This window comes from Leptopilina heterotoma, unplaced genomic scaffold (genome assembly GCF_015476425.1).
Source record: "Leptopilina heterotoma isolate Lh14 unplaced genomic scaffold, ASM1547642v1 Lhet_58, whole genome shotgun sequence".
NCBI classification, from domain to species: Eukaryota; Metazoa; Arthropoda; class Insecta; order Hymenoptera; family Figitidae; genus Leptopilina; species Leptopilina heterotoma.
The window spans coordinates 3,787,944-3,932,122 of record NW_025111131.1 but is presented as its reverse complement, the minus strand read 5'-3'; the positions used below and the strand labels follow the sequence as shown (position 1 = coordinate 3,932,122).

The window sequence follows — 144,179 nt, the reverse complement described above, 5'->3', positions numbered from 1 at the left end:
TAGGAAACGCAAAAAAAACACATAAAAATACCGGCGTATGGAGAACCTTTGTAATTAGCGATGAAGCGGAAAATCCCAGCTTACACAAGTTTATTGTAAAATACTTGGGGATTTGGTTAGATGATAAGCTAAATTATTGTAAACATACAAAAATTCAAATTGAAAAAGCCAAGAAAGCATTTTATAGTATGAAAAGACTGTTTTATTCAAGATTGTTGAATCCTCGTGTTAAATTGTTGTGTTACATGTTGTTGATTAGGCCAATAATTACATATGCGTGTATGATATGGTATGGGATCGCCCCACATGTGATGGAGGAACTGCGTGTGTTTGAGAGAGTGTGTTTAAGGGCATGCCTCGGCATGCATCGTGACCCAGCGACCGATTTTGAAAAAATGATCTCAAATCAAAAAATTTATGATAATGCACAAATCCCAAGAATCGACAATTTTATAATTAAACTGACAAGAAATCACATTAGGAAAACAACTAAAAATCACGATAATGAATTTATTAAAGAACCATTTAGAAATGCAACGGAAGATTTAGAGAAAAGCTGCTCGCTGGGTTACCTGCCTGTCGAGGCATTTACTTTTCTTGATAGAGGAGAATATATTCAGGATTTGAACAATGTCCCTATTATATATCATGTAAAGAGGCACGCCTGGAACAAAACAATAAAATATAATAGAGACGATATTGCCAGAAATCCAGAAATTAAATTAATACTATCACAGGCTATACCAAAGATAGATAAACTTGACAAAAGCACTAGAAACAAAAACAGATATCAATGGTTAAATGTTCAATAAATAGTTTATTTTAATAATAGTTGTTGTTATTCATCGTATTTAATATTATTAATCTCAAATTAAACTGAATGCGATAATGTATTTCTTATATAAAATTGTGAATATAATTGCGCCCTCAAAGGATCAACTGTGTTGTCCTTTTTTGTGTGTGGTTTTTGTTATATTGTATAAAACGATATGAAATGAGAAGAACACTACCTAACGTGAAAATTGACAATTTGCGAAATTTTTTTTGGCTGCAAACCTTAAAAAGAATCATTGAATAATAATTTAAATATAAACATTGTAAAAATTATATTCTGCGAGTATAGACTTTAGTCTATCGACAGACATTGTTTACTTAAATCACGACACAACGTCGTACACTTAGTTGTTATTGTTATCTTACGTTGTTATATCATTTTATAATTTGTTGAATAAAAAGAAACATTTAAAAAAAAACATAGTGGTAAGAGTGTTGTCTGGTAGTCTGTAGGTCGTAGGCTCAATTCCCGCGTGCGTCAGATTTTTTTTTGTCACGATTTAATTAAAAAAAGTAAAAATTGTTAAATAAGAATGTTATTTATCAATAATTGGACTAATTTGTTATTAATAAATAATTAATTTATTAATTTAATTGAAAATAAAGTTGAGGGCATTTTATGAAATCCACGAGGGCACGGCGTGAAAAATCCATATGGAATCCATGAGGATTTTCCTCGCGGGCACCCATGCGAGGGAAAGCATGTCACGCCTTCGAGGGCTCCACGTGGATTGCCCCTACGGGTTCCACATGGCAAGAGGGCAATCCACGAGGGCCCTCACCATTTTTCTGCACGGGTTGCGAAGAAATTTATAAAAAAATTTGTAAATAATGAATTTCCTGTAAAATTTTTATTATTTTTTTAAAATAATTAAAAGTTTGTGTAGAATTTTATTAAGTTTTTTTAAATAATTGAATTCTTTTGGAAAATTTTACTAGAATAGTATAAAAATCATTGAATTGAGGAAAAATTTTGAAAATAATTGAAATTTTTTCAAGAATTTTATTAAAATTTTTGAAAATAATTGATATTTTGGAGAAGAATTTAATTACTTCTAAAGATAATTGAAATTTTGACGAGAATTTAAAAAAATTTTTGAATATAATTGGTTTTTTGCAAAGAATTTTATTACTTTTGAAAATAATTGAATTCCTTCAATCATTTGTAATTTTTCTAAAATTATCCAAATTAGGGGAGAGTGGGGCAAAATGGGGTACCTTTTTGAAATTGGCTGTTTACAGAGAACCAAACGAATAAATCGATTCAGCTAAACTTCAGAATTCTTCTTTGTACACTTAGGCTGAAGTCCCATGGCAGCGTTTTGCGTTGCGTTTTGTAACTAGGCAATGAGTGTGAGAGAGATGAAGATATATGTTTGCTATATTTGCACTCATGGCCTAGTTACAAAACGCAACGCAAAACGGTGCTATGGGACTCCAGCCTTAGGGTGGAGTCCCATGGCAGCGTTTTGCGTTGCGTTTTGTAACTAGGCAATGAGTGTGAGAGAGATGGAGATATATGTTTGCTATATTTGCACTCATGGGCTAGTTACAAAACGCAACGCAAAACGCTGCCATGGGACTTCACCCTTAGCTTTGAGGAAATTATGATAATAGCGGAGAAAAAAATTTTTGAAAGAACTTATATCGTATTTTCTGAGAAAGTGCTAAAATCCCATTTTGCCCCACCCGTGGGGCAAAATGGGGTGTCATCAAATAACTATACAAAACATGGAATATTTTTTCAAAATTTATTAAATTTTTGTTGTATGAGATTATAAATACAAACAAAAAGTAAGATTCTTTATTACTATGAAAAAACAAGTAATATTTATTGGAATTTAATAAATAAACATCCATATTGCAAAATATCGATAATGAAACATCGATGATATAAATTTCCAAACAAAAATATTGATTCTTCTGCAGGAAACCTTTAAATATACATAATATAATGTTTTTAAATAGTTTTAATGAAGCGGCGTAGCTTCCGGCATGCCCCACACTTAGGTACCCCATTCTGCCCCACACTGCATATTAAAACAAAATGCAATGTTTACAAATTATTGTAAACAATTAAACAATCTATTCTATTGGAAATTACTCTAGAATAAGTACTGAAAAAGATCCCACACTTGCCAAATTAAATGCATTATCCCAAAAAGTTTGGAGAGCACTTTAATTTTGAAAAAAATTCATATTTTTTTTGCTTAAAACTTAAAAGTTGTATAACTTTCAAAAAAAAATTTTCTTTGGAGTGTCTTCATAATTAATAACAGTTTCTTATCAACATTAATGATATATGTCGAGGAAAAAAAAATTAAAAGTACCTATCATGGAAAAACAGAGGTACCCCATTTGACCCGCCTACCCCATTTTGCCCCACTCTCCCCTATATCGTATAATTTACGTACTTTACGGACTTTTTTCAATCAAATTACGGACTTTTACGGGATTTACAGACCTAGTTCGAGCCCTGTTTTCACCCATATTGGAAAGCTGTTCAAGTAATCGAACAATATATTTCTAAATTATAAAAATTGCTACTATTTTGACAAAGTTTTTTTATAACTTTCAAATCCATTTGTTTAAAAATTAAATTTTATGAAATTTCGATTATTTGGAAATTTTCCAATTAAATGTACCCTTACGAAAAAATATGACATATGTAATGTACGACATGAATAAGTGTAGTAATTTGCGTGACGTTATTTCGCGACACCATAAACAAAACATTATCATGTACAAACTTCAAGGCACAAAAAATTTTAACAGAACTATGTATATAGTTTAACTGATGTTTGCTGTCAAATCTTTAATAATTATCTATCACAACTAAGAAGTTTGCGATGACAGCGGCCGACCACTTCGTTCTGTCAACCAACATAAGTATTTTGAGTGAGTTCGCTGTGATATAGCGAACCTTTTTGATATGACAGCAAACTTGTTAGCTATGTTCCTATTTCAACTATAACCAATCTTTCTATGCGTGTAAGGTTATTTTAAAATTCGAAATACTATGCAAATCTTTTCTTAAGAGTCGGATTAAGGAGTTAAAGGACAAAATAAAAACTATAATATCATACTGTCCCATCGAAAAAAAATATTTTATTTTTACTTCTAATTAGAAATTTTAATTGATAATTTGATAAAGGTGAAACAAGTTAACAATCTCTCCGAATCAAATTTGATAATTTGGTTAGGTTACCTGAAAAGTTGAAAACAATTTGACATTCTCGATCTGGTGTTTTTTTCGTGGTGTCGCGAAAAAACGCCACGTAAATTACAACACTTATTCGTGTTGTAAATTAGAAGTCATACTTTTTCGTAAGGGTAGGTAAATTAGAAAATAAAGACTTCAAACGATTCCAATACAATTTAAATTTATTTAAAACATTCCTGACATGAAAACAAATCGATTGATGTATATAAAGTATACTTTTTATCAAAATTGATACAATTAATCAATAATTCTAATTTTCATAAAAATTAAATTTGAAAATTTTTGAAAATAATTCAAAACATTTTAATTATTTATATTGAGGAAGCTAAAGAACCATGAAATGAATAATTTGTTTTTCTTGATCTTAAAGAATATTTTGATTCACTCTAGAAAAAATTATACAATAATAAACAAAAAAAATGTTCTATTACATTTATTTATGAATTTCTTTGATTAAAAAATCATTCAAAAAGGCCAATAACTTGATTTTTAAATAAACATTTAATTATTATTTTTTCATAGAAAATGAGAAATTCAAAACTTTTTCAAATTCAAACCTTTTTAAAATTTAACAATTTATAAAAGTATTGCTATAAAACATGAATAATAAATAATAATTTATTGAATGATTAAATGTTTCTAAACATTTAATTCTTATAAAGAATTTTATCATCAAATTTTTCAATATGTAATTGAATTCTTTTACGAATTTTAATAGAATTATTTTTTAGAATAATTACATTTCTTCACAGAAAATTTAAATTTTAAATTTCTTTTTTTTTATTTATTTATTTTATTGAGTACTCATTTTATTTATTTATTTATTTATTTTATTTATTTTATTTATTTTATTTATTTTATTTATTTTATTTATTTTATTTATTTTATTTATTTTATTTATTTTATTTATTTTATTTATTTTATTTATTTTATTTATTTTATTTATTTTATTTATTTTATTTCTTCCCAATAATTCAATTATTTGCATAAAAAATAATTAAAATTTTTTTTTAAAGTCTTATTAATATAAATTAATGATTTTATCACTCGGTCATCATTAATTATTATAAAACATGAAGGAAAAATAATAATTAGATATTTATTTTTAAAAAAAGTTATTGATGTTTTCAAAAAATTTGTAAATAAATGTAACAGAACATTTTTTTGACTCAAACTTTTTCCTTTAAATTTAAAAAAAAAATTTAATTTCATTCGCATTTTACTAAAAAAAAGTCAAAAAAGTCGATTAGTCGCATTTTTTCACAAAAAAGTCGAAAAAGTCGCATTTTCTTAGAAAAGTCGAAAAAAGTCGAAAAAGTCGCACAATCCGAGCCCTGATATTTACTAAAAAAAATTTAACTCAATACTCAATTTAATTACATTTAGCAGAATTTCTGTTTAATTAAACTTTTATTCAACTACATATTTTTATTTTAAAGAATTCTTTTTCACATAATAAGTTTTTAAAAATAAATGTTTTATAAATTACAAATTATTTACAAAGAGGGTTGCCACAGGTCAGAGAATTGGGGGAAAAGTAAGGGATTTTCATTAAAGGTAACAATTCAATTATTTTTATAAACAGCAAAATTTTTCTACAATAATTCACTTATTTTTATAAATAACTTTTAATTCATTGCAAAAAATCAATTATTTTGAAAAAGTTTTAAGTAATTTTGCAAAAAAATTCAATTATCTTGATAAACAACAAAATTTTTCCTATAAAATCAATTAGTTTAAAGAATTTTAATAAAATTCTTTTGTAAAATTCAATTATTTTGATAAATATCAAAATTCATCACAAGAATTTATATAATAAATGAATATTCGTAAAATTTTTTTTAATCAAAATTGGTTTATGAATTTCGGTTAAAATTTAAGATATTAATTTAATATTAAAAGCATTATTGCGTTTATTTTTAGAAATAACTGAATTTAAATGATGAAAATAATTTTGAAGAAGTTAAAATAAATCCTAATTTCTATGGAAAAATAATAATGATGACTGACAAAGTAAAAAATTGTTTCTATTACTTTTATTTTATTTTTTAAATAAATAGATTATTAAATATGTTATACTCACTCTCTTCCGCTTGGGATGTTTGTGTTTGCAAACAATACCTGCAAAGGTATAAGCAATAAACACAAACACCCTAAGTTGAAGAGTGAAAACATTTAGAGAGTGTTCAAACACTATGTTTCTACTATGTTCTACTATGTTTCTACTATGTTTCTACTATACACTATGTGTTCCTATTGTCCCGAATGGCGACAACGCTGTAGGGAAAACCAAAATGCGTCTGGGCCCGTTGAGGAAAAACCCGTGATGTTAGTCACGGGCGTCGGCCAGTCCCTGCGTTGCCTGCACGACCAGCGCGAGGCGTTCAATATAATTTTCTCCTAATATTTTATTTTTATCTTCGATTTCTTTTTAGTTTTTCGACTATTTTGTTAACTGTATTATTCTTAATATTGTTGTTTTAATATCCTTAATAGTATTAATTTTTGGTGTTGTTAATTAATGAAGTGATTTCTACTATTCATAATATTACAAGTAATATTACTATTGATATTTGATCTTTGTATTGTTATTGCTCCTATTGGAAATAATAATATTATTATCAACTAATATTAGTATTATTTTTAATGTTACTATTCATATTGTAATACTGTTTATTAACCCCTTCGTTGGCATTGACGCATTTATGCGTCAAATTTTTCTGTGCCCAGCGTGGCACTGACGCATTTATGCGTCAACCATTTATATCATGTTTAATTAGCTTCAAATTGCAATTAAATCATTCGGAAATCGCTACTCGGGGGTTTTTGGGGTCGCTGATTTCGAATCTGATGTCTGTTTTTAAAAATTCGAAATGGCGTATCCAATATGGCGGACGTAAAAATTAAAAATCGACCAAATCGGCTAAAATTCGTTACTCGGGGGTTTTTGGGGTCGCTGATTTCGAATCTGATAATTGTTTTCGAACATTCAAAATAGCGGATCCAATATGGCGGACATAAAAAATTAAAAATTGACCAAATCGGCTAAAATTCGCTACTCAGGGGTTTTTGGGGTCGCTGATTACGAATCTGACGTCTGTTTTTAAAAATTCGAAATGGCGGATCCAATATGGCGGACATAAAAAAATTAAAAATCGACTAGATTGGCTAAACTTTGTTACTCGGGAGTTTTTGGGGTCGCTGATTACGACTCTTTTTTTTGTTTTCAAAAATTCAAAATGGCTGATCCATATGGTGGACGCAAAAAGTAAAAATCGACCAAATCGGCTAAAATTCGTTACTCGGTAGTTCTTGAGGTCGCTGATCGCAAATCTGATATCTGTTTTTAAAAATTGAAAATGTCAGATCCAATATGGCGATTGAATTTTTTGAAAATTGATGGTTTTCTAGAGATATTCTTGAAAACTGGTGTATTCTCATTAAACTTGATACTTGGAAGTTTTCCAGGTTGCTGATGTCAAATCCAAAGTCAAATTTGAAAAATTCAGAATGGTGGACCCAATATGGCGAACGAAAATTTGAAAAATCATTTAGATTTTTGTGAAATTTGGCATATGACGGAATTTTCGGTTTAAAAATTACGAATAAGACTAATTTAAAAAAATTGAAATTTAGAAAATTAAAAATGATGAATTCAGAAAGGTGGAAAAACATGCAAAAAAGGTTTTCATTTGATTTAGTTTTCGTACTCATTCAGGATGCTTATTATAATTCGATTGAAATTTGTTATTCAGTTTGGAATTGACTTGAAGAAATACAAAATATTGCATGATAAGACTAACGGAGATATACAAAATTACTTCATTTTTACTTTTGGGGACCCACTGCATTAGCTAGTCAGATTCGTAATCATCGACCCTAAAAATTCCCGATTAGCGAGTTTCAATCAATTTGATCGATTATTAATTTTTACGTCTGCCATATTATCCGTCATTTTGAATTTTGAAAAACAGACCCCAGATTCGTAATCAGCGACCTCAAAAACCCCCAAGTAACGAATTTTAACCGATCAGGTCGATTTTAAATTTTTTATGTCTGCCATATTGGATCCGCCATTAAGAATTTTCGAAAACAAACATCAGATTCGTAATCAGCGACCCCCAGAATAACCGAGTAACGAATTTGAATCGATTTGGTTGATTTTTAATTTTTACGTCCGCCATATTGGATTCGCTATATTGAATTTTTGAAAACAAACATCAGATTCGTAATCAGCGACCCCAAAAACCCCCGAGGAACAAATTTTAGCTGATTTGGTCGATTTTTGATTTTTTTATGTCCGCCATATTGGATCCGCCATTTTGAATTTTTTAATTTTTACCTCAGATTCGTAATCAGCGACCCCAATAACCCCTAGGTACAAATTAAAAAAAAAAATTTCTGTACATTTTGGGCACTTTTGGTAGAATTGCCTCTGCCAACGAAGGGGTTAATATTAGTCTTATGATTATTTTCTATCAAATTAGATATGTATCGGACATGGTGCAGAAGTTGTTCCCATGGTATGGCAAAACATAGAGAGAGGGAAATTAGGCACGTCTTCTACATTCCGCTGCTACCGCCGGACTAACTCTCGTTCCACCATACTGCGCATGCGCGCGTCAGAGTGGGAGCGTCTCGTACGCTGATTGGCTCCTGCACTGGGGGAAAGGGAAATCGCGGATGCGACTCGGCAGAGACGCATAAATATGCCGCATTTTCCCTGACTCAAGACACATCATCATATGATGATGATATCATTACACATTATCGATCGAACCATCATCGATTGATGACTTGATTCACTCTCGCTCTCCAAAACTCACAAAATCCAAATTCTAAAAACAGTCCTTCTCAGGATTAACAAATCATCACAAATCCTCTCAAATCTAGTGACAGTGAGTATAAGTCCACTTTACGTTCGTCGAACGGCGTCCTGTCCCACAGGGTGGGGCAAAGTTCTGTTCACTACTTCCTCATCATGACTCTTCCACCCTCCACCACTGCTGTTAACGATGGCAAAACCCCACCTTCTCAGCATCCCAGCAGACCCTACTCTTCTTACCAAATCCGAAATCACAGCTGCCATAAATGACATTAGAAAAATTCTAAAAATTTACGAATCCGCCCTTGACACCACCTTTATGGACACTCTAACCCAAAACATCACTGACAGTAAAACAAAAACCGATGCAGATCAATTTCATAAAGTTAAACCTAAAAGCAAACGTAGACGCACAGAAACACCAAGAGACTCATCTGATGATGAACTTTCCCTCTCTAGCTCCTCTGAAGAAGACGAACCCAAGGAACATAGTCCTCCTCCCATCCGCATCCTCAAAAAGGAACTCTGGCCAAAAATTCATTCCGCTCTTCTGAAAGCAGACATCGCCATCCGCTTCTCAAAAAACACCACCGACGCTATCCTCGTTTATCCCGAAACTGTAGATGGTTTTCGTACCATCACCTCAATGCTTGACAAGTACACCATTAACTACACGATAAATCAACTTCACCAGGACAAAGATCTCATTGTCGTCATTCGTGGCGTTAGTGAGTTCATCCCTGACGAAACTCTCCTCACAGAACTGAAGACGAAAAACTCAGCTGTAAAAAGCATACACCGCATGAAAAAAGGAGACAAAATCTGGCCACTCATTGTAGTCCATTTGGATCCCACCTCTTCCACTGCAAACTCCATTTTCAACCTCAAATCTCTTGCTGGCCTTGACGTTAAAGTCGAGCACAAGAGAAAGTCCTCTCTCATTCCTCAATGTCTCCGCTGCCTTAAATTTTCACACACATCTTTCACAGAAAAGTCTCAAACACGGTTTCCAACTTCACCAGCCTCGGCAACAACTTCCCTCCCACCTCTTCCAAGGAAATCCTTAACACAATTCGCCTCTGCAAAACCCGTAAAGCTCCAGGCAGCGATGCCATCAGCAACAAAGTACTCAAAATCCTTCCTCGCAAACATCTAGTCGCCCTCAGCAACATAATACCTGGAAATCCGCTATCGTTATATTCCTACCAAAACCAGGAAAATCCCTCAGTGACCCTTCTAACCATCGTCCAATCAGCCTACTATGCACCCTAAGCAAAGTAGCGGAATCCATTATTCTTTCTCGCCTCGACAAATTCATCGCACAAAACAATGTCCTTCCTGACTTCCAACATGGCTTTCGCAAAGGTCATGGCTCGGCCCACCAACTCTTACGCGTCTCCGAATTTATCACTGACAACCTCAACAAAAGTAAGCATACCTCCATGCTCCTCCTTGACTGCAAACAAGCATTCGACAGAGTTTGGCACGACGGACTCATCTTTAAACTCATCAAACTCAACTTTCCTCACTACCTCATCGGACTAGTAAAATCCTACCTTACCGACAGAACTATCAGCGCCCGCGTAGGCAAATCTCTCTCAGCCCCTCACACAATCACATCTGGAGTTCCTTAAGGCTCCAAACTCTCTCCTACCCTCTTCAACTTGTACTGCTACGACATCCCTACAAATGAAAAGATCCTTACTGTCCAATATGCCGATGATATCGGCTTCCTAGAAACATCCAAAGTCATCCAACACTGCACTTCCAACCTAAACAAATTTATCCCAACCGTTTTGAACTGGTATTGGAGATGGCGATTCGACATCAACAAAACCAAATCCGAAGCAGTCTTCTTTTCACGCCGAATGCGCACCCCTCCCAGACCCATAGTAAACTCCCACCATATCAACTAGAGCACATAACCTCAGTTCGCGGTAAAGCCAACGGCGCCTTCATTTCTCTCAAACCGTTCTTTAGCAACCCTCAGGTCTCTCAATCCACCAAAATCCGTGCCTTTAACGCTATCATCCGCAGCATTTGCACTTACGCCATCCCCATCTGGGGCTCTGCTACCCTACCACAGTTAACACGACTTAACAAGACATACATGCGACTACTCCGTTCTGCCTTGAATTTTCCCTGGTACATCCGAAATCTCCAAATCCTCAAGGAAACAAACCTCCCTTCCATTTTTACTGCCGCTCAAACCTACTCAAAAAACATTCGTCTTTCTATCGAAAACCACCCGAACCCAACTATCAACTCGCTCATTCAGTACAAGAGCAAAAACACAGATCGTGGTAGAAGGCCTTGCCTTCTCGTCTCTCCATCTTCTTCTTAAACCTCTCTATTTTTCGTGCTTCGCTATATGCGTCACCACCCATGTAACTATTTACATCGGGCATTCTTCTTCTTTATTGGTTCATAACCTTTGGTTGATAACCACTGTGATGAGTTTTTAGTCGGTAGGCTCCTTTAGGTGAATCCGACACTACCCAAATTCCTCGGGTGTCTTTAGAAGATTTTCTCATCGAAGACCACATACAAAAAAAAACTGACTCAAGACAGAACTCGCCGAAACTTGAAGGAGACAGATCGAAGACACCGATCGGCTCTGGCCACTGTCGCCGCTTATGCCGGCTAGAATCACGTGCGTCAAACGACGCCGCCCCGGTAAGGCCGCTCGAGTGCGGGCCCAACGACGTGCCGCCCAGGAACATAACGACGCCCTACGGACCTTCTTGGTCTACGACCCGGACCACCCTGAGCCACCGACGTCGGACTCCCGTTTCTTCGTGGAATTAATTCAGGGGCACCCTCTCACCAAGGATCCACGCCGACGATTGGGACAGCAGCCCCGCTCGGTTATCACACTCCCGGTACCGGTATATACCGCAGTGTCACGACAGCCCCCTGGAAACCGCATCGTGCATCCGAATAGCGCCCCGCCACCATCTACACGCGAGCTGCCCCTACGTGCCCCTCGGTAAGCATCCAATATCGTCGTTTCGGTACCGCCCGCGAACCCTCGCCGAGAAAGGCAGCTCCAAGAATTGTTCGGCCCGAGCCCTAACAAAACAAGGACGTTGCCGGTAACGCCTCCTCGAGTCGCCTTCCCGGCTCCGTCTCAGTACTCACCCGACACGCTCTTCATCCCCGTTGGCGTCTCCCCCGAGGCCTTCTCACCAGGTACGCGTTCTCCTGCTATAAAGTCTGCATCTTCCTCGCGCAGACGTCTACGTTTCGAGCCCTATTAGCTCCTAACTGCTCTCAATCGGCCTTTTTCAGGGCCACCAAAGATTTTTTTCGTAAGAATAATTTTATTTTTACTCTCTCAGCGAACTACTTCGCCTCGCCTTTGAGCTCGTCACTACCCTCGACACAGTGACCGGTATCAAATATAACCAATTATATTCAAAAATTATTTATAGAGAGCAGCACTTTACGGATACACTATCTCCTTCATGTTAAATCACATTTGGAAAATACCATAAGCGACATCTGCATCTACTTTACCGATTGCTCGTAAACTTATATTTATATATCACGGTTGGGAAACTCTGTCAATTATAAAACTTTATATCTAAAATAAATTCAACTATAAAGACATTCGGTCATTTGGTATTTTTAAAGCGCGTTAATTTGATTAAAAAATAATTCGTTATAATTTCAATTCTGTCAAATAACAATTAAGCAAATTAAACATTCTTTGGAAGTAATTTTCGATAAAAAAATGTTTTCGTTAAATTAAGTTGCTGCGACTTTATACTTTATGTCACAATTGATTGTCCAATGGTAAAATTATAATAAATATTATTTGAAGTATTTGTATTTTATGACGCATACAGAATATAAAACATTACATTTAGGTTATGCATCATGTCGATTAATTTTACATTGGAATACTTGTAATTTCTTTATAAGTAGTCTTTCGTTAAAAATCAATATAGAAAATTTGAAATTAGGTTAAACTGAATTGAACTGAAATTAAAATTGTAATTTATAACAAATTGGAAATTTATAAATATTGTCAGTTATTTAATATATAGAACAATATGTATGTCCATTTATAATTTCCAGACTAAAAAATTCATTTATATTATCATTTGAGCTTTTAAAAAAGAAATTTCTTTTCAATTTACCTCTATATATAAATTAACCAAAATATTGAATCTTTAAAATTAATTTTATGTTAAATTGCATTTTGCTTGAATCTTCAAGATAAAGATTTAAATTTCTAACTACTAAAAATTAGCTTCTACAATAAAACTGACAAATATAAATTATAGTAATTTATATTTATATCTTTATATAAAACAACATTTTCATTAAATTGTTATTTATTTCCATATACTTTAAGGTGCATATTACTTCTAAAAAATCAAATTTCGGTCCATTTACAATTCGTTTCAACATAAATAACTGCAACTTTTACTTTGACACTTGTGGATTCGACTTAATATTCATTATGCTTTTCCATTTTGTGATGAAAGGCTGCAACCCGTTAAAAGCTCCAAGTTACGCGTAACATCGCAACCCTGCCTCTAAAGGAGAGTCCAGAATAGAGTCGAAGTCGGTATGAACGCGCTGATATTAACGCGCTCGTCCATATGGAATACATAGGACGAGCGCGTTGTATCAGCGCGTTCATACCGACTTCGACTCTATTCTGGACTCTCCTTGACTGACTGCGGCCATATTGGATTAAAGGGCGATGTGGAGTAAACGACAGCGACTAATAAGTTGGCGCTTTGCATTACCGGCGGCGGATATCTTACCTCGCGCGGATAAAAGTAGAGACTAAAGTTAAAAAAATAGTACTCCGGGGACTCACCCTTAAACTAAAAAGAAGCGCATGTGTAACGACGCTCTCGTAGCCAGACACACGGCCATTTTTATTTATTCTCGTTTTGATAGTACTCAAAGGCGCATCACGCTCGTAATAAAAATTTCAAAAACCAAATTAAAGTTGAAAGTGGTGCCATGTCTGGACGAGGCGCTATGCGGGGTCGTAAACGAATCGACGCGACGGTGAGTCCCAGTAATCTCAAATTGTCATTTTCTCGACAGATTGGCAATAATTAAAGTATTTCAAAAATTGTGAAAAGTGATGCTTGTCACCGCCTTTGTCATGCGGTATATTAATTTGAAAATTTGGCCTCTTGCCGAATATAATCATTGTTAAACTAAATTAATCTTTTGGATATTTTCAAGTAAAATATCCTGGTGTAATCTAAAGATGCAGAATCATGTACGGATCAATTAGCGAAATGGCCTATACCATGTATATCAAAAAATGTTATACCTATGAAAATGTCTGAAATTAATTGGGGAAAGAAGATTAAGGCACTCGATGATATGCAATTTGGTCAAATTCCTCCTCTAGAAAAGCAATCACTAAATGATTTTTTATCAAAATTAAATGAAGTGAACCCTTCGGCAGCATTATTATCAGTTACACAACCGTTCGCATTAAATAGAATGCCAAAGCGTATCAATAATCTTCCAACGATATTAAAAGAATTATATTCTTTTGAATTTGAACCATTATCTTTAGAAGATTTAAAGAACGTCTTTGTTGATGTTAGTATCACAAAATAAGAACAATGTGCTGTGGAACAAATTACTTTGAAACGAAATAAAAGTGCTTTCTGGTATAAGCTTCACGCTGGAAGAATCGCTGGATCAGTTTTTAGAAACGTTTGTCACACTTCATATACAAAGCCATTACTAGCTTTAATTAAAGGTATTTGTTATCCTCAAGCAATTTTATTCAAAAGTAAGTCAACAGCATATGGTCTTCAACACGAAGGTATTGCTAAAGCAGAATATAAAAATTTTATGAAAGAAACCCATCAAAATTTCAGTGTAAAATGTAGCCTACTGTATATAGGCGAAAATTTAATTTAAATTTTCAGGAAAATTTTAAGTTACATTTTCGCTTATAAGAGAAAAGTCGACAATTTAATTTAAATCTTCAGGAAAGTTTTAAGTTAAATTTGTAGGAAAATTTGACTATAAACATTTATTTAAGTGGGACATTTGAATCTTTACACAATTTCCACTGAACTTTGCAAGTAAATCTTAAATAAATTTTCAGGAAAGTTTTGGTGCTGTGTGGGAATAGAGTTATGGTGCACTTGCCAAGAACCTGATGGTGGCCGACAAATGATCCGCTTTTCCAATGAAGACTGCTCAATAAAATTGTTTCATTTGGAATGTGTTCAAATAGAAATAATTCCTAATGCCTACTGGTTTTGTAGTACCTGCAGTCAAATCTTTTACTCTTAATCTACATTTACAACCAGTTTAAATAATAATTGACACTCTATATTGTAATATATCAATTCTTAAGGCTTGGTTTTGAATTCTATTTAGATTTTTAAGATTAGTTTGGGATGTGTCAGAAAAAAATTGTGCTCCCCATTCAAGATGTGCTCTGGTGAAAAACTGTGATTAATGAAGAAGGATTGGCACCCCATGAAACTTTAGACATTCATTTTATTATGTTAATAGATCTAAGGGCACTTCTGTCCAGCACAATACCCATATAGGTCATATCATTTTGATTTTAGATAATAGTGTTGCCAATCGTTAAAGAGCAATCCGAAAAGTCCTTATCAGATCTATAGAGAAGACAGTAAGCTGAGATTTCCCAGGAGAGAAGGAAAGGCCGACCGCTTTGAGCCAGGAAGTCATTAAATTCTGAACTGTCTTCCCAAGCATTCGAAGAGAATCTTGGAGATGTCTAGAATTAATATAAATAAGCAGGTCGTCAGTAAACATAAGCCACCTGATCTGATTCGGAATAACGTCTATGCTATCCATATGTTTTTTGGTTGCTTTGATGATTTTGATGGATGACACAATCAGGCCACGTTTAACCAAAATCATGACTCCCCCACCCAGGCGATTGTCAGGGTGGTCCTGACGATACGTAAGGTATTTGCCAAACAGGGTTTTTTGGGGTAAGACAAGTCTCCGTTATAATTAAAATATCTTAATTATAAATGTGCAACATTGATTTTATTTCTGGTCTCCTATTTATCAAACTGCGTGCATTTCAATTTCCATACCTCAGCCCCTCTCTAGGAGAAGAATTGTTGTTCATTTTTCCCAAAAAGAAATAAAAAAGCTTAATAGGGTAAGTATTGCACTGCCTACAAAAGATATGAAGTAATAAAATTGGACTTAAGTGGGAGAATTATCAATCTTATACTACCTCTAACAGGGATTCATTTTTCTTTTTCCCTTTACACTTATTTGATAATTTGATTTAATCTATTTTATTTTCCTTTAATTTAACAAACGAACAAAACAACAAGTAAAAACACGTAACAACAAGACTAATTTCTAACATAGTTGTACAAATTGCTGATAGCTGTATCCTTAATTCAACTGGGATCAGTAACAGCAACAACAAAGATATTCTAAGGCTGGAGTCCCATGACAGCGTTTTGCGTTGCGTTTTGTAACTAGGCCATGAGTGTGAGAAAGATACAGATATAGGTTTGCTCTATTTGCACTCATTGCCTAGTTACAAAACGCAACGCAAAACGCTACCATGGGACTCCAGCCTAAGCAATCTATCAAAAGAAGTATTCTTAAATTTGTAATTGTAACAATAAAAGAAAATTTAAATTCGCAAATAACAAGAACGGAGGCGGCACTAAAAGACCAATTAGAGTCACATTCGGAATTCCCAACGAATGATCAGACAATAGCACAAGACAGAGATAAGAGACGTCCTTCTTCTGGACCTCCTCTTTCACATTCAATTCTTCGAGGTATATTGCTGCCACAGCAGTGGATGGACCTATTAAAAGGAATTCCCCCCGAGAGAAGGCTAATCATTCTGGGTGATTTGAATGCACACACCCCATATTTTGCTCCATTTGGGAGTAATGCTTCAGGAGACGCATGCTTATTCCCGAAATCTTTTTTGACCAAATAGTTATTTAATATAAAACTACATAACTTAAAATTCACATAATATGCACATTATTTGACATAAATTTCATTGCACACAAAAACCATTTAACATAAATATCATTTGTCATAAAATTCATTAAACAGAAATATTATGTTACATAAAACTCAGATAACTTAATTCCCATTTGACATAAAAATTATGTAACATAAATTTCTATTGACATCAAAATCATTTAACATAAATTTCTTTTGACATAAAATTCATTTAACGTCAATTTTATTTGTTATAAAATTCATTTGACATCAATTTCATTTGGCATAAATGTCATTTAACGTAATTCTCATTTGACATAAATATCATTAGACATAAAATTAGCTTGACATAAATTTCATTTGACGTGAATATCATTTAACATAATTATTATTTAACGTAAAATTAAATTTATATAAATTTCATTTAGCATAAATTCCATTTAACATAATTCTCATATTTGGCATAAAATTTACTTGACATAAATTTCATTTGGTATAAATCCCATTTAACATAATTTTTATTTGACATAAAGTTCATTTGACATAAAAGACATTTAACACAATTCTCATTTGTCATAAAAGTCATTCAACAAAATTCTTATTTGACATAAAAATTATTTTACACAAATTACATTTTACATAACAATATCGGCGCGAATTTTAAAAGTAACCAATTAGATATTATCAACAACATTGTGATTCGCCAATTTTGAAATTCGTGCCTATATTTCCATGTCAAATGATCTTTACGTAAAATAAAATCTATGACAACTGAATTTTATGTCAAATTAGAATTATGTGTAATGAGTTATCCGTCAAATGTAACATAATATTTCTGTTTAATGAATTTTATGACAAATGATATTTATGTTAAATGGTTTTTGTGTACAATGAAAGTTATGTCAAATAATGTGCATATTATGTGAATTTTAAGTTAAGTAGTTTTATATCAAATCACTATTTGGTCAAAAAAGATTTCGGGAATAAGCATGTGTCTCATGCTTCAGCAAGAGCGCTACAAGAAATCCTTGAGGTTAGAAATCACTGAATGTTGAATGTCGTCAGATCCATACGGTAGTGATCATTTCCCGGTTCTTATTAATATTTATATCAAGATTACAGATGCATGTGAGATTTCTAACAGGCTAAGATTAGGCAAAGTTGATTAGTTCAATTTTGTGACCTGACTAAAAAAACACTCTCGGATACGCAACAAGACTGTAGATATATCATCGCCACTGAGAAGATATGATACATTTGCTGATGCGTTGATTGCTAATCTGAAGACCTCAGGAGCATACCTACCGAGAGATAATAATAGAAAAAGCGACCTTGAAACCGATCTGGTGGAACGAGAACTACGAGGAAATTCAAACAAGGCACTGCAAACAGTAAAGCAAAACGGTTATCCAAAGCAAAACACAATTCAATAATTAACAAATTTTAAATTAGTCAAGTTTTATTTCTTAAATTTAATATAATCTCAATTATTCAAAAAGGTAGATAAATATGGACTACAAATCTGATAGCAACAAGATTCAACCACAAAAGGAAGACAGCATGATGGAAGAACAGCAGGCAACAGAGCCAAATGAATCTCACATCTACAAAAAGGGGGGAAGAGGAAGAGGGTTCAGCAGACCCTCTTCTCAGCTATCTCAGGCATCAGGACAAATCTCACCTAGACCGGGCTCGAACATGTCATGCTCAACGTCCACCTCTATGTCGCCGTCAGATAATCTACGATTGGTAACTGAAAAATTGTCATTCAGATTAAGAGATACGGAAAACAGGCAAATTCGAACTGGGCAGGAGGAGGATCAACACCAACCGAATAAAAGAAACCTTTCAGGAACCTCTTTGAGTCCGGGAAAATCTCCAAATACGCAAAGAGGAAACAAAAAGAAATTAAAAAATAGCAAGGATTCTCACGACAGAAATAATAACAATAATAACAATAACAAAAACATTCAACAGGATTTTCATCGAAATCAAGTAGCTCCCATACTAGAACAAAACACACAGACAAACTCCGCAGATGCTAATCAAACGGAGCCATCTCCCTTCAGGTCTGCGTTCACACAGAGGCCCAACCCAGCTAATCCAGGAGATAAACCAGAATTGGAAACGAATCTGGAATTACAGAAATATGCTGCGGACGCAAGGAGGGGAGGAAGCGCTCAAACCAGGTGTGTTCCCAGTTTGGAATGGACAGCCCTGGATTATTTACAACCCATACTTGTCCAATTGGGAACGGTGGTCTAGTAACAATCTAGTGACTGAGCGGGAGGTTTGACGTCGAGGTATAATGATGTGCACCTTCGATTATTGTCCGTTACACACCATTAGAACTCGACTGTCGATAAACCGGTTGTACTCAGGAGAGGTTTTCTACAGTTTCCCTCTCCACTGGCAAGAAAACCCATTAGACGGGTGGTCCAGCAAATGCGAGTAAGTACTCCTAATTTTTAAGTCGCTCTGTAGGCGCAAAAATTTAGTATTAAGTAATTTAAGAAATGTTTGTAAGGAAAAATATTCTACGGTTGTAAAAACACTTGTATAGCCAAGATTGTAGGCTTAAGACGGGTGTATAAACAAATAAATAAAAAAAAATTCATTTCAGTTCAGTGTAACTATGCTTGCACTTAATATACTGTCGAACCTGGATAAGTGGAACCTGAAGGTACCGAAATTTTTGTCCCACTTACAGAGGTATTCCATTTATCCAGTTTTCCACTTATCCAGGTCGTTTTAGGCCAAGTTCCATTTAAAGAGGTATATAATTTGTAACGAATTTACTATATTGAATTATGAATTATTAAACAAAATGCAAAGAAATAGATAAAATTAAATATGGAGAATTTAATGAAGATTCAATTTATATTACCGGTCAATTTAGTTTAAATAGACAAAATAAATAACAAAACAAATGCACAAAAATCATGTAAAATATACCCTTTTAATTAAATCTTGAAATATTTATAACAAATAAAATAGAGGAATAATTTTAACCGAAAATTATCCTTATCGAAACAATTCGCGCCGTACGACACTCGTTCTTACTCACATACACACACACAATTCAAGAACATAAAAACAAAATACAAATAAAAAGCGTAGTTCGAAATTAGACAAATTATCATGAATTAAGAGCGATTGATATTTTAAGGGGAATCTTAAATGGATAAGGATAAATGTTTGGAGGTATCAATAAAAGGATTAAAATTTGAAAAGAATGAGATCAAATATGTATATAATGAGATGGATATAAATGAAAATTTGAAAGATAAAAATAAAACAATATTTAAAAACTTATCGTCGGCGATTTGTCTCCTGATGAAGCGAGAAAGCGTCGGTTGAGAAACCTTAGTCACGGGTGAAACTTGAATGTCCCGATTATAATCCTTACGGCATTCAATTTGTTGAACCAAAGGATAGAATTAATTATATAGTCAAACGGAAAAAAGTACAAGTTATGTATTAAATCTCCTTCGTCAATGGCCTAAGTTTCAGGAGAAAATGATGGTATACTTGTGTAACGATATTTAGTTTCCGGCTCCCGCACGCAGTCCCTCACTCATCATCAGCCACAAAAATTGATTACAATCACAAAAAAATCGCCACTCTAAATTAAGATTTAAAATAATAATTAAAATTTGATAGATGTTAACTGAATTGAAAATAAGATTAAACAAAATAAATTTACAATTATATTTTTTACCTTTGGGCTGTCGGCGACACGCAAAGAGGTGGCGAGACAAGATACTTGTTCTGCCGAATATTTGCATGCGGGAACGATTTCACTACTTTTCCGCGGCAAAAAACCCCACTCAGCGATTTTCCCCACGCCCTGATCTTTCCTTTGGCGCCTATTTTCCAAGATTTTTATAAATTTATCGATAGAGTCAAATCAAAATTTCCTACCAACGCTTTTCCGCTTAATTTCAAACATTATAAGGTAATCCTTACCCTTTCAAATTTCTTGAATATTTTTTAAGTAATTCGGGTAAGTAATTCGGCCTAAAGAAAATAATTCACTTATAATTTATACTTATAGTCCAGGTAATAAATTAATTTAAATAAAATAAAGACCTAAGTCACTAGAAAACTTTTTTGAAAATACACAGATAAATAAACTAAATTCATGCACTTTTGTGTGCTAAATTTGCTAAACCTAAGTAAATCTAGCATATGTACTGGGATAAAAATTCCTCTTCTCGTTAAGAATTTTCCTATTTCATTAATTATTTCTAAATTGGGAAAAAAGACCAGGCAGTTGAGATTTTCCAATAAGTATGCTGATCTGCCCAGAATCTTTCGAAGAAAGTTGAGAAATTCCATTCTTCCCTCGTTAAACAGCTCACATTCCTGTAAGTAGTGTTTTAAAGAGCTCATCTCATGGCCACATTTGCATTGTGGTGGAATATTCCAGCCCACTTTCCCGAAAAGAGATCCTGTGCAAATGTGCCCTGTCCTTAGACGAATAATTAAGTTAATATAATTTCTTGGTGCGTCGTAGCCACAGAACCATGGTCTTTCTGTCTTAAATTCCACATATTCAAAATATTTTTGAGAAGTGCGAGAGGTGTTGAAGTATGGCCATTCTTGATTTAAGCTGGCACGATAATCTTGAATGAGGAGCTTTCTGATATCCTCTTGTAGAGGTTGAATAGTCAGGCCAATATTCAGACTGGCAGAAGTCTTCGCGATTTTGTCCGCTTTAATATTCCCTTTTATGTTTGAGTGCGCTGGTATCCATAAGAGTGTGATGTTGGTGCCTTGCTGTTTGTTTATGTTATTTTTATAACAACCGTGGAGTGGTCGCTCTTTCCTCGATCCAATATACATAGTTGCGACTTAGGGTACAGTCCCATGTTAAGCAGAAAACACAATGCAAAGCAGAATTTCGTGAGAGTGGAAAGGATATTGATATCTGACTATTTCTCTTGCACTCACGAAATTCTGCTTTGCATTCTGTTTTCTGCTCAGCATGGGACTGCACCCTTAGTTGGGGCGATTTTAAGGCCGAGTGTTAGTATCCAAGGTGTGATTTTGGCTAATGCCTCTTCCAGTGAAGCCACTGCTTCCTTAACATCTGTGAAGCTATTGTATAGAACGATATCATCTGCATATTGCAGTATTTTAACATTCACTGGGAGACACTGTCTAATTCTTCTCAATGCTAAATTGAATAATATTGGAGAGAGCACTCCTCCTTGGGGAACCCCTGTTCTGCATAGAGTAGGTTTACTGTTAACATCTCCGAAGATTAGCTGTCAGTCATTGATCATGTGTAAAATAAAAGTATAAAGTTTAGCTGGAATTCCACAGCTTCGCAGCTCTTCAAGGATTTTAGATGGTAGAAGAGCGTTAAAGGCGCCCTTCAGATCTACTGCTAGAACCGCTGTTCCTTTATTATTCTCCGAGAAGTGTTCAATTCTGCGTTGCACCATCCTCTCCAATAACTTTCCCATGTTGGAGGTCAGTGAAATCAGTCGATAGCCTTTTCCCCCCGGTTTGGGTATAAATTTTATTAAAGAGTTTCTCCAGGCGTTAGGAAATCTTCAAGTTAAGAAACATTTGTTCAGTATCATTCTGAGCTGATCGAGACCCTCCTTTGAAAGTTTATTGATAGCTTCGTAAGAGATCTGGTCAATGCCCGGCGCTGATTCTTTGTTACAAGAGTCCAAAGCTGTTCGGAATTCCTCCTCAGAGAATGGGGCGTTGTATGGATCCAATTCTTCCTGTTTATTGATCGGGAGCGCCTTGTTGTGTATAATTTGGGTATTTTTACCTATAAGTTCTTCTTTTAGACTACGGAATTCTTCAGCGTTTGGATCATTTGAGGCATTAGTTGTGGATGCAAATTTTCCTTGAAACGCCTTGACAAGTCCCCAAATTCTTTTTGAGCCCATAGCAGGGTTGATTGAATTACGTAACTCCTTGAATGAATTTCTTTTACTCTCCTGAAAGATTTTGTTTGTTTCAGCTTCAATATTCATGTAAGTGTTTAAGTTCTGAGCTGATGGGTCCTTCAAATATTTTCGTCTTGCCTGTGATTTCCTTTCATAAGTTTCCTCACATTTAGTAGTCCACCAGAAAGGTTTGACTTTTGTTTTTGCCGTCCTTTTAGGGGTGAATGCTCCCGACTTTTTCAGATTATCAATAAAATCTTACGTAAGTTTGTTGTAATTGTCCACTGGGATAGGCAGGCTGGTGTGTTGAAATTGGTCAATGGATTGGCTCGTGAGTTGTCTAAACTTACTCCAGTCGACCTTATTAATTCTCAGTCTGTTGGAGCTTTCGCAGACATCTGAGCGTTTAAGGCAACTGCTATTTGGTCGCGGATTATTACAGGAGATCGTTGTATGTTTATTTGCGCAATATTCGCAGCTAGGATAGGTTGCTTTGCATTGTTGTGTAATATGCCCGAAATGTTGACAGAAGAAGCACCTCTTTGGGATTGGAATGGAGTTACAAATATTCTGACGCTCCAAATAAAAATGAAACGGGGAACAAGTAACGTATTGAAGGTAAAGTCAATGATTTCAGAGGCCAGATCGTTTCTGCCAATCCTTCTTCTGGCTCAAACGACCATTTCTCTTTGATCTTCGTCCATGTTCTCGATGATTTTCGTGACTGAATACTCCGGACGGCATCTTATAAATCCTTTTTTACATAGAAGCGATTCTGAAATAAATGTTATATAGCCCTTCTCCTTTAGGAGTTCTGAATTTAAAAGAGCATTCGCGTCTTCTTTGTTATGGCACCATACTTTCACTTGATTCCTCCCGCTTGTGATGATTCTCCTATCTCCTGTAGCAATTTGTGCAATTAGTTTACAAAGCGCAATCGGAACGGCTAAACTGCAATACGCCATCTGGTGAGAGACCGATCTCTCCCTCCATTTTCTTTCTTTATTTCTCTTTAATTAACAGGTTAGAAAGAGTAGAAAAAACAAAATGGAGGGAGAGATCGGTCTAAAGTCACTAGATTGTTACTAGACTACCGTTCCCAATTGGACAAGTATGGGTTGTAAATAATCCAGGGCTGTCCATTCCAAACTGGGAACACACCTGGTTTGAGCGCTTCCTCCCCTCCTTGCGTCCGCAGCATATTTCTGTAATTCCAGATTCGTTTCCAATTCTGGTTTATCTCCTGGATTAGCTGGGTTGGGCCTCTGTGTGAACGCAGACCTGAAGGGAGATGGCTCCGTTTGATTAGCATCTGCGGAGTTTGTCTGTGTGTTTTGTTTTAGTATGGGAGCTACTTGATTTCGATGAAAGTCCTGTTGAATGTTTTTGTTATTATTGTTATTATTTCTGTCGTGAGAATCCTTGTTATTTTTTAATTTCTTTTTGTTTCCTCTTTGCGTATTTGGAGATTTTCCCGGACTCAAAGAGGTTCCTGAAAGGTTTCTTTTATTCGGTTGGTGTTGATCCTCCTCCTGCCCAGTTCGAATTTGCCTGTTTTCCGTATCTCTTAATCTGAATGACAATTTTTCAGTTACAAATCGTAGATTATCTGACGGCGACATAGAGGTGGACGTTGAGCATGACATGTTCGAGCCCGGTCTAGGTGAGATTTGTCCTGATGCCTGAGATAGCTGAGAAGAGGGTCTGCTGAACCCTCTTCCTCTTCCCCCCTTTTTGTAGATGTGAGATTCATTTGGCTCTGTTGCCTGCTGTTCTTCCATCATGCTGTCTTCCTTTTGTGGTTGAATCTTGTTGCTATCAGATTTGTAGTCCATATTTATCCACCTTTTTGAATAATTGAGATTATATTAAATTTAAGAAATAAAACTTGACTAATTTAAAATTTGTTAATTATTGAATTGTGTTTTGCTTTGAATAACCGTTTTGCTTTACTGTTTGCAGTGCCTTGTTTGAATTTCCTCGTAGTTCTCGTTCCACCAGATCGGTTTCAAGGTCGCTTTTTCTATTATTATCTCTCGGTAGGTATGCTCCTGAGGTCTTCAGATTAGCAATCATCGCATCAGCAAATGTATCATATCTTCTCAGTGGCGATGATATATCTACAGTCTTGTTGCGTATCCGAGAGTGTTTTTTTAGTCAGGTCACAAAATTGAACCCAATCAACTTTGCCTAATCTTAGCCTGTTAGAAATCTCACATGCATCTGTAATCTTGATATGTGTCCTGACGCGGTGAAAGGGACCTTACGCCCAAAAAAATTATTTTTAAGATATTAATACTAATCTATAGATTTTGAGTTGCTCTTTCGTATACAAAAAACAAAATTTTATTTTACTTACACATTTTTTTGTTATTAATGATTAAACACGGTCAATGTGAAGTGTTTTATACGCTAGAAGAAGGCAATTCACAAAACCAGCCCCTCTACTTTCTTATACTACCTACATGCCATACACATACGACTATTTTGCTTCGGGTAACATGGACAAATATCAATGTGTGACGAGTAGTGGGGCAGAACTTTAACTCAGGTTCTCCACCAATCAGAAAGACTCAACTTCTAATACGGTTTCTGTACAATTCACTGTTTGGACGTAAGGTCCCTTTCTCCGCGTCAGGACACATATAAATATTAATAAGAACCGGAAAATGATCACTACCGTATGGATCTGACGACATTCAACATTCAGTGATTTCTAACCTCAAGGATTTCTTGTAGCGCTCTTGCTGAAGCATGAGACGCATGCTTCTTCCCGAAATCTTTTTTGACCAAATAGTTATTTGATATAAAACTACTTAACTTAAAATTCACATAATATGCACATTATTTGACATAACTTTCATTGTACACAAAAACCATTTAACATAAATATCATTTGTCATAAAATTCATTAAACAGAAATATTATGTTACATTTGACGGATAACTCATTACACATAATTCTAATTTGACATAAAATTCAGTTGTCATAGATTTTATTTTACGTAAAGATCATTTGACATGGAAATATAGGCACGAATTTCAAAATTGGCGAATCACAATGTTGTTGATAATATCTAATTGGTTACTTTTAAAATTCGCGCCGATATTGTTATGTAAAATGTAATTTGTGTAAAATAATTTTTATGTCAAATAAGAATTTTGTTGAATGACTTTTATGACGAATGAGAATTGTGTTAAATGTCTTTTAAGTCAAATGAACTTTATGTCAAATGAAAATTATGTTAAATGGGATTTATACCAAATGAAATTTATGTCAAGTAAATTTTATGCCAAATATGAGAATTATGTTAAATGGAATTTATGCTAAATGAAATTTATATAAATTTAATTTTACGTTAAATAATAATTATGTTAAATGATATTCACGTCAAATGAAATTTATGTCAAGCTAATTTTATGTCTAATGATATTTATGTCAAATAAGAATTACGTTAAATGACATTTATGCCAAATGAAATTGATGTCAAATGAATTTTATAACAAATAAAATTGACGTTAAATGAATTTTATGTCAAAAGAAATTTATGTTAAATGATTTTGATGTCAATAGAAATTTATGTTACATAATTTTTATGTCAAATGGGAATTAAGTTATCTGAGTTTTATGTAACATAATATTTCTGTTTAATGAATTTTATGACAAATGATATTTATGTTAAATGGTTTTTGTGTGCAATGAAATTTATGTCAAATAATGTGCATATTATGTGAATTTTAAGTTAAGTAGTTTTATATTAAATAACTATTTGGTCAAAAAAGATTTCGGGAATAAGCATGCGTCTCCTGAAGCATTACTCCCAAATGGAGCAAAATATGGTGTGTGTGCATTCAAATCACCCAGAATGATTAGCCTTCTCTCGGGGGGAATTCCTTTTAATAGGTCCATCCACTGCTGTGGCGGCAATATACCTCGAAGAATTGAATGCTCAGATATATTATTTAAATATCTCTCCTTCATCACTTCGAATTCAAATTTGTAGACCGGGTAGTCTCTCGATGAGGCCTTTTTGTCTCTTGAGCAGTTAAGACATTTATTGGATGATCGCGGGTAGTTATAATCTACCGTGGGATGCTTGCCTGCGCAGTGTTCACAATTGGGTGCAGATGCTCTGCATTGTTTGTTTACATGTCCAAAATGTTGGCACATAAATCTTTTTGCTTCTTCCTGTATCTACCCAGATTTTTTTCTGGTTGCGTCCACTTGTGAAACTTCTCCTGCTTTCCTGAATAACCTGGGCAATCAGCTTCCCCAAAGCAATAGAATCATATCTTCCATTCTTCATATTGTACAATCACCTTTTCTAATTCTTGTTCTGCAACCCATTCGGTTGCAGAAATTCTTATACCTTTAGGGAAAACTGTGAATGTTCGGCGCTGAATGAGCATGTGAAAGAGGAGGTCCAGAAGAAGAAGGTCTCTTATCTCTGTCTTGTGCTATTGTCTGATCATTCGTTGGGAATTCCGAATGTGACTCTAATTGGTCTTTTAGTGCCGCCTCCGTTCTTGTTATTTGCGAATTTAAATTTTCTTTTATTGTTACAATTACAAATTTAAGAATACTTCTTTTGATAGATTGCTTAGGCTGGAGTCCCATGGTAGCGTTTTGCGTTGCGTTTTGTAACTAGGCAATGAGTGCAAATAGAGCAAACCTATATCTGTATCTTTCTCACACTCATGGCCTAGTTACAAAACGCAACGCAAAACGTTGTCATGGGACTCCAGCCTTAGAATATCTTTGTTGTTGCTGTTACTGATCCCAGTTGAATTAAGGATACAGCTATCAGCAATTTGTACAACTATGTTAGAAATTAGTCTTGTTGTTACGTGTTTTTACTTGTTATTTTGTTCGTTTGTTAAATTAAAGGAAAATAAAATAGATTAAATCAAATTATCAAATAAGTGTAAAGGGAAAAAGAAAAATGAATCCCTGTTAGAGGTAGTATTAAATTGATAATTCTCCTACTTAAGTCCAATTTTATTACTTCATATCTTTTGTAGGCAGTGCAATACTTACCCTATTAAGCTTTTTTATTTCTTTTTGGGAAAAATGAACAACAATTCTTCTCCTAGAGAGGGGCTGAGGTATGGAAATTGGAATGCACGCAGTTTGATAAATAGGAGACCAGAAATAAAATCAATGTTGCACATTTATAATTAAGATATTTTAATTATAACGGAGACTTGTCTTACCCCAAAAAACCCTGTTTGGCAAATACCTTACGTATCGTCAGGACCACCCTGACAATCGCCTGGGTGGGGGAGTCATGATTTTGGTTAAACGTGGCCTGATTGTGTCATCCATCAAAATCATCAAAGCAACCAAAAAACATATGGATAGCATAGACGTTATTCCGAATCAGATCAGGTGGCTTATGTTTACTGACGACCTGCTTATTTATATTAATTCTAGACATCTCCAAGATTCTCTTCGAATGCTTGGGAAGACAGTTCAGAATTTAATAACTTCCTGGCTCAAAGCGGTCGGCCTTTCCTTCTCTCCTGGGAAATCTCAGCTTACTGTCTTCTCTATAGATCTGATAAGGACTTTTCGGATTGTTCTTTAACGATTGGCAACACTATTATCTCAAATCAAAATGATATGATCTATATGGGTATTGTGCTGGACAGAAGTGCCCTTAGATCTATTAACATAATAAAATGAATGTCTAAAGTTTCATGGGGTGCCAATCCTTCCTCATTAATCACAGTTTTTCACCAGAGCACATCTTGAATGGGGAGCACAATTTTTTTTCTGACACATCCCAAACTAATCTTAAAAATCTACACTGAAAAACTGTTGGAAAGACAGTTCCGCTATTGACTGTTGTGCAGCGCTACTTAACTTTAAACTCACAGCTGTATCAAAATTAGGCGAGTTGCTCTCCTAAACTTGACTACCAATAGCGTTGGTGAGCAGCTGCATGACAAATAGTTCAGCAGCTCTATCAAAAAGGAGAGTTGCTCGCCCAAAAAGGAGAGTAACTCGCCCAAAAATAAAGTGAGCTGTGCGTTTCTTTTTAACGCAACAGTTCACCGCATTGGGCGAACAGCTCTACCAACAGTTTTTCAGTGTAAATAGAATTCAAAACCAAGCCTTGAGAATCATACTTGGCTGCATGAGGTCAACTCCAATTGGAATTCTCATGTCAGAAACTGATTCCCTACCGTTGTCATTACGGAGATCGTTGATTAATAGGAGACACATGATACGCAGTTTTGATGCCGAAACTGGCATATCTTCGGAAAAAATGTAGTATTCAAAACCGTAGAAATGAAAAAGTTCCTAAAATACGTCTAACGCTATTAGATTCATTTATTGACATTTCTCAGATGCTATGGGTAAATGTGGTAGGACTAAAAATCTACACTGCACTTCGACATGAGCTGGAATGAACTCTCTAGGGATATTGAGGTAGATCTAGTCTCGGGACTAGAAATCAAGGCTAACTCTCATTCTCCTATTGCTTTTATAGAGTTACTGAATACAAACTACTATGACTATATCGATATTTATACGGATGGTTCATTTGATCCGTCAATTGGTTCTTCTGGTGCTAGCTTTGTCAACTCTACGCAATTTTCACAGCCCTTAAGGAAGCGATACGCCTTAATTTGGACAATGTTCTGATTGTGTCAGATTCACAATTTGCTCTTAAAGAGATCAAAAACCGAATGTCGAACCCCCAACCTCAACCTTTAATATGAAAAATTATAAGTTCATTATTTCTCTACTAGATAAAAATGGTGAAGTGATCTTTTTGTGGGTTCCATCGCACTCTGGGATTCGCGGCAATGAACTTAAGGATGGATGAGCGAGGAATGTTCTGGCGCTTCCCTTTGGCAATTTACAGGGTGGACCCTGAGGGATCTCCTTCAATTAGTAAATAAGGATTGTGAACATTTTAAGAATCTTACTTGGTTCTATAATTTCAATACTCATTTAACAAACAAATATTATAATTACATTAATGTCAAATCAAAAAGACCATGGTTTGCGGACATTATGACCTCAATAAGAAGTATTAATATAGTAACTAGATTGTGTTCCTCGCATGTCAGGCTGAAGTCCCATGGCACCGTTTTGCGTTGCGTTTTGTAACTAGGCCATAAGTGCAAATATAGCGAACGTATATCTCCATCTCTCTTAACTCATGGCCTAGTTACAAAACGCAACGCAAAACGCTGCCATGGGACTTCAGCCTCAGGGTGGAGTCCTATGACAGCGTTTTGCGTTGCGTCGTAATGGGAGAGAAAAAGACGCAAATATACGTTTGCTGCATTCTCTCTTATTACAACGCAACGCAAAACGCTGCCATGGGACTGCGGCCTCACTCTCAAGGCGAGAACACAATCCATGGGTACGCGAGCGACGTGAACGTAAACGTATGACGTCACCCATTTAGTTAACATTGTGACGTCAGCACGTTACACGTTCACGTAGGCTATTCTGTTCTCGCCTTCAAGGCGAGAACATAATGCCTATGAAAACGTGTACGTTAACGTGAACGTGGTCACGTGAACGTGGTCACGTGAACGTGGTCACGTGACCCATTTGAATAACATTGTGACGTCAGCACGTTACACGTTCACGTAGGCTATTCTGTTCTCGCCTTCAGATAGGTTTCAAAATGTCACTATAACTTGAAATTAAAAATAGGTGGCAGGTCTTACTTGCAAAAAAATTAGCTTATCAAAATTCCTTTCGTTTTCTTCCTTCGTTTGTAAAACTGCCCATAAAAGGAAAAAAATTGTGGATTAATATAAGTAAAATATTTTTATTCAATATTAATAACTTACAGTAGTTCATTTACAAAAAGTAATCAAATATTTAAAAATATTTGAACACGTGTTGAATTTCTTGTCATTTTCTTTTTTATTATACTTGAAATTTATAATTCCAAAATTCGAATTCGATTTGTATTAGATAAGAATTCAAAAATGTTAGTTATAAATAATACTTTGTTTTTAACAATATTTACAACAATAAACGTGGTTAAATTGAATACAAGTCAAGAAGAAAACAAAAATTTCAAATTTTGTATATCATTTACATATATGAACGTTGAAAGTTTAACAATTTACCATCTAGTTTCGAACTTTGTTACAGTACCTTTACTAACAATAAGATTATATGTAATCATGTTTATTATTATATTAACATACAAAAAGATTTCAGTAAGAAATTTATTTAAAAACATGTAAATATAATTAATGGTACCAAAGTATTACCATCATGTATAAAAATATGATTATAAGTTGAAAAAAATTGTAAGAAAGTTCGAAACTAAATGGTAAATATATCAAATATGAAAGCAAAGTCTTTCTTTACAAAATAATTTAAAAATTTAACAATAAAAAATTGTTAATAGCAATAGTAGTTCTGCATTAATAAGCGTCATATTAATTTGTAATTATAATATATTTTAATAAATTTATCTAATTTGCTATAGTTTTACAATGATAATTATTATAATTATCTACATAAGTTTCGTAAGATATTTCGTACACATGTGAAATACAATTTATTGTGCGCAATTCAGCATATGCGTTAATACATTTGCTATTATGATATATAGATCACAAAAGACAAATTGTCCTGCTTCTCATTTAATAAATCAATAAGTAAACGACAATTGAGGGGACAAATAAAAAAGCGACGCTTCGCTGTGTCTTATGAATTGCCAAGCCTCAGTTCTTCAATCTGTCCCCGCGATTTGTGACATGTGACGCGCTTCCAAGAAAGATACCATGAAGTAGTATAAGGAGATCTTTCAGGCTACTCTAGTGGAAAATGTTCCCACAGGTAGCTGAAAGGGCAAAAAAGGTAACCTACGATGCCTCTTCAAGTGCTTGGTATCAGGTGATTTTCTTAGCATCCCCTGAGTCAAGAATAACTTGACTGAAAATCGTAGCTATTCATTTGCGGGAGAATTGTCCTTTTAAGAAGTCCATCAATTTCTAAAAAAATTCTTACACCCTTAAAAGTTTGACATATTTTCTTATCTTAGGAAAAAATTATTCTGACGTGATGAAGCAAAGTGGACTTCAGATTCGGTTACTGAAAATATCATTTAAAATTCCAGAACATATTCAGGATATATTCTTCATTTTTCATGACATTAAAATGAATTGTTGTTTTAAAATTACGATTAGCATAATTTAAATTAACATACTTAAACAAAAATATTCATTTTATCATATCAAGAATTAAAAATCTATATTGTAGATACTGTCACGTCATCGCGACGTATTTGTTTTGATATTTGTTAAGTTAGAATCTGAATCCTCCCTTTTTCTTGTAACCCAAGCAAATTGATCCATTTGTCAGACACCTGAACAGACTTTACCATATATGGTCATCTACGATTATCCCCCTTCTATAAGGTTACTCACCTGTCTGATACAGGGAACAAACACGCGCGCCTAAATTAATCAATAGAATAAAACTGACCCAAAGGTAATAAAAGTGGGTGGCATTATCATTTCTTTCCATTTGAAGACACTGTATAAAAGGTTCCACCCTCGCCAAATTCGCCAGTCCAGGAATCGCCACCAAGTTAAGTAGTCGTGCACTGTCCCCAAGTGTCTTCTTCGTGTCAGTCTAAAAATCACCCTCTAATCAGATACTTGCGTTCTTCGTGTTAGTCCAGCAACCGTGACCATGTTAACTAGTTGTGTACTATCATCGAGTTTCTTCTTCAACTCCAGTCCAGAAAATCTCTTCAAGTATCAAGTGCCTTCTTCGAGTCTCGTCCTAGTCAAATTCATTCAAGGAGAGAATTTCTTCTACGAGGCACTTTTTTATTTTTCTAAGTCATTATCTGTCATTTTCTATTGTCATTATCTCGACATCGACTTTATATGAATAATTCGGTCACTCCTAAGCTGAGAGGTGTTCATCTAATAAATAAATCGCCTGTTGGGTCTACGACTCTAATAAGAATAATTTTAAAGGGAAGGAACTAATACTTTTAAATTTTGTCCCCATTTAAATTCTCGATTGATTCTACAAAGTGTCCCCAAGACATAGGCAGAGAAATAAATCGGGATATCATTTGTCCGATTTGGGGGCCATGTCTAACCCTACGGTAATCTCCTTATATACTAATTCATGAAACACAACATAACCCATAATTCGTTTGCTTCTTAGGTAGGTTCTTCTTCACCTTTCTTGTGAACGCGTCAAAATTATATAACAATAGTTAACTTATTTAAGACGAAACGAAAACCATTTTCTTTATTAAATTATTATTACATTTACAAGACAAAAATTATTTAAGTAACTTCATTTTTCTGTTTTAAAGGATTTTTGAAAATATATCAACATATTAAAGTGTTTCTTTTTAGCTGTGTGCAAAATAAATGTTATTATAAATTTTCGATATCATGTTGCATCAAAAATTAGACGAATTCGACTAAGCTGCTGTTTCTAAGCACGGTGTTTAAAACGAGGTTAAATCGTACTTTTAAGCACAGGTTGCTCGTTAGTAACTCTCAATGTTTATGAAACACGAAAGTTGTGTGATATTATGTGACCAACAACCAGTCTCACTTTTATTCTGATTATCTGAGATGGTTTTTTTACAATCGGGGACTTCGCTTCCTGAAGTACCACTCTCCTTGTGGGTCACACTAAAATTTTTCCAACATTACTAATTAGATAAATTGTTTACCTTTTGATGCTTATTAATTACCCAGTAATAAGGGGTGAATTAAAGTGGATTGGTACTTTTATGCCCTTAAAATCCAAACCAATTCCGTTTTTGTCCGTAATCTTAATGAATTCCTTTTCTATTGTTAAGTTGATCATTTCTATCCAATTCAATTCTCTATAACCACGTGACCAGAGTCTGAAATCACTTTAATGCCGTTTAAGGGAATCATTTGTTGTGGAGTTAATGCCTTTTAATTAACATTGAATTCTTTAAAGGGCATTAAAGGGGTTTCAAGTTCTGGTCACGTGGTTACAGAGAATTGAATTGGATAGAAATTATCAATTTAACAATAGAAAAGGAGTTCATTAAGATTGCGGACAAAAACGGAATTGGTTTGGAATTTAAGAGCATAAAAGTGCCAATCCACTCTAATTCCCCCCTTATTACTGGGTACTTAACTTTTCAATTGGTTTTTTATGTGCATTTGTAACGACAATACATATTGTATTGGAAAAATGAAGTTTGCCCACACAGCACATGATATTTTCTAAATATTTCCTGAATATTTCACTGAAAGATTGAAATATTTCAGTGCAAGGTTCTTGAAATATTGCTGCAAATTGAAAATGTCCGCCTATATGAAATATTGACGCGAAAGTTTAGAAAATATTTCATTGAAATATTTTGGAAATTTTCAACTTAAATTATGCGCACTGGTCGAACTTAGTTTCTATGGCCTGTAGAGCTGCGCAGTAGTTTTTAGCTTTCTAGAATCCTATGGGTTTTAAAATATTTCAAAAAATTCCTATTGGTTTCAGGTGTTTAACAAATTTTTTAATTTTGTGAAATATTTTCAGAATATTGCAGAATAGTCATGTGTAATATTGCAGGAATATTTCAATGAAATATTTTCTAAACTTTCGCATCAATATTTCACATAGGCGGACATTTTCAATTTGCAGCAATATTTCAAGAACCTTGCACTGAAATATTTCAATCTTTCAGTGAAATATTCAGGAAATATTTAGGAAATATTATGTGCTGTGTGGGTGGTTTTTTGTCAATCATTATTTTTTATATTTTCTTATTTAAATTTATATAGAAAAATAGACTTGTCAGGTTTTCAATTATACTACATATTTTTCAATTTTGAATAAATGTAAAATTGATTCCTCATAGAGGAATGATTGTATTGGAAAAATTTTCGATTGTGATTTTAGACATTTTTCGATATAGGTAATTTGACCTACATTTAATCATTTTTAACCGTTCATAAAAAGTAATTCTTATATTTCAATTATTATTATCTCTATGAGGAAGCAAAGTGTTCATGAAATGAACATAAAGAGAATTACAGAAACATACAACTTGACAGTGCTTGACAGCGGTTTTTTATCGTTATTTTCAATTTTACATTTCTTTACAATTTTTTTGTTGCGTGTAAAATATATAAGTGTTAAAATTTTTTATTCATTTCTATAAAATTACAAAACACTGCAATGAATAAAATAGTTATACAATATATATCCAATTTGCAGTAAAAACAGTTTATATTATCAAACAGCATAGACATAGATATAAAATATTAATTTTATTTTAAATTTTTCGTGTTTAACTAATAATAAAATAGAATTCAGACGAAAATATTGTTTATAAACGATTATTATGATATTTTGAACATAATTATGCTCATAATAATATAGGTACTATGAATTTATTAGTCATTGATAATATCAGTAGAAAAAGTATAATAAAATTATAATACCTAATAATTATAATAATAATATTTATTAAAAGACACTTATGTGTTTATCAAATTCATTTGAAATTTCTCTCAACTTCATTAAGAAATTAATGATCAATTTAAAACCATTATTAAATTTAATTTTGATTGTTTTCAGTAAAAAAAATTCATATAAAAAGTAATTGACTTTAAAAAATGCGTCTGGTTTGAATTATAAATTTTTAGTTGCCTATTTTTATTTTGTTTCCTAGCCTTTGTTAAATTTCACTTTAAGTTTCTTTCAGTTTACAATATACAAAACTTTCTGCTCCATGTAAGTTAATTTTTTTTTAAAGAAAACCTCACGTAATGCAGGATTCAACAGTCTTTTTTACAGCATCGCGTGCGTATGGAATATACGACAAAGAATACCATGTTAATGATAAAGACTGCAAAATTATAAAGAGAAGTGCAAGTCCTGGTTTATGTAACTGTAAACAAATAAATTTTGGTATTAATTTTTAAAAACCACTTAAGTCGACTTGGGTTTTTGACGAAAAAATTGATTTAAAGCTTCAAAAACGAATTACTAATATATTTTACATATTAATTATGACAGAAAAATAAATTTCCATTAAATCGATCATCAATGTTATAGAATTTTTATACGTAAGAATAGTAATGAGATAGAAATTCAATGTGATCGAATTTTAATAATTTCGAAACGTTGTTTTGTAGAATTTAAATTTTAAGAAATAGTAATTAAAAAGAATATTAATTTATCAGAAAGGAAACTAGAAAGAATTCTTATTTAGTGAACATTTATTTGCCCGAATTATAATTTGACAGAAATATTTTGGCGTTAATTTTAAAATTGAATAAAAAATTATAAAAACAATTGTGATCTGTTCATTTTAAAATTTGGGCCGAAATATTTCTGTCAAATTGAATTTCTAACAAATTAATATTCGTACATGTGTACAATCTCAAAAAGTAAATTTCTATCAAAACATTTTTCTACAATATTGAGATTTTATAAAATGACTATTCTACTAAATTAAAGTTCTGTGAAAAAACATCTCGCTTAAATTGATATTCGATCAAATTAAATTTCTGACAAATTTAAATTCGATCAAATTGACAATTACAATTCGGACAAATAAATATTTTACTAAATAAGAATTCTTTCAAGTAAAAATGACTTAATTCGCCAAAATGGCATTTTGTAAAAAATGTGAATTCGATGAAGTGACACTTCAAAATAATGACAATTCGTGAAAGTGTCAGTTCGTGACATATCTAATGGAATTTCACTATATGACGGGTTCCACGTCAAGTGACCCAGGTCAAAAATTTACATGGAATATTTGAAAAATTTGTAGTTTCTTTAAAACAAAACGAAAATACGTTTTCTATTTTGGGTTTTTCTGCTGTTTTTCAACACTTTCTAATGGTGTAAACAAATGTAGAGAAAAAAATTTTTTGACCTTGAAAAATTAAATTAAAAAATAAAATTTCATTTTTTTATCAAATGGACAGTTTTTATTTTTTAAAAAAAAATTTTATCATAAAGGTGAGGTTTTTTCCTAAAAAAATGTATAGGTCAAAACGTGGGACAAGAACTTTTAACTGGTCAAAATAAACATTTACTTCTGCAGTGCACCGACCCACAGTGGAATTTTTTTTACAATTTACTATTAAAAAATGTCTACAGCTTACAATTTTTAACCGATTTGAGTGTTCTTTGTCTTAAATTAAAGGGGAATAAATTCTTAAGACATCCTTCGAGGACAATTTTGGGGATTTTAATTATTTATAATTTTTTTTTAATCAAAGTTAAAAAATTAATACACTTTTTTAAAAAAGGACGTTTATTTTCTTATTCCGTTGCTGCACATGATCTAAATCAATTCAAATTCTTCCAATATGACAACCAGATAATTACTAACGCATAAAATAATTTATTTCAATTGTTATAAACAATATACAGCCCAACAACGCGCAGGGGCGGTGGATTGCAGAAGTAAATGTTTATTTTTACCAGTTAAAAGTTCTTGTCCCACGTTTTGACCTATACATTTTTTTAGGAAAAAACCTCACCTTTATGATAAAATTTTTTTTTTAAAATAAAAACTGTCCATTTGATAAAAAAATGAAATTTTATTTTTTAATTTAATTTTTCAAGGTCAAAAAATTTTTTTTATCTACATTTGTTTACACCATTAGAAATTGTTGAAAACAGCAGAAAAATCCAAAATAGAAAACGTATTTTCGTTTTGTTTTAAAGAAACTACAAATTTTTCAAATATTCCATGTAAGACCAAAAATTTAAACTTTGACCCCCTCCAGTTTTTATATTTGTTTAAATAAATTAATAATATTTGATATTTTTTATTGTATCTAATAGGACTACTGTTTGTGCAAACTTTTTACCTGATCCCAAACATTTCAAATTTGGATCTGGGTCACTTGACGTGGAACCCGTCATATATATGTACTATTTGATTAATTGACATTTCGTAAAACTAACAATTGAGTCAAATGCAGTTCTGTAAAACGGCAGTTTGGTCAAATGTCATTTATGCGCTTCAAAAATTTTATTACTCAATAAATTCTTGAATAGGGCTAAACACTGAGAAAACTGGAGAGTCAAATTCAGAGGTTCAAAAAGTGTATGTTTCCTTTGCTTATGAAGAGAGTTAAATAGTCCTTCTAAAATAAATTTTGAATTGATAATGGAAATCTACTTGTATATTCTCTCCCATTATATCTGAGGGTTAAAAGTTGCGCAGAAAATGTGTACGATCTGATGCGCGCGAAATTATTTTTCTGACATTTTATGTATTTAATTTTGGGGGTTAGGTTGCCATATTTATTCATTTCGCGCCGGATAAGGAAGGGATTTCTCAAGATGGTTAATTTGTCCCTCTGTTATAAACTCATTTTCCCTCCAAGAGAAATGGCACGAATATCTGTCAATGGTGTATTTGAACATTTAGATTGTTATCCAATAGCTAACTCTCAAATATGAACGATTTGTCCCTCCAGATGCTCCAGATGTCCAATACTCCAGTTTTCTCAGTGAAGAGAGGCGCATGATTATTCCCTAAATGTCATTTTACCGAACTGTCATTTTAACGAATTGCATTTATTCGAACTGTTATTTTAACGAAATGTCACTTTTGCGAATCGACATTTTTACGAATTGACACATTTGCGAAAAGTCATTTTTGCGAAATATCATTTTTACGAATTGTCATTTTTATGAAATGTCACTTTTGTGAATCGACATTTTCACGAATTGTCACTTATTTGCGAAATATTGCGAAAATTGCTATAGTAAATCTATATATGCATACAAGTTTACTATAGCAATTTTCGCAAAAATGACAATTCGCAAAAATGAAAATTCGAAAAAATGACTTTTGCAAAAGTGACAATTCGTAAAAATGTCAATTCACAAAAGTAACATTTCGTAAAAATGACAATTCGAAAAAATGACATTTCGGAACAATAACGATTTGTAAGAATGACAATTAGTAAAAATTATATTTCGCAAAAATGATTTTTCGCAAAAGTGTCAATTCGTAAAAATGGCGTTTCGCAAAAGTGACATTTCGTTAAAATAACAGTTCGGATAGATGAAATTCGGTAAAATGACAGTTCGGTCAAATGACATTTGAGAAATAATCATGCGCCTCGGCTAAAGATATATAATAATAATATTATTTAATAATTTTAATTCTTTGTTGCTACTTACTCCAATTGCTGCAACAAGAGTCATTACTAAGCACACGAACACAAGTATTGTAGCAATTATTCTTGTGGATGCAAACATTTTTTTCAGTTGATTTACTGGTCCCATGAGGAAACATGTACTGTAAAAGAATTAATTCTAAATTAATATAGATATAGATAGAAATTAGAATAAATATATAGACTATTCAGGACAAAAAACAAAAATCTCATTCAGCTTCAAGAGTCCGATCAGTAGACGAAATCAGTCCAGAAACCAAAAAACTCACTGATTATTCAGTATATGTCATAGAAAAATTGTACACAATTAAAAAACACTGTTACAAAAAAAATTGAAATAACTTCTTATTGGACCTATTGCATAGCAGGTTACATCATCTGCTTCCAAACTTTAATAATTTTAAAAAATATAGAATATTATGTATATGCAATTCGTATAATATCTTTTAAAGTCTCCAGGAATTTTTTTTTTTTGAAAAAATTCTGGAGAAGATAAGGAATATATAAATATCATAGTTACAAAAAAATTAAAGGGGTGCTTACAGTACCGTCCGAAATTGTCAGCCCACCCATTTTCAAAGGAATGACAAAAATTTTTTAACATAAAATTCATGAAAAGTAAAATTTTTTTGGTTTATATTTTGAAAGACGATAAAATTTTGAAAAGAATAAGACCTTACAGAAGTCATTTGGCCAAAATTTGTAGAAGATATTCTTAAAAATCGTCATTTTCAATGTTTTACAAAAATTTGAATAACTTCTAAAATAATGAACGCTTTTTAATAATCTTAGGCTTATTTTAAAGACCATTTTCTACAGAATAAGAATTACTTATAGGCATTAACCTGTAATTTTTAACTTGGAATAAGCATGACGTCAAAGTTGGACAAAAAAATTCAAAAAATTTGAAATAATATTATTAAAAGAAAAATAATTTTTGAAATTCAAACATATATTTTTATTAAATTTTCTTGAAAAATCTACACCATATCATGTTTTATATATGTTTTAGAATAGTTTTTAGTACAAAAAATTGATTTCAAATTTTTCCAATTTTTTTGTCTAATTTTGACGTCATGCTTATTCCAAGTTAAAAATGACAGGTTAATGCCGATAAGTAATTCTTATTCCGTAGAAAATGGTCTTTAAAATAAGCCTAAGATTATTAAAAAGCGTTCATTATTTTAGAAGTTATTTAAATTTTTGTAAAACATTGAAAATGACGATTTTTAGGAATATCTTCTACAAATTTTGGCTAAATGACTTCTGTAAGGTCTTATTCTTTTCAAAATTTTATCGTCTTTCAAAATATAAACCAAAAAAAATTTTAGTTTTCATGAATTTTATGTTAAAAAATGTTTGTCATTCCTTTAAAAATGGGTGGACTGACAATTGCGGACGGTACTGTATACCCGAAATTTTTTTGATTTTTTTCTTTTTTAATATTGCACTTTTAATTATTAGAAAATCAATTATTATCCAAAATATAAACAAAATGGATAAAAGTTGTTAATTTTAAAAAAAGTGTACTTTAATGTTTGATGCCTGGTAAAATCCACAATTTTGAAAATCTTTTTTTTTCTAAAATCTTCTGTCATAAAACACTACATTTATACCAAGTTTCACAAAAATTGAAAGACCCATGACCAACTTTGAATTTTTGTGGGAAAATTTGAGGGTTTATTATTATCAGAGAAAAGAGCTATGTCTGAGCCTTTAATGAGTTATGATATATCGACTTCGGATTTGTCAGGATAATTAGATGAGAGCGAACTGATTGAAAATCTTCTCCATATTTACAAGTAATTTTAGAAATAAGTATTGAAAAACAAAGTTATAAAAGTTGAATTTTTGACGTGGGGCATTATTTCTCAAATGTCACAGCCAAAAATTAAAAGTCTTGGGATTGGTTTGATACCTTGGGAAATTGTTGTCCTATATGAAAGTAATAAATTTTTAAAATATTAGCTCTTTTAAAAAAAGAAAGTAGAGAAAGAAAGTAGAGGGGGTTAAAGTATTGATATTTTAAGTATCACATGTCATATTAAAAACCATATAACTTTTATAAAACTTTATCGTTTTTAATTCTTCTTTCATAAATTTAAAGCATTTTTCATGTACTTTCTAAAATTTTTTTTAAAAAAACCCCGTTTTTTAAAAATAAGATTTATTTTTTAATTTTCACCCAAATGGGTATTTAAAAAAAAAATTTTTATTTGTATTGGAAAGCTGGCATTTTTCCCAAAAAAAACATAAGTTTTATAGTAAGCTGGCCATAAGTTTAGAAGAAAATTAAAAACAAACTAAGCGGTGCGTCGTTGAACGACACAAATATCACTGTTTTATCTTCATCTGCTTCAGTAAAAGTAAAAGTTATGTGTGACCTACAGTTATCGCCCAATAAAAACGGCACTTATCGGCTTAAATGACATGAAATTGATAAACAATCATTTTCGAGCTGTCATCATGGAAATGTGTTTTTCCGTTGGATTCATTACAATATGTGGACCTCCGCATGAAAAGGGACCACTTTGTTGGTTCTAGATTCCGATATAATAGCAATTTACTGATTTTGAAAAAAAATATCGAAACTTTTTTTATTATTTTTTCATCTGCTGGGTCTCACACGAGACATTAATGCATTTTTCATTAATTTATTGATACTTTAAGTATTTTATTTCGTTGTTAGACAAAAAAATGAAAAGGGACCACTTTGCCCTTAAAAATTTTTGTTGTCTATACTTTCTCTTTTTTTTGCTTCAAATAACTCAATAAAATAACATCCATCCATTAACTTTGCAAAAAATCAGGTTTATTAATTAAAAAACGCAATTTTAGAAAAGGAACCACTTTGTCGGATGTTCGTTAATTTTTTATTGTTTCAAAATGGGGGGGGGGGGATTCGAAACCTATTAATTTTTCATCTTAAAGGTTTACTAGACTTAAAACAATTTTTATCTGAATATCTTCCTATAAGAACCAAAGATATTCGCATTACAATCTTTGATTTCGATTTTCTCAAAATGAGGTTTTTGACATTCTGAAAGAGAAAATTTTTTTTCAAATTGTTTCGTTGAATCAACGTTGATAACTTCAGTTTCATCCATTAAAATAGTATCCAAGGTTCTTTAAAAGTTACTTTATAATAATTCATAAACTAAAAAGAAGTAGATTTAAAATGAATATCATAATTGAGGAAATTGGTACCTTATTAATGAAATAATATTGCCCAGCGTGTAGAATACGGCGAATACGGTAAGTCCCTTATTTAGAAAAAGTGCAAATGATCCGAGGAATGAGCATAGAATGCCTATCACGAAACAAATTGCAAACCCCTTTATTCTAGTAGACCAACTTAAGGTGGACGCGTCCATCACCTGAAAAATAATACCAAATAGTAAAACATTCATTTTGGATTTGTTACATTTTTGTGTTTATTCCAAGATTTAATAAAAATAATTCAATTTTAATTTAATAAAAATTAAAAATCACAACTTTAAAAAACACTTACATGATAATTTAAAACCAAAAACAATAAGTTAAGTTTTTCAAAAATTTTTAGTTTTTTAAAATATTTTTGTGTATAATAGAATTACAACAGAATATTCGCTAATAATAGATCAAAACATGCGTCTTGAAAAGCTCTAGACTACAAAATTGGTTATTTTCTAAAACCTTTTTTCTGATGAACGTGAATTTCCAAAATTTCTTTTTCTAATGAAGGTCATTTAAATAAATTTTTTTCTAACAATGTTCAAATTCTACTAATAAATGTAATTGAATTAAATGGATTTAAATTAAATTCAAATTTGAAATTATAGAAATTATTTTTTGTTGTTTGTAGTAAAAAAAATGCTTGTCACGACATAATCTTTAATAACTCAATTTAATAAGTAACTATATATTTTTTTAAATATTTTAGAATTCTCCAAATTTAAAAAAAAATTCAATTTAATTTATTCTGCTCTATAAAATATTACATTTTGTAGCAGAAGATTTTCGTTTACAATATTTTGATAATATCAGTTTTCAATTTTATGTTACTCATTCAACATGAAAGCACGCAACAACAAACTATTTATATGTCATATAAAAACAAATCTTTTTAATACATTCGTCATCGGGTGCATTACACATCTGAGTCATAGCTTCACTGTATTCATCACTTAATCCCAATTTTGCCAAATAAAAATTGCTTTCTTTATAAGAAAAGAATTAGAAAATATTCAAATTAGATGACAAAGACACATTTACATCAAAAAGCGTTAAAAAAAGGGTTAAATTTGTTATCTCAATCAATCTCACTTACCACGAAATCCTCATCTCCCTTTGCAGCAATTATAATTATTATAATATTTAGTAAGCATTTCATAAATTGTGCCTCAGTACATTTAGCAAATTAAAAAAGTTACCTGTGGTATTATGCCACTTTCCTCGTCACAGTTTTCATTGCCATTTAAAACTCTTCGAAGCTTGTCCATTGTAGCTTATTCCGTGTACCAAATAATCTTCAGTTATTTATAAATTATTTCTTCTAAAACAAAATAATATTTGTTATAAACGAAAGAAATTTTTATTAAATAAATATTCTAAAATGTAAATTTAATGCTAGATATAATTTCTAATGAAGTTGATATATTTCAGAAATCAACAGGGATAAATTTGATAAAATTGTGAGCAGTTAATAAATTCTCAATAAATTGACCAAGTTTATCAACTTTTTATTCCTTGAAATATTTTTTGCAAGCCCTTTTTCAGGGTGTCTACTGAAAATATGACTTAAAATTCCAGGACATTTTCAGGACATTCCAGGACAGATTTCTTATTTTTCCAGGACATTTATATGTGTTATATTATTTCATATTACGATTAACATAATTTAAATATTAACCTACTTGAACAAGAATATTTATTTTATTATAAAAAGAATTAAAAATCTATATTGTGGATACCAGTTTCTTTAATCAAACGAAAAATTGAAATAATTTTTTGATGGATCAAAAAAATTATTTTTTAAATTTGAGTAAATATTTTAAATTATTGAATATTTAAAAGCAAAATATGGAAAATTAAAGGACAAAAGTTCAAAATCCAGGACATTTTTAGGAATTCCAGGACTTCAAGGACCAGTAGACAGTAGACACCCTGTTTTTTAATAAATAGTTTTTTTCAAAGATGAAAATTAAACTTGAAATAAATGAAAAGAAACTAATATATTTTGATTATTTGAAAAATACATAAACATTAATTAAAGTATTGAACATTAATAGGGATATTAAAGACTATTAATTAATATTGAAGACAATTATTAATAGTAAATAATTAAAATAAGAAATTTTTATTTCAGATGAAAAAATCAACAAAGTATCCGAATTATGATAAAAATATAGAAAATTAATTTAAAAAAGTCGCTGATTAATTGTTAATTGACTGAAATTATCTATGCCGTTTGATTTCAAAAACATAATATTTAAAGTTGTAAAAAAGATATACAACTCAAAATAGTATTAATATTGACATATTTTTTTGAAGATGAAGAACATAACCTTAAATTTATGTATATATATATGGTTAAATTACATTTGATAGATAAATGCAAATAAACTAAACTGAACGTGGCAAAATTGAAGTAAAAAATATGTCTTTATTTTTATTATAATATTATAGAATAATATAATACATACTTACTTTATTCTAGCTAACTATTAAATTAATTTCCATAAAGTAGATTAATATCGGTAGAGTAAATAATAATTGACAATAAACATGAATCACAGCGTATTGGTAAAATCCTCAATTTAATGGGGATATTGACATTAAATTTCTGTTTCAGAAAAAAATTCACCAAATGTTAATAATAAAATAAGTATGAATTTACAATAGTTTAGATATTTGTTGAAAATTACATTATGACACAAAGTAAAAAAATAAAATATTTATTCACATAAAGTTTCAGTACACAATTATTAAAACATATTTTAAAATATATATATATTTCAGGAAAAAAATATGTTTATAATTATACATATATATTATAAACAAGCACAACAATTGCAGGAAAGGCCAAAGCCAAATTAAAAATCAGGGAACATGAGAGAGAAAAGAAAGGAAATATTTCTATCTTTTTTCCACTCAAAAATATGTTTAAGGCCAATGCACAATAGGTTCAAAACATGAAGAAAACATGAAGAAACATCGAGTTATCGATATCTTCATGTTATAGTTTATTATTATTTATTTTATTTATTATTATTTATTTTATTTATTATTATTATTATTTATATATATTATATTATTTAAATTTTTTATTTTTGGTCCGTGAAGTCCGTATTTTTAAATAACTTTCCTGTAGGTTCGCGAACGAGATAGAAAAGGACGCAAATATATGTCTTTTTCCAACTCATGCTTTGCGTTCGCGAAAGGATTGTGCTTAGGCCTTTATTCGGCTTTGGCTTTAGGTTGAGTCCACAATAGCACCTTAGCGGAACGTAATCTTAACGTAACAATGCTAAGTATATTGTTCCGTAACGTTTAACGTTCCGTTCAAAGTGCTATTGTAGACTCAACCTACTATATTCTACTACCCGAATTTCGATTTAGATTTTAGAATTTAATGTGTGTTGGCTGGTTGGCCTGAAGAGATATACGACAATGACACAACCTACACAACCGGAGTGATTGTATAAGTTAAGACTTTTGTCGTATTATACATTATTGTACAGATACTTTATAATAAAAAATAGGTTAAAATAAATAATTAATAGAATGGCATTAAATCCGCAGTACGAAGTAATTGGCAGAGGTTTTGTACAACAATACTATGCAATGTTCGATGATCCAGTGCAAAGAGCAAACTTAAGAAATATTTATAACGTGAGTATGAGTATTTCACGATATTAGAATTTAATTTTATCATTTTAACTTAGGAAAATATATGCTTAATTTATATTTTTAGAATGAATCATTCATGACATTTGAAGGTAAACAAATGCAGGGTGTTACAAAAATCGTGGAAGAATTGAATGTAAGTAGAAATAAATTTGTTTTCACTTGCGATAGTATTTATCGAAGAAAAACTGTTGCACTTAACTGTCATTAAATATATTATTACGATTGTAAAAGTTAGGTTATGTGTTGTAGACAATTATAGCTGCACTGTAAAGGACATTTTTTGATAGAAAAAAAATGTACGTTTTTTCTTATATTTACATACCTACATACTTTTTTCTACAAATATCTGGTTTTTATTTCCATGTTTACTTTCAACTTGTTTCGAACATAAATATTGTCATTTATTTTTACAGAATTTGAGGTTTCAAAAAATCAATCGAATAATCACGGCCATTGATTCGCAACCAATGTTGGATGGTGGGATACTAATTAATGTTTTAGGAAGGCTACAGGTGAGTGATTTTAAATATGCAGTAGATCAAACAAGAAGCAATATTAGAATTCTTTTCTCAGTCAAAAAATTCCTGAATTGGACCACTGAAATCTCAAATTTCTCGTATTCAATTGGAAATATATAAACTTAAAACATAAAAAAAAAGTTTATTTATAATCCTCAAAGGATTTTCAAAAAAAAATAATTTTTACTTTCTTTTAAAGAATTCTCGAAGATTATAACAGGCTTCGCACTCATCTACTAAAACCTACTATTTACTACTTTTTTTACGTTATGCTACTAATTAGGTACTTTTTTAGATTTAAGTCACTAAAAGATACTATTTTTGGGTTTCTTGAGAGTTTCCACTACTTTAAATTCGCTAATACTAGAAATCAAAAAAACTATTCTCAAAAATTGTAATCAAATTCTTTAAAACGATTAAATTATTTTTAAAAAATATTCCAAATTCAATTATTTTCATAAAATTTCGCAAAAGAATTAAATTATTTTTAAAAGAAATTAATAAAATACATTCAAAATTCAATTATTTTCATAAATAATAAAATTCCCACAAAAATTCAATTAATTTAGAATAGCATTTCAAAAAACAAATTTCGAAAAAATCAATTATTTAACAAAATTTTTATGCAATTCTTCGCAATAATTCAATTAATTTCACCCATAATAACATTTTTCATGGAAATTCAATTGAAAAAAAAAATTTTATAAAATTCTAAGCAAGAATTCAATTATTTTCACAAATAAAGTTTTCCACAAGAATTCAATTATTTAAAATAAAATTTTCATAATATTTATTATATTTCGAAAAAATTAATAATTTTAAACAATGTTTCTAAAATTCTTATAAAGAATTCAATTATTTTCAAAAATGACAAAATTTTTCACAATAATTCAATTATTTTCATAAATAATAAAATTCTTTACAGGAATTCAATTATTTTTGAAAATTTTAATAAAATTCTCAGCAACTATTCAATTATTTCCATAAATGATAAAATTCATCGCAGAATTTCAATTATTTTTAATTCAATTTTACAGGAATTGCTCAAAAAATGTAATTATTCTTAAAAATTAAATTTCAATTCCTCGAAAAAATCAATTTAAAAAAAAAAATTTTTTTTTTAATTTTTTGGAAGAATTTAATTATTTACAAAAATATTAGAATTTTGAGACATTTTAATCAAATTCTTTGCAAAATTCAATTATTTTCATAAACAACAATATTCATAACAAGAATTAAATTATTTTTATAAATATAAATGCTTTTTAGAAATTCAATTATTCTCCAAAATTGTAATAGAATTCTTTGTGAAATTGAATTATTTTTAAAATCTTTTCACAATTCAATTCAATTATCTACTCTTTTCATAAAATTTTCAAACAGAATTAAATTATTTAAAAAATTGTTTTTAAAAATCTTAGTAAGAATTAAATTAGTCGAAAGAAATCAATTATTTAAAAAATGTTATAAGATTCTTCGCAAGAATTAAAGAATTCAATTATTTTCAAATATTTTAATAAAATTGTTCTAAAGAAATCAATTATTTTAAATAAAATTTTAGTTATTTTTTTTTGAAATAATTTAATTATTGTTTTAGATTTTAATAACATTTTTCCCAAGAATTCAATTATTTACATAAATAATTCTTCGAAAGAATTCTATTATGTCGATAAATAATATAATTATTTTCGAAAATTCAATTATTTTGAAGCATTTTAATAAAATTCTTTGCAGAATAATTCAATTATTTTTTAATAGAATAGAATTTATTGTCTTTATGCTACATACAAATTTTTTTGCATCGAATATAGCCTCAAATTCAATTATTTTCATAAATAACAATATCGATAGCTATACTTTTTTACTACTATTTTAGTTTGAAAGCTACTTTTTGCTACTTTTTTAAAATTAATTATCGAATTCGAAGTCTATTATATAGAAAGCATTTTAAGCGCGGTCGATTTTTTCTCTTCACGTTTAGTGTCCGTAAATATCCTCTTCATTCAATTTAATGACAAATTTATACGACAATGACAACATTTTTTTAAAAATAAACAATAATTTTTTTATTATGTTAATTTAAACTGTATTATTTTCAGAGTATGCATACAAATTTTCATTGTAATCCTATTCAGTCCAAAGATATTCATTTTATAACAAAAGACCGCAAAAAATTTCAATTCTTTATAACAAAGTGAAAATTAATTTTTTTTAAAAATCATTTGAGGATTTTAAATAAACTTATAATTATGTTTTAATTTTATATATTTTCAGATCAATACGATAAATTTGAGATTTCAGTGGTCCACTTTAGGAATTTTGACTCTTCTATAATTTTAAATTGAAATTAATCAATTTACGACAATAAATGAAACATAGGTTTTGTAAACATTGCATTCAAAAAAATGTTTATTAGAGATAACTGTTTGGTTATAGTTTATATAAACTTTACAGGAATGACAAGAATTTCAATTTTAAAGAAATAATAAACACAATGATAATAGTACTAATCTCAAGTTGTTCGGAGGTCGTTATTGAAACAACCAGGATTCCAAATAAAGATAACTATAAATTTGAATTTAACATTAACAATGCAAAATTAATTTTATAAAAATGTGATGAAATTGAAACTGGCACCCACTTAATTTTGGAAATTGAATTTCAAAGTTGAATACTTTTATGAAGCTGAAACTGGCATCCAGTTATCAGCATCCACTTAATTTTTCAAAATTTTATGTTGGTTTTAAACAAAGAAATATTTAACTTTAAAATTTAAGTTCCAAAGATAAGTGGGTGCTGATAACTGGGTGCCAGTTTCATCTTCATAAAAATGTGTGTCAAATGAATCATACTTTTATTTCAATTATAGCACAATTAATAATAATCGATTATTTCATGTTGAATGTAAGAGTACTTCAAATTCTCTAGTATTACATTTAAGACCTACCACATTTCATAGGTTAATTCCATTTTATTATTGAACTAGCAAATGTTACGCGCGGAACGAGATATTCAATTTATTATTGTTATGCAAATTACAACATTTTTTATATTCAAATATAAATTATTTAAATAATTTAATAATCAAAATTTAAAAAATTCACTTATTAAGTACAAAATTAATTATTACTGTTCATATTTTCAAAAATTTTAATAAAATTTCAAGAAAGAATTGAATTATTTTCTAAAATTTTAATAAATTCTTCTAAACAATTCAATTATTTTTTTACATATAGTAAAATCTTTACAAAAACTCAATTATTTTCAAAACAATTTTAATTAAATTCCTCAAAATAATTCAATTTTTTTTAAAAAATTTAACACATTTCGAAAAAATTCAATTTTTTTCTAAAATTTTAATAAATCCTTGGAAACAATTCAACTATTTTTATAAATACTAAAATTCTTTGTAGAAATGAAATAATTTTTAATACAATTTAAATAAAATTACACGAAAGAATTTAATTATTTTCAAAAATTTCAATAAAATTAAATTTCAACAAGAATTTAAAATGCTCTAAAAATAATTCAATTATTCTCAAATTATTTTTAAAGAATTCTATATAAAAATTAAATTACTTACAATGCAATTCTTAAATATATTCGTCAAAAAATTGATAGAATTCAATTATTATCAAAAAATAATAAAATTCTTGTGATGAATTCAATTATTTTGAATATACTTAATTTTAATAAAATTTTTTAAAGAAATTCAATTATTTTCGAAACAACTTTAATTGAATTTCTCGAAAAAAATTCATTATTTTTAAATATTTCTATAAAATTCTTCATAATAATTTAATTATTTCTTAAAATTTTAATAAATTCTTCGAAACATTTCAATTATTTTTATAAATAGTAAAATTCTTCGCAATAATTCAATTATTTTTATAAATAGTAAAATCCTTTGCAGAAATTCAATATTCTTTTCACAACAATTTTAATAGAATTCCTAAAAAGAATTTAAATTTTCAAATATTAACATAAAATTCATTTATTTTCCAGAATTTTAATAAATTTTTTTGAAAAAATTTAATTATTTTTATAAATAGTAAATTCTTTGCAAGAATTTAATTATTTTCAATACAATTTTAATAAGATTCTTCTTCATAAAATTCAATTGCTTTCAAAATTTTCAATTCAATTATTAAAGAAACTCCATTAGTTTAAAAAAAATTCTTCAAAAGAATTTAATTAGAATTCTATTATTATCAAATTTTTTTATAAAACTAAACGTTTAGAATTTATAAGAAAATTCTGAATTTTTCTGTCTTTTTGCTTGCCTCATAAACTATAAAATTACCATGAATTCTAAAAAATATCTTAAATTTTTTCTATAACTTAATTCTATTGAAGAACTGCCATAAAGTTATTACTTATAAATTATTATTTAAAAAAATATTTTTTAAAAAATTTTTATTTCAATTCTGTTGAAATTAGTTTCAATTTTAAAAATGTTATCGCAATTCTTTGAAAGAATTCAACAATCTTAATAAATATAAAAATTCTTTCCCTAAATTCAATTATTTTCAAAAAGTAAAAAAAAATTCTCAACATTTCAATTACAGTGGGATCTTTCAATAGTGCAGTCGTCGGGAATATTGTGCACTATTCGAAGCAAGCAAAAACTAAAACATTCAGGTCCGTGTCAAGAAAATTAAGGGTCCCCCACTACTAAATACCGGGCACCACTAAATGATACTAAATAATCAAATGAGCGACGGCACTGTATTTGACGTCACAGATTCCCTTCCTCTTTGCCCCCCGAAATCTCTTGTTTACTCAACTCACTAATGACTGCACTGTTCAGAACTGCACTATTGAAAGATCCTACTGTGTCTTCATAAATAGTAAAATTCTTCGCCGAAATTCAATTATATTCAGGAATTTTTATAAAAATCATTGTAAAATTCAATTATTTTCATAAATAACAATATTCATCACAAGAATTCAATTATTTTCAAAAAATCTAAAAAAAATTGTCAACATTTCAATTATTTTTATAAATGAATAGCAAAATTATTTTCAGGAATTTTATTAAAATTCGTTACAAAATTCAATTATTTTCATAAATAACAAAATTCATCACAAGAATTCAATTATTTTCAAAATTAATAAAATTCAATTATTTTCAAAAATTTTTCTTAATTCAATAATTTGTATATCAATTATTTTAATAAAATTTCCCAAAAGAATTTAATTATTTAAAAACAATTTTGACAAAGTTTTACACGAATATTCAATTATTTTCTATTATTGCGAAAATTTCATTACTAAAAATAGAATTTGAATAAATTTGTTCGAAAAAAAATAATTGTTTGAAACTATTGTATAAAATTTTTCACAATAATTCAATTATTGTCATAAATAATAAAACTCATCGCAGAATTTTAATTATTTTTAATACAATTTTAATCGAATTCCTCGATAAATGTAATTATATTCTTAAAAATGTCATTAAAATTCGTCGGAAGAATTCAATTTTTTAAAAATTTGTTGCTAAAATTCTTTATGAAAATCCAATTTTCAAAACATTCAATTATTTTCAAAAACTTTCCTGAATTCAATGATTTTTAATATCTACTACGTTAATAAAATTTCCCAAAAGTATTCAATTATTCAAAAAATTTTTAAAAAAATTCTACGAAAACATTTAATTATTTTCATAAATAATTAAAATTTCACAGGCATTGAATTATTTTCATAAACTCTTATAAAATTCTTTGGCTAAATTCAATTATTTTTAATACAACTTTATTCAAATTTCTCGGAAAATGAAATTTTTTAAAAAATTTTATTTAAACTTGTGAAGATAATTCTATTATTTAAAATTTTGTGTATAATATTCTTTATGATAATTCAATGTTAAGAAACATTCAATTATTAAAAAAAATATTTACTTTTGTATTTAAATAATTGAATATTTTCTTAACAATAAAACTGAACATTTCTGTAGAAATTCTTTAAAGAATTTATTTGGATTTCTTCTCTTAATATTCCTCTTCGCTTTTGAAATGTCCTGAGAACTAATTATTTTTTACATATTTTTATTGTCTTATTAACATTTAATTAGATTTTATTATTAAGATTTTTTTCTCTATGTATTTAATAAAAATGTTATTGATTAAAAAGTATGATTGAATTAATAATTAAAATAAAAATGGTTTATTTAAAAATTGTTCATTATGTTTATAAAAAACTAATGCTTATAATTTTGTTTGCAGACTGACGAAGATCGACCACATGCTTTTATTCAACTTTTCGTATTGAAACCAATAGAAAGTTCATTCTTTTGTCAACACGATATTTTTCGACTAAGTATACATGACACAGCCTGATGGAATAAGTTTATTTGGTTTTACATATGACCGAACGATGTTGCGTTGCATAATGCAAATTGAAAACACTGCAGCCGAATGTATATGTTCAGAATTAATTCTTCTTACAAATTACCACAATGCAGTCAAAAATTTTTAATACACTGTTTTTATATATAAAAAAGATTTGCTTCAAAGAAAACCTATTGTAATTTGAAAATTTTCAAATAAAGTGAATTTGTTACTAATCTAAAGCTTAGTTTATTCATTTTTCTGTTTAAATTGTATTTCTCATTTTAGTATTATTTTAAATAATTACAGGGTTGCCACGCTTTTGCTCAATTCAAATTCCCTGACTTTTCCAGGTTAAAAAACGAAATTTTTCCAGGTTTTTAAAACTACATTTACATTTTACCAAATTAAAAAACTTTGACTTTGACGAATTTATTTATGTAATTGTTAAATTAGTCGAAAACATAAAAAACTTTACTTTGTTACTGTAACTTCTTCAAAAATTATTTTCATCATTTTGATTTAATTATTTATTTCTAGAATTTTTAACTACAATTCTTCTTAAAATCAATTTTTTAAAAATTATTTTTGCAAAAGTTGTTTGAGAATTTTCAAAACATTTTGTTAACAATTCAATTTTACAAAATTTCAATTATTCTAAAAATTTATCAATTAAATATATATTGGAAAAAAGAAATTTCAAACAATTAAAAAAAATTCAATTAAACTTTTTTGAAAAATTAATTTTACATAATTATTAATTAAAATTGTGAAAAATTCAGAATTTCAAAGTTCTTAATTTGAAACCTTCTTAAAATTCAATTAATATTAAAAATTAATGCAGAAATGCTTTTAATATTCAATTATGATCTTGAATTTTAACTGATATCCATTTTAAAATCATTTTTGATTAGAAAATTCTACGAGAATTCAATTATTTAAAATAAATACAAAAATAAATATTTTATTAAATAATTGAATGTTTCTTAAAATTGAATTATCAAAGAATTTTATAAACAAAATTTTAAATAATTGAATTATCTTCACAAGTTTTAATAAAATTTTTAAAAATAATTTCATTTTTCGAGAAAGATTAAAATTGTATTAAAAATAATTAAACTTAACCAAAGAATTTCATAAGAGTTTTCGAAAATAATTCAATGCCTGTGAAATTTTAATTATTTATGAAAATAATTGAATGTTTTCGTAGAATTTTATTAAAAATTTTCTTTAATAATTAAATTCTTTTGGGAAATTCTATTAAAGTAGTAAATATTAAAAAATCATTGAATTAAGGAAAGTTTTTGAAAATAATCAAATGTTTCTGAAAATTGAATTTTCATAAATAATTTTATCAACAATTTTTTAAAAAATTGAATTCTTTTGACGAATTTTAATGACATTTAAGAATATAATTACATTTATCGAGGAATTCGATTAAAATTGTATTAAAAATAATTGAAATTCTGTGATAAGTTTTATTATTTATGAAAATAATTGAATTATTGTGAAAAATTTTATAAAAAAGTTTCAAACAATTGTTTTTTTCGAAAAAATTTATTCAAATTCTATTTTTAGTAATGAAATTTCTGTGAAATAAATTTTCGTAATAATAGAAAGTAATTGAATATTTGTGTAAAACTTTGTAAAAATTGTTTTTAAATAATTAAATTCTTTTGGGAAATTTTTGAATATAATTGATATGCAAATTATTGAATTAAGAAAAGCTTTTGAAAATAATTGAATTTTATTACTTTTGAAAATGATTGAATTTTTGTGATGAATTTTGATATTTATGAAAATAATTGAATTTTGTAATGAATTTTATTCAAATTTCTAAAAATTATTGACTTTTGTCGAAGAATTTTGCTATTCATTTAAAAAGATAGTTGAAATGTTGACAATTTTATTTAGATTTTTGGAAATAATTGAATTTCTGCAGAGAATTTTATTAATTTTGAAAATACTTTAATTCTTTTGATGAATAATATTATTTATGAAAATAATTGAATTTTATAAAAATTCCTGAATATAATTGAATTTCGGCGAATAATTTTGCTATTTATGAAGATAATTGAAATGTTGAGAATTTTTTTTAATTTTTAAAAATAATTGAATTTCTGCGAAGCATTATATTACTTTTGAAAATAATTGAATTCTTGAGACAAATTTTATTAAAATTTCTTTTTAAATAATTAAATTCTTTTGTGAAATTTTATTGAAATAGTAGATACTTAAAATAATTGAACTTTGACAAATTTTTTAAATTAATTAAATTTCTACGAAGAATTTTATTTAAATTATTTTGAAAAAAATTGAATTGTTACAAAGAATTTCATTAAAATTTTTGATAATAATTTAATTCTTTGAAGAAATTTAATTAAGAACGTATTAAAAATAATACTTAAATTCTAATAAATAAATTGTAGCAAAGGTTTTTAAAATAATTGAATTTCTTTGATGAATTTTAATGAAATTTTTTAAGAATAATTACATTTTTCGAAGAATTAAATAAAAATTATATTAAAAAAGTAATTGAAAGTCTGCGATGGGTTTTATTATTTATAAAAATAATTGAATTCTTGTAAAATTTTTATTATTTATGAAAATAATTAAATGTTTGAGTAGAGTTTAATTAAAATTTTGTTTAAATAATTGAATTCTTTTGTGAAATTTTATTAAAGTAGTAGATATTAAAAGTCATTGAATTGAGGAAAGTTTTTGAAAATAATTGAAATTTTACCAAATTTTATTAAAATTTTTGAAAATAATTGAATTCCTGCAATCATTTGTAATTGCTATAGAATACAATTTCTTTTAGTGTTTTTAACTAAAATGCTTCTGTAAATCCATTATTTTTAATAAAACTAGTTAAATATATATATTAAAAACTTTAACTAATTTCAGAAGAATTTGAATTACAAATCTTTTCAAAAATCTACATTCTTTAAGATTTCTAATTAAATTCATTGAAAATTGTAATTTTAAAAAATTTCAAACTCAAACCTTTTTGAAGTTCATCTACTTATGAAAATTGTAAACGCACCTCTTTTAAAATTGAATTAATTTTGAAATATTTAAGTAAAATTAGATTTCAAGAATAAACGCAATAACTTTAGAAAACAACAATTTTCCAGGATTTCGATCAAAGTTCCCTGACTTTTCCAGGTTTTTCAGGTTTCCAGGTTGCGTGTTAAACCCGTAATTACTCCAAACTCGCTATTTTCGTATTTTTTCAATAATGAAGAAAGACCTTAGAACTTTAAATGTGTTACAATGAAAATAAGAATTTGTTTTTAAAAATTTAACGTTGCATTTCAATGAAAATAAAAAAAGTTTATTTATTAATTTTTTATGCTAATTTATTTGATTAACTTCAGTTTTCTTAATCAGTCTTTAATTTACATAAATTTTGAGGACGTTACCATAATAGACTGTAATAATAATAATAATAATAATAATAATAAATTTAGAGAAACTGGTATATTTTTTTGGTTTTAGCTTACAATTTAAAAAATAAACAATATCATCGTATATACATAACAATGCAAAGATATCGTGATCTTAGTTAAATGCAAACGGCACCTGGAACAAATATCATTTACTCGTTTGATTATAGTCTATTGAAAGAATTACATATAATTACAATTTACAAATAAAATTACTATTGTGAATATCTTCTGATGCAAAACTTAAACTTTGCATGTCAGTCTAATAAATGCATAAAATTTGTGTTTTCACTATATGATGACAATATTTGAAGTTTATATTTAATTTCAAAGCAACAAATACCATCAACAATAAAAATCAAAAGAAGTTAAGAAACTCAATGGATGTTCGAAATGAGATTCATTCCTAGCCTTTCGGAAACAGTTAATTGAGTTTTTGCAGCATCTTTTAGACTGAAAATATGTGTCACTTCCATTGTAGTTCGTCCTAACATGAGAGCCTTATCAAAAAGGTTAATGGCTTCTTTCAGATTACCCCTGTTGAAAAAAATAGGTTTTATAATTACATATGATATTTTCATTATTTTCTTTTATTTCTTTTATTTTTTATATTTTTACTACCTTTGTACTTCGATACTTCCTAACGTTTCATATCCGAATTCGCACTTATCATCTAATTCCAAGGCGTTCTTTATGTATTCCACAGCTTTGTCTATGTTTGTATTCCAATGAAGTTGTAATAAACCTTTATGAACGTAAATTGTAGCATTCTGGGGATCTTTTTCCATGGCTTTTGTAAAATATTCATCTGCTTGTTCGTATTCTTGAGAGTCACACAAAATCTGAACAAAAATAGCACACGATTTAAAGATTTCTCTATACAATTTTCATCCTTTGAAGTAATTTTCAAGCATTATTCTTTTTGACTTTAAGGGGACTTTCTGGTAAAGGATTTTAAAAAATTAATTTTTCTAGAATTTTTAACTAAAATTCTTTTTTAAATCGATTATTTTTAATCATTTTCGAAAAAGTTCTTTGACAATTTTTAAATCCATTTGTTTACAATATTCAATTATTATCTAAAATCTGAACAGAAATTCATTTTTAAATAATTTATTGAATAATAATTGAATGTTTCTTAAAATTCGATTCCCATAAAGAATTTTATCAACAAATTTTTAAATAATTGAATTCTTTCGACTAATTTTAATAAAATTTTTAAGAATAATTACATTTTTCCAGAAATTCGATCAAAATTGTATTAAAAATAATTGAAATTCGGCGATGTGAGTTTTATTATGTGTGAACAATTATTTTTGAAAATAATTGAATTTCTGCAATAATTTGTAACTTTTCAAAAAGTAAATTTTTTTTCGTGTTTTTAACTAAAATTCTTTTATAAATGCATTATTTTTAATAGTTTTCGAAAAAGTTTTTTGAGAATTTTCAAATCCATTTGTTTACTATTCAATTTTACGAAATTTCGATCATTCGGAAATTCTTCAGTTAAATATTTTTTTTAGAAAATAAAAACTTCAAATAGTTTCAAAAAAATTCGTTCTATAAAATCAATAATTAACATTATGAAACCTTTTCAAAATTCAATTATTTCTAAAAATTCACGCTATAAGGCTTTTTTTAATATTCAATTATTATTATCTAAAATTTTAACTGAAATTTTTTCTTCAAATCAATTTATTATTACAAAATTCAACGAGACTTGAATTATTCAAATACGGAAATTGAATTTATTGAATAATTGAATTTTAAAAAAGAATTTTATTAAAAAAATTTTTAAATATTAAATTCTTTTCACAAATTTTAAAACAATTTTCAAGTATAATTTCATTTTTCTAGAAATTCGATTAAAATTGTATTAAAATTAATTGGATTCTGTAAAAAATTTGATTTTTCTTAAATACTTGAATTATTGCAAATAAAATTACAAAAATTTTGTAAAGAATTGAATTTAATTGAAATTTTTGTTATTTATGACAGTTTATGAAAATAATTAAACGTTTGCGAAGAATATTATTACTCCTGAAAATAATTGAATTTCTGCAATAATTTGTAACTTTTCAAAGAGTAAATTTTTTTTTTCGTGTTTTTAAAACTAAAATTCTTTTGTAAATGCATTATTTTTTTAATAATTTTTTAAAAAGTTCTTTGAGAATTTTCAAATTCATTTGTTTACAATTCAATTTTACAAAATTCCAATTATTCTTACATTTTTAGTTTAATATATATTAGAAAATAAAAACTACAAATAATTTTTTTAAAAAATGCGTAATTAAACTTTCTCAAAAACATTAATTTCACAAAATTGTTAATTAAAAATATGAAAAAATTCAGATTTTCAAAGATTTTAATTTGAAACCTTTTCAAAATTCAATTGTTTCGAAAAATTCATTCTCTAATGCTTTTAATATTCAATTATAATTTTCTATCATTTTATTTAAAATTGTATAAAAAATAATTTAAATTCTGCGATAAGTTTTGTCATTTATGAAAATAATTGAATTCTTGCAACGAATTTTATTAAAAATATTTTTAAAGAATTTAATTCCTGTGAAGAATTTTATTTGTGAAAATAATTGAATTCTTGGGAAGAATTTTATTAAAATTTTTCAAATAATTGAATTGCTTCGAAGAATTTTATTATTTACCAAAATAATTGAATTGTTTCGAAGATTTTTACATACATTTTTGACAATAATTGTATTCCTAGGAAGAATGTTATATTTTACGAAAATAATTGTATTCTATGATCAATTTTATTATATATTTTCAAATTTATAAAGCATTTTACCAACATTTTTTTAAATAATTGAATTCCCGAGAAAAATTTTATTATTTATGGAAATAATTGATTTCTTGGGAAGAATTTTATTCAAATATCTTTAAATAATTGAATTTCCATAAAAAATTTGCTATTTGTGAAAATAATTGAATTTTTAAGAAGAATTGTATTGAAAATAATTATTGAATTATATCGGAAAATTTTATTAAAATTGCAATTTTATTAACTAAATCTTGTAAAGAATGTTGTCAAATTTTTTTTAAATACCCAATAGAATTTTTTAAAGAATTTTATTTAAATTCTTCAAAATAATTGAATTTTTCAGAGCTATTTTCTTAAATTGTCCGAATATATGTACTATAATATAATTGAATTCTTTTGAGAAACTTCATTAAAAAATTAAAAATAATTGAATTGGTGCGAAGAAATTTATAAAAAATTTGTGAGTAATTGAATTCCTGTAAAATTTTTATAAAATAGATATTAAAAATCATTGAATTTAGGAAAATTTTTGAAAATAATTGAAATTTTGCCAAGAATTTTATTAAAATTTTAGATAATAATTGAAATTTTGACAAGAATTTTATTATTTATAAAGATAATTGAATTTCTGCGAAGAATTTTATTACTTTTGAAAATAATTGAATTTTTGCAATCATTTGTAATTTCTCTAAAATTCTCCAAATTATATCGTACAAATTACGATCTTTTCGTCTTTTCTCAATCAAATTACGGAGTTTGTGGACCTTTTTTGTAAAAAAACTGACTTTTATGGACTTTCAAAAAACATACCTGTGCATATAATGTGTAACATTCTGAACAATCTGGGAATTTTTCAAATGCCTTTTGAAAATCTTGCATTGATGATTGCAATAAATATTGATCTTTCTTTGTAGTTGCATAGCGATAATCCGCGTAACATTTTTGTACATAAAAAAGACCAGAATTTGGATGAAGTTGAGCCGCTTTCTCAAAATCTGCTTTAGCTTCATCTATTCTCTCCAATAGAAGATTCACCTATATTGACAATTGTATAAAATATTATTATTATTATTATTATTATTATTATGTATTTATTACATACTGCGTGAAAGAGAAAAGAAAAAATTCACTTTATTATACATACTTGCGCACGATTATGATAAATATCACCACAATTGGAATCAAGTTCAATTGCCTCAGAAAAGTCACAAAAACTCTTTTCTGGATTCTCAAGTTGAACATGCATACTGGCTCTCTTAATTAAGGCATTTACTTTCAGGTCCTTATTGGCAGAATCACTCATTATTACCGTATTAAGGTCAGACATTGCTTTATCGTGTTCACCAAGCAGCAGATGAAATGTACCTCGGAGTAGATGAACTTTCATTTTAAGGTCTGACGTGCTGTCTGCTTGCAAACTCTCTAATTCTTTATTGCAATGTGGAATGACTTTTTCATAATTTTGATTTTTTACACATTGTACTGCCTTTGCGTATTCACTGAAATAGGAAATTGTGTAAGGTTAATTAATTAAAACAACTGTAAATGTTAATAGGAAAATTCCTAACAAAACAACATGAAGTCATGAATTATTAGTTACTAATTAACTATTCTGAATAATAATATATGGGATTTGAATGCTATTTCAAACCGTTTCACCAACAAAAAACGATCGCTATGAGAGTATGTTTTAAATAAATTTTATTCTGTAAAAAAAGAAATTTTTATTCATAATATGTTAAACACTGTGTATTTTCAGAATTTTTGAAAGTGAATCTAATGAACTTTTAATTGGTCTTTATATTTTTCTAATCTAATATTTTTGATACAGAGTGTCTGATGAATTATGATTTTACAAAGTCCCTAAAGAAAAACAAAATATTTCGTTATTTATTTTTTAAAACATTAATAACTTACTATTGAAATATAAATACTTTAATAAAGAAACTACCAAATGACTAGCAACTAGTAAATGTATTTCATTTATTATTATTTTGTAAATTAAAAAAATGTTATATTTTCAAGAATAAACATCAATTCTTGAATGATTACAGATTCAAAATTTAAAGAATTCACGTATTCACGTACATAATAATTACAGATTACAGTAAATGTTCTTGTTTATTATTACGCAAAAATTTTAATAAAATTTTTCGCAAGAATTTCATTATTCTCATAAATAATACAAAATTTTAAGAGCAATTCAATTATTTTAAATACAATTTTATTAAAATTTCTCAAAAGAAAACAATTATTTAAAAAAAAAATATTATTTAAAATCAATAATTATTTTCAAGAGTTTTAATAAAAATTCAAATATTTTCTACAATTCTGATAAAATTCTTCAAAATAATTAAATTATTTGTATAAATTGTAAAATTCTTTGCAAGAATTCAATTATTTTCGTAAATAATAAAATTCTTCTGAGAAATTCAATTATTTTCAATAAAATTTTAATAAAACTTCTCGTAAAAATGCAATTATTTTTAATAAATATTATTTTAATTCAATTATTTCCAACAATTCTGATAAAATTCTTCGAAACAATTATTCAATTATTTTTATGAATTGTAAAATCCTCCGCAAGAATTCAATTACCTTCATAAATAAGAAAATTCAACACAAGATTAAAATATTTTCATAAATAATAAAATTCTTTAAAGGAATTCAATTATTTCCATAAATAATGAAATGTTTCGGAGGAATTCAATTATTTTAAATACAATTTAAATAAAAATTTCTCGAAAGAATACAATTATTTATAAAAATATTATTTTAATTCAATTATTTTCAAGAGTTCTAATTTAAATTAAATTATTTTCAATACAAATTTAATTAAATTTTTGGAAAAAAATTCAGTTATATTCAAAATAATTTTAATAAAATTTCTCTAATATGTTCAATTATTATTTCTAAAAATTGTAATAAAATTTTTGTAAACAATTAAATTGTTCTCAAAAGTTTTTAATAAAATTCTTTGCAAATTTCAATTATTTTCAAAATTTTGAATTAAAATTACTTTAAAAAATTACATTATTTTTTTACGAAATTTAATGAAATTTAAAAAAATGTAATTATTTACTAAAACTCTAATAAAATTGTTTAAAAGAATTTAATTTTCTATGAATAATTGTAATATAATTTAATAGGAAAATCGTTAATCAATTAATGATAAATACGATTTTATTTTAAAAACTTAAAAGAAAATATTCATAAAATTCAATAATTTAAAGAATTTTAATAAAAATCTTTCCAAGAATTAAATTATTTTCAATACAATTTTAATTCCATTTTCTCGAAACAATTCAATTATTTGAAAAAATGTTGATAAAATTCTTGAAATAAATTTAATATTCAAATTTTTTAATAAATACTTTACAAGAATTCAATGATTTTCAGTACATCAAAAATTTAATTATTTCTGAAAATAATTGAATTCTTAAATAGAATTTTATTAAAACTTTTTTAAATAATTGATTCCCAGCAAAAAAAATTTATTATTTCTGCAAATAATTAAATTTTTGCAAAATTTTAAAAAATATGTGAATTTTTGAGAAGAATTTTATTAAAATTATATTTAAAATAATTGAATTTCTGTTTAAAAAAATTACTATTTATTGATATTATTGATTTCTTTCGAAGAATTTAAAAAAAATGTTTAAAAATAATTTAATTTTTCCTAGAATTCAATTGAAATTGTATTTAAAATAATTTAATTTCTTGCCAAGAATTTTATTATTTACGAAAATAATTTAATTCTTGTCAAGAATTTTACAATTTATACAAATACTGCGAAACAATTAAATTATTTGTATAAATTGTAAAATTCTTGGTAAGAATTCAATTATTTTCGTAAATAATAAAATTCTTAGCAAGATAAAAAATTATTTGCAATACAATTTTAATAAAATTTCTAGGAAAAAATTCAATTATATATTCAAGATAAGTTCAATTATTTTTAAAAATTGTAATCAAATTTTTGTAAACAATTCAACTGTTCTCAAAAGTTTTTTAATAAAATTCTTTGTAACTATCAATTATTTTCAAAATTTTTTGATAAATACCTTGCAAGAATTCAATGATTTTCAGTAGGTACATTAATTTTAAAATTGAAAACTATAATTCTAAAACTATTGAGTTCAGAAAATAAAACATTAATTTCACTTACGATGTAAGATTCTGAGATATTATATCGTATTCTTTTAGAATTGGATCATTACGTAAAGCTTCGAAGTATGTTTTAATGAAATGTTTACTAGGCATGACCGGTTCCTTTGTCGCCATAAATTCTTGAGCATGTTGTCTACCTGTAAAATTATAAGTTCATAATAAATTATAATTTTATTTTTCTATTACGCAAGCATATTGAACAATTACTTTCTTGAATTTGTTTTTTGGAAATAATAGAAAATTCAAAAAAAGAAATTAAAAAAGTTTATTTTAATAACATGTTGAAATATTTGAATATTAATTATTAATTTAAAAACTAATATTATTAAATAGTAATGAGCTGTGTTCTTACCAAGTTCTTTTAATAATTTATCAGCAAAAAATAATGAATGCTCATTTGCAAACCGCTCAAGAATGCAAGCAGCAGTAATGTCTTCTAGGGCTGTTTCTAGGTCGTTGCATTCTTCTAAAGCATGAGATCTTCGTATCAAAGCTTTTATATATCTGGGATTTAGCTCTAAAGCCTTACTACAATCCGCCTTCACTGCACTATATTTTTTCTTTAAAACAATTATTTTTTTAATAAAAATAGTTGAAAAACATACTATTATATCTATTAATATAGACGATTTTCACAAAATTATTAAATTTCATTCCAGTTTTATGAAGAAATATAAATACTGTGCCACTCCAGCTTAAAATTACATGGTAATTCGGTGAGGCTGCTCCGAAACCCTTTAATTTTAAGCTCGAGCCGCACACTATTAAAAAACTAAGAACCTTTTCTTATCAATAAATTATTTATTATGTAAATTGTTTAAAGGAATGAATAAAAATATTTAAAAAGTATACCAATTTAGTATATGCTGCTGCTCTATTCTGATAAAATATAGAAAGTTCTGTAGGATTTCCCTCTAAACAGGTTTCAATCGCTTTAGAATATTGCAAAATTGCTTCATCATATTTTCCATCATTGAAGTATTTGTTACCCATTTCTTTGAACTTTTGAGCTTTCTTCATAGGATCCTAAAATAAAATAGCTACATTAAGAATAATCATTTGCCTTTTTCAGGAAAATTATTTTAAACAATTAAAACCTCTTTTTTAGAGGGCATTTAAGATGAAATTTAAATTTTTTCTCAAAATCACTCCTCGATTTTTGAAATCTTTTTTTTCAATACTGTATAATCACCAATGAATAAAATGAAATTTTTGTTTTTAAATAATTAAATTAATAATAGTTTAAATGTTTTTCTTTATGTACAATTGTATCGAGTAAGGTTGAAAATAATTTTTTCAAACATTTCAGGGCTCGAACCAGTGAAAGTATTTAAAAATACGGACTTTACTGACCAAAAGTGAAAAATTGCGGACCAATTACTGACAAAAATATATAATTGAATCATTGCGAATAAATTAATAAAAAATTCGTAAAAAATCGAATTTTATTTAAATAGGTAATTGAAATGTTGCCAAGAATTTTATTAACATTTTTGAAAATAATTGAATTTCGGAGAAGAATTTTATTACTTTTGAAAATAATTGAATTTCTGGAATCATTTATAACTTCTCCAAAATTCAAGTTTTTAATTTGAAAAGAAATTATTGTCAGAATAATAGAAAAATTTGAAGGTTTTGTATTAGATTTAAAAAAATAAACACAATAACTTTAGAAAGCAACAATTTTTCAGGATTCCGATCAAAATTCACAGATTTTTCCAGAATTTTTCAAGGTTTATAAAATTCCCTGACATTTCCAGGTTTTCCAGTTTTCCAGGTTGCGTAGCAACTCTGAACAATTCTATAAAATAAAAACATGAAAACTCGATATTTTACTCTTTTTCGAGTAGAATTTTAAAGAAAAATCTTTACATTTCATTTATAGAGAATAATGATTCTGAAAAGAATTTTTAGATTTGATTTCTTCATGTTTTATAATAATTAAAGATGACCGAGTGATAAAATCATTTACAATATTCAATTATTATTTACAAAAAATTTTAACTAAAATTGTTCTTTAAATCGATTATTTTTAATAATTTTTGAAAAAGTTCTTTGAAAATTTTCAAATCCATTTGTTTACAATATTTAATTTTATAAAATTTCAATTATTCGCAAATTCTTTAAAATTAAAAAATTATTAGAAAATAAAAACTTAAAATAATATTAAAAAAATTCAATTAAACTTTTTCAAAAAAATGAATTTTAAAGCTCAATTATTTTTAAAAACTCATGCTATATTGCTTTAAATATTCAATTATTATCTAAATTTTTAACTGAAATTCATTTTTAAATCAATTTTTATTAGAAAATGCTACTAGAATTCAATTATTTAAATACAAAAAAAATTTATTGAATATTTGCATATTTCTTTAAATTGAATTCTGATAAAGAATTTTATCAATAAATTTTTAAATAATTGGATTCTTTTGACGAATTTTAATAAAATTTTTAAGAATAATTACATTTTTCCAGGAATTTGATTAAAATTGTATTTAAAATAATTGAAATTCTGCGATGAGTTTTATTATTTGTGAAAATAATTGAATCCCTAACAAAAATTTTATTACTTTTGAACAATATTTAATTTTTGCGAAGAATATTATTACTCTTGAAAATAACTGTAGAATTTTAAAGAAAAATCTTTATATTTCATCTATAGAGAATAATTAATCTGAAAAAAATTGTTAGATTTGACTCATAATTATATTGAAAAATAGAAAATGTATGATCATTTAAAATCAGAATAGTTGAAATAAAATAATTATTTAAAAATACAGTAATAATAATAATATAAAATGCGACATTTAAGACTTAACCTCACTTGGAGGTTCCGCTGAACTGGAAGTGACATCACCATCAATGGATATTTGCTTGTCAGATTTTGTCAAATGTTCATTAACACCATCCTTCAATTGATCTCTAGTAGGTTTTAACGAGGGTTTCGAATTATTCTTGTAATATACATAACCAAGTCCAAGGGCAACCGGTGCACCAACAACCAAGGCAAGTTGCCATTTCGGAATTGGGTTACTGATAATACTACTCGCCCAGCTGGAAGAAGTCATCTTCACAAAAGTTAGTTTGTCAAAATACTAATTTCAAATGAAACTTAACGATACTGGTTCAATTGACACTATTAATTTTTTTTAGACATACGTCTGTTAAAATAATAATCATGGCACTTGCTCCACTTTTTCAACTATATAATATTGTAGAATAGAATTTGTAAGAATGTAGAAAATACTACAATTTGTATAAATTTTCACGATTTTAAAAATTTTTCTCAATTTTTTTAATCTATCTTTAATAAAGAAATAAAAAAAAGTTTAACTAGAAAACAATGATCCATAAAATTTTTTGTTTAATAAAAAACTACAAACACATGTGACTAAACCATAGACATTTGGGAAGAATAGAAATAATAGACGTCTCACTGAATTTTATTCATGCAACACTTTAGAATCTAAAGACGATGTTGAATTTCTGAACACTGACGGCGCTTCTATAGTTTCATAGAAGCAGCGAATTTATTCGAAATACAACGGTCTCGCGCTAGAGGTAAAAGGTTTTATTTTTCTAATTAATTCATAAGTAGGATAACACAACTTTTAAGGAGTGAAAATGGTGAAAATGAAATTGTTTGGTATTTTCACTTCATAAGTTCATATCGGCCCTCTGACAGTCAGCGCTGCGGTGGCGGCAGTCAACATCCTGTCAACTTATTCATGGCAGTGTCATACTGATGTAAATATACGTATGCATACCACGTTTCAATTTTCCGTCTGTCTGTGTATTAAAATGTTTTAAAAGTTATTTTGTATATTGCCTCGAAATATTATCAAACAGGAATTAAAGAAGAAAGGAAGAGCTGTCGTAAGTTACCCACTGAAGTATAAAGACTTTTAAATTGTATTTAGTCAATTTAGTATTACAGAAGTCATTTACGTTGTTTACGTGTGTAGAAATAATTGTGATAAAATGTGACACTTGCAGGCTTCGCACTCATCTACTAAAACCTACTATTTACTACTTTTTTTACGTTATGCTACTAATTAGGTACTTTTTTAGATTTAAGTCACTAAAAGATACTATTTTTGGGTTTCTTGAGAGTTTCCACTACTTTAAATTCGCTAATACTAGAAATCAAAAAAACTATTCTCAAAAATTGTAATCAAATTCTTTAAAACGATTAAATTATTTTAAAAAAATATTCCAAATTCAATTATTTTCATAAAATTTTGCAAAAAAATTGAATTATTTTTAAAAGAAATTGATAAAATTCAATTATTTTCATAAATAATAAAATTCCCACAAGAATTCAATTAATTTAGAATAGCATTTCAAAAAAAAAAATTTCGAAAAAATCAATTATTTAACAAAATTTTTATGCAATTCTTCACAATAATTCAATTACTTTCACCCATAATAACATTTTTCATGGAAATTCAATTTTAAAAAAAAAATTTTGATAAAATTCTAAACAAGCATTCAATTATTTTCATAAATAATAAAACTCATCGAAGAATTTCAATTATTTTTAATACTATTTTCAATTAATCAAAAAATGCAATTATTTTTACAAATAAAACGTTTTCTATAAGAATTCAATTACTTAAAATAAAATTTTCATAATATTCATTAAATATTCCGAAAAAATTAATTATTTTAAACAATTTTTATAAAATTCTTATGAAGAATTCAATTATTTTCAAAAATAACGAAATTTTTCACAGATATTTAATTCTTTTTAAACATTTTAATAAAATCGTTCGCAATAATTCAATTATTTTCATAAATAATAAAATGCTTCCCAAGAATTCAATTATTTTTGAAAATTTTAATAAAATTCTTACCAACTATTCAATTATTTTCATAAATTATAAAATTTATCGCAGGATTTCAATTATTTTTAATACAATTTTATAGGAATTGCTAAAAAAAATGTAATTATTATTAAAAATTGATTTTTAATTCCTCGAAAAAATCTATTATTTAAAAGAATGGTTTTTTTAAATTCTTTGGAAGAATTCAATTATTTACAAAAAATATTTGAATTTTTCACAGGAATTCAATTATTTTCTAATATTTTAATAAAATTGTTCAAAAGAAATCAATTATTTTAAATACAATTTTAATTGAATTTTTTTGAAATAATTCAGTTATTCTTTTAGATTTGAATAAAATTCTACTTTGAATTCAATTATTTACATAAATAATTCTTCGAAAGAATTCAATTATTAAAGATAAATAACAAAATTTTCCCCTAAAATTCTATTATTTTGAGGTATTTTAATAAAATCGTTCGCAAAAATTCAATTATTTTTGTAAATAACAATGTTCAGCACAAGAATTCAATTCTTTTTAAACTTTTTATTTATTTCAATTATTTTCATAAATAATAAAGTTCTTCTCAGGAATTCAATTATTTTTAATACAATTTTATAGGAATTGCTAAAAAAATGTAATTATTATTAAGAATTGATTTTTAATTCCTCGAAAAAATCAATTATTTAAATGAATTTTTTTTTTTTAAATCTTAGGAAGAATTCAATTATTTACAAAAATATTAGAATTTTTCACAGCAATTCAATTATTTTCTAATATTTTATTAAAATTGTTCGAAAGAAATCAATTTTTATTGATTTTAATTTTACTTTTGATTAAATTTTTTTGAAATAATTCAATAATTCTTTTAGATTTTAATAAAATTCTTATTCCCAAGAATTCAATTATTTACATTAATAATTCTTCGATAGAATTCAATTATTATTTTTAAAAGTTGTAAATTCAATTATTTTAAAAAATTCTAATAAAATCGTTCGCAAAAATTCAATTATTTTCATAAAACATTTTTGATGAAAATTAGGAAAAAGTGAGGAAAATAAAATATAGAATGGAATTTTTGTTAGTTTTGTTGTGAAGTGTCTAAAACGAGTTTTTTGGGTCGTCAAGTTTAATTTGTCGATAGCTACTTTTTATCTACTTTTTTTAGTTTGAAAGCTACATTTTGCTACTATTTTAAAATTAATTATCGAGTGCAAAGTCTGCACTTCAACAAATTTTTCAAAACATGGATAAATAACCTTAAATCATTTATTTTCCTATAATTATTTCTAGCCTTGAACAAGGAGATAATATACAGATAAGATAAATGGTTTAAATTGGTTTATATCATTAAATGATTTAAAGTTACCCTCTTAGAATGAAAAGCAATCATGACAGTATAATGTAACTGTGTTTCTTTCAGTTTATTATATTACACCCAATGTCATTTTTATCTATTATCTATAATAATAATCTTTGTATTCCGGTACTTTGTTCGCAGTTTAAAGTTAGTTGTTGTTTATTTTTTAATAATTTCTCTTTTTAAATATTTAAAATTTTTAAATTAATGTATTGATAACCATTAAATTCTTGTAAAGTGTTTATAAAAAAATTTGAAAATAATTGAATATTATGACGAATTTAATTATTGTCAACAATTGTAATAAAATTCTTTAGTCAATTTTTAAATAATAAAAATCTTCGTAAAAAATTCAATTATTTTTATATAAAGAATAAAATTCTTATCAGGATTTTACTTATTTTTTTTAATACAATTTTAATGAATTTCTTCGAAAATTTCAATTATTTTTAAAAATCTTGTAAAAATTCTCCAAGAATTATTTAAAAAACTTTTAATAAAATCCAATTGAAGAATTCAATTCAATTTAATTATTTTAAATACAATTTTTATTGAATTCTGGGGAAAATTAAATTATTTTTAAACATTTTTTTAAAATTCTTCGAAAGAAATCAATAATATCAATAAATAGTACATTTTTCACAGGAATTCAATTATTTTAAATATAATTTTAATAAAGTTCTTCTCAAAAATTCACTTATATTTTTAAATTTTGCAAAAATTTAATTAATTATAGGAATAATAAATTTTTTGTCAGGGATTCAATTATTTAAAAAAGTTTTAATAAAATTCTATTCAAGAATTTAATTATTTTCATAAATAATTAAATTTTTGATGTACTGAAATTCATTGAATTCTTGTAAAGTATTTATTAAAAAATTTGAATATAATTGAATTCATTTCAAGAAGTTTATCAACATTTTTTTAAATAATTGAATTGTTTCAAGAAAATGTAATTAAAATTGTATTGAAAATAATTTAATTCTTAGCAAGATTTTTATTAAAATTCTTTAAAATAATTGAATTTTTTTGAAGAATTTATTTCAATTTTATTGAAAATAATGAAGTTTTTTAAAATGATTTTTACTGAAAATTTTGAAAGTAATTGAATTTTAAGGAGAATAATTTCTTTCAAGTTTTTAAAATAATCGTGTTTATCATAAATTATTATAAAATTCTTCAGTTATTTAAATTTCAATTATTATCATAAATGATAAAATTCTTCTGACAAATTCAATTATTTACAAAAATTTTAATAAAATTCGCCGCAAGAATTGAATTATTTTCATAAATAATAAAATTCTTCACAATAATTCAAATTATTTTCTTAAATAAAAAAATTCTTTGTAAAAATTCAATTATTTTCAAAGAATTAAATAAAACTCTTGTCTTGTTAAGAGTTCAGTTATGAATAAAAAGATGAATTGAAATAAAATAATTGAATTCTAGCAGGGAATTTTACTAAAAAATTTTTATATATAAAAATAATTTAATTCTCGCCAAGAATTTTATAATTTATAAAAATAGTTAAGAATTTTTTATAAGAATTGTTGAAAATAGTTTAATTTTTATTAAAACTCTTTAAAATAATTAAATTTAAATAACATTTTTAAAAATAATTGTATTCTTTCGAGAAATTTTATTAAATTTGTATTGAAAATAATTGAATTCATACGAAAAATGTTATTATTATTTATGAAAATATTTTAATTCTTGCGAAGAATTTTCTTATTTGTAAAAATAGTTAAATTCTTGTGGAGGATTTTCTTTTGAATTTTATTAAAAATTTTGAAAGTAATGTTTTTAAAAGAATTTCATCAAAATTGTTGAAAATAATTGAATTTATATTAAAATTCTTGAAAATAATCGAAAATTAATATTTTGAAAAATAATTGAATTGCTTTAAAGAATTTTATTATTCATGAAAATAATGAAATTCTTGCGACAAATTTTATTCAAATTTTTGAATAATAACAAACAAGAATATTTAATATAAGAAATGGACTACCGCGTTCCGCGCGTATCATTTGCTAGTTAAGGAAATAAAATAATTGAGACTAGTTTTCCCTACCTATTGTTAGTATATTTTTAAAAGGTGTACTTTTTTCATGTTTTAAATGTTGAATGTCGATTTGAACTTAAAATATCTTATGTATTTTAATGAAAATGATAAAATATTTTGATTCTATTTTTTCAGAAAAATGAATAACACGACAACTAAGAAAATTTGTGGTATTGGAGCTGGATATGTAGGTGGACCAACGTGCAGTGTTATTGCTTTAAAGTGTCCAGAAATTCAAGTTACTGTCGTTGACAAAAGCAAAGATAGAATAGCTCAATGGAATTCGGATAAATTGCCAATTTACGAACCCGGTTTAGATGAAGTGGTGAAAAATTGTCGAGGACGCAATTTGTTTTTCTCAACAGACATTGAAACAGCAATTAAAGAAGCAGACATTATTTTCATTTCCGTGAATACACCAACAAAAACATTTGGCATTGGTAAAGGAAGAGCGGCCGACTTGAAGTACGTTGAAAACGCTGCAAGAATGATTGCGGAAATTGCAACGGAGAATAAAATTGTTGTAGAAAAAAGTACAGTACCTGTTCGTGCTGCTGAAAGTATTATGAAAATATTGCGAGCCAATCACAAGCCAGGTGTATCATATCAGGTAGAAAATACTTAAACATAATCTGATTGTCCAATATTTCAGGAAGCATTTTTATTCAATTTTCCTTTCAATTTATAGATTCTTTCAAATCCAGAGTTTTTGGCTGAAGGAACTGCTATAAATGACTTAATTAATGCCGATCGAGTATTGATTGGAGGTGAAGATTCTACTGAGGGTCAAGCTGCAATAGAAAAATTAAGCAAAGTTTACGAGCATTGGTTACCACGAAAAAATATTATAACGATGAACACTTGGAGTTCCGAACTTTCAAAGTTGGTTAGTTGTAAAATGAAATAATCTTATGTAATCTAATTAACCGAGCTCGAACTGGATTCTATACCGGCAAACAACCAAACATGTAGAAATCTGGGTTTTAAAATCATCTGGTACATAACCTTCCATACTGATATTTAGAGATGGTAACTTTATGCAAATCGCATAGTTGCATAATTTCTTTAAATTTCATGAAGTGGAAAACTATTATGTTCACAGATCTTTTAACACCTTCTGAACCCTATATTTCAAATGAATTGACATTCATTTACACCATAATGCCCATATTCCATAATAACTGCATAATGAAGTCAAAACGATGCTAAATATAGTTTCTAACTATTTTTTTAGATTTCCTGCGTTTAAATGTCGCATTAGTAGAGTTGGAAATAAGTTAATTGTAACTTATATCTTCCCCAATCCAGTTCGCACACTTATACTTTTTGCAGTATTGTTAATGTCATCGTTATTGTTTATGTGCCTTTCTGTGATCCGGCAGCTCAATTATAAGAAAATAATCTTTATGCATAATATCCCTGGCTATTGAGATTTCTAAACAACACATTTGCCATTCAGGGCTCGAACTAGATTCTTATATCCCGTAAAGGTCCATAAATTTGCTTGAGGTCAGTTTCTCTTTAAAAAAGGTCCGTAAAATCCGTAATTTGATTATAATTTGGAGAATTTTAGAGAAATTACAAATGATTGGAGAAATTCAATTATTTTCAAAAGTAATAAAATTCTTTGCACCAATTCAATTATGTTAAAATTTTTTTTTAAATTCTCGTCAAAATTTCAATTATCTTTAGAAATAATTAAATTCTTCTTCGAAATTCAATTATTTTCAAAAATTTAAATAAAATTCTTTGCAAATTCAATTAGTTTCTAAAATTTTCCTCAATTCAATGATTTTCAATATCTACTATTTTAATATTTGTCAAAAGAAATCAATTATTTAAAAAAAATTTAATAAAATTCTACGCAAACATTTAATTATTTTCATAGAAATTTAATTATTTATAAATTTTTTTATAAATTTCTTCGCAATAATTCTATTATTCTCATAAACAATAACATTTTTTACAGGGATAAAATTATTTTCGTAAATAATAAAATTCTTTTTAGGAATTCAATTATTTTCAAAAATTTTAATAAAATTGTTGACAAACTTACAATTATTTTCAAAAATTTTCCAAAAGAATTCAATTATTTTCATAAATAAAAACATTTTTTACAGGGATTCAATTATTTTCGCATAAATAATAAAATTTTTTTGTTAGAAATTCAATTATTTACATAAATAATAAAACTCATCGCAGTATTTCAATTTTTTAAAATCTCTTTAAAATTTCAGTTAAATTTATAAATAGCAAAATTCTTTACCGAAATTCTATTATTTTCAAAAATTTTAATAAAATCCTTGGCAAAGATTCAATTATTTTTAAAAACATTCCTCAATTCAATGATTTTCAATATCTAGTATTTTTATAAAATTTTCCAAAAGAATTTAATTATTTAAAAAAAATATTAATAAAATTCTACGCAAATATTTAAATTTTCATAAAATAATAAAAATTCCATAGCAATTCAATTATTTACAAATTTTTTATAAATTTCTTCGCAATCATTCAATTATTTTCATAAATAATGAAACTGATTGCAGAATGTCATTTATTTTTAATACAATTTTAATCGAATTCCTCGAAAGATGTAATTATTCTTAAAAATTTTATTAAAATTCGTCAAAAGAATTCAATTATTTAAAAATTTATTGATAAAATTCTTTATGAGAATTCAATTTTAAGGAATATTCAATTATTCAGATATAAATTGTTTATTTTTGTATTTAAATAATTGAATTCTAGTATAGAATTTTCTAATAAAAATTGATTTAAAAATTGATTACAATAAAAATTTTAGATTATAATTGAATATTAAAAGCATTAGAACGTGTCTTTTTAGAAATAATTGAATTTTGAAAAGGTTTCAAATTAAAATGTTTGAAACAAATGAATTTCTCAAAAAACTTTTTCAAAAACTATTAAAAATAATGCATTTATAGAAGAATTTTAGTTAAAAACACAAAACAAAAATTTCATTTTTTAAAAATTACAAATTATTGGAGAAATTCAATTATTTTCAAAAGAAATAATATTCTTCGCAAAAATTAAATATTGTTCAAAAATAATAAAATTCTTCTTAGGGATTCAATTATTTTCACAAATAATAAAACTCATCGCAGAATTTCAATTATTTTTAATACAATTTTGATCAAATTTCTGGAAAACTGTAATTATTTAAAACTTTGTTGATGAAATTCTTTATGGGAATTGAATTTTAAGAAACGTTCAATTAGTATTCAATAAGTTATTTATTTTTGTATTTTAATAATGGAATTCTAGTAGAATTTTCTAATAAAAATTGATTTAAAAATGAATTTTAGTTTAAATTTTAGATAATAATTGAATATTAAAAGCAATATAGCGTGAATTTTTAGAAATAATTGAATTTTGAAATTAATATTTTTGAGAAAGTTTAATTGAATTTTTTTATATTATTTAAAATTTTTATTTTCTAATATTTACTTAATTGAAGAATTTACGAATAATTGAAATTTCGTAAAATTGAATATTGTAAACAAATATATTTGGAAATTCTTAAAGAACTTTTTCGAAAATTATTAAAAATAATTGATTTAAAGTAGAATTTTAGTACAAAATTCTTGAAAATAAGAATTAAATTGATAATGGTTTTATCACTCGGTCATCTTTAATTATTATAAAACACGAAGAAATCGATTACTCCGAGTCGAAGACTTGGAGTTATGAATATCTTCATGTTTTATAGTTATGAAAAATTTAATTTATAGTTTTAAGTAAAATGTTTTCTTATTTGACTTTAATTGGTTATATTTTTCTCAGTAATTGGTCCGTAAAGTCCATATTTTTAAATACTTGAACTGGTTCGAGCCCTGGCCATTAAGCACCACAACAAAGAAGAAAGAATTCCTCCCTGTGGACACCATACTCTTCTTCTAGGGCCCTTTCGCGAAGCATGCTATCGATCCACTTAATTAGCTTCTCGGGAAAAATGAAATAAAAACGAAGTTATAAAATTTGCCATGTAAAATATTTTCATTCCGAATATATTTACTTTTAGGCTGCAAATGCATTTTTAGCTCAACGAATTTCCAGTATTAATTCATTATCCGCAGTTTGTGAAGCTACAGGGGCTGATGTTTCTGAAGTAGCTCGTGCTGTTGGTCTCGATTCTCGAATTGGATCTAAATTTCTACAAGCTTCAGTTGGATTTGGAGGTTCATGTTTTCAAAAAGATATTCTCAACTTGGTTTATATTTGTGAATGTTTAAATCTACCGGAAGTAGCAGCCTATTGGCAACAAGTTATTGACATGAATGAATATCAAAAAATGAGATTTTCCTCTAAAATCATTGAATCACTATTCAATACTGTTACGGATAAAGAAATTGCTCTCTTAGGTTTTGCATTTAAGAAAAACACGGGTGATACACGAGAATCTGCTGCTATTTATGTTGCAAAGACTTTATTAGACGAAGGTGCAAAATTGCACATTTATGATCCAAAGGTATTTTTAAATATTTTTTTAACTACAATTAAGAATTATTCTTGAAATTATTTTAATATAAATTGACATTATTTGTTGAGTCTGTAAAATTTATTGTATTTCAGGTTGAAGAGGAGCAAATTATAGAAGATCTAACACATCCCTATGTCACAATTGAACCAGAATTGGTGAAGCATAGAATCAGTATTTACAGTAATGCTTATGAAGCTACAAAAAATGTGCACGCAATAGTTGTATGCACTGAATGGGATGAGTTTCTGGTAACTTTTTTCTTTTATTAAACCTAGTTTGAATTTTTTTTTTTTTTTTTTAATAATTGGGTTTCTTAAAAAATTTAATTAAAAATCTTAAAAATAATTGAATTTTAAAAACAATTTCTTTCAAGTTTTTAAAATAATCGTGTTTGTTAATAATTGAAATTAAACATTTAGTTATTAAATTTTATTAAAATTCTTTTGAAAATTTTATTAACGAATTAAGAAAATAATTGAATTTTTGCAAAGAATTTTATTATTTATAAATATAATTGAATTGTTTCGAAGGATTTATTAAAAGTTTAAAAAATAATTGGATTTTTGCAGAGAATTTTACTATCTACAAATATAATTTAATTTTTTCGAAGAATTTATTAAAATTTTAGAAAATAATAAATTGAATCCTTTGACATTTTTTATAAGGAATTAAGAAAAAATTGAATTTTACGTGAAATTTTTTTGAATATAATTAAATTTTTGCAAAGAATTGTACTATTTATGAATATAATTGAATTATATCGAAGAAATTATTAAAATTTTAGAAAATAATTGATTTTTTTTCGAAAAAAATTATTAAAATTTTAAAAAAATGGAATTCTTTCATGAAATGTTTTTACAATAATTGTATTAAAAACAATTGAATTTTTGCAAAGAATTTTACTATTTATAAATAAAATTGAATTGTTTCGAACGATTTATAAAAATTTTAGAAAATAATTGAATTCTTTTGAAATATTTGATATTGAATAAAGAAAAGAATTAAATTCTTTAGTGAAATTTTTTTGAAAATAATTGGATTTTTGCCAAGATTTTACTATTTAAAAAAATAATTGAATTGATTCGAAGGATTTATTAAAATTATTCAAATGATTAAACAAGAATAATTAATTAGTAAATTAGTCAATAATTGAATTTTTTTAAATTTGAGTCTGAAATTATTTAAAAATTCATATTTTAAAATAGAAAATTTTGTAATTTGCATAATAATAATAAATTGAATATCACGTTTCGCTCGTAATATTTGCTAGTTTTAAAATAAATGTTATGAAAATAATTGAAATTCTTTCAAGAATTTTTCAATTTATAAAAATAATAATTGAATTGTTTTGAAGAATTTTATCATAATTTTTGTAAATAATTGAATTTCATTAATATTTATTAATAATTGTATTCTTTCGAGAAATTTTATTATTAATGAAAATAATTGAATTCCTTTGAATAATTTTATTATTTATATAAATAATTTAATTCTTGCGAAAAACTTTACTATTTTTAAAAATAATTGAATTGTTTCCAAGAATTTAGTAGAAGTTCAGAAAGTAATTGAATTCTTTCAAAAAATTTTATTAAAATTATATTGAAAATAATTTAATTCCTATAAAGAATTTTACTACTTATAAAAATAATTTAATTCTTCTGAATAATGTTATTATTTATGAAAATAATTGAAATTTTGCAAAGAATTTAATCAAATTTTTTTAATATAGTTGAATTCTTTAAAGAAATTGTATTTAAAATTCTGAAAAATAAGTTTTTAAATTCTATAAAAAGAAATTTAATTTTTCAAGAATTTTATTAAAAAATTGTCATAAAATTAAAGTTTTTATTAACAAATTGTATCATTTTCTAATTATTACAGAATATAATTTAATATTTTACAAAGAAATTTCTTAAAAATTTTGAAAATAATTGAATTTTTGTGATTAAATCACTTTTAGAATTATTTATTTATTTTATTAATTTATTAATAATTCTTAAATAATTAAATTTCTTAAGTTTGAAAGAAGATATTTGAATATTTTTCAAGAAATTTATTAAACGTTTTAAAAATGAAGGAATTTTCTAAGGAATTTTACAGAAAAAAAGATTTTAAATAATCAGAAGGAAACGAGAAGAAAAAAATTGAAGTAATTGAAAATAATTGAATGTTTGCGAAGAATTTTAATATTTATAAAAATAATTGAATTCTTCCGAAGAATTATATTAAAAGTTTTGAGAATATAAACAATAATAATTAAGTATGTACTTAATAAGTGAATTTTTTAAATTTTGATTATGAAATTATTATTAAAAAATTTAAATTTGAAAATAAAAAAGTTTGTAATTTGCATAATAATAATAATTTCTGATTTATTTTTAGGAATTAGATTATAAACGAATATACTCAAATATGATGAAACCTGCGCATATTTTTGATGGGAGAAAAATTTTGGATCATGACGAACTTCAGAAGATTGGATTTATTGTACAAACTATTGGTAAAAAGGTGATGAGAACGGGAATATCGAGGATCTGGGGCAGTCAAACTCAAATATGATTTTAAAATTAAAATATAGAATTATATTCAATTATTGCTCAGATTCCAATCTGTATAAATTAGTCTCTAAGTTAAAAAAAAAGACTTTTCAAGTATTTTTAGTTTTATAATCAATGAGATTAAGTTTTCTTTAAGAAGCTAAAAACTTAAAAAAAAAAAATTATCTATATTACTTCTTATATGAATATAGTTTATGTAAAACGTTAGAAATATTAATTTGTTTTTTATAAAGACAAACAAACACATGACATATGAAGCAAATGTAGAATGAAATTAATACACAAATGACAGATTTTTTATCTAATAAAAAATTCCTGAATTTTACAAACATAAATGTATTTATTTACACAGCGCAATTAAATCTAATTAACAATTTGTTGGAAATATTTGCAACTTTATAATTTATAAGAGTGTTGAATCCCTAAAATATTAACCCGCTTAAGTAAAATCTCAGAACCGATTTTGTTCAATGTCAAGTTAACAATAGTTATTTTAAAATTATTTTTTCTTCATATTCTAATTTTATTTTCTATTTTTAAGGTAGTTAGAGCATCGATATTTAGTTACTATAAAAAAAAGTGGTCTATTAGTAAAAATTCTATTTTTTAAAATAAATAGAATTTATTTTACAGTAAAAAAAGTTGCATTTTTGGCGGAAGTGACTCCAGTCAGTGTACATTCCTCTATTATTTCAAAAATAAAATCCTAACCGGAAATATGCTTTTCTTTTTAAATGAGAAGTAATTTACAAAACCTAAAAACTAATAACATTTTTTTTCTCTAGGATGCCCTTAATGTCAAGAATAATTATTCGATATTCGACATTTTTTAAATATAAAGATAAAATAGTGTAAAAATGTAATTGAACAATTTTATTGGTGTAAAATGACAAATACAAGAAATAATAACTATCAAAAACTAATAACAATAATAAATAAGAAAGGTGAGATATAAAATGACGAATAAATATATATATATATATGTATATGTACATGTATTTTAACAAAAAATCTTTCATTTCGCGAAGAAAATTATAATATATTTCACACATAAGACATTTCGAGCCACCTTAAATTTCTTTATGCCAATAGAACAAATTATAATCGCATCGCAAAATTCATAAATATTTTCTTTTAATCTGATAAATTCTAATTTATTAAAACATGTTTCTGATTCTTGAAAAGGCTCTGTAAAAAATCTTTTATATCAATAAATGATTAATTAATTTGTGCAAATAAATAAATAAAGTCATAAATCTATTTTGTACAATTCGGTTCGACTGGAAGCTAAGCTTGCTCCTTAATACACAAAGTACTCGATTTAATGACCCTGGCGAGAAATAACACCTTTTTTCAGTAGCGTACACAAAAATTCAGCCTGTAGATGTACAGTATTCTGCACCAATCAGAATACGACTTTGAAATTGTGACGTCATTCTCAATTTAGCGAACGAGAACCGAACCGACCGCTAAATCGAGTTTCTTGTGTATTGTGGAGCTCAAGCAAATAGTCGTTATAACATTTGCAGTCTATGTCCTGAACCAGTCAATTCAACGTTGGATCCCGCATGAGAATTAGCATGAACTGCAATCACTTTTTTCACCTAAACAAAATAAAATCATTATTTATAATTTTTTTTGTTGCTAATTTTGTTTCTACAGTAAAAATAAACTCAGTTATTTTAATTCTGTTCTATAAGGAACAAACAAAATTCTCAAAACAATTACGAAGTTTTAAAAAATATTTTTTTTCATTTTTATTTTATTATGTTTGGCTAAATGGTAGTATAACTTTTGTAATTTCAAAACATTTTCAATCTTGACAAGACCTCAAAGTAAAATAGTTCGATATTTTTTGCAACACTAAAACAACTAAACTTGCAGCAATACTGCCAATATATTACTGTAAGTTTATGTGTAGTATGGGAACTGTTAAATGAAGAATTCTAGAAGCTAAAATAAAAAATGGGAATGTAAATAGTTGTTTAAAAGCTTTATTTCATTGTTTCTCATCAAACAGTAACAAAAATGCGTAAAGTAATCATTTTACGCATTGAAAACAATTTTACACAAGCTCAAAATTTCTGAAGTGTGACACTAATTTTTCAATAGAGATATTTTTATATTGCATATCAATAATTTTATAGTATTTTCGTACCAAAATATGACCCCAAAGTTGATTTTGCAAAATTGTAATTTTTTTAAGAGTTTTTGTTTATTTATTATTGAAAAATTTTTTCCTACCATTCTGTTTGACGGATTTTAAGAAAATTTGGTTTGAGTAATATTTAATAATCAAAATCATACTTTCGAACAAAAAATATTTGTTAGATTTTGTTCATAATTTTTTTGTTTAAAATAGCAACAATTATTATAAACAATTAATTTGTTTTTTGTATTTTTTCTGATCAATTATGATTTCCCGTTGAATCACGAGTATTTAAAAGAAAAGAAAAGTCAGTATTATTGCATTAGGTCAAAAGTTCTTAATATTTTTGTGACCGCGCTCGCTGCGCTCCACAGTGAGATAGAAGGACAAAATTATTGTAGGATGCATACATTCGCCTCAAAATGAAAAGAGCATAAAGATTATAACGTCTAATCCTAACTTTACGAATTTATTTTTATCGAATATTAAATTTGAGAAAATTATTTTCTCGAATTAACATTTGACATAATTTATATTTTCACTAAACAATAACTAATAGAATTTTAAAATGGTCAATTTATTATTTTGTCGAAAGTTAAAATCGCCGAAATTTAATTTAACCTAATTTTATTTTGTCGAATCGTGGTTCAAAATAATGTAAATTTTAAAGAAATCTAGTTTTGCCGAATTTATAACTAACCGAACTGTTACTAAATTAAATGTGTTCAAATTATTATTTAATAGAATATTATTTATTATCTCGAATTAATTTTAACCGATATTTCAAATTCTCGAAATATAAATTAACCTGAACCAATTTTAACGAAAATGCAATTAAGCGAATTTCATTTAAGCCGAAAAGCAAGTAGCCGCATCGTCATCTATTAGAATCATCAAGTAGCAGAAAAGCTATTTGTAAGAATGGTAAAATAGTCGAATTGTCATGTCTTACAATGCTCAAATAGCCGAAAGGTCGATAATTCGAAAAATTTGTTTGATTTAAGTTAATGTTAATTTAAAACAAACAAATTTTTCGAATTATCGACCTTAATAAATTTTCTTAATTATTTAAACAATTTTAACAAACAATTGCACTGTAAGGACATTTTTAGGCAGAAATAAAATAAATCTGAAAAAAATTTTAGCAAGCTTTATTTAAACAAGTTTTAAAAACGTTTCATTCTTTTATTAAAATACTAGCCACACTATCCACTATGTTGTATGGAACTGCTTATTTTTAACAATTTAAAAAATTTTTAAGAAATAATTATTATTACCTAACAAAGAGATTTAACTAACTAAAATTCAAATAATTTCACTCAATGGTCTCAATTTAAATAGAATTTACATTACTAGACTTAAACTATGGATAGAACAATTCCAATTAGTATCTGGGTCATCTTTTGCATTGCTTATTTTATAAACCCATTTTAATTTAAATACATTTTTAAGAAATAATAATTATTACACACTGAAAAAAGTTTTACTTGAAATAGCAATAAGTTTCTCTAGAATAACGAAAGTATTAATTGAAGCACTGAAAAATTTTGCTACTAAAGTGAAATCTGTAGTTTATCCAGCTAAATATTTTTTTCCGTGCATAACGAAAAAAGAATTAAATTAACATCAGATTTTCTAAATTAAAAAAAACGAATTCAAATAGAAATTAATCATTTTAAAACTTAACCAAATTCACCCCAGAAATCACTGAATTCGATAATTTAGAAGAAAGTCAGACAAAAGCAGGGTTCCTACAGAATCTGGAAATCATGGAAATCATGGAAATGGTATGGAATTTTTAAAAGGCTTCTGGAAATCAGGGAAATCATGGAAAAGGCCTGGAATTTTTAAAAGTTTCTAAATTTTTCAGTTTTTCATTTTTTCTCTTGAATAGAAATTCAAATAATAATAAAGCTAAATCCCATAAAAGAGAGGAAAAAATGTTGAATTCTAAGAAATTCGGATATTTGAATTTTTGATAATTTTCGATAAATAATTTTAGATTTTTTACCAAAGAGTTGAGACTATTTAATAATTAAAGTATTTTCCAAGAGCACAAAAATAATGAAGCTAAATACTATCAAAGAGAAGAAAAACTGTTGAATTTTAAAAAAATCGGTTTTTCGAATTTTTGATAAATTTTGATAATTTTAGAATTTTTACCAAAGGGTGGAGACTATTAAATAAGTAAAGTGTTTTTAAAGAGCCCAAAAATATTGAAATTAGATTTAAAATTCCACTGGAATTTCGTAAAAATTTGACCTGGAAATCATCGAAAAGGTATGAACAAAAAGTTTTGAACGTTCAAATGAACGAAATATTTTTTGTTAAGAATATTTTCATAGATTATTGATTACAATTCATATTAAAAACTCAAATTTTACATTTAGAAACATTATAATTAATTTGCTTAATAGTGACGCAAAATTATAGTAATAAAAATTTAATTTGAAGAAGAAATAAATAAATTTCGTTCATTTGAACGTTCAAAACTTTAACCTCCTGAAAAGGTATGGAATTTTAAATTCGGATTTCTGTAGGAATCCTGAAAAGGAAGTTCTATTTTGAATTTCTAAAATTTAATGTCAAATTTAACGCATTAGAAACGAATTACAAGTGAATCCGATAAATTTTGTTAAAATGCTATTACTGCTGTTAAACTTTCTTGTTGTACGAAGAAAATTGAATATCGCAAAAATTGTTACATATTTTATACTTTTATTTTCAAAATAATTTAAAAATTAAAAATAATTTTGATAACGAAACTTTTAATTATTCTAAAAATTAAAAAAATAATTATTCATTTAGCTTTTTAAACAAAGAATTCCGTATATTTCGAATCTAACATAACTTCAAAAAATTAAATTAATTGAAAATGATAAAGTTAAACAACTTTTAATTCTAATTTCTTTGGAAAACAAAAAATCTGTAGTAAAAATACTAATTATAACTTGCATTAATTATTTAATTACAAAATGTAATATAATATAATAAAGCATCAAATTAAAAAATTCTAAATTCGTTTTTAGAAACAACGAAAAAAAATGTGAGGTAAATTTTAGGCGTACGATAGCCCCAAAATTTTAATTCTATACATTGGTTGTTTAATTGAATTTTTAACTTTATAATTATCATTTACTCGGCAGGTATGTGTCCATAATTTAATGTTAACATTATTTAAATATAGAGAATAGATATTTGATGTAATATATTTTTAATTGAAAAAATTGACAATATATTTTCATTGATTAGTTGAATATTCTATGAATCACGTATTAATTTAAAACATAAAAAAAATGTTAAAAGTTTATAAAATTAACATTATATTAAACAATATTTTTATGTAATGAAAATTATAAGAAATAAAAATTGTATTAAATTACTATTTTGTAAAATATACTTTGATAATTTAAATTTATGTTGTAGTCTTTAATAATATAGTAATTATTTCTAATAATAATTATATCTGTCAAAAATTATGAAAAATAAATATTATATTTTTAATAATTACAGTATTTAGAGTTTTGCAAGTTAAAAAATTATTAAAAAGTTAAAAAACTAAATATTCTGTGATTAAGAAATTTATGAAAATAAAATTCAATTGAATGTTATATCAAATAACTTTTTTTAATAATATTGAAATAATGTTAACATTAAATTAAATTATAAAAAAGTATTTACCTTCAGAATGAATGATAGTTGAAAAGTTAAAAATTGAATTAAACACATAATAATATAAAACATAAACATTGAAACACATCAAAACACATTAAAAAGTTTGACATTAAAAAATATAAAAAATGACAATACTTAACCCACAAAATTTAATTTTCAAAACAAACAAATGAATGCAGATAATTTGCTAACGGAAAGGAAACTTACGATTATTATAATGTATTTTCATCAAATTTAATTGTTAATGCTATTTATTTGTAAAAATAAGAGAAATTGAAGCAAAACTTCGTTTTCATTAAAAGAAATTAACCGTATAATTTAATCTTAATTTATAAAACAGACGATTAATTTTTTACTAAAAATGTTTGATGAATATAATTGTTTATTCAATTTCTTTATAAAACTGATAAAGTTATTTAAAAAATAATTTATTTTTGATGATAATCTCTGGGCAGCTTAGAAAAAAACTTAATTGTAAAAATTTCATTTATTTCTGTCCAAATATCTCCCTAAAATGCTATAGTTTATTGACATTGTTTAAATAATTAAGAAAAATTATCGCAAAACATCAGTTTCATTAAAAAAAAAGTGAAATTGCAATAAGCTGCAGTAAATTTATAAGAAAAACAATTTCTTTTAGGCATAACTGCGCCTAAAGTGTAATTGTTTATATAATTTGTTTATAAAAATGATTAAGTTATTTGCAAAATAACATTTTCAATGAGGATAAACTCTAGACTACTTAGAAGAAACATTAATCGTAATAAATTTGATTTATTTTTGCGCAAAAATGACAAACAAATTATTTTTAGTCCTATATATTCGCCTAGAGTGTAATTGTTTATATAATTTGTTTATAAACAATTTGTAATCTTAGAAACAATTTTTTGACTGTTACACACCCTGAGACATAAAATGTATGCAATATTGAGTATGTAAACAAATTTTTGTTTAAAATAAATTGAAAAGTTTAAAAAATAATTTTTTTAGACATTATATTAACATTAAAAATTTATAAAACAAAATTTTAAAAATCGTCTTTCACAGATCTTTTTGGAATTTAGTTCTGAGTTAGAGGAAAACAAAATTTTAAACAAATTATGAACAAAATCTAACAAATATTTTTTGTTCTAAAGTATGATTATTGAATATTACTCAAAAAAATTTTATTAAAATCCATCAAGTAGAACGGGAGGAAATATTTTTTCAATAATGTGATGCGTAAAAATTGTTTAAAAAATAACTCTTAAAAAAATTAAAATTTTGCAAAATCAACTTTGGGGTCATATTTTGGTACGAAAGGTACGAAAATACTATAAAATTATTGATATGCAATATAAAAATATCTCCATCCAAAATTAGTGGCTCGCTTCAGAAATTTTGTGCCCTAACTAGAGTTGTGAGAAAAGCTCGATCGAGTATTTTCGAGCCAAATCTAGCTGTATAATAATCAAATCTAGCTCGAATAATTTTGAGTACACGAATATTTTTGAGCTCTTGAGTAAATTCAAGTTGTAAAGAAAATTCAAATACTCGTCACATATGTTTAATTACACAGGTCAACAAAAAAAGACTAACATTTTTTTTATGAGATATAGGAATGGTTTCCGATGTACTTTTGGACGCTGAACACGATCCCGACTTCCAAAATTGCCCATCACGTCAGGATTTTGGTAAAGACCCCAAAAACGCTTTTTTGAGGATTTTCAACATTTTTTTCTCTTTAACCTGACGTGCTAGAGACTTCCACAAGGTCTTAAATTAAAGCTTGTAATGTGCACTACAAGACCCATATCCATAAAATAAAAAAAAATTAAGATTTTTTTTTAAAAATGGGGTTGAAGACACTAAAAAATGTGTGTTTTTGGATTGCTTTAATAGACTTCTTGCAATTGCTTGGATTCGATTGAAAATGGTTACTTAGGGTTTTTGGGGTCGCTGATTACAAATCCGATATTAGTTTTCAAACATTCAAAATGGCGAATTCGTAATCAGCGATCCCAAAAACCCTTAAGTAACAAACTTTTAAGCGAATCCAAGAAATTCTTAATTTTTATATCTGCCATCTTGGTTCCGACATTTTAAATTTTTAAAAACTAATTTTGGATTCGTAATCTACGACTCCAAAAACCCCGAGTAACAAATTTTAAGCGAATCCAAGCAATAGCATGAAGTCTATTAAAGCAATCGAAAAACCCACCTTTTTGGTGCCTTCAACCCCATTTTTTAAAAAAACTTCTAATTTTTTTTTATTTTATTGATATGGGTCTTCTAGTGCACATTACAAGCTTTAATTTAAGACCTTGTGGAAGTCTCTAGCACGTCAGGTTAAAGAGAAAAAAAATGTTGAAAATCCTCAAAAAAGCGTTTTTGGGGTCTTTACCCCCACTTTTCTCAAAATCCTGACGTGATGGGCAATTTTGGAAGTCGGGATCGTGTTCAGCGTCCAAAAATACATCGGAAACCATTCCGATATCTCATAAAAAAAAGTTAGTCTTTTTTTGTTGACCTGTGTTATTAGTGAACTGAAATACAATTTGAAATTTACTTTATTGATTCAGTAATTCATATAAATTTTCTACTTCTTAATAGTTTTTTTAATAATTTAAAAGCTGGAAATCAATTGAGATTCATTTTCAATAATTAGAAAAAGCTTCTATTTCAATCTATATTTAAAAATTTAGATAATAAAACAGGGTGTCTACTGAAAATATGACTTAAAATTCCAGGACATTTTCAGGACAGATTTCTTATTTTTCCAGGACATTTATATGTGTAACAGGGTTGCCACAAGTCAGGAAAGTCAAGGAATTCAGGGAAAAGTCAGGGATTTTTACTAAAAGTACTGGAAAAAGATAAATTTTTAGAATTTATATAGGAAAATTCTGAATTTTGGTTTCTTTTTTATTTGCCTTATAAACTTTTAATAATTCTATGATTTAAAAAAATGTTGACAAAATTCTTTGCAAGATTTAGTTCATTAAATTGCAATTTTAATAAAATTTTCCTATATAATTCAATTTTTTTCAATACATTTCTTCTTAAGAATTCAATTATTTTCACAAGTAATACATTTTTTATGGGAATTCAATTATTTAAGAAATTTTAATAAAATTCTTCTCAAGAATTAAATTTTTTTCAAAAATAAACATTTTTACAGGAATTCAATTATTTAAAAAAAAATTTTTTTAATTCTTTGTCAGATTTCAATTATTTTCAATTTTTTATTGAAATTTCTAGATGGAATTTAATTATTTTTAAGAAGTTTTTAAAAATTCTGAAAAATTCAATTATTTAAAAAAATTTGAATAAAATTCTTCACAAGAAATTAATTATTTTCATAAATAATAATCTTTTTCTCTGGAATTCAATTATTTTTACAAATAAAATTATTCACAGGAATTCGATTCTTTAAAAAAATTTTTAATAAAATTCGTTGCAAGAATTCAAATTATTTTCATAAAGAACAAAACTTATTGCAGAATTTCAATTATTTTTATAAAATTTTAAATAAAATGATAGAAAATTGCATTTATTCTTACTATTTTTTTTTCAATTCGCCGAAAGAATTGAATTGTTATTAAAAATTTTTTAAAAATTCTTCATAAAAATTCAATTTTAAAAAACATGCAATTCCTGAATAAATTGTTTATTTTTGTATTTAAATAATTGAACTCTCTGGAAATTTTCTACTAAAAATTAATTAAAAAATGAATTTCACTTAAAATTTAAAATTATAATTGAATATTAAAAACATTATAGCCTGAATTTTTAGAAATAATTGAATTATGAAAAGAGTTAAAATTAAAATCTTTGATAATTTGAATTTTTAGTTACAATATTCTTTTATGAAATAAAATAATGATTTTATTACTTTGTCAGCTTAAATTTATTATAATATTATCATAAGTTATTGAATTTGAAAATCTTAATTCCTATAGAAAAATAATAATGATTAAATATTCATTTAAAAAAGAAATTAGGGTCAGGAAAAAAGTGAAAAATTTTGTCTGGAAATCAGGGAAAAATAAAAATTAAATTTTATGGCAACCCTGTGTAATATTATTTCATATTACGATTTTCATAATTTAAATTAACCTACTTGAACAAAAATATTTATTTTATTATAAAAAAGAGTTAAAAATCAATATTGTAGATACCAGTTTCTTTAATCAAATGACAAATTGAAATTATTTTTTGATGGATCAAAAAATTATTTTTTTAAATTTGAGTAAAATTTTTAATTTATTGAATATTGAAAAGCAAAATATGGAAAATTCAAGGACAAAAGTTAAAAATCCAGAACATTTCAGGACATTTCTCGGAATTCCAGGACTTCAAGGACCAGTAGACACCCTGTAAAAACATATTATAAATAGACATTGATATTACTCACCTCCAATTTCAACATATTTATTTGTTCCTCTTTGGCGTTACATTTATGTACAAAGGCTTTTAATTCTCTCTCATGCTCCTCTTGCAGTAGATTCAAATCGTGCAACCTTTTATTTTTCAATGCCATAAAATCTTTCTTCATTTTAAAAAGTTCCTCTCTAAGAATATTATTCTCAGTCGTTAAATTTTTCACAGTACTATTATTCCCAGAATTCTCATGATATTGAAGTGGATTATATTTTTTTGAATTATGCGATGTCGGTCGATTTTGAACATTATCCTTACAATCACATTGAACTGCACAGGCATTTGAATTATTATAATTAATATCAGAAGATTTGGATTTGAAAATTCCCGTATTACCATTATTCTTCTTTAGACTAACATTCTTGGGTGCTAGACGCGCTTCATTTAATTGTTTCTCACGTTCTGTTTGTAGTCTTCGGTTTGTCTTCTGAAGTTCAATGAATTCCTTCGATAATTTTGAGAGTGATTTATTTTTATTCGAAAGTTCAAATTTCAGTTTGCAAATAGTCGCAATTAGATGTACGTCATTTCTTTTGTTTTGCGATTTCAGACTGTTGTTTTTCAAGAGTCTCAAGTGTTCTCGTTGCTCGTCGGTTGGAATCAAATTTTCACTTTCATCCGGAGGATTGAAGGATTCGGTTTGTGTACTGTTGTCAATGTAATTTTCACTTTCCCTGATTGATTGACTTGATAGTTTATCCTCGAGATCGAGAATTTGAGTAGCGTATTTCTTGATCATTTCATCGAAATCCTTTCGAAAAATTGAGAGTCTTTGTTGTGCGCTTTCCTCCTTGATTTTAATTTCATTTTCTAGCGATGCATTCCTAACTTCTAGTAATTTAATTTTTTCCAAATTGATGTTAGCCTGTTCCGTATTTGATGAAGACAGTAATGCGGATATGGAATCAGGATTTTTTTTCATCATTATTCTTTCCATTTCGCGTATTTGACGCAATAAATCCATTATTTTTTTACTGTCTAAAATAACTTGATTCTTTAATTTAAGTGAAAGTTGCTTTTCCCTTTCAATATGACATTTTGCAACTTTTAATTGTTCCTGAAAATTGCCCTCCTTAATTCTCAATTCGAGGAGTTCTTTTTCAATTGGTAAAATAGTTTGTTCTAGTTTTTCGAAATTCAATTTTGTTATTTTTAATGATTCATTTTTTATATTCAACTCTTTTTGTAAGTTTTCCATTTCTTTTCTTAGATTCAATTCACTTGTTGTTAGTAATTGCAGTCGTTCGGATATAAAGTTATTTTTCTCGTTCAATTGTTCCTTGAACATTTTTAGTTCGTCGCTTAACAAACAATTTTGTTGCTTCGTATCGTCGTAGTTTAATAAATAATCCAAATTTTGTTGTTTTAATTCTGACAGTTCAATATTAAGATTATTAATCTCTTTATGTAATTCTTTTATTTCGTTAGCTTGTCGATGTAATTCTTGTAATTTTTTTGGTATCACTTCTTGCTGCAAATTGTTTATTTCTTTATGTAAAGTTTCGTTGTTTTTTAGAAATTCAATTTTTTCCTTTTCATGAGAATCAGTTAATTTTCTAATCTCCTCGGATGTTTTAACTGATGATTTACCTTCATTTTTTATTAACTCGGGCTTTTTCTTAATTAAAAGTTCATTTTTCTCCTTTAAAACTATATTTTGTTTCTTTAAAGTAAATAATTCCTTTCTTGGTTTTAAAGGTATTTTAACTTTATTAATAAAATTGCTTTTAGACACAACTTTTGCTTTTGTAAAAGGTTTTTTGTGCTGAATTTCTCTTGGTGATTTCTGATAAGTAAAATTTGTTTTACATTTTTCTTGAGTATCAGGAATCCAATTGAAACTTTGGAAGATTTCATTTGTGCTTTTATTTGGACTGGAGCAGTTATCATTGTTCACAGAATTTGTTGGTAAAATTACATTTTCATTAACTACAGCTGTTAAAAAAAGTGAATCATCCTTTTTATCATTTGTATCTTGTTTTTTCAAATTATCAAATTCACTGGACGTTGCCTTCATTGGCTCGGAAGCGTTTTGGGAAAATATCGCGGACTTTGGCGTTAGAGATAAAACCTCTAAATTGACGGATTTTGTATTTACATTTGGCGCATTCTGCAAAAAGTTTTCACTGCCTCTATCAAACATTTTGGGACTATCGTTTAAAGTAGAATTATTTTCCTTATTTTCTAATGATAATTGTTTGGAAGACATAAAAATTTCATCTTCTTCGACATGCAAAGCGTCTAATTTAACATGATTTCCATTATCAGCTGCACAGCTACTTAGAACATGAACAAAAAAGTTTTCGTCTACATCTGTGAGTTCCTTTTGTAAATTGTTGTTTGGAATGTCTAAATTTTCTGCACTTTCAAATAACTGAGGTGTAACGTTTCTTTCCGACGAGTTTCTAATATAAGAAGTACTGAGTTGTTTTTTGCTTTCTTCAAAAACACTATATTGATGATTGTGCAAACCTCTGTGAATTTCCTCTTCAATTTTTTCAAAAATATTTGTTTCATATTTGCTTGCGCTAAAATTTTCCGTGGCTTCAGACTCTGAATCTGACTTGAATGCTCCTTCCGATAGACAGTAGGCGTTTATTCTTACCAATTCTGTAGCTTCCAATAACAATTCTTCTAATGATTTTTCCTTCTGAACACAAGATTTTTGAGAACATTCTATGCTCTCTGATAAGGAACTAGCACTCAGAGAATCGGCTAATTTACTCATTGCTTCCAGAATACCCTCAATATCTTGGTCACTAGCACCTGAATAAAAACAAAAATCTGTTTTAATTTCATTTTAAGTAAAACCATACCGTCAACCGGGGCTAATTTGAGCACGCAAGGATTTTTTAATGAATAAAATATTTTAAATAAATTGTTTGGATTTGCTATTTTTTTAAACATTGTTCAACAAATATGTTGAATTTAAGAAAAAAAATTATTTAAACTCTAAGTGGTTTAAAACTCTCTTTGTACCAAAGCTGAGTAAAATGGTTTTTAAAACCTATATTTAGAATGGCATTTTAAATAGTTTTATTCCATTTGAAATGCCACTTTAAAAACTTTAAATTTTACCCAGTTCTGCTTTGTATAATGTAAAGAATGTTGCCATTCATTGAAAAATATTATATTAAAATTTACCTTCAAAATCTTCTAAGTACTTGGTAGTGTCATAAGGAAAAATATTGTTGTGCGAGTCATTTTCAAATTCAGTCCCACTTTCAGTGTTCTGAAAAATTTATATTTCCATAATATAACACAATGATTAATAACAATATTTTTTATTTATAGAGAAAAATGACAAAAATGTATGCCTTGTATAAAACCTATATTAATAATAATAATCGTTATATTCTGGTAATGTGTTCACAGTTTGAAATTAGTTGCTGTTTGCTTTTTTTATTCCTAAGTTTTTTAATAATTTTTTTTAAATGTTTAAAATTTTTAAATTAATGTACTGATAATCATTAAATTTTTGTAATGTAATTATCAAAAAATTTGAAAATAATTGAATTTTATGAAGAATTCAATTATTTTCAATAATTGAATTTTATGAAGAATTCAATTATTTTCAATAATTGTAATAAAATTCTTTGCAAAAAGTCAATTTATAAGTAATAAAAATCTTCGTAAAAAATTAAATTAGTTTTATATAAATAATAAAATTCTTATCAGAATTTCACTTACTTTCAATTCCATTTTTAACTGATTTCTTCGAAAAATTCAATTATTTTGAAAAATCTTGTAAAAATTCTCCGAAAAAATTCAATTATTTTAAAAAATAATTGAATTTTTCGCAGGAGTTCAATTATTTAAAAAAGTTTTAATAAAATTCAATTCAATGAATTCAATTATTTTCATAAAAATAAGAAAATTTTAGATGAAATTCAATTATTTTAAATACAATTTTACTTGAACTCCAGGGAAAATTAAATGATTTTTAAATTCTTCTTAAGAATTCAATTATATCAATAAATAGTAAATTTTCCCTATGAATTCAATTATTTTCAAAAATAATTAAATTGTCGATGTACAGAAAATAGTTGAATTCTTGTAAAGCATTTATAAAAAAATTTGAAAATAATTAAATTCATTTCAAGAATTTTATCAACATTATTTTTAATAATTGAATTCTTTCCAGAAAATGTAATTAAAATTGTATTGAAAATAATTTAATTGTTGGCAAGATTTTTATTAAAATTCTATAAAATAATTGAATTGCTTTGAAGAATTCATTTAAATTTTCTTGAAAATAATGAAGTTTCTTTAAATTAATGTTTATTGAAAATTTTGAAAATAATTGAAATTTAAGAAGAATAATTTCTTTCAAGTTTTTAATATATAAGTGATTTTATTATAAATTATAAAATTTTCCAGTAAAATTCCAATTATTATCATAAATGATAAAATTCTTCAGAAAAATTCTATTATTTACAAAAATTTTAATAAAATTCGCCGCAAGAATTCAATTATTTTCATAAATAATAACATTCTTTATAAGAATTCAATTATTTTCATAAATAATAAAATTCTTCGCTAAATTAAATTATTTTTAAACAATTAAATAAAACTCTTGTTAAGAGGTCGGTTTTGAATAAAAAGCTGAATTGAAATAAAATAATTGAATTCCAGCAGAGAATTTTATTAAAATTTCTTTATTTATAAAAATAGTTGAATTGTTTCGAAGAATTTTTTATAAGAATTGTTAAAAATAATTGAATTTTTATTACAATTATTGAAAATAATTGAGTTTCTTTAAATAATTTTATTCTGATAAAATTGTGGAGGATTTTACAATTCATAAAAATAATTGAATAATTGTTTCGAAGAATTTTATCAGAATTATTGAGAATAATTGAATTCTTATTACAACTCTTGAAAATAATTGAATTTAAACAATATTTTTAAAAATAATTGTATTCTTTCCAGAAATTTTATCAAATTTGTATTGAAAATAATTGAATTCCTTTAAAGAATTTTATTATTTTTCAAAATATTTTAATTCTTGCGAAGAATTTTCTTATTTATAAAAATAATTATTAAATTCTTGCGGAGGATTTTACAATTCATACAAATAATTGAATTGTTTCGAAAAATTTTATCAATTGAATTTTTACTAAAACTCTTGAAAATAATTGAATTTAAATAATATTTTTAAAAATAATTGTATTCTTTCGAAAAATTTTATTAAAATTGTATTTAAAATAATTGAATTTCTCCGAAATATTTTATTATTTATGAAAATAATTTAATCTTGTGAAGAATTTTCTTATTTATGAAAATAATTGAATTCTTGCGGAGGATTTTACAATTTATAAAAATAATTGAATTGTTTCGAAAAATTTTATCCGAATTGTTAAAAATAATTGAATTTTTATTAAAACTCTTGAAATAAATTGAATTTAAATGATATTTTTTAAAATAATTGTATTCTTTCGAGAAATTTTATTAAAATTGTATTGAAAATAAATGAAGTGCTCTGAAAAATATTATTATTTATGAGAATAATGAAATTCTTGCGAAAAATTTTATTAAAATTTTCGAATAAATAAACAAGAATATTTAATATTATGTACTTAATAAGTGAATTCATTAAATTCTTAAGTCTACAATTATTCAAAAATTGATGTTTTTTCTTGAAGATATAAAATTTTTTATTTAGAAAATAATAATAATCTTTTATAATTTACAATGCACAGTATATATGCGTATTGCTGTAGCTATATTCAGTATTGTAAATTTACACTATAGTGCATTTCTAACCTCATAACGATAAACGATTGTTATTACCTTTCTGTATCGTTACACAATTTTTTAATTGAATTCTTTACCGCATTATAAAATTTTACTATTTAAACTGTGAAATTAAATACAACCATTTTTTACAGTATGGCACATTTTAGTATAAATTCTTGTTAAATACAAATTTTTCAAAAAAAAATATTCTTTTTGTTGTATTCAATAATTTTTTAATATTTATAACTAATCTTATCTAACAACCGAGATCGAGCTGGATTTTCTGAATTTACTTATAACTATAAACTGTAAATATTATTGACAAAAAATATACATAATTATCAAGAAAGTGTTAATAATAACAAAAGTGTAATGCAGTTTTTAGCCAAAATAAGTATGCATATATCTAGAAAGTAAGAGCTATTTAATAAGTTGAAGATTTAATGCTACAATTGTTATTTGTTATGTATCAACTCATTGTGTATTAAAAATAGCCATACATAATAAATAAAATTAAGAAATAAATAAATTATAATACATTTAAATAAAAATGAAGTTAAATAGAAAAACCAAAATTTGTTTTCATTAAATTAAGGTGAATTTTGAACGTTTTGCTGAAAGCATTATTTGAAAGTTATTCTTTAAGCTGAAAATATAAATGAGTACTTACTTTAAGAGTAGGCAAGTGTTTCTCGTTATGGGGCATATCCTGGCAACTTAAATAATGATTAATTTAAAAAAAAATAAAATCAACTAAATCAATATCATTAAGGAAGTTACAATGAATGCCGTTGTTTTGTTTACAAACAGTTTCAGTTCACTTCCATTCCAATTTCCAATAAAGATTTATAAAGGTATGATCACAGCTCTGCTGCCTTTCGCAGAATATAGAAACGTAATTACGTAAGAATAAGTTAGAAAAGGATGGATGTATTGTTTATCCTTCTCCAAGTCTTTCTTCCGTTTAGGGTGCATTCACACCTCTGTCGGCAGAAAAAAATTTTACCGTAAAATGTCGAAATTGCGTTGTTCCTTTCCCCCACAGAAAGGTGTTTCTACAATATCTGGCAAATGCACTTGATTAATTCTTCACCGAACAAGATGCATGAGATAGAAAAGGACACAAATATATCTCTGTCCCTTTTTAACTCATACTTTGCTGAACACGTTTGCGAACACAAATCATGAGTTAGAAAAGGACAGAGATATATTTGTGTCCTTTTCTATCAATCTCATATTGTAGAAGTTCCTTTATGAAAATTATCGCCTATTGTGGAAGCTCCTTCATTATTCCATTATCAACAATTAGCGCCATCTTTTATACACTACTACATGCCACACTATTTGCGTCGCCGAAAAACTTTTGCCGCGTTCATTTAGTTGTTCATGTTTACTCTTCGTTTTCATGGATATGCTCCATTCTTGCTTCTGATCTGGAGGTCAAACAATTTAACTACTTTACACGAAAGTATGTACTATGCCAGAAAATTGACCGTCACCGCCGGATAACCAATTTCAACTCTTCTTTCTTTTTGGCGAGATATAGAATAAAACGTTTAAAAGTGCTTCTTGGTTAGTTGATATATATATATACATTTATAAAAATAATATGTCCGATTCTCGTCGTCGTAGGAAAGTTCATAATTCAGGGGATTCAGATGACCTTTCGGATTCCTATGATGAACTTAATACAACAAAAGAAACTCAAGTAAGTTTTTCATTCTTTGTGAATTTATAGCAAAACTAATTTATATCCCACCTTCATTGTGAATGATGAGATTGCTTGCTTCTGATCATATTCTTATTTATGTTCCAAATAAAATTGACATGTTCAGCTTTGAAATTTGGTTTATTTTAATGTTTTTGTTTTTTTACATAATTCAGCTAAAGTGAGGTTAGAAAATGTTTAAGCAATTGTTTTTATTTTAAGTTTATTCTGAATCAAATGATAAATCTTAATAATAGCCAAGTCTGTAAACACTGGAAAATTAGTATTTACTGGTAAAAATTATTAAGTACATAATAAGTTGAACGTTTTTTTTGAAGAAAGTATAAAACCCTGAAACGTGTCACCTTAACTTATTTTACATTCAAAGAATCAAATTTTTTTTATTTTTAATTTAATTTATCCAAACTTTTAACGATTTTAACCTCAAATTATTATATTTTTAATAAAATTGAAATTTCGTAGAACTGTATTTTGATTTATCTGAAATTTAATTATTTCTAAAATTACTTCATGAAAAATTTTAAACAATATGAATATTCAATTATTGCAATGATAAATTAACTTTAGATTCAATTGCAGGGCTCGATTCAGTAAAAGTATTTAAAAATACGTATTTTAAGGACCAAAAATGACAGACCAATTACTGTCAAAAATATAACCAGTCAGAGTCATTAAGAGAACATTTTACTTAAAATTATAAATTTAATTTTTTATAATTATAAAACATGAAGATATCGATAACTCCGAGTCTTCGACTCGATGTGATCGATTTCTTCATGTTTTATAATTATGAAAAATGACCGAGTGATAAAATCATTTACTATTTAATTATTATTTGCAAGAATATTTAACTAAAATTCTTCTTTAAATCGATTAGTTTTACTAATTTTCGAAACAGTTCTTTGACAATTTCCAAATAAATTTGTTTACAATATTGAATTTTACGAAATTTCAATTATTCGTAAATTCTTCAATTAAATAAATATTAGAAAATAAAAATTTTTAATAAAATATAAAAAAAAAATTATTAAAACTTTTTCAAAAAAAAATTAATTGCAAAATTCAATTCTTTCTAAATATTCACGTGATAAAGTGATTTTCTAAACATCACTTTTAATATTTAATTTTTATCTAAAATTTTAACTAAAATTCATTTTTTAATAACTTTTTATTAGAAAAATTCAACTAGAATTCAATTATTTGAATACAAAGATAAATAATTTATTGAATAATTAATTAACATAATAATAAATATAATTATATATATAATTAATATATAATTAATAATTAATTAAATAATTAATAAACATTCAATTTTTCATAAAATTCAATTCCTTATTAATATATAAAGAATTTTATCAACAAATATTTAAATAATTGAATTCTTTCAACGAATTTTAATAAAATTATGAAGAATAAATACATTTTTCGAGAAATTAGATTAAGATTGTATTAAAAATAATTGAAATTCTGCGTTGAAATTTTATTATATATGTGAAAATAATTGAATCCCAAAGAAGAATTTTATTATTTTTCAACAATATTTAATTTTTGCGAAGAATATTATTACATACTCTTGAAAAATATTATTATTTATGAAAATAATTTATTTATTATGAAGAATTGTATTAAAATTGTTTTAAATAATTGAATTTCTGAGAATTTTTTAAAACTTTTTGAAAATAATTAAATTCTTTCGAGAAATTTCATTAAAAAATTGAAAATAATTGAGATCTGTCGGAGAATTTTATTAAATTCTTTTTTAAATAAAATTGTATTCCTTTGAAAAATTTTATTTTTAAATTTTAATAATTTTTGAAAAAGTTCTTTGAGAATTTTCAAATTCATTTGTTTACAATTCAATTTTACAAAATTCCAATTATTCTTACATTTTCAGTGTTATATATATTAGAAAATAAAAAGTACAAATAATTTTTTTAAAAAATGCGTAATTAAACTTTCTCAAAAAAATTAATTTCACAGAATTGTTAATTAAAATTATGAAAAATTCATATTTTCAAAAATTTTAATTTGAAACCTTTACAAAATTCAATTAATTTTAACAATTCAAGTTATTTAACTAAAATCCATTTTAAAATCAATTCTTATTAGAAAATTCTATACTAGAATTCATGAATTCAATTATTTAAAAACAAAAAAAAACAATTTATTGAATAAAATTTGCCTCTTAAATTTGTAAATAATTGATTTTCTATGAAATTATCATTATTTTATGAAAATAGAAATTAAATATTTGCGTAGAATTTTATTAACATTTTTTAAAATAATTGAATTCTTTTGGAAAATTTTATTATAATAATAGATATTGAAAATCATTGAATTAAGGAAAATTTTCGAAAATAATTGAAATTTTGCCTAGAATTTTATTAAAATTTTTGAAAATAATTGAATTTCTGCAATCATTTGTAATTTCTCTAAAATTCTCCAAATTATATCGTACAATTTACGAACTTTTCGTTTTTTCTCAATCAAATTACGGTCTTTACTTACATTTTTGAAAAAAAAACTATCTTTTACGGACTTTAAGAAAATTTATGAACTTTTACGGAATTTACGGACCTAGTTTGAGCCCTGCAATTGTTTTTAAACTTGATATATATTTAATATTACCATTCGATTTATATTTTAATGAATTACAAAATTTCGATTAGTTGGAAATTTTACACATTCCTTATTTTTATACAATTCATGAACAAAAAGTTTTGAACGGTCAAATGAACAAAATATTTTTTGTTAAAAATATTTTCATAGTTTATTGATTACAATTCAAATTAAAAATTCAAATTTTACATTTAAAAAACATTATAATTAATTTGCTTAAATAGTAACGCATAATTGTAGTAATACAAATTTAATTTGAAGAAGAAATAAATAAATTTCGTTCATTTGATCATTCAAAACTTTAACCTCCATAAAATTCATTGTATGGATTTCTGTAATACTTGAAATAACCATGTCATTTTAGTTTAATTTATGAAATTAATAGAAATCTCGTAGAATTCATCCTAAAACCAAATCTTGGTTCAACGGAATTTTCAGTATTTCATGTATCAGAATTTTTAATTTTATATTAATTATTATATTTTAATTTAATAGTTTATTCTTTTAAAACCAATTTAACTGAATTATTGTTTTCCTTAAAATTTCTATTTAACCTATTGAGTATTAATTATTTTGCTCCACAGAGCAGTGGACCAATTGAGGATTGTCACGATTCAGAGTATGACACAGCTGGAAGTGAATCTGAAGCAGAATCACAAGAAGGTGTATTAAGAGAAAGTGGCGATGGCCAAGAGGAAGAAAAATCCCAAAGAAAGTTAGATGATGATGAAGATCGACGAAATCCTCAATACATTCCAAAACGTGGTACATTTTATGAACATGACGACAGAACTGCCGAGGAAGCGACAGAAAGTGCCGTTGAACCTCAAGTGGAACGGGATTCTAAAGAGAAGAAAGTGTGGAAAGATAAGGATGATAAATGGAATCACGATAGGTACAATGATGCTGAGCAAGCACCGAAAAGTCACGAGGAATTAATTGCCGTCTATGGTTACGATATTAGAAACGAAGAAGGACCGCCGAGAGCACGAAGAAGAAGGCGTTATGGGTACAACATTCAATTTTATCAATTAGGGAATTATTTTTTAAACTCACAGGCATCACAGCTGGTCCCCTTTTCCCCTTTTGTACCCCTTATTTCAATTTTATCACCTTTTTCACCTTCTTTTATGATTTCTCTCCTTTTTCACCTTTTTTCAATAAAAAATAAGCAAGTTTTTCCTTTTTTTAAATCTTTTTCAAAGTGTAATCATAAAATTTAGAATCAATGTTATAGAATTCAGTGCGTTTTATTTCTGATTTAGATTATTAACAACAAAGTTTCAATTTTGAATGAATTTTGTTTTAGAAATTCTAAAGAACTTTAATTTTTGCAAAAAATTTCAAAATTCAAATTCTTCTGAAATTAGTTAAACTTTTTAATAAATATATTTAATTAATTATTAAAAATAATTCATTTATCGAGGAATTTTAGTTAAAACCACTAAAAAATTCAAAGTTTCAAATGATTATAAAACTTCAATTATTTTCAAAAGTAAAAAAAAATAAATTATTAAATCTCTTATTAAAATCGAATCATTTTAAAAAAATCTTATAGAAGCTATAAGAAAATTTTGAATTATATATGCAAGTTGTATAAACATATAAATTTTTGTCCTCTTTTTGTACCCTTTTTGAGGAAAAAAATGATTTATTTTTAACGGAATTTAAGGGAACAATATACAAAACCGTTTTTTCTTTATTATTAAAATAGACGTGGCCCTAACAAGTACACGAGAAATTGGGAAGATGAAGATGCTTATGGGAAAATCTCTGCAAATGCATCTAATAAGAATGTCGGGCGAAAAGTAAATAAAACTGGAGAAGAATTTCCATCTCTTGGTCCTGGTAATAAGGTAAGAATTGGTTTTGCTGATAAAACAAACTTTTATAGAATGTTAATTAATTGCTAAATATTAATCTATAATAATAATTGTAGTAACAGGGTGACCGCTGAACCAAAAAACCAGAAAAATAACGTAAATTTAAAGTTTTTATTTAAAAAGAAAACAGTATTATTTTTCAAAAACTGATTATAATTATTGGTTTAATTATTTAAAATTTAATGATCTGAAAAACAAAATGTTTTTGTAAAAAAAACCTTCTGTTTTATAAAAAATGAATGTGAATATCAATTGTATTGACTATAATTTTATAGAATAGTTTTTTGGGAATTTTTTTTAATGACTAGGAATTTTGTTTACGAAAAAAGTGGTCATCCTGAATTACAATACTGAATTATTATCCTCAAAAAATTGAATTATTAATTATAGAGTCCAGTAAAGGTGGAAGAACCTGTAATATCATCCGCTTGGTATAGTAATAAGACTAAACCACAAGCTAAGGCAAACTTTCCGCCACTCCAACCGCAATCAGATAATCTTAAATCTAAACAAAGTAGCCCACCTATTAGTCAATCGTAAGTAAAATTTCCTTCTTATAGCTAAACAAAATAATAAATCTAATAATCTAAATATTCTTTAATTGCATTTATTGTTTTAGAAGAGAAAGTAAAATTTCCAACGAGACAACAAATCAAGTATGGAAAAAGGATGTCAAAAGTGCTTCTTATATTCATACTTCTAACGGTAATTCTGGTGGCGATGATGCTGATAAAGGATATGTAAAAGCTTTGCCTCGAGACAATAACAAACGAAATGTCCAAGAGTCCGTAAGTCTTGTTGCTAGTAGAGCACGTGGACGTGGTTTTAAAGCAAATACTAATAACAATATAGTCAGTAATCGAATATTAGAAATGAAACCAAAAGGAAGAGGTCCGGGTGCGATCAATCCAGACAATAGACGTTCCAACCCAATTCAAATGGACGAGGAACATCAACTTGCTAATGACGTTAAACACATGAACATTGTTGAATCAACTTCTTATCACCCTGGTGGACGACAGAATAGTATGTTTTATTTTATAATCATTCTCTTCTTTTAGCATGCCTATTTTTATTCATTTTTAAGATATTTTCAACTTTTAAAATAAAGTTTCATCAGAAACTTGTCATCACTTTTAATAATTTATTCAAAAAGTTTTTTAAAAAATTCGACAATTGAATACTTTTTCATGATAAATTTTTATTAATTCCAATATTTGTAAACATTTCATTAACAGGGTTGCCACGCAACCTGAAAACCTGGAAGTGTCAGGGAATTTTATAAACCTTGAAAAAACCTGGAAAAGTCAGGGAATTTTGATCGAAATCCTTGAAAATTGTCGTTTTCTAAAGTTATTGTATTTATTTTTGAAATCTAATTTTTCTTAAATATTTAATAATTAATTCAATTTTAAAAGAGTTGCGTTCACAATCTTCATAAGTAGGTAAAATTCAACAGGTTATAATTTTAAAAATTTGTAAAATTTCAATTTTCAATGAATTTAATTAGAAATCTTAAAGAACGTAGATTTTTGAAAAGATTAACAATTCAAATTCTTCTGAAATTAGTTAAAGTTTTTAATATATATTTAATTGATTATTAAAAATAATGGATTTACAGAAGCATTTTAGTTAAAAACACTAAAAGAAATTGTATTCTATAGCAATTACAAATAATTGCAGGAATTCAATTATTTTCAAAAGCAGTAAAATTTTTCACAGAAATTCAATCATTTTCAAAAATTTTAATAAAATTCTTGTCAAAATTTCAATTATTTTCAAAAAATTTCCTCCATTCAATGACTTTTAATATCTACTACTTTAACAAATTTTCACAAAAGAATTCAATTAGTAAAGAAAAATTTTAATAAAATTCTACGCAAACATTTAATTATTTTCATAAATTATTATTCAATTATTTTCATAAATAATAAAATTCTTTTTTGGAATTCAATTATTTTTATAAATAATAAAACTCATCCCAGACTTTCAATTACTTTTAATATAATTCCACGAAAAATGTAATTATTCTTAAAAATATTATTAAAATTCATCAAAGAAATTCTAGTATTTTAAAAACATTTGCTTCAATTTATTTATTAGAATTTATGTATTATTTTCAATACGTTTTTAATTTAATTTCTTCAAAGAATTATGTAAATTATTTACAAAAATTTTAATTAAATTCTTTGTAACAATTCATTTGAATAAAATTTCACAAAAGAATTCAATTATTTAAAAAGAAATTTTAATAAAATTCGCCTAAAGAATTGAATTATTTTCAAAAGTAATATAATTTTTCACAGAAATTGAATTATGTTCGAAAATTTACAAAAATTCTCTTCAGAATTTCAATTATCTTTATAAAAAATAAAATTCTTTTCCGGAATTCAATTATTTTCTGAAATTTTATTAAAATTCTACGCAAACATTTAATTATTTTTATAAATAATAAAAATTTTATTAAAATTCATCAAAGAAATTCAAGTATTTTAAAAACTTTTACTACAATTTATTTATTAGAATTTAAGTATTATTTTCATTTGTTTTTTATTAAATTTCTTCAAAAAATTAAATTATTTTCAAAGTAATTTTAATAAAATTATTTGTCGAAATTTAATTAATTTCAAAAAATTGTCAAATTCAATTATTTTTAATATCTACTCTTTCAATAAAATTTCACAAAAGAATTCAATTACATATTTAAAAAGAAACATTAAAATTGGTCTGAATAACAATTCAATTATTTTTAAAAGTAATAAAATTCTTTGCTGAAATTCAATTATGGTCAAAAGTTTAAAAAACTTCTCTTGAAAATTTCAATTATCTTTATAAATAATAAAATTTTTCTTTGAAATTCAATTATTTTCAAAAGCTCTTATAAAATTCTTTGGCTAAATTCAATTATTTTTAATACAATTTTAATCAAATTTCTCGAAAAATGTAATTATTCTGAAAATTTTTATTAAAATTCGTCGAAAGAATTCAATTATTTAAAATTTTGTGTATAAAATTCTTTCTCATCATTCAATGTTAAGAAGCATTCAATTATTCAATAAATTATTTATTTTTGTATATATAAATAATTGAATTCTCGTAGAATTTTTTAATAAAAATTGATTTAAAAATGAATTTCACTTAAAATTTTAGATTATAATTGAATTATGAAAGCATTATAGCGTGAATTTTTAAAAATAATTGAATTTTAAAAAGGTTTCAAATCAAAAACTTTGAAATTCTGAATTTTTTCACACTTTTAATTAATATTTGTGTTGAATTAATTTTTCTCAAAAAGTTTAATGGAATTTTTTTTGTAATTATTTCAAGTTTTTAATTTCTAATATATTTAATTGAAGAATTTCAGAATAATCGAAATTTCGTAAAATTTAATTGTAAAAAAAAGGATTTGAAAATTCTCAAGCAACTTTTTCAAAAATTATTTTTAAAAAATTGATTTAAAGAAGAATTATAGTTAAAAATTCTAGAAATGAATAATTGAATCGAAATGATGAAAATAATTTTTAAAGAAATTACAGTAACAATATTCTTATAATATAAAATAATGATTTTGTCAAGTTTTAATTATTATATGTTGTTGAATTAAAAATTTTTGAAAATCTTAATTTCTATGAAAAAATTTTGATTTAATATTTATTTAAAAATGAAGTTTTTGATGTTTTCGAATAATTTAACAATTAAATGAATTCGTCAAAGTTTTGTCTGGAAATCAGAAAGTTATTTAATTTTGTAAAATGTAATTTTAAAAACCTGGAAAAATTTCGTTTTTTAACCTGGAAAAGTCAGGGAATTTGAAATGAGAAAATCGTGGCCACCCTGAATAAATGAATATTAAGTTTTTTCTTTGAATTGACATTAAAACTGTAATTTTTTTTCTCACAGAACATTTTAATGTCCAATTGACGACTCAACAAAGGGCGAATACAGTTCCACCGCGTTTGCAACACACTCAACAGCAGCAACAACAACAACTTCAACAACAACCGCAGAAACAACAGCAGCAACAGGTTCAGCAGCCTACACCATCATTGCAGGATGCTTCGGCAAACCGTCCGAAACGTTATTCAAGTCTTCGTCAACGACCAGCACTTACAGAAGGACCCGGACAACAAAATTTCCCTTCACCACACGGCCAACATACATTTTATCCACCTCAAGGTAATGTTTTGCTTCATGGATAATATCTTTTTCCAAAAGTAAAAAATTCTTTAGTGCAGCGTTGTTTCAAAAAAAAAAAATATATTAGGCGTGTGATTGACGATCTGACTTGAATTTTTCACTTAAATGTAATTAATGAAATTCGGAGTTTAATTTCAGATCATTTAACTATTAATTAAGAGAAAATTTTTTATTTTTTCATGGTTAAATGCTTAAATTCTTCAATATATATTTTAACTAATAATATGACACGATTTTTGAAGCGTTGACTTGACACACGGACACGACATGAATGTTTCGTGAAAGTCTCTGAATTTCGATGATTTGAAAAATTTTACAAATTTTATTAAAAACTATTAAAAATCCATTATTTGTCCATTATATGTAGCTGGAAGTTCAAGAGCTGTTTTAGAACCACAAGGTAAGCTCCATAACCGTGTTATAAAAATGTGTTTTGCTTTGTTTTTGTGGATTTTAACGTTTCTGTGTTAGTAGGATTTTCTCTTATATGTTTCAGTCAGGTTAATCTTGTTTTTCTTTTCTTTTTTTAACTTTTATATTGCAATTATAATGAAGGCAAAAATTTTACTATAAAAATTGACAATAACTATTAGTGAATATGTTTTATAAAATTGATTGGGACATCCAAAAGACCACTTTCAGGAGAATCAGCCATGTACATAATAATAAAAGTTTTTGCGTTTGATCATTTGTGTCCGATTGGCTTTTGATTCGTTGCATGTGTTTTTAAAAAAAAATATATAAAACTTGGATTTGTTTTGAATGGTGTTATTCATAGATTTTCTTTATTAGTTTTCTCATTAAAGTTTATGTTTATTGTTTTATCTAGGTTACCCTCAAGGGCACTTTGAGCAGCCGACAGCAGTGGCACCACCGAATGCGCCAATGACGGGACAACCGGTCATCCCGCTACCACCAGCTCCACAACCATCAAGTTACGCGGCCCCACCGCCTTTCTTAGTTCCACCGCCGCAATTTTTGCCTCCACAAACAGCACCACCGAATATACTAAACTATGTCCCAGGTCCCACTGGGCCCCAATTTCAACCTAATTATCAAGGATATCAAGGCTATAATCCTGCACCTGTTCAGGTACGATATTTAATTTCACTTTTAAGTCGACAAGTTTATCAATTTTTATTCACTTGAAAAATAACTTTTTCTTAAGAAAGCAATTTATTAAATCGAAGAACAGGCCTCGGATTTACTTTAAGGCGAAAAAATTTTTTTTAAATTTTATTCATATTTTTTGCATTATTCTCTACAAAGTAAAGTCAGGAGAATGTCAGGGAAACAACATTTTTGTCAGGGAAATTAAGAAAATTGCGACTTTTCTTCCAAACATTGCAAGAACAGGGTTGCCACGCATCCTAGAAACCTGGAAATGTCAGATAATTTTGATCAAAATCCTGGGAAATTGTTTTATTGTGTTTATTCTTGAAATCTAATTTTACTTAAATATTTCAAAATTAATTCAATTTTAAAAGAATTGCGTTTACAATTTTCATATTATGTAGATGAACTTCAAAAGATTTTGATTTGAAATTTTGTAAAATTTCAATTTTAAATGAATTTAATTAGAAATATAACAAACTTAGATTTTAAAAAAAAATTTAAAACTAAAATTCTTTTGAAATTAGTTAAATTTTTAAATATTTTATTATTAAAAATAACGGATTTACAGAAGAATTTTAGTTAAAAACACTAAAACAAATTTAATTTTGAAGCAATTACAAATGATTGCAGAAATTCAATTATTTTCAAAAATTTTAATAAAATTCTTGGCAAAATTTTAATTATTTCCAAAAACTTTTCTCAATTCAATGATTTTTAATATCTACTACTTTAATAAAAATTCCTAAAAGAATTCAATTAGTAAAGAAAAATTTTAATTAAATTCTACGCAAACATTTAATTATTTTCATAAATTATTATTCAATTATTTTCATAAATAATAACTTTTTTTACAGGGATTAAATTATTTTCATAAATAATAAAACTCAATACTGAATTTCAAATATTTTTAATACAATTTTAATAGAATTCCTCGAAAAATGTAATTATTTTTAAAAAATTTATTAAAATCAAAGAAATTCAATCATTTTAAAAACCTTTGCTACAATTTATTTATTAGAATTTAAGTATTATTTTTAATAGTACCTTTTTAATTAAATTTCTTCAAAGAATTAGATTATTTTCAAATAATTTAATGAAATTCTTTGCGTAACAATTCAATTTCTTTCAAAATAATTTTAAAAAAATTCTTGTCAAAATTTCAATTATCTTTATAATTAATAAAATTTTTCTCCGAAATTCAATATTATTTTCAAAAATTGTAATAAAATTCTTGGCAGAATTTCAATTATTATTTTTAATACAATTTTTATCAAATTTCACGAAAAGTGAAATTATGTCTTTTTTGTTTGCCTCATAAACTATGAAACTACCACTAATTCCAATACAAAATCTTCAAAAAAATTTCCTATTACTGACAAGAATGAATTTTTTAATATTATTTAATTATTACAAAAGTTTTAAAGCAAAAGTTCAATTACTTTCAAAAGTTTTTCGCAATTCAATAATTTTTAATATTTACTAATTTCATAAAATTTATCAACAGATTTAATTATTGAAAAAACTTTTTGATGCAATTCTACGAAAACATTCAATTATTTTCATAAATAATAAAATTTCATTTACAAATTCAATTATTTTCATTGCAGAATTTCAAATATTTTTAATACAATTTTCAATAAATTCCCTGAAAATCAATTATTCTAAGGTATTTTAATAAAATTCTTTTCCAAAATTCAATTATCTTGATAAATATCAAAATTCATCACAAGAGTAATATTTTTCTTTTAGAAAGTAATAAAATACTTTGCAGAAATTAAATTTTTTTTCAAAATTTTTTAAAAATTCTCGTCAAGAATTAAATTTTCTTTATAAATAGATGGCGATATTCTTTTCAAGAATTAAATTATTGTCAAAGATTTTAATAAAATTCTTGGCAAAATTTCAATTATTTAAACAAAATTTAATAAAATTCTTCGCATGGATTCAATTATTTCAAAAATTATTATTTAAATTCTTCTCAGGTATTCAATTATTTTAAAACAATTTAATAAAGTTCTTCAAAAATTTTTCAATTATTTTCAAAAATTGTTATAAAATTCTTTAATATAATAAATTTTATTAAAATTTTAATTAAATTCCTTAAAAGAAGTTAAATATTTTCAAAAGTTTTTATTACAATTCTTCGTAAAAATTAAATTTTAAGAAACATTCAATTATTGAATAAATGATTTATTTTTGTATTTAAATAATTGAATTCTCGTAGAATTAAATTATTATTTTTTGTACTTTTAACTAACAATTCTGTAGAATTAATTTTTTTTGAAAAAGTTTAATTGAATAATAATTAATTTAATTGATTTAAAGTAGAATTTTAATTAAAAATTCTAGAAAATGTTAATTGAAATGAAATTATACAAATAATTTTGAAGAAATTACAGTAACAATATTCTTATAATAATAAAATAATGATTTTGTCAGTCGGTCATCTTTATGTTTTATAATAATATTCTTATGAGTTGTTCAATTTGAAAAGGTTTGAATTTGAAATTTTTGAACATCTTAATTCCAATGAAAAAAAATAATGATTTAATATTTATTTGAAATAAAACTATTGATGTTTTCGAATAATTCTACAGTTAAATAAATGCGTGAGTAAGTGTCATAGAACTTTTTATTTGAGTAATAAAGAGTGAATCAGAATATTCTTTAGGGTCAGGAAAAAAGTCAAAGTTCTGTCTGGAAATCAAGGAAAAGTCAGGGAAAAATAAAGTTAAATTTTTGTGGCGACCCTGATTTAGCAAAATTATACAAGTTTTGATTAATTGAATTTAGAAATCAGTGAAGAATCAGGGAAATACAAAAAAATTTTGTGACTACACAAAATTAAATAAACGACTTTTTTCTATTTTTAATCGACTAAAGCGACTTTTTTTGTTCGTTAAAGTCGATCCGAGGCCTGAAATAGTAAAAAGGGGTTGTAAAAGAAATTCTATCCGAGATTTGATGAAGAAATCAATGAATGAACTAATTTTGTTTTTTTCTTTAAAATAAAGGCTCCAGGTCCTCCACCACCGCAAGAATTGTTCCAACCACAAGGTTGTACTTACTACAGTCCTGCTCAACAACATCAACAACAGCAGCAACAACAACCAGTGAGGCGTCCAACTGCTGCGATTCCCATTCTTCCACCTCCCGATAATCAACAGCAGTATCAAGCAGCTCGAAATCGTGGTAAAATTACTCTACAACATCCGCAACAAGAAACACATCAGCAAGTCTTGCAAAAGCATCACGACTTGCACCAACAACAACAACAACTACAACTACAACAGCAGCAACAGGAACACTTGCAGCAATTAGAGTTTCAAAAAATTCAATTTCAACAGGCTGCTGAACAGAGTGAACAGGAACAGCATAATATCGTGGCACAGCATGAACAACCAATTCAATATGAATTGCAGGAGAAGTTGTTTGAAATCGAGCAAGCAGCAATCGAGCAAGCAGTAGCAAAAGATGAAAATCTAGTTCCACAGGAACACGAACAGGAATTACGAATTACGCAAGAAAAAGAATTACGCGAGTACGAAGAGGTAATACAAGAATCTCAAGAGATTGTCGTACAAGAAAACCTAGAGGAAATTTCATCATCAACTGAAAATGAAATAATCGATGATAAATTATTATCAGACGAAAAATCTTTGACCCTTCCGCTAAAGGAGTGTGAAGATACTGAAACATTTGAAAATGTTAATGTACAAACAAAAGAAATAGAGACAGTGGCAGAAGTACATGAATGTTCGGTAGAAATTACCGAAAAGCATCCAACTGTATCATCGACAGTTGATTTAATAAGTGAAGCACCTGTTAAACTAAATAATGCACCAGTTGTTGATACAATCGTTTCTTCTAGTACAGATAATACAGTTGTAGAAAATGGTGAGACTGATGGCGCTGTTTTAGAAAAGCCCGTTGTTGAAGAAACCGCTGCCTAACTTTTTAAGAAAAAATAAGTATATATATACAAATATATACTTTTGTAACATTGAAATTATTTTAGATGATTACGTTTCAATATCAGAATATATTTTGGTTGTATAGTAATTCAAAGTGTTTACATGTTAACCAATTTAGTGATAAATTAATGCTTTCAGAAATTTTCAACTATATTTCGAAATTCGAAACAAACAACGTTACCGCATAGTGAATCTATATTACATAATTTTTTTCATTAAAATAATTTTTTACTATACATTTTATCTTAAACAAATTTTATAACTATTAAAAATTTTCAAAGAAAAAATTGTAATTGAATTTTTAATGTATAAGCAAACAAAATATTTATAAATTAAAAAATTTCGATTTCTTTAATAGTTTGAAGTTAAAGAAAAAAGATGGTAAAAAATTTTTTTTAATGATAAAATTAATTAGTATTTTTGTAATTTATATATTTTTGTTTCTTCACTTTTTATTCAAAGAGACTCCCATTATATTCATGTTTGCAAATGTAATTTCTTTAAATAGCTCACGTTCTAAACTACAAGAGACATTTCTAAAATTAATATAAATTATAGAAAATATACTAAATATTAAATTTATAATTTATTTGAGAAATCGTTGGAAAGCAATTTTTTCAGTAGAAAATTTAATACATTTTTGTGCATTAATTTTATTAAATCTTTGATAAAATTTTTAATTAATAAACTAATTCGAAAAATGCCTTTAATAATTAATTAAATGATTTTCAAAATTTCATTTATAAATAAAAAATAATCTTTATTAACTGTTTTAAGATTTAAAAAGTATCTTTCAATTAAAAAATTAATTGGTATTCAAAATTGTATTTTTTTGTCTGGATTATCGTTTCAATAGAAAATGGTTTGTTAATAAGTTTCAAAGTTTAATAAAATATTGTAGTAGCGTTGATTGTTTTTTTCCAGTCGTTTAAAAGGGAAATGTAAATAAAATAATCATTAAACAGTAAAATTTCATTAAATTGGTCATGTAAATATTTTCTCCGGATTAATTATATTTATTTACACAATACTCGCAGCATCTACATAAAAAAAGAAAATAATTAAAAATGAGTATATCTTCAAGTATGACAGTAAAATCGCAATCGCTTTTCGATGTATCTTTTTATTTTATTTTTTTTCTAACTGTCGTCAGTTTTATATGGGTATAAAGTAAAGATATTTTCTAGAAATAAATATCTCGCATAAGTAAGGATAAAAACAATTATTTTTTTTTTCACATTACAAAGTAAAAATTGATTTATTTACGTTTTTTTTTAAATTATACTTTGAAAATGAATTTGAAACTGTAAATTCAAATATAATAATATATTTAAATATTAAAAATTGGAAAAAATAATGCGTAATAACAATAATGCGTATTTTTGTGCATATAATATTTATGTATGTACACATGTTATACACTGTTTATAGAAACAGTATTTTGAGTTTGTTATTTAATTATGCATATTTTTATGGTAAAAAAATGTAGATACAATATTTCAAGAATTGATAATGTAAAAACCAATTGGTATCAAATTGGTTGCTCAGTTACATTTCTTTTTACAAGTTAATAATTACTTTCTGTGACCTAAAAATAAATATTTTTTTATGTATTTAAGTTGTACTAAAAAAATAAGAAAAATCGTGGAAAGAAGAGTTTTGCAAAATTAATGGCTAATAAAAAAAAAGTAAACTGCACGTTGGAGAATATTTTTTTTTATCTTTACCAGTATAATTTTTTATGCATTATAAAAAATTATGTATAAATATTTAATAAATGTATAAAAAAAATTCACTATTTCGAACAATTTCAAATATTAGATATTTAATAATGAAATAACATTAAATGTGTTTTACAGGGCTCGAACTAGGTCCGAAAAATTTGCTTGAAGTCCGTAAAAGTCAGTTTTTTTGAAAAAAGGTCCGTAAAGTCTGTAGTTTGATTGAAAAAGGATGAAAAGTCAAATTTGTCAAAATTAATCACTTTCAATATCTACTATTTCAATAAAATTTCACAAAAGAATTCAATTATTTTTAAAGAAATTTTATTAAAATTCATGTCAAGAATTCAATTATTTTCAAAAGTAATATAATTCTTCGCAGAAATTCAATTATGTTCAAAAATTTACAAAAATTCTCGTCTGAATTTTAATATCTTTATAAATAATAAAATTCTTGTCAAAATTTCAATTATTTTCAAAAATTTTAATAAAATTCTTGGCAAAATTTCAATTATTTTCAAAATTTTTCCTAAATTCAATGATTTTTAATAAAATTTTCCAAAAGAATTTAAATTATTTTAAAAAAATTTTAATAAAAATTTCACAGGAATTCAATTACTTACGAATTTCTTATAACTTTCTTCGCATCAATTCAATTATTTTTAATTGTTTAATGAAGTTTCTCGAAAAAATTCAATTATATTCAAAGAATTTAAGAAAATAACTCTGAGGAATTCAATTGTTTTGAAAAATTTAAATAAAATTCTTTAAAAAATTATATTATTTGAAAAAATTGCAATTTTAATAAAATTTTTTGATATAATTCAATAATTATTTTCAATACAATTGTTCTTAAGAACTCAATTATTTTCAAAAATAGCAAATTTTCTGTGGGAATTTAATTTTTTTAAAATATTTGAATAAAATTCTTCGCAAGAAGTCAATTATTTTCATAAATAATAAAATTTTTCCCGGTAATTCAATTATTTTTAAAAATTTTGATAAAATGCTTTATAAATTTGAAAAATTATAATAAAATTGATCATAGAATACAATTATTTTCGTAAAATATAACATTCTTCCTGGGAATACAATTATTGTCAAAAATGTATGTAAAAATCTTCGAAACAATTCAATTACTTTGGTAAAAAATAAAATTCTTCGAAGCAATTCAATTATTTAAGAAATTTTAATAAAATTCTTCCCAAGAATTCAATTATTTTCACAAATAAAATTCTTCACAGGAATTAAATTCTTTAAAACTATTTTTAATAAAATTCATTGCAAGAATTCAATTATTTTCATAAATGACAAAACTTATCGCAGAATTTAAATTATTTTTTATACAATTTTAAATAAAATGATAGAAAATTATAATTGAATATTAGAACCATTGGATCGTGAATTTTTCGAAATAATTGAATTTTGAAAAGGTTTCAAATTAAAATCTTTGAAAATCTGAATTTTTTCATATTTTTAACTAACAATTCTGGGTAATTAATTTTTTTCAGAAAGTTTAATTGCGGATTTTTTTCTTTTGAAATTATTTCAAGTTTTTATTTTCTCATATATATATTTAATTGAAGAATTTACGAACAATTAAAATTTTGTAAAATTCAATTGTAAACAAATGAATTTGAAAATTCTCAAAGAACTTTATAAGAAATCATTAAAAATTAATGCATTAATAGAAGAATTTTAGTTAAAAACACTAAAAAAAATCGACGAATTTCAATTATTTTTAATACAATTTTAATCGAATTTCTGGAATAATGTAATTATTCTTAAAAATTTTATTAAAATTCGTCGAAAGAATTCAATTATTTAAAAATTCGTTGATAAAATTCTTTATTGGAATTGAATTTTAAAAAACATTCAATTATTCAATAAATTATTTATTTTTCTATTCAAATAATTGAATTCTAGTAGAATTTTCGAATAAAAATTGATTTGAAAATGAATTTCTTTTCAAATTTTAGATAATAATTGAATATTGTAAACAAATGGATTTAAAAATTGTCAAAGAACTTTTTCGAAAATTATTTAAAATTATCGATTTAAAGAAGAATTTTAGTTAGAAATTTTAGAAAATAATAATTGAATTGATAATGATTTTATCTCTCGGTCATCTTTAATAAATAATAAATCTTTATGGAAACTTTAATTTATAGTTTTAAGTAAAATGTTCCGTATTTTTAAATACTTGAACTGGTTCGAGCCCTGGTTTTATTTTCTGATTGCAAAAGAAAGTATACTGTTTGAATTTTCATAAAATAAATGCGATTGGTCTGTTGGCCAAAAGACGAACACTTAAATTTATATACATATATTTTACATTAAACTTAAATTAATTTAAAAAATTAATTTTAAAGTGTATTTATTAGAATTTTCTTCATGTTAGTTCCTGAGTCTGTGACTTTTTGTAATACGTATGGAAGGCTTCTATGTATTTACTATAATTAATTATTTATTACACTATTCATTTCAACTATTCATCTGTAACATTAAATTTGGGACAATATAGCAAGTCAAAGGGTTAAAATTGAAAACAATATATTTTTTATATTTTCAAATTTCACTTTTCTCATTATGTAGCTTTAAAAAATTAAATATTCTGTTAGCAATTAATTTTTAAAGTGATATAAGTGTTTCGATTTGTATAATATTTTATAAAAAAAAGCTATTAAGTAAAAATTATTTATAGAATTCGTAAAATAAATTAGAAGATGCTAGGCTAGAACTGACCTTTACTATATCGCTTTTCTATCGTCAAGTATAAATCATTTGAAACAGAAATTTGATTATTGTAAGTTGGTTTTTATTTTTAATTAACGATGAAATAGATTATTTTTTTACAAAAGATTCTAATTTAATCAGTTTTATTGAAATTTTTTTTAAAAACGTTACAATGTTTGTATAAGTCAATTTAAGAAATAATAATAAACAATTATTGTTAAAAGAGGATTTTGGAGCCCATGATTATTAAGCAGTTTTTTTTATTGAAATGTGAAATAAGTTTTCTTTCAAAATAAAATTAAACATATTATAAATACATACAAAACAATATAAATATATAATCGACTACGATTCTATAGGAACTTGATTCTAATCTTATTTAATTACAAATTAATTAATATAGTTAATTAGTTAATAGTAATATCTAATTGAAAAAATAATTTTTTAAATTTGTATAATAAAACTGATTAAATTTAGAATTTTAATCTAAATAAAAAAAATTTTTTAATAAAAATTAAAAATATTCACAAAGGACAAAATGGTCAGAAAAGATATGTTATTTTTATAACTTTTTTATTTGAGCACTTTCATATCTTAAAATACATTACTAAGCAAGTAACTTGTAAAATTTTTGTTAAAAAATATTAAAAATCAGGCCCATACTAACATCAGGGTTTCTACTATTTTCGTTCAACAAAATTCCCGGCTATATTGTAATTTTTCTCGGTTTTTTTCTCATCAAATTTAATTTGATTTCGAACATAAATAAATCTATAAAAGGCTTCAAAAATTTGTATTAGAGTTTTAATAAATAATTAAATTCTTTTGACGAGTTTCTTTAAATTTTTTAAAAATAATGTTTTTTTAATAATTTTAATTAAAAATTTGGTACATTGGTTAATTGAACAAAGAATTTTTTTTAATTTTTTAAAATAATCTTGTCTGTTTATAATTATAATTGAAAATTTGATTAATTTAATTTTGTTAAAATTGTATTGAAAATAATTGAATTTCTGCAAAGAATTTTATTGTTTATAAAAATAATTGAATCCTTCCAAAAAATGTTATTATTTATGAAAATAATTAAATTTTTGCGTAGAATTTTATTACTTTTGAAAATAATTAAATTGTTTTTTAGAATTTTATGGAAATTTATGAAAATAATTGAATTCTTGTGAAGAATTTTTTAAAGAAATAATATTCAAGAGAATTTAGTAAATCTGAAGAATTTTGCTATTTATGGAAATAATTGAATTCTTGGGAAGAATTTTTTTACAGTTTCTAGAAATAATTGAATTCTTTCGACGAATTTTAATAAAATTTTTAAGAATAATTACATTTTTCGAGGAATGTGATTAAAATTGTTTTAAAAATAATTGAAATTCTGCAATGAGTTTTACTATTTAATAATTGAATATATTGCGAAGAAATTTTTAAAAATAAAAATATAATTATTACAGTGACAAACTTCCCTTGATTATTTTCGAAAAATTAAAATAAAATTCTTTAAAAGAATTTAATTATTTTTAATAGATTGTAAAGAAATTTCAATTATTTAAAAATCTTATTTTTCAAAAAAACTTTGCAAAAATTCAATTTTATAAAAAATTTAGAATAATTCTTTTTTTTTAAATTAATTAATAAAAATTTGAATTATTAATTTTCGCACTAAGAAACATGAATATACATTAGAATGTGACTCTTTATAAAATTCAATTATTTATAAATTATTAAATTAAAATACTTTGAAAATTCGATTTGTTAAAAAGTTTTTAATGAAATTCTTTAACAAATTTAATCATTTTCAGTTGAATTTCACAAAATTTCTATTAATTCGATAATTTTTTGTTTAAATTTATTTACATTCAATATTGCTGCGGACCTGATTTTTAATATTTTTTAACGAAAAATTTAATGTGTTACTTATTTTATAGTGTATTTCAGGATATAAAAGTTTTGAAATAAAAAAATTTATTTATTTTCTGAAAAAAATATATTAAAAAAAGATACGTTTTCTGGCCGTTTTGACTCATGCGCATCCACTTAATGAAAATTTTTTTAAATTGTTTTTTTAGTTGGACACTTTAGAAACACATCGCTTAAAATTGAATGATAATAATTTAACAGCAGACATTTACAATTTTTAACCAACTATTATCATCTTACTCTAGGCTTGGAGCACAAACTTCGTCTTTTTAAATTTATACTAATGTAAAATTAAATTTTGGACGAAAAAAAGTAATAAATATATAGATATATCCATTTACAATAAGTATACGGTAATATAATGTTAAAAACCTATTTTTCTGCTTTTTGTTTTCTGGCAAGCAAAAAGTTGTTGAGCTTCGAAAGAGTGCAAAAATTTAAGCGAGAAGACAAACTTCTAAATTTAATTATTTTTCAATTTTAAATTGTTTAAATTTAATTTCAAGTTGATATGTTATATAAATGATTGCAGAAAATTATTAATTTTTTTTGCAAACAACAAAATGGATCTTCTCCCTTAATTCAGCATTTCTTTTTCTTATTTTAATTTTATCCATATTTTTGATAATTTCGAAAAATCTTTCTTGTTTATTGTTGAATAAATAATAACGTTTATGGATAAAAAAAATAGTAAATCGCTGAATCGTACTTGAACACGTCGTACAAACGGAACTGACAGAAAATAACGTTTATAAAAATATGTTTATAAAATATTCACCGTTCTGTAAAATACAAATTATATGGGCTTATTTTAGGAATCATTAATGTATGTTATTTTTTGACATTCAATCAACATTGTATATTAATTTATCTTCCTCTTGCCTTGACTTTTTGACAAAACATAGAAACATTATTATGCCATTATAATAAAACAATAAAGTTTTGCAATCATTCGGTATATTAATCTTTCTTTTCTCTTCCCTCTTCTTCTTTCTATAAAATTTTTTCTCATAAGTACAAATTTATTAAAAGCAATAATAATAAACAAGAAAATAAATAAAAAGTAATAAATGTAATTTTGAATTTTAAAATTAATGTAAAATCGTCGAATTGTTGCAAAGAATTTTATCAAAAAATTTGATAATAATAAAATATCTTCAAAAAATTTTATTATTTAGGAAAATAACTGAATTCTCGCGAAGGATTTTATTAAAATTTTTAAAAATCCCAATTAAATTCTTTTGAAAAATTTCTTTGATTTTTTTTTTAACTAATGGAGTTTCTTTAATAATTTTAATTGAAAATTTTGAAAGCAATTGAATTTTATGAAGAAGAATTTTATTAAAATTGTATTGAAAATAATTGAATTGTTCCGAAGAATAAATTAAAATTTTAGAAAATAAATGAACTAAAGTTCATTTATTTTAAATTTAAAATTTTCAAATATTAACATAAATGTTAATATTTAAAAATTTAAATTCTTTATTGGAATTCTATCAAAATTATTTTGAAAAGAATTGAATTTCTGCAAAGGATTTTACTATTTATAAAAATAATTGAAATGTTTCGAAGAATTTATTAAAATTTTAAGAAATTATTAAATTGGTATGGAGAATTTTCTATAGAAATATTTTAAAATAATGATATTTTTTCGAGAAATTAAATTAAAGTTGTTTCGAAAATAATTGAATTTCTTTAAAGAATTTTATTAAAATTAAGTATATTCAAAATAATTGAATTCATCACAAAAATTTTATTATGTTTTGAAAATAATTGAATTTTTTAAAAATATTTAGAGAATAATTGAATTATTTTTAGAGAATTTTAAATTCTTGTTGAAATTGAATTTAATGTAAATTTTTGAGAATAATTAAATTCTTTCGTGGTAATTTTATTTAAATTGGATTAAAAATTATTTAATTCCTGCAAAGAATTTTAGTATTTATAAAAATAGTTGAATTGTTTAGAACAATTTATTAAAATTTTAGGAAATAATTGAAATTTATGGAAATATTTAAAAATATTTGAATTTATCCGAGGAATTCGATTAAAATTGTTTTGAAGTAATTGAATTTTATGAACAATTTCTTTTAAGTTTTTAAAATAATCGTGTTTCTTAATAATTGAAATTAAACATTTAATTATTGAATTTTATTAAAATGCTTAGAAAATAATTAAATTCTTCTCAGAATTTTATTATAATTTTCTAAAATAATTTAATTCATTCAAGGAATTTTATTAAAAAATAGAAAATAATTAAATTCTTTCGAAAAATAGATACTGTTAAAGGTTATTTTGACAATAATTAAATTCATTCAAAAAATTTATTTAATTTATTAAATATAATCGATTTTCTTAATAATTGTAATTAATAATTTTACTATTAAAATTTTATTAAAATTACTTATAGAAAATTTAACTCTAGGTATTAAACACTTTTATTAGAGTTTTTGTAAATAATTAAATCTTTTTGATGAATTTTTTTGTGCTTTTTCTAAATAATGTGGTTTTTTGAATAATTTTAATTGAATATTTTTGAAAATAGTTGAATTAAACAAAGAATTTTTTAACTTTTTTAAATAATCGTGTCTGTATATATAATGAAATATTTTATTTTTGAAGTTTATTAAAATTGTTTTAAAAATAATTGTAATCCTCCGAAGAATTTTATTATTTATAAAAATTTAAAAAAAAATTTAATTTTTGCGATGAATTATATTCAAAAGGATTTCTTGACAAGAATTTGATTCAAATTTTTTAAAATAATTGAAATTCTGTAAAGAATTCAAATATTTATGAAAACAAATTGAATTCTTGATAAGAATTTGTTTCAAATTTTTGAAAATAATTAAAATCCTCCGATGAATTTTATATTATTAATGAAAATAATTAAAATCTTCCAAAGAATTTTATTATCTTCAAAAAAAAATAATTGAAATCTTCAAAAAAAATTTTATTAAAATTTTAGAAAATAATTGAAATTTTCAAAAAACTTTTACTTTTTATGAAGATAATAAAATTTTCAGGAAGAATTTTATTAAAATTTTTTTAAATAATTTAAATTCTTTGAAAAATTTTATGGATAATATTATTCATTTTTTTGTTAAAACCTTTTACTGTAATAATTATTATTTATTAATTTTTTTTACCGTAAAACTAAATATGAATATTAAAAATATTCATAAAATTAATTATTTATTTATTTAAATTTTAAAAGTTCCTCTAGGGCTAGTTAGCCCTCCAAGGAACAGTACATAATCTACAGATTTAATTGAGGATCAATAATAATTCTAAGCAATTTAAAAAAATAATAATGGATTGTAGATAAATAAAATAAATAACATCATTACAAAAAATTATTTTTTAATTTCTCTGAATATATAATAGATACATAAAACTATAGCTTATTATTAATACTATTATTAAAACGTAATTACATATATATATTTATATACATACAAAATCGAGAAAATATTTCCAAAAATGTTTGTACCATGTACTTCGTCACATATATATTTTTATTTGCATTGAAACGTTGCGTTTATTGTTTTTAAGAAGCACATGATTATGAACTCCATAAACTTAAATTATTAATGAAAATTTTTTATAAAAAATAAGTAACTTCTTTCTTTTTATTATAAATGGAATGCATTAAACGCTTGATAATTATCAACAAGGAAAAAAAATGTTTCTGATCATTTTGTTGAAAAAGAAATTTATTTATAGTTTATAACTATAAATAAATTATTAGAGGAATTTTTAAAATTTAAATGAATAAAAAATTACAAGAATTAAATACATTAAAGATTTTTATCAGTTTTGATGATGAAACATTTTTTTTCCATCATTCCATATATCGACGACTAGGAAGCACTATATTAGAAAATAATTCTGCGTTTCATATAAATTTCAATGAACATAAAATATTGTACGCAGCAATTTTAACGTCGTTTCTTTTAACAAAGTTACTAAATTTTGTTCGATAGTTCAGCTTCCTTGTCATTCCTTCTATTCCTTAATAAAAATAATTTAATATCGTGACAGTCACAGATTTTTACGATATTTAAGCTAAATGGTAAATAATTTTTTTCATAATTTTTACTTAATGAAATTTGAATTTTAACAAAAAGCTATAACGACGATAATATTCTTTAAAAATTTGAGTAACATTTAAAAAATTTATTTAATAAATATATGTATAGAAAGATAATTTTTAAAAATAATTGATAAAGCGATATAAAATTTATATTAAATCAATATACAGTAATTATATTTTAATTTGAACTTCATTTAAGTATATATTCCAAAAAGTTACGTATCTATTAAATTAACAAAATTGTTTTTTAAATCCTTGGCTATTCTTTAACTTATAAAATGGAATTAGACATTTGCAGAGTGTACGATTTACTTTTACAAAATGTAATTTCTTTTTATTAAAACTTTGAGACAATTTTATATAATAAAAAAAATCTTCAAAAACGATAAAATGCATTATTGTAAATAAATGTGAAAAAAATATTATTTCAATCCATAACAATTTTTTAAAATTCCTGATATTCAGTTTTTAATTATGTACTTTTGCAAAATTATCTTTTTTAAATGAAAAATTTTAGGCAATATATTTTTATTACTTGTGCCATAATTTTCAGTTAAAATTGCTTTTCTATTTCGTTGAAATTAAATTTAAAAATTAAAAATTAATTTTTTCGAAAAGATTTTTGTTTTTGAAAAATGTACTTAACTTGGAATTTTTTACTTGGAATTAAATTAGAATATTAAATTTCAAAATTTTATATAATTTTAAAAAATAATGTAATTTCGAAATTTTTTCTAAAAATAACATTTTTAATATCCTGAAAAAATTTATTTTATTTAAATTTTCTTAAAAATTTAGAAAAAGAGATTTTGAAATGATTAACATCATCCCATATAACAGTTAAAATTTGAACTCATTTGAACTCAATTTGTATCATTTAGAGGGATAATCAATTTTTAATAATTAAGTTCTTAAGTTTCAAAGAAAATTTAAAAATAAAAGTTTTCAACTATTAAGGGGAGGGTAAACCTATATTTTCAACTCTATGAAGAAAATATTTTAAATATTTAATAAAATTATTTTTATTTTAATTTTTTAAGAGGAATTCAATAATCAGAAAGTATTTTGACCCTTTCTAAATTTTTATTTTTTCCAAAAATTGATAGATTTTGAAATTCATACTTAATTTTGTAGAAAATATGTTTTTGTATCCATAAAAAAAATTTTGAGTGAAAAAATTAATGTTAACAAAAACTTGAGCATTTTTCAAAAAAAAAAAAAAAAAAATAGTTTTCAGATTAAGAATTTAAAACAATATGATTATTATCAAAATTTTATTATACGAAAACTCATTTGTTTTTTTTTCTAACTAATTTGAGAACAAACTTTTTCAAAAAAGATGTTTTATCCGAATAAATTTTTAATAATTTTTTGAAAAAAAGTTTATTAAAAAAAAATTATTAAAAATTGTTAAAAATTTATTCGATAAAACATTTTTTTTGAAAAAAAGTTTATGTTCTGAAATTAGTTAGAAAAAAAAACAAATGAGTTTTCGTATAATAAAATTTAATAATAATCATATTTTTTAAAATTTTTAACCTGAAAACTATTTTTTTTTTTTGAAAAAATGTTACAAAAACATATTTTTGTATGTAACATACTTTTTTTTATTTTCGTAATTTTGTATTTAATAAAATTACGTATGAATTTCAAAGTCTATCGATTTTTAGAAAAAATAAAAATTCGAAGAGTCAAAATATTTTCTGAACAATTTTTTTATGCAAATTCGATTTTTTAACAAGAGGCAAAAATTAAAAAACTTCAAAATTGTTAACTGAATATTTTGATCCGACAATTTCGGAATACACTCTGATAATGTCTAATTATTTTTCTTTTTCATTGAATTTGAAATTCCTTATCAATATCAGTGTCTACATCAGTCAAGACTTTGTCATTGTGTAAATTATTGATATTACTAAAAATAATTGGATAATCTAGAATACAATTTGAGATAGGGTGAAAAACGGAATTATTTACTGAGTCACTTTTCTCGTTTACATTACTTATATCACTCAAGTTTTCCACAATTATCGCACTACGAGAACCATTGTCACTCGGCATGACAAGAGTTCCATTCTCACTGACTTCACATTCCATACAAAATTCCGGCAGTTGTAAGACATTTGTCTCTGGCAGTCCGTTTGTTTCAGTTATTTGGTTTTCTGGTAAAATTAAAGTGACTATTGACTCTGGTTGTTGAGGTAAATTATTCGGTATTTCATTTATTTGGTTTTCGTTTGCATTCGGGCCTTTTTCCTCAATTTCAATTGATTCGGTTCCTTTCAGTTGATGCAATTTTCTCCCGATGATATCCTCAAAGCTCTCGGATAAATTTTTCTTTGTTTTCTCAGTTAGGAGAGTTGCCGCGATGAACGTGTCGGTGAACCATAAATAATGCTTGGCGGAATAATGTTTTTTGGTCAAATGTCGTAGGAAATTTTTATTGTCACTGAAGAGCATATCGCAGAGGGTACAAAATTTGTCATGTTCCTGAAGATAATGATTTCGATAGTCGCCAATTGTTGTGAAGAACTGAGAACAGTATTTACATTTGAATGATGTGAAATCGTGCAATACTTGATAGTTACTATAGCCGTAGAGGGCGATTAATCTTCTTTCTTTTAGTACTTTTATTGCTTCGTTCACATCATCTTTTGTGTCGCCATCTTCGAAGAGTTCGAAGTTCCTTTCTAGTTCGCAACCTGGAACAATGTGAAAATTAAGAATATGTCGCACTCCACGTCCAAAGGGGAATAGTTTCTTGCAAAGGGGGCAAATGTCGGTGACGCGACTATGATTTGCCATTAGGTGGGCCTGTAAACTTTGCGTTGTACGGAAAATAAATTTACAAATCGGACAAGTCAGATGTGTTTTGTCAGTTATTGGAGCATTAACAATTGATTCCCAGACTCTTTTTCCTTTCTGTCCTCCCTCTTTACTTGGATGACTCAAACGTCTGTGCTTCTCCAACATTGTGTTTCTAGAAAATACTTTTTTACAATCCGAACAAGCGAACAGCATTAGAGCATCGATTTTTTTTGTTATTACATTCTCGACCGAAATTTGATTCGAGGTTTTTAGTTCTTTTCCTAAAATAGTCATTTCCTTCTTTTTCGATACCACTTTCGTCGTTTTTACATTAAAAACCTTCGAAGTCTGAATTGGAGTTTTTGATTGTTTCAAGTTTTGCGTTTTTACGGGACCTGTAATCGTTTTTTTTAAAATCGATCTTTTTCCCAAATCATCCGAAACTGATCCAAGTTTTGTAGATTTCGCTTTTAAATTATCGTTATTAAGACTAGGGATTATTTCTATTTTTGGTTTTTTCGAATTGGATCTAATGATCGGTGCTTGTTCTGGAGATGATTTCAGAATGTCGAGAACGACAGAATCTTGCAATTCAGCATCGTGAACAAAGAACATATGCTCGCTGTAAATTCTCTGTGAACTGAATGTTTTGCCACAAATTGTACATTCAAAATTTGTCGAAGATTCCACAGTTGATTCGCTTTCTCTTATTTCACACGTGTCGGAGATTTTACGTTTTCGTGGACTAGCATCACTAGTGAAACTTGTCTCGAGTCTCAATTCGGAACTATTAATTTCTGTCGGATCATTAGCTTTACGAATGTGTGCATACAAATTGTGAATGTCCAGAGGGTATTCCACTTTTTCGACTATACAGGAAATTTTTACTTTAGAATGCTTCGAAGAATTTTCCTCCACTTGATTTGGTTCTTGTTTATTTGAGAATTGATTTTGATCGCAGTTTTCGGTTTTCTCTTCTTGATTAGTCGATATCGATATCGCACTAATTTCCATAAATTCCTCCTCCTCAGTTGTCGAGTTTTCCTCTCGATAAATCGCTTCTACAGTGGAATTTTCAGTTATTGTCGATTCGTTTTTCGTTATGTGGAGATAGCGATGAATGTCCAATTCTCTAATTTCTTTGAAGCACGCGAAACAAATGTCACAAGTGTAAGGGAAAGTGTAACGATGATTAATGAAGAGATGTTGGAGCAATTTTTGTTCCTGTGGAAAATTTATCCTACAAATGCTACAACGGAAAGGAAACTTCACGAGTGAAATTTGTTGCGAATCTTCAGATTTTGCAGAAGAATCCATTAACACAGAACTAAAAGTTTGACATTTAGACTCGTTCATTTTTTCATTTCCATCAACCTCAATGTTAGTTGCAAGCATTTCAAGACCATTACAGTTATTTTCTTGTCCCTTTTCATTTTCTTGTTCTTTTTCATTTTCTTGCTCCTCTTTATTTTCTTCTTCGGCTTCACGTTCCTCTTCTTTTTCTTCTTTATTCGTAATTTGAAAATCAATCGCACTTTCGCTATTGTCCTGACAATTTATTATTTGACTCAAGTCCACGTCGTCAACAGTGACACTAATATTCGGTTCATTTAAATCAATGAAGTAATAATGATCGCAATCCACGTGTATGCATTCGAACTCATTTTCCATAGTCAAAACTTGTCGCAATCTGTAACCGGTATTTATAAATTTAGAATCGCATTCGTCTTGTTTACAAGAGAGGTGATTAGTGGCAACGTGATATAAAAAATAAATGGCGGATATTCGCATTTCACAATATAAACACGAAAGACAAACATCGTTTACAAGAGAATCTAAAAACGGTCGAACTTCGACAATTATTTTCAGGCACGCGCAACACAATACATCACAGGAAAATTCACTCGACGATTTCCTCGCAAGCATTGATAATTCTGAAAGTGGATTTCTATTACAATTCTTGTCGAATTCTCCAGTCTCATCAAGTTCCCCTAACGAATGCCCCGTCTTCATGTGATGCTTCAAACCACTCAATGTCGAAAACTTCCTGTCACAATGTGCACAAGTTGTGTAGTTCTCTTGAATGCTTTTCTTCTTAAAAGACATTTTGTCGAAGATTTCATCGTCAACATTGAATGTCGATCGTTCATTGAATGTTGACCCAGTGTCGCTGATACCGCGGAAATTTAATTTCCCCAAGGAAAGTATTTTTCTCTTCACAATACTGTACATAATTTCAACATCCTTCTTCGCTATTTGTTTTACTTCACTAGGAGTCAAAAATTGAATTGTCGACTTATTTCTCCGTTTATATAAACATCCATTTACTGCATATTTATCGAATTTATGTAACTGAATAAATAATACTTTCGGCGAGACTTTGAGTGAATCGAAAAATTTTTTCATAGCGGGATTCAAAATTTCTAGTCCTTTTTTGTAATACTCTTCGGATGAACCAGAATATTTTGAACCTTTACATTTCGGTTTGAAGTGAGTGTTAACATTTGTTGAATTCATTTTTAAAGAACACAATGAATAAGTTTCTTATATTGGTAACGATTACAGTAATAATGATTCAAGTTTTTGAGTCTTGTTTTTTCTTGCGAAAACATAAAATTATACCTGTTATGTACAACTTCCTTTTGAAAATTCATAAATATCTGAATCTGATATCAGTCAATATGTGAACTGGTTCGATGTAAAGGCGCAGACTTCATGAAGCTGAAATAACAAGAACCAAATTAATACATCATAAATAAGATAAATATTATGAAGCTCAAGTCTGCAACGTTTTTAATAACGAAAAAGAATTCTTTTTCAAGATTCATCGCCAATTTTCATGTGCTTCAATTTTTTCAGAAATTGTTTCTTCAAAGACAATTGTTCGAAAATAACATGAATTTGAAGTAAAAATAAAATAAATTGTCAATCATCATTTCGTTTTTAAAAACGTAGACTATTGCTTTATTAATAATATTATAAAATAAACTAAATTAAATGTTTCTATAAAATTTGTAACTCAATCGAATAATTTTGAAAGTTCTTCAAATTTGTATTTTTAAATAATAAAATCAATAAAATGAAAATAAAACAAATTCAGTAAATAAATTTTATTATAATGTAGAAACTGACATATTTGACAATAAATAAATGTCTAATGATAGAAACAAACGGTAATAAAAATCTTTTAAATTTTCTTAGATTAAAAAAAGTTTTAATTCACAAAAAATTTTAATGTTTGTATAAATTTATAGAAATTTCCCTGACAGGGTTGTCACAAAAAATTTAATTTTGTTTTTCTCTGATTTCCAAAAAAAATTTTGACTTTATTCCCTGACCCTGAAGAATATTCTAATTCACTCCAAAAATTACTAAATTTTCAAAAAAATGTTTTACATTTATTTACGAATTTCTTTAATTGTAAAATTATTCAAAAACATCAATAACTTCTTTTTTAAATAAATATTTAATCATTACCTATTATTTTTCTATAGGAATTAAGATTTCCAAAATTCAATAACTTTTGAGAATAATATTATAAAACATGATTTTATGTTTTAACATGATTCATGTTTCATAATAATTAAAGATGACCGAGTGATAAAATCATTATCAATTCAATTATTATTTTCTAGAATTTTCAATTAAAATTCTTCTTTAAATCGATTATTTTTAATAATTTTCGAAAAAGTCCTTTGACAATCTAAAATTTGAAAAGAAATTCATTTTTAAATCAATTTTTATGGGAAAATTCTACTAGAATTCAATTATTTAAATACAAAAAAATAATTTATTGAATAATTGAATGTTTCTCAAACTTCGATTTCCATAAAGAATTTTATAAACAAATTTTTAAATACTTGAATACTTTCGACGAATGTCAATAAAATTTTTAAGAATAATTATATTTTTCCCAAAATTTGATAAAAATTGTATTAAAAATAATTGAAATTCGGCGATGTGAGTTTTATAATTTGTGAAAATAATTGAATCTCTAAGAAGAATTTTATTATTTTCGAACAATATTTAATTTTTGAAAAGAATATTATTACTCTTGAAAATAATTGAATTTCTGCAATAATTTGTAACTTTTCAAAAATTAAATTTTTTTTCGTGTTTTTAAACTAAAATTCTTCTATAAATGCATTATTTTTTTAATAATTTTTGAAAAAGTTCGTTGAGAATTTTCAAATTCATTTGTTTACAATTCAATTTTACAAAATTTAAATTATTCGTAAATTCTTGAATTAAATATATATTAGAAAAAAAAACTTGAAATAATTTCAAAAGAAAAAAATCCGCAATTAAACTTTCTGAAAAAAATTAATTACCCAGAATTGTTAGTTAAAAATATGAAAAAATTCAGATTTTCAAAGATTTTAATTTGAAACCTTTTCAAAATTCAATTATTTCGAAAAATTCACGCTCTAATGCCTTTAATATTCAATTATAATTTTCTATCATTTTATTTAAAATTGTATAAAAAATAATTTAAATTCTGCGATAAGTTTTGTTATTTATGAAAATAATTGAATTCTTGCAACGAATTTTATTAAAAATATTTTTAAAGAATTTAATTCCTGTGAAGAATTTTATTTGTGAAAATAATTGAACTCCGGAGAAAAATATTATTATTTATGAAAATAATTTATTTATTATAAAGAATTGTATTATAATATTGTTTTAAATAATTGAATTTCTCAAAATTTTTTAAAATTTTATGAAAATAATTGAATTCTTTCGAGAAATTTGATTGAAAAATTGAAAATAATTGAAATCTGACGAAGAATTTTATTAAATTTTTTTTAAATAACTGAATTCCTGTGAAAAATTTTATTTTTGAAAATAATTGAATTCTTGGGAAGAATTTTAGTTTTTACCAAAATAATTTAATTGTTTCGAAGATTTTTACATACATTTTTGACAATAATAATTGTATTCTATGATCAATTTTATTATATATTTTTAAATTTATAAAGCATTTTATCAAATTTTTAAAAATAATTGAATTCCCGAGAAAATTTTATTATTTATGGAAATAATTGATTTCTTGCGAAGAATTTTATTCAAATATTTTTAAATAATTGAATTCCTATAGAAAATTTGCTATTTGTAAAAATAATTGAGTTTTATTAAAATTGCAATTTTTTTAACTCAATCTTGTAGAGAATGTTTTAAAAATATTTTTAAATAGTAGAATTTTTTAAAGAATTGTATTTAAATTTTTTAAAATATTTGAATTTCTTAGAGCTATTTTCTTAAATTCTCTGAATATAATTGAATTCTTTCGAGAAACTTCATTGAAAAATTAAAAATAATTGAATTGGTTCGAAGAAATTTATAAAAAGTTGAATTCCTGTAAAGTTTTTATTAATATTTTGTTTAAAAATAATTAAATTCTTTTGGAAAGTTCTAATAAAGTAGCAGACATTGTAAATAATTAAAATGAGAAAAATTTTTGAAAATAATCGAATTTCGGAGAAGAATTTTATTACTTATTATAAAGATAATTAAAATTTTAACGAGAATTTTTTTTAATTTTTGAACATAATTGAATTTATGCGAAAAAGTTTATCACTTTTGAAAATAATTGAATTTCTGTAATCAGTTGTTCTTAAAATTTCTATTTATATTCTTTAAAAATTGAAATTTTCTAAAATTTCAAATTAAAACCTTTGAAGTTCATCTATTTATGAAGATTGTAAACGCAACTCTTTTGAAATCAAGTTAATTTTGAAATTTTTAAGTAAAATTATTCATTAAATAATTTCTAAGTAATAATTTTATGATAGTTCTTCAAGAATTAAGTTATTTAAAAAGAAATTATTGTCAGAAATAAAAAAAATTGAAGGTTTTGTATTAGAATTCGTAGTAATTTCATAGTTTATGAGGCAAACAACTTTTCTCTGATTTCCCTGACTCCCCTGACCTTTGGCAACCCTGTATTATTTGAAAGAATTACTTTGCATATGAATTCTTTTGATGACAATGCTTTAGAAGTAATTTGTTTGTTTAAAACAAAAAATGTCAAATAATAATTTTGTTTTACAAATTTCAAGAAAAATAAATGACAAATATAATGTTTTTGAGGTTAACTGTCTGTCGGCACAGATATAATCAACAAGTCATGTTGTTAACTTAAAAAAATACAATGTTTAAGAAAATAAAAGTACATTTATTTGAAGAAATAGAAAATAATTATGATAAACCTGGTATTTTAACTTTAAATAAAGTTTTGTAAGTAATCACAGTTAATACGTATTTCTCTTACCTTTAAATTGTACATTTAATGTTTGTTATTCAAGTTGTTTATAATTTCATGAATGACCGAGAAGTCCTGAATTCTGTGAAGTAAATAAATTGACATATTATTGTGCACTTTTTTGAAAATAAATTTTTAAAGTATACCAGTCATAATAACAAATTCTAACCTTTTATAAAAGTAAAAAGGGAAGTGGATTTTCTGCTTGAAAAATATTCGTGAAAAATATAAATTTGGTATTTCTACATTATTTACATCGCACAGCAGAAATGTTCTCTATTTACATTTGCCTGTGGAACAGAATGTTTCAATTTTCGCTATAATAAAAATAAGCAGAAATCGCAAAAATAATTGTTAACACCGACCACACCGACATAGAGTTGGCAGCAAGTATTTGAAAACATTTAGACAAAGGAGCATGCACGTTACAACAGGTATCTGTAGAATAACTCTTTTATCTTGAGAGAAATATGTCGTTTAGATGATGTAACCACAAGTTTCGTTTTATTGACATGGCGCTACTAGCTTCTTTCTGAAGGGTGCATTTACACTTCCTAGGCCAACGCAAAATAGAAACTTTAACCGGAACCGCAATCGTTATCGTATTGCGGTTAAAGGCCTAAGCACAACTGTTTCTCGAACGTTATTCGCGAATACAAAACATGAGTTAGAAAAGGACAGAAATATATTTGTATCTTTTTCTATCTCATTCGTCACGTTCGCGAATTGTATTAGAAATAATTGAAATTCTACGATGAGTTTTATTATTTATGAAAATAATTGTAAATCTATAAAGTTTTTTTTATTTATTTATGAAAATAATAATTGAATTATTGCGAAGAAAAATTGTAAACGCAATTCTTTTAAAATTGAATTAATTTTGAAATATTTAAGAAAAAATTAGATTTCCCATGTCGGCGTTAAAGCATGTGAGTGAAAGAGATAGTGATATGAGGTTGTTTCTTTCACTCTCATGCATTTACGCTTTGACTCAGCTGTTACCTGCGCAGGTATGAACGCACCTTTATACGTGTTTCCATGACAACAGGAACGTGAAATTACATAATTTAAATTTTCCCGCCATGATATTTGACAGTTACGTGTATATTTCATAAATTTCATGAAACTTACTTCGTGTTTACATTCATTGCCCTGACAAGTGAAACGGCGGAAATCCAATCCAACCAACAAATTCACTAAAAGAAAAACCGCCATGGTGTAGTAAATGTTTATGTTTTTGATTACTTTTAACGTGTACCTATACTTTTGTTTTATGTAATATTGGAAAATACAATGGTCGACGGTAATATTTCTATGGAGGAGGACACTGAATTGCGAGATTTGGTTGTTCAGACTCTTGAGAACAATGGAGTACTTGCAAAAGTTCGAGTAAGTAGAATATCATTTATATGCATACAGTCTTTCTTTCAACTATAATATTCATATACTTTAAATATTAGATTTACTTATAACTTTCACATTTGGGAGTTTGATTTTTCATTATAATAATTTATCGGTATTCATATACAAGTACATAACATTAAATTACGATTTGTGTACAAATTTTAAAATAACATTTTTTATTTATAACAAAGTACTGAACAAAATTTTTTGAACTTAATTTTGTCAGTAATTCCAAAAAGAGTAAACAACTATTCTTAAGAGAAGTGATTAGAAGTTGAAGAATAATTTATTTCAGGCTGAGCTACGAGCAAGTGTGTTTTTGGCTCTTGAAGAACAGGAGTCTGTTATGGTAAGTTCAAAGTTGAATTAGTACAAATTTTTTTTAACTATTTATATAAATAACGTATTCGATTCATGTATTAATATGATTTTTAATATTAGAAATAATGATCAATATTTGAAAAGAAAAATAAATTTTAGATGACTTACATGGACTTAAATGGTCTTTATTAATATTTGTTACTTTCATTTGATATTAATTTTTTGCTAAATATGTTAGTTACCATATTATTGTCCCAAGAAAGCAGAAATAAAGTTAGTAAAAAGTCAGGGAATTTTTTCTCAATGCTTGCTTGTCACCCTGATCAAAGTTGGTCCCCTTTTCCCCTTTTGTCCCCTTATTTCAATTTTATCACCTTTTTTTGACTATTTGTCACCTTTTTCCCTTTTTTTTTCCCCCTTTTTCACCTTTTTCTAATCAAAAATAAACAAGTTTTTCTTTTTTTGAAATATTTTTCAAAGTGTAATCATAAAATTTAGACTCAATGTTACAGAATTCACGGTGTTTTATTTTTGATTTAGATTATTAACACCAACATAATATAAATATTTTTTTTATATTAATGATTTAAATAATATAACGTAAAGAACTTTATAAAATATAAGGTGGTTCATTCAACAGAATGCAGACCTCTAGAAAAATAATTAATTAACATTCAAATAATTAAAATATTGTTATTAATAGTTTTTTCTAGAAAATCAAAAATTCTAATACAAAACCTACAATTTTTTCCATTTCTGATAATAATTTCTTTTTAAATGACTTAATTCTTGAGCAATTATCATAAAATTATTATACGTAGAAATTATTTAATGAATAATTTTACTTAAATATTTCAAAATTAATTCAATTTTAAAAGAGTTGCGTTTACAATTTTCATAAATAGATGAACTTCAAAAGATTTTAATTTCAAATTTTACAAAATATCAATTATTAATGAATTTCATTTTAGAAATTCTAAAGAACTTAAATTTTTGAAAAAATTTTCAAAATTTAAATTATTCTGAAATTAGTTAAATTTTTTAATATACATATGTATTTAATTAATTATTAAAAATAAAGAAATTAACGAGGAATTTTAGTTAAAAACACTAAAAAAATTTGAATTTTGGAGAAGTTTCAAATGATTGCAAAAATTCAATTATTTTCAAAAGTAATAAAATTCTTCGCAGAAATTCAATTATATTAAAAAATTTAAAGAAATTCTCGTCAGAATTTCAATTCTCTTTATAAATAATAAAATTCTTCTTCGAAATTCAATTATTTTCAAAAATTTTAATAAAATTCTTGGCAAAATTTCAATTACTTGTAAAAATATTCCTAAATTCAATTATATTCAACATCTACTATTTTAATAAACTTTTCCAAAAGAATTCAATTATTTAAAAAAAAAAAAAATAATAAAATAATTTCACAGGAATTCTATTATTTACAAATTTGTTATAAATTTCTTTGCAATAATTACATTATTTTCATAAATAATCAAACTCATCGCAGAATTTCAATTATTTTTAGTACAATTTTAATCGAATACCTCGATAAATGTCATTATTTTAAAAAATTTTATTTAAATTCGTCAAAAGAATTTAATTATTTAAAAATTTATCAATAAAATTCTTTATGAGAATTCAATATTGAGAAACATTCAATTATTCAATATAAATTATTTATTTTTGTATTTAAATAATTAAATTCTCGTAGAATTTTCTAATAAAAATTGATTTAAAAATGAATTTCAATTCAAATTTTACATAAGAATTGAATATTAAAAGCATTGTAGCGTGAATTTTTAGAAATAATTGAATTTTAAAAAAGTTTCGAATTGAAATCTTTGAAAATCTGAATTATTTTTTATATTTTTAACTAACAATTCTGTAGAATAAATTTTTTCAAAAAGTTTAAATGAAATTATTCGAAGTTTTTAAGTTTTTTTTTTTTTTTAAATTCTGTAGAATAAATTTTTTCAAAAAGTTTAATTGAAATTATTCGAATTTTTTTTTTTTTTTTTTATAAAGGATGACTTACGTAACAAAACTATTAACAAAACATAAAGAGTTTTTTTCCTTTTAATTATTAAAAATGTAACATTTTCTTATTAACGAATAAAAAATACAGGGGATTACAAATTTTGAAACATTAATAACTAAATATTGTTATAACCGCAAAAACCTCATAAATTAAAATCAAGATAAATAAAATATGTTTTGCAGTTTTTGGACAAAGTAACGTGTACCATTCGTGGAGAAAAACGATTTTCGCTCGCTTGATTGCGAAGGAAAAAGTCAGAGAAAAACAAAATTAAATTTTTGTGGTAACTCTAATTTAAATCGAATCATTTTTAAAAAAATTTATAGAAGCTATATGATAAAAAATTTGAATTATAAATGCAAGTTGCGTAAACAAATAAATTGTTGGCCCCTTTTTGTCCCCTTTTTGAGGAAGAAAATTCACCTTTTCACCTTTTTTGAGAAAAAAAGATACTGTGATGCCTGTTATATATAATTAATATATAATATATTAATTAATATACCCCCCAAGTTAACGTAAATCTATCCAGAAATTAAATTGGATAGAAGTGAACAACTTAACAATAGTAAAAGGAATTCATTATGATTGCGGACAAAGGCAGAATTGGTTTGGAACTTAAGGGCAAAAAGTGCCAATCCACTTTAATCCACTCCTTATTACTGGGTGTTTATTTATATTACAGAATATATTTTTACTTCATATTAACTATAATTAATATTAAATGTGAAAGATAAATAAAAAACATTTACTTGGTCCAGTATATAAAATAAAAAATTGTTAGTGGATTTTTACACCGTTACTTTAAAGGGGGTTATTATCTTATTATCTTCTGGGTATTATCAGTTAAAGATGAATAACCATAGTTTACAATATTTTGGGCATCTTTCACTGGGAAATCGTGGAGCGTCACATGTCTATATAAAAAAAAACCTTTTTATAAAAAATTATTGACTACAAAAAAAGAAATACAAAAATGATAGAAAAATATCTTGATATAAATGCTATTTTTTTCTAGATTCCTGAACCTCTACTTAACAAAACTGTAAAACAGTACCTGCAAAGTTCCGAAGGAAAATTATTATTTTCTTTGGTCAGAGAATTTCTTGAGTATTTTGGATTAGATTACACTATATCTGTATACGATCCAGAAACTTATTTTGGAAAAGAGTATAATTATGTAGGAAGAAAAAAATTATGCGAAGAGTTGGGCATAAGCTCCACTGAACCATTGCTTGGAGAAATATTAAAAAATAATATCAATGGTGCCTTTATAACTTCACAAAAGGTAGGACAATTCAAAAAATATTATTAGATTTAAATTCTTTGTAATTCAAAATATTAAAAACAATTGTCGGTTTAAGAGTTTAATAACACAAACATTGATTTTTAAACATTATTCCATGCAATTGCTAATTTGTTTAAACAAATTATTATTGTTTATTTACAACTTTTTATCTAATTGAGCTGAAGAGTTGCGATTTTTTCTCAATTTTGCAACTTTTCAGGACGAATGTAACCAGTTACTGAGAACAAACTAAGAATAATAATTTTATTAATTGTTTAAATAAATTACTATTGTTTAACTTTAATTTTTATCAAAATGAGCTACAGAGTTGCAACTGTTTCTCATTTGTACATTTTATTTTTTTTGTGAGGTAAGATTTAATGTAAGACTTAATTATCGATTAAAAATTGTGAACAATATATTTATTATTATAAAAATGTTAAGTACAAAAAATTTTATTTACATCATTGAAATTACTACTGCGATAGCTTCAAATTTAAAATAACAATTTGTTTAAACAATTGGTAAAATTGTAATTCTTAGATTGTTGTTAGTCACTTAGTTACATTTGGCTTGGAAAAATGCAAAATTGAGAAAAAAATTGCGTCTCTGCAGCTAAATTGGATAAAAAGTGGAAGTTAAACAATAGTAATTTGTTTAAACAATTGGTAAAATTTATATTCTTAGTTAGTTGATAGTGACTGGTTACATTCGGCCTAAAAGTTGCAAAATTGAGAAAAAATCGCAACTCTTTAGCTCAATGAGATAAAAAGTTGTAAATAAACAATAATTTTTCAAGATATCCTTGCATGCAAGCTTTAAAATATTCAATTGTTTAAATAATTTTTTTCAACCAAAATGTTTTAAAAATCATTTAACACATCAGGCCCATTTCGGGACTTTTTGGAAAATCTTCTCTATATTATAAGGTAAAAATAAATTAAAAAAGAATAAAAAAAAATCCGGCCCAAAGTTAAAAAAAAATTAATTTGTTTATAAAAAAAATTTTTTTACATTTTTTAAAAGTCGAAAGAAAACTAAAACTTTCATTCTTTGACAACTTTTTGCTAAACTCAATATTTTTGGGCTTATAAGCTACTGAATATAGATCTACAATTACAAGTCCAAAATTTCGAAAATTTTTACAATTAAACAAAAATAAAAAAATACGTATCTGTTTTTTTTCGATACAGAATATAAAAAAAATATGTTTGACCGATTTTAACAGGTCGACTGAAATCTCACGTGGAATTGCCCATATATATAGAATTAGAAAAAAAATGTTAAAAGCTTTTTTTAAACAAATTTTTTTCTAACATGTTTATACGTCGTCAGTCCTCGGATATTATGGTTTTTCGACTTTTTTCGACTATTTTCAAATAATGCGACTTTTTTCGACTTATATTAAAAAATTGCGACTTTTTCGACTTTTCTTCCAAATTTTGCGACAAAATACCATATTTTTAGTATAAAATGCTGCAACTTTTTTCGATTTTTACGCGCAGTATAAAAAATAGCTGTAGATAAATCTTTCAAAAATTATTTTTGAAAATTTTTTCTAATTAAATTTTTGAAATATACAATTAAAAAGATTTTGAATAATTGAAATTTAGTAAAATTAATTGAAAATAAATCCTTTTTTTCAAGTATTTTATTATAATTTTTAAAAATTAACTATTATAGAATTTTATTGAGAATTTTGGAAATAATTGAATTTTTAAAAATTTTAATGAATAATCTTCAAGTGTAAATTCGCTAAAAAATGAAAATATTAAAATAGTTTTGAAAAAAGTAATTCTCTGACAATTAAATAATATAATAATAATTATATAATATAATAATTATATAATATTATATAATATTATTATTATATTATATTATTATTATATTATTATTATTATTATTATATAATATTATAATTATATAATTATATTATATAATATTAATTTAAAATTTTTTTAAATTTACTATTTTAGAATTTTTGAGAAATTATTTATAATTAAAATTCATCAAAAATTTTATTATTTTTAAAATATTTTTTAAAAACTCAATTACTTATTCGCTTAATAAATTTCTTTGAAAAATTTAATTATTTTAGGGAATTTTATCAAAATTCGTTGCAAAATTCAATTATTTTCATGAATTTTAATAAAATTTATGTCTAAATCCAGTTTTCAGGAATTTTTAAAAAATTTATTGAAAAATTCAATTATTTTCATTAATTTTAATAAAACTCTTTGCAAGATTCAATTTTTTTCTGGAATTTTATTAATATTCTAATTCATCTATAATTTTAATAAAACTCTTTGCAAAATTCAATTATTTTCAGAAATTTTATTAAAACTTTTGCCAAATTTAATTATTTTAAGGAATTTAATTAAAATTCATTGCAAATTTAAATTATTTATCAAAGATTTTACTAAATTTAAATTATTTTTTAAAAAGATTTTACCAAATTTCAATTTTAAAAAAAAAAAATTTTATTGTTATGTAATTGTAAAACTATTGCGTCTTTCAAAAATTATTTAGAAATATTTTTAAAAAGTTAATTTTACGAATTTATTTATTAAAATTTTTTGAATATATTCTACCTTAATATCTTTAAAAAGAAAAATGAACGATTTCAATTATTATAAAAATTGAATTTTTGTATTTAAATAATTGGATTCTTGAAGAACTTTCGGAAAAATATTAAAAAGTAATACAGATAATTGATTTAGAAATGAAGTATAGTTAAAAATTGTAGAAAATAATTAAATTATTAAATTTCAGAATTTGAAATTTTTTAAATTTTATTTCCTGGTGAAAAAAGAAATAAGAAGTATTTAAATATTTTATTTAGCAAAATTATACAAGTTTTGATTAATTGAATTTAGAAATTAGTGAAGAATCAGGGAAATAGAAAATAAAATATTTGTGACAACACTAAATTAAATAATCGACTAAAGCGACTTTTTTTGTTCGTTAAAGTCGATCCGAGGCCTGCGTCGTGTAAATATGATTTAAAATGTGAGGTCAAAGTGTGGTAAAAAACTTGTTTAAAAAAGCTTGAAATTATAAACAATTTAAAAATTAAAAATTAAAAATAACGATAACTTTCTTAAAAATTAATTAAAAAAAGCATTTAAAAGGTGACAAAACGGGCGTTCGATTGCATTGCACGAAATATTTGTGTGATCACTTGTGAAAAAACTACATTGGTTTAAAATTTACCCAAAAAAATAGAAAAAATTTTTTTATTGGCTCCGTCAGAATACTCTTTTCTATCATTTCAAAGAATTTAACCCCCAAATATTTTATTAAAAAGAAGAAATGTATTCTATGAAAGACATTTTCGGTATAAACCGAATATTTAAACAATTATTTATAAAAATCATGCAAAATACCAAGAAGAGACTCAGTCAGGGCACTTTCCTTTATTATTTCCAAAAAATCCCAACCCAAAATATTATTTTCTTTTTAAATGAGAGATGTATTCTTCAAAACCACCATTTTCTCCCCGAAGTCCTTAATCTTAAAAAAATAGTACATTGTGCACCAAGTACGGAAAGAAGCTGTTTTCCGATGAGTTTGAAGTTTACTGCTCGAGCAAAGCGAGAGAAGTAATCAAACTCGTCGGAGTTTGTTTTATCACATTTTTGAATGATAAATATCTTTACCATGTATATCTAATTACAGAAAAGTGAAATAAAATTTTGCAAAAATAAACATAATATAATGAAATGAATTTTGTTATAGAATGACAGTAATGGATTAGACGAATTAGATGTAACTCCAACTCGTTTAAATAATGCAACATTTGAAGTTAGTATTCCAAAATTATTAAAAAATAGTTCCTCGCTCGAATGCAACGATACGAACATATCGGAAAAAGTTGAAAATAATTTATCACAATTTCCATTAAATGTGACAATAACAGATAAGAAAAAGAGTGAAAAAAATTCCAATACCATACGAGGTAGTAGCCTAAGCAGTAACATTTCCAATACCGAAAGCATAAATGCACTTGAAACATCAGCATACAACGAAATTGACAGTGAGGAGAATTGTAAATTATTAACTAAAACCTCAGTGAGTGAGAAAAAGAAAGCGGACGCCTCGGAAAAATTATTACACGAGGATAGACAAAAGTTAGATGAAATTAATTTCACGGAAGAAATGAAAATCAGTAAGGAACCTTCATTAAAAGAGGTGCAAACAATTCAAACTGATAATACCTCTAAACAAGAAACTTTAAGTGTAATAGAAAATAATGTACAAAATAAAAAGAAAATCCTTATAGAAAAACCTTTTGAGAAAAGTGTATATTTTGACGAAATAATTATTGATGGCAGAGTTGAAAAGGTTGATGTGTTACTAAATAAATCCGACTCTTTATTAGGGGAATTACCGCCACTAATTTCTCAATCGAATTCTATATTTAGCGATCTACCGCCATTAAATTGTAAAAAGACTAATATCAGTGATTTGAAGCAGTTAATGCAAATTGGTGAGTCTGCGGTCAGTTATCTAACTAAAATTATTGTAATCTTTCTTTATAAACCACTGATTTATTGATATTTTTATCAAATATTTGTAGCAACTGATGTGGCTGATAATTATGATGAAGATTTTATATCATCTGCTTCTGGAAGTGCTAATGAACAGAGCCCTTCTAAAGAGCCAAGTAAATCTAACTTGTCTTTAAAATCACCAAGTAAAGGAGAAGACACTCTTTATAATGAAGAAGTTCTGAAGAGCGATGATATAAGTGAAGAGATTGAAGAAATAATTAGTGGGAAGTCATTTGTAAGTATTGAATTATAAAAATAATTTTTTTATGAAAAATTAAACTTTGGACTCCTTGAAAAACATTTTTTTAATTACAGTGGAACTTTGATTATATGAATTTATTTGTGTCGGAACTTTGGAAATCGATTATTATTAAGGGTTTACATATGGGGCATTCCAGGCCAAATCGGAAATTATTTTGCTTTTGCATCTCAAATTTTTTTTAAACATTTTTTTCTTTTAGGACTCTTTGAAATGAGCTACCTTGATTTTTTTCAAATTTTGTCATAAAGCGGTTCAGGAGATACAGATTTTTGAAAAATGACGTTTTTTACGTAAATTTTTTTTTAAATGCTTATAACTCGGTCAAAAATTGATCAAATTGGACGTTTTTATAATGAAAAGTTTTGTTTTCACGCGTAGTTTTTAATAAAAATATTTTTAAAAAAATTTTTAAGTAATTTACGATAAGATTTAAAAATTTTTTAAATAAAATTTTATTTTTAACAATGTATGTATCAATCAATATTTTTCAAAATTTTTTGTAAGAAACTAGCACTAAATTAACCATTTTTAAGTCTTGTCAGATTGTGGGCAAACGATGGGATCTATTTATTTTGAAATTTGAATATTTATACACGCAGTGGTGGCCAAATGACTAACTTGCCATTTGACAAAATCACACAAATTTTTCAAAGCAAATGTGTTTTCAGACGGAGTTTCCACGATCAGACAAGGCTTAAAAATTGTTAATTTAGTGCTAGTTTCTTACAAAAAATTTTGAAAAAAATTGATCGACACATACATTGTTAAAAATGAAATTTTATTTAAAAAATTTTAAAATCTTATCGTAAATTATTTTTAAATTTTTTAAAAATATTTTAAAAAACGTAATTTTTCAAAAATCTGTATCTCCTGAACCGCTTTATGAAAAAATTTGAAAAAATCAAGGTAGCTCATTTCAAAGAGTACTAAAAGAAAAAAAATGTTTTAAAAAAATTTGAGATGCAAAAGCAAAATAATTTCCGATTTGGCCTGGAATGCCCCATATACAATAAGGGAATTCGCGCTAAGGAAATGGCACGTCTCCCCTTATTTCTTGTAAGCCCTCAATTTCAATTCTTTCACTTTCACTTTCATTTTCAAGTTTGTTATTTTTTAGGGTGTCTACTAACCGGGAAAACCGGGAAATAGCCGCGAATTTAATTTGACCGGGAATAAGCCAGGAATTTTATGCTAAACCGGGAATTTTTTCACCAAATTAAAAAAAGTTTTATTATTTTAATTTGTTTTTAAAAAATCGCTTTTTATTTCAATTTTTATAGATATTTATACTGTTCTCTAAATTTCAATTAGTTAAAAATAATTTATTTGATATTAAAAAATTAGTCACTGATTCAAATATTGGTAAAATTCAACTGAAAATAATTAAATTTGTTAAAGAATTTCATTAAAAACTTTTTAACAAATCGAATTTTCAAAGTATTTTAATTTAATAATTTATAAATAATTGAATTTTATAAAGAGTCACATTCTAATGTATTCATGTTTCTTAGTGCGAAGATTAATAATTAAAATTTTTATTAGTTAATTTAAAAAAAGATACACACTTACAATTTTTTAATAACATTAAATTATCGCAAAGTTTTTTTTGAAAAATCTGAAAAATAAGATTTTTGAAATGTTCCTATTCTATTGTTTCAAGATAATTGAATTTTTATAGACAAATAATTGAAAACTTTTTAAATAATTCAAATTTCTTTACATTCTATTAAAAATAATTAAATTGAAATGAAAATAATTTTTATGAAGTTACAATAACAAGATTCTTATAATATAAAATAATGATTTGATCAGTAGGTCATGTTTTATAATATTTTTTTTTAAATTCTTTAATTTGAAAAAAGTTTTGAATTCGAATGTTTTGTAAAATTTTAATTTCTATAGAAAAATAATAATGATTAAATATTTATTTAAAAAAATTGCAATAGAACCTTTTTCTGAGTAATAATTTTTAAACTGAATGAGAATATTCTTTAGACTCAAGGAGAAGTAAGAATTTTGTCTGGAATTCAAGAGAAAGACAGGGAAAAACAAAGTAAAATTTTTGTTTGGCAACAAATGTAGTTTTAAAAACCTGGAAAAATTACGTTTTTTAACTAGGAGAACCTGTAAAAGTCAGGGAATTTGAAATGATCAAAAGCGTGACAACCTATATTTATTAAAATCAATTTGTTTCAGCTTGACGATGTGCTTGATAAAAAGGTGACAAAATTCTCAATGAACGTTGCTGCTGATTACATTGAAGAGATATAATTTTCGTTTCAACTTGAAAGACGATTTTTCAATTATGTTTAAAATAAATGATGTTTCATACCCTAAAGATATATAATTTTTGTATAATATATTTTTCTCGCGATTTAATATTTTTCAAATTGTCCAATCTTTAGAGTCATTAAAATATTATAATAAACAATGCTTCAAAAATCAATGCAGAGATAATTTTTTAGAATTTGAAGTAATTTTTTAAAAGTATTTCGTTAACGGGACATAGTCCCATTTAAAAATATTCTACATAAAATATAAAAAAAAAAATCTTTTTATCATTTATGAAACGTTTGTTTTGAAAGAAAGTTTGTGTAAATACAGTAAAAGCAATTTCATTTTTTTGTAAATGTTGTTGACAATTTTTACTTTATTTTTCTATTATAATTTCATGCTCATTGTACATTAAAGTAATTTCATTTATTTTTTAAATAATAATACATTTTGTGGTGAAATTGTTCGTCTTTTTTTTGAGATACACATTTTTAGTGTAATGTTATTTATTGTAGATAGAACGTTTCTCAATTATGTATTTTTTCTGAATTTTATAAATTTACACTGTAAAAAATCCGTCTAAAATTTGCATGTAAATGTGTAAAATGTTACTAGGAGAGAAGTATGAGTTTAAAAATTTATCAGTTCATATTTCATTAATTTTGAATGAAATATATAATTTTTGCAGGAGCTGCGCTATATTTAGCTCTTATAAAGTTAATATTTGCTATTGACACTTGAAAAAGAATTTTTTACAGTGTATAACTTAAAATGATTGTAAATTGTTTATAAATCATGGAAGAAAATGTAATAACGATATCGATAATTTTTTTGTCTTCTTTTATATTAATGTCAATTAGTTGAGGTTGAATGTTTGTTTAATTGTAATATATGAGTTGAAAGTTTTCTTAAGTCTCAAGACATTTACCATTAAGCAAACTTAATCAAACGTAAGGCCTTGATTCAGAAAAATGTTACTACAAAACTACAGCTCAAGAATGTCGCATTGCAGGAAAACGTAGAAGGAAGAAAATAACAGTGGATTGAAATATGTGTATTTTGCTAGTGATTAGCAATTTTCTATTTTCTATAAATGCCAAATGGAAAATATTTTTCTACTTTCTGTAGCATAAGCGTAAATGATATGTAAATAATCAATATTATGTAAAAAAAACATAAAAACAAAAAAACAAAAACACAAAGAAACAGTAACGGGTAAAATATAAATTTCCCCTGTCTCTTTAAAGATTATAATCAGATTTTAAAATTTGTTTATTCTGGTGTTGTATGTAAATTCATACAAAAAGGTTGTAAACTAAATTTCCTTTTACGCTCTTCTGCATAAGCGTCTGGTACAATTATTCCTATAGTAATATAATTCTTATATTATTGTAATTTTAACTTACATACAATATAAGTGTATTTCTTTTATCTGCAGTTAAGGTATATTTTAAGATATATTCTGAAACGTAGCTTTAAGTATAACGAGTTGATGAAAGAAAAAACTTACGTATTATAAGTTTTTAAATATTTTATGCTTTTTTTTATAAAGAATCATTCTGATTTCAATGAGTGTGTTTACACCACATGACGTAAAGTTCTTAAAGTAAAAGTCTATCTTCTTATGAGTTAAGGCTGCCTTTAAGAAATTTTGCAAATATTAAAAAATGAAGATTAGTACAACTCTGAATTGTAATGTTCAATTAAATGTAAAGCCCATTTTTAGAAAAGTTTAAAGAATCATGAAACAAAAAAATTTAAAAGATTAATTATAAAAGAATTGTAATAAATAGATTTTACATGCAAACTAAATTTTAAATAATATTTCTTGTGAACCAAGTGTAATTAAATAATTAAAATGAAAAAATTGTGTCGTAATAACATTATCACAATGAATACTATTGTGTTAATTCTTTGTAATAAAATCTTTGTTAATTAAATTTTTTAAATAATGTAAGATTAATATTTTATAATTTATTTTTTAAAATCTAATTATCAACTATCAAGACTAGTATAGATATATTTCCTAGGTGAAAATAATTTCTACGATTTGATTTTCTTTCGGAATTTTGTTCAGAATTTTTGCGAATCGCACGAAATATCTATCAAATTTTTTGTGACTTTTTGAAACGTTTTTTCGTACGAATTATAAATGAAATTTTTTTTTCCAGATTTTACGCAATTTAATAGACGTAACGTGTGAAATGCGTACGAATTCTGAATAAAATTTAGAATGGAAATCGTACGAATTTTTCTCACCTGGGTTGGCTTCGTATTTTTAACAGTTGTAGGAAAAAAATGTAAAACAAAGATTGTATTTGATGCTAAACAGTGGTAAAATTTTTAATTAAATAAATTCTTTTTCCGTCCAAAAAACTTTTTCAATTATTTTTTCCTTATAGACGTTTAATATTATTTAACCTTTTAACGCCCTAGGACGTTAATTAATATTTTTCATTCTGACATGGGCGAATTTCCCTTTTTTACGGGTAGGGAATTTCTCGTCAAATTTGTTCACAGAAGAGTGCTGCGAAACTTTTAAAAGGGTAGATTGAATTTTTAGTATTTTAAGAGTGGCCGGTTGACCCGCGAGAATTTAGGGGAATGAA

At 25.5% G+C, this 144,179-nt stretch overlaps 9 protein-coding genes across 13 annotated transcripts; 5 read left to right on the top strand and 4 right to left on the bottom strand.

Moving 5' to 3' along the window:
- The first annotated feature begins 18,359 nt into the window (after positions 1-18,359).
- On the top strand, positions 18,360-19,115 carry LOC122508911 (putative uncharacterized protein DDB_G0272516). Its single transcript, XM_043622576.1, has one exon. The coding sequence runs from the start codon at positions 18,360-18,362 to the stop codon at positions 19,113-19,115; it is 756 nt and encodes a 251-aa protein (XP_043478511.1).
- A 16,196-nt stretch (positions 19,116-35,311) lies between these two features.
- LOC122508814 (vesicle transport protein SFT2A) lies at positions 35,312-44,951 on the bottom strand. Of its 2 annotated transcripts, XM_043622376.1 has the most exons (6): positions 44,829-44,943; positions 44,611-44,746; positions 43,335-43,456; positions 42,130-42,299; positions 38,927-39,044; positions 35,312-35,657 (listed from the first exon to the last, which is right to left on the bottom strand). In XM_043622376.1, exons 3-6 carry the CDS (start codon positions 43,401-43,403, stop codon positions 35,529-35,531), a joined length of 486 nt encoding a protein of 161 aa, XP_043478311.1. In that variant the 5' UTR covers positions 43,404-43,456; positions 44,611-44,746; positions 44,829-44,943; the 3' UTR covers positions 35,312-35,528. The 2 variants fall into 2 exon arrangements, with proteins under 2 accessions (XP_043478311.1, XP_043478312.1); XM_043622377.1 differs by having other exon boundaries at positions 43,335-43,453; positions 44,611-44,951.
- Positions 44,952-45,526: 575 nt separating this feature from the next.
- On the top strand, positions 45,527-52,902 carry LOC122508813 (probable nuclear transport factor 2). The gene is made up of 4 exons (XM_043622374.1): positions 45,527-45,795; positions 45,878-45,946; positions 46,227-46,325; positions 52,556-52,902. The coding sequence occupies exons 1-4, from the start codon at positions 45,688-45,690 to the stop codon at positions 52,667-52,669; spliced, it is 390 nt and encodes a 129-aa protein (XP_043478309.1). The 5' UTR covers positions 45,527-45,687; the 3' UTR covers positions 52,670-52,902.
- A 3,226-nt stretch (positions 52,903-56,128) lies between these two features.
- On the bottom strand, positions 56,129-66,461 carry LOC122508829 (mitochondrial import receptor subunit TOM70). Of its 2 annotated transcripts, XM_043622400.1 has the most exons (9): positions 65,881-66,461; positions 63,914-64,087; positions 63,414-63,621; positions 63,060-63,198; positions 60,036-60,390; positions 59,702-59,926; positions 56,731-56,951; positions 56,453-56,646; positions 56,129-56,245 (listed from the first exon to the last, which is right to left on the bottom strand). In XM_043622400.1, exons 1-8 carry the CDS (start codon positions 66,127-66,129, stop codon positions 56,487-56,489), a joined length of 1,731 nt encoding a protein of 576 aa, XP_043478335.1. In that variant the 5' UTR covers positions 66,130-66,461; the 3' UTR covers positions 56,129-56,245; positions 56,453-56,486. The 2 variants fall into 2 exon arrangements, with proteins under 2 accessions (XP_043478335.1, XP_043478334.1); XM_043622399.1 differs by having other exon boundaries at positions 56,129-56,646.
- A 323-nt stretch (positions 66,462-66,784) lies between these two features.
- LOC122508830 (UDP-glucose 6-dehydrogenase) lies at positions 66,785-78,454 on the top strand. 2 transcript variants are annotated; one of them, XM_043622402.1, is made up of 6 exons: positions 66,785-66,937; positions 71,446-71,920; positions 71,999-72,196; positions 75,353-75,799; positions 75,904-76,059; positions 78,194-78,454. In XM_043622402.1, the coding sequence occupies exons 2-6, from the start codon at positions 71,450-71,452 to the stop codon at positions 78,368-78,370; spliced, it is 1,449 nt and encodes a 482-aa protein (XP_043478337.1). In that variant the 5' UTR covers positions 66,785-66,937; positions 71,446-71,449; the 3' UTR covers positions 78,371-78,454. The 2 variants fall into 2 exon arrangements, with proteins under 2 accessions (XP_043478337.1, XP_043478336.1); XM_043622401.1 differs by lacking the exon at positions 66,785-66,937 and adding an exon at positions 66,966-67,120.
- A 1,370-nt stretch (positions 78,455-79,824) lies between these two features.
- Positions 79,825-95,189, bottom strand: LOC122508828 (putative leucine-rich repeat-containing protein DDB_G0290503). The gene is made up of 4 exons (XM_043622398.1): positions 95,025-95,189; positions 91,760-91,847; positions 88,590-91,381; positions 79,825-79,973 (listed from the first exon to the last, which is right to left on the bottom strand). Exons 1-4 carry the CDS (start codon positions 95,058-95,060, stop codon positions 79,884-79,886), a joined length of 3,006 nt encoding a protein of 1,001 aa, XP_043478333.1. The 5' UTR covers positions 95,061-95,189; the 3' UTR covers positions 79,825-79,883.
- A 573-nt stretch (positions 95,190-95,762) lies between these two features.
- LOC122508855 (protein CASC3-like) lies at positions 95,763-110,182 on the top strand. 2 transcript variants are annotated; one of them, XM_043622448.1, is made up of 9 exons: positions 95,764-96,062; positions 99,290-99,714; positions 100,420-100,561; positions 100,979-101,124; positions 101,208-101,614; positions 104,489-104,764; positions 105,153-105,185; positions 105,615-105,877; positions 108,916-110,181. In XM_043622448.1, exons 1-9 carry the CDS (start codon positions 95,964-95,966, stop codon positions 109,852-109,854), a joined length of 2,730 nt encoding a protein of 909 aa, XP_043478383.1. In that variant the 5' UTR covers positions 95,764-95,963; the 3' UTR covers positions 109,855-110,181. The 2 variants fall into 2 exon arrangements, with proteins under 2 accessions (XP_043478384.1, XP_043478383.1); XM_043622449.1 differs by lacking the exon at positions 105,153-105,185 and having other exon boundaries at positions 95,763-96,062; positions 108,916-110,182.
- An 11,733-nt stretch (positions 110,183-121,915) lies between these two features.
- LOC122508856 lies at positions 121,916-129,861 on the bottom strand. Its single transcript, XM_043622450.1, has 3 exons — positions 129,594-129,861; positions 129,434-129,506; positions 121,916-125,883 (listed from the first exon to the last, which is right to left on the bottom strand). The coding sequence occupies exon 3, from the start codon at positions 125,677-125,679 to the stop codon at positions 122,191-122,193; it is 3,489 nt and encodes a 1,162-aa protein (XP_043478385.1). The 5' UTR covers positions 125,680-125,883; positions 129,434-129,506; positions 129,594-129,861; the 3' UTR covers positions 121,916-122,190.
- A 705-nt stretch (positions 129,862-130,566) lies between these two features.
- Positions 130,567-143,946, top strand: LOC122508819. The gene is made up of 6 exons (XM_043622382.1): positions 130,567-130,813; positions 131,124-131,177; positions 134,212-134,481; positions 138,220-138,970; positions 139,061-139,269; positions 141,493-143,946. Exons 1-6 carry the CDS (start codon positions 130,718-130,720, stop codon positions 141,565-141,567), a joined length of 1,455 nt encoding a protein of 484 aa, XP_043478317.1. The 5' UTR covers positions 130,567-130,717; the 3' UTR covers positions 141,568-143,946.
- The last annotated feature ends 233 nt before the right edge of the window (positions 143,947-144,179 follow it).

Coding starts and splice junctions, on each gene's coding strand:
- LOC122508829 (XM_043622399.1), bottom strand. CDS start 66,129: ATGACTTCTTCCAGCTGGGCGAGTAGTATTATCAGTAACCCAATTCCG. Junction 64,088..65,880: donor CAGCGGAACCTCCAAGTGAG/GTTAAGTCTTAA, acceptor ATTTTATTTTAG/GATCCTATGAAGAAAGCTCA. Junction 63,622..63,913: donor CAGCAGCATATACTAAATTG/GTATACTTTTTA, acceptor ATTGTTTTAAAG/AAAAAATATAGTGCAGTGAA.
- LOC122508911 (XM_043622576.1), top strand. CDS start 18,360: ATGGACTACAAATCTGATAGCAACAAGATTCAACCACAAAAGGAAGAC.
- LOC122508813 (XM_043622374.1), top strand. CDS start 45,688: ATGGCATTAAATCCGCAGTACGAAGTAATTGGCAGAGGTTTTGTACAA. Junction 45,796..45,877: donor ACTTAAGAAATATTTATAAC/GTGAGTATGAGT, acceptor TTATATTTTTAG/AATGAATCATTCATGACATT. Junction 45,947..46,226: donor AAATCGTGGAAGAATTGAAT/GTAAGTAGAAAT, acceptor TTATTTTTACAG/AATTTGAGGTTTCAAAAAAT.
- LOC122508830 (XM_043622401.1), top strand. Junction 71,921..71,998: donor AGCCAGGTGTATCATATCAG/GTAGAAAATACT, acceptor TTCAATTTATAG/ATTCTTTCAAATCCAGAGTT. Junction 72,197..75,352: donor GTTCCGAACTTTCAAAGTTG/GTTAGTTGTAAA, acceptor ATTTACTTTTAG/GCTGCAAATGCATTTTTAGC.
- LOC122508855 (XM_043622448.1), top strand. CDS start 95,964: ATGTCCGATTCTCGTCGTCGTAGGAAAGTTCATAATTCAGGGGATTCA. Junction 99,715..100,419: donor CGAAGAAGAAGGCGTTATGG/GTACAACATTCA, acceptor TTATTAAAATAG/ACGTGGCCCTAACAAGTACA. Junction 101,615..104,488: donor CCCTGGTGGACGACAGAATA/GTATGTTTTATT, acceptor TTTTTCTCACAG/AACATTTTAATGTCCAATTG.
- LOC122508814 (XM_043622377.1), bottom strand. CDS start 43,403: ATGGACAAGCTTCGAAGAGTTTTAAATGGCAATGAAAACTGTGACGAG. Junction 42,300..43,334: donor AAAGTGGCATAATACCACAG/GTAACTTTTTTA, acceptor ATTATTTTTCAG/GTGATGGACGCGTCCACCTT. Junction 39,045..42,129: donor AATATTATTTCATTAATAAG/GTACCAATTTCC, acceptor ATTCTTTTACAG/TACATGTTTCCTCATGGGAC.
- LOC122508856 (XM_043622450.1), bottom strand. CDS start 125,679: ATGAATTCAACAAATGTTAACACTCACTTCAAACCGAAATGTAAAGGT.
- LOC122508819 (XM_043622382.1), top strand. CDS start 130,718: ATGGTCGACGGTAATATTTCTATGGAGGAGGACACTGAATTGCGAGAT. Junction 130,814..131,123: donor GAGTACTTGCAAAAGTTCGA/GTAAGTAGAATA, acceptor AATTTATTTCAG/GCTGAGCTACGAGCAAGTGT. Junction 134,482..138,219: donor CCTTTATAACTTCACAAAAG/GTAGGACAATTC, acceptor ATTTTGTTATAG/AATGACAGTAATGGATTAGA.
- LOC122508828 (XM_043622398.1), bottom strand. CDS start 95,060: ATGCCCCATAACGAGAAACACTTGCCTACTCTTAAA. Junction 91,382..91,759: donor GTACTTAGAAGATTTTGAAG/GTAAATTTTAAT, acceptor GTTTTTATTCAG/GTGCTAGTGACCAAGATATT. Junction 79,974..88,589: donor TAAATATGTTGAAATTGGAG/GTGAGTAATATC, acceptor TATTTTGTTTAG/GTGAAAAAAGTGATTGCAGT.